Below are 112302 nucleotides of genomic sequence, written 5' to 3'. Positions count from 1 at the left end.
AGTCTGACATGTGTGTCAGGTGTGTAAGACTGAGCAGGGGACCCTCTGGACAGCCAAGCTTAAAGTCACGTGCGTCTGAAGTGGCATAATCATGACAGTCTCTCTACAAGTAGTGGGGTTTTGTTGAGTCTACTACAATAAAGCCCTTTACCTTGAGTTGGTGAGATATGGAATGAGTTGAAACAGTTGTACCATGTGTATAATGGCCACCTGAATCTGAATTGGCTGATTTCAGCTGCTGATATTGGTCCTTTAGAGCTTATCCACCATCTGGCCTGTAATCATCCACATCTCGATTTGGCAGGTTTGTTTTTATGTTGGATCAGGGATCACATGGGCTTGTTGATGCGCCCCTGAACCGACGGTGCCTATGCCCGCCATTTTAATTCAATTGTAGGTGGGCATATCGGGAGAAGATCCACTCGCTTGGGACCTTTGCACTTTCTGCAAATAACTTACAAATTACTTCAAATAAATTGATTTAATGCAAAATACATTTGAAGGTGACAAAACCAGGTTTTCACAATTTTATCTTCAAGGCATTTTGGTATCTCTCACAATTTTTTTGTAGAAAGAAATCTACAAATTAGGACAATGGCTGTAAAAAAGTGTATACCTGAAACAATGGGTCTCCCTGGGGGAGAAGAATAACAGAATTTTTTTTTATTACTGGACACCCCTAGATACCTGTGTTATATTTGCTGCCCAAGACCCATAAGGACAAAGACACATGGAGCTACTTAGTAGCAGATACTAGTCACTGCTACTATGGCAGAAAACACCCTGCCATAGACAATACATAGAATTGCCTCTGCTAAAGCACACCTAGAGACAATTAGCAGTAAATGATCAGCATTATCTATTTTTGTTGCCGTAGCTGCTACTAGTAGCTCCGTGTGTCTGACCCCCCAGGGAAAAACACAGTTGTAACTTGCACGAAATTTCCTATGATCATTAACACATATTTATAAAGCACCAACATATTCTGCAGCCCTGTACAATAAATTGGTGTATACTTTAAACATATGGATTACTTACAATAGTAAAAACAATAACTTACCAATATGGATGCAGTTTTTAATATTGGTAAGAAACATGGCAGACTGCATGCAAAGTTTGCTCTTTGCAGTTGCTTTACTTATGAGCTGATTTGTGTATTTCTTTATTTGAACATCAGTCGGAAGGGTACATTTTTAAAATATATTTGTTGTTTAAAAATACTTCAGTATTCCTTTGTTAAATTATTTACTCAGAACTGTTCTGTGTTCCCAGGGCTCGGCCCATTTGCTAAGCATCAGTTTATCTAAAAGTCACTTGTATAAACACAAGCATTTCACAGAACTCACAAAACACAGAAAATACAAAACAGGCAGCAATAATACAAACCAGCTTTATAGTTCATCTTCCGACTACAAAGATAAGTGAACTGGAACAACACAATGAGCTTAAGGCTATAAAGAGGCGCTGTTCATTAGCTAATATTTGCTTTCTAACTCTGTGCTCACATGTTGCAGATGGGTTAGAGCAAGAGTGCCAATTTTGCTTCTTTCAGTGTTTTGTCGTCTACGGACCTAGCATTTTTAGGCATTTGTTAGAGTTGTGCCTCAGGACAGATGGATCACTGTAAGCATAGAATTGCAAATGTATAGGTCTTTAATTACATTTTTGCAAGTTTATTGACCTCAGTCTCTAGTGGTAATGTTAATCTGCAGTGATGCTTTGCAGCAGGTCATAGAACTGGGACATATAGTTTTCTGTGCTACAGCCACATTTGCAAGTGAAGAGCTCAAATGGCAAGTTGTTGCAATGCGTTATGTAAGCTCTCATCTTCTCCTGGGTGGGCAGAGTAACAGCTGATAGACTGCTGCTTGGTGAAATCCAACGTACTTTAGCTTCCAGAGTGAAGTGCCTGGGAGTTCAGGTAGGCTGCCAACAAACGAAAGGTGCCTATATTAGCTGATCTTATTAGGGGGCAATGAGGTCCCACTATGGTGCTTTGGAACTAGTGACTTATATGCTAAAGAGAGTAGCTGCAGGGTTCCCAGAAGAGTGCAAGTGTTAGTAATTTCACATGTAAGTGGTGCAGTGGTTGGGACGAAAAGATTGATTATCTATATAATTAGGGTTGCCACCTGGCTGGTATTTTGCTGCAATGTACTTGCCGGTAAGTCTGTAACAAATAGACAGTCCACTTCCAGCCCACCTCCATTCTGCCCCTTACCTAGCACCTATGTTCACCAAATCCCTAGCCAGGGCCGGCATCAGGGGGGCACGGGGGGACACTCGTCCCGGGCCCGGGCGTTTTTAACTTTAAAGGCCCTGGGGCCCCCTTTAATCAGGCCCGGGCCCTGTCATTGCTGGCGTCCTCTGCTATGTCCCATGGCTCCCTGCTACATTCACGCTTTTATAAGGTTGCGCCCGTGCGTACTGACGTCACACGTCACAAGCTCAGATGAAGCGGGGAGACGCGGGACATAGCGAAGGAGGGCACAGAAGCCGGAGGAAGCAGGAGCAGGGGAGGAGGAGCCGGGGGAGCCGGCTGGAGGAAGCAGGAGGATAGTGGGGGGACCTGGAGGATGCTTGGGGGGTGCCCTGGGGGAAGCAGGAGGAAGCTGGAGGATGCTTGGGGGGCCCTGCAGGAAGCAACAGGATGTTGGGGGGGAGCAGGAGGTTGCTTGAGGGGTGCCCTGGGGGAAGTAGCAGGTTGCTGGGGGGGAGCAGGAGGATGCTCCGGGGGGGCCTGGGGGTAGCAGGAGGATTTAGGGGGGGAGCTGGAGGATGCTTGGGGGGCCCTACAGGAAGCAGCAGGATGCTGGGGGGAGCTGGAGGATGCTTGGGGGCCCCTGGAAGAAGCAGGAGGATGCTGGGGGGAGCTGGAGGACAAAGGGAGGATGCTGGGGGGGAACGGGAGTAAGCAGCGGGGAGCGGGCCATAGTATAAGTAATTTGGGGGAGGGGCTGGCTTACAATGTTTTAGTGGGTACCTGCCCTGGCACCAATGCAAAATGTAACTCCTGGTCACCAATGTTTTAGGGGGGCCCTGGCTACCAATGTTTTAGGGGGCCCTGGCTACCAATGTCTATGTGTCCTTTATATTGATGGGAGGGGTCACTGGGGGAGGGTCCATTGGGGGCATGGGTGGAGGGAGGGCCCAGAAAATTTTGTTGTGAGGGGCCCTGTGATTTCTGATGGCAGCCCTGTCTCTAGCCAATCCACACTTGATGATACTACTCTACCCCCACAATGGCATCATGGCTCCACCTTTCTGACATCATGACTCTGCCCCTCAACATCACAACCTGCCCCAAACCCTGACTGGTATAGAAATTTAAAAAAGGTGGCAACCCTATTCGTAATTGAAGGCCTTAAAAATAAAATATTTCTGCATGAAGACAGGTACAGCCACTCTATAGCGGGCAGTATATAACCAGACTAATTTAATTACCATAAATCAGACAATGATCAAATCCATAACATCCAACTTTCTCCAAATCCAGAATATCAAATGTGTGAAGTCACCAAAACAATCCACAGAAAAAGGACCTATCCAGTGTCACCAAATAAAGAAACCAAGTGTACACTGACTACTTTATTCTTTGTTTGGAGCAAAAGAATCTCTTAATATATACACCATTTACTATTCTTCCTTCTCCCACAGCTAAACCTGACATTTAGTATTCCTACATCGTCCTTCCTCTGCTGTAGACTTGGAGCTTTAATTAGCAACATGAAATTAATAATACATAGAAATAAAATAGTGAGAATTAAGGACAAACTATCATCCGGCATTTTTTTTCCTTGTCCTGTTAAATATGTATGTGTGCAGACGAATAGCCAGTAGCATTATGAATAAGTCTGATTAGTGAAATAGAAGGTAGCAAACTGACACAATTCATTTTGCAGCCAAATATTTAAAGCACGGGAAGTTCCGCAGGAATGTGTTCATAGTACAACTACATGGAGGCGGCCCTTATTCTTAAAATTGCAATTTTCTATTTACCGAGTAGCACATACTACTAAAAAAGTATATTTTTATGGAAATTGTTTATTTATATAAAACAGGTTTTCCATATGTTATGTTTTGTGAGACATTTTTAAAGTGACCTACAGTGTTCGCAGTTGTAGTTCTCCTTTAGTAAAAAGTATGTAATGTATATAAGCCTGAAGCTCTTAGAGTTTGTTGTGCAGCTAGAGGCTCATGGACTCAGAACTCTGAGGAGAACCCTGAACAATTTAACTTGACTTTATAGCAATGGGTGTATGCCCCTTTAAAACTTTATCAATAAAGGGACCATTCCTAGAAAGCTTAAATCTACCCCCAGAAAGAGACACAAAATATCCAGTAGCGTAATGATACAAGAAGGAATTTTTTACATTTTTCACAAGTTTAACTAGTACATTGAACTTGTTTAAATTTTTACACTTAGAGGTTATAGTAAGTGGGCAGAAAGGAAAATAATATCAGTAACTATTCATTCAAGCTGGCCATATACATTGTAATCCCCTTGTCACCAAACAAGCAGATCTTTGTCTGATTTGGCCAACCATGTACAGAACCAAATAGGATCAATCCAGTCACTGCCACAGGGGCCAAAAGTTGTATCATACAGAAGGAGAGACCTATTGGACGAGGACCCCAAGAACAAATGGATGTGGTCCTCTCCGGATGGCATAATCAAACCTCCACAATAGATATTTGCCCAGTTTTGGTTAGATACTGGTTGTACACGCCAGTGTGCTGTATTTGGATTACCCAGGTATTTTAGTTATAGCATAGCTTTATGTTTATATTACATTTACCTGCATACATTTACCGTATATTAGTTATGCTACGTGCAAATATTATACTTTGTGGTTTAGATATCATATATTAGCCAAGGAAAAAGCGGAAGTTAATAGCCTGTAGCTCAACAAACAGGAGATTAAGAAATTGCTACAGTTTTGCTTGAGAAAAATATGCTGCTAGAGAAAAAGTTTCTATGCTATAGAAACTTTGCCTAGAGATTGTCCTAAATGCCCAGTTAAGGATAAAACAATCACAATAAGCTAACTGATGATGATATGGTACCAGGTTAATAAAAAGTATTGTAACGGGGTCAGTTTGGGAGGAGATCTCTCCAGACTACCAAATGCTCTTGTGTTCTATGCTGGATCTTATAAAGCTTCCTTCTCTAAATAAATCCTTTCCGTGACTTGACTGAAGTTCTGTACGTGACTCATCCCTGGGTTATCAGGACATAACAGTGTTCTATTGATGCAGTTCCAGTTTGTAAGGAACATGCAGATGAGCTGCAGATGTAAATATCATTATTATTATTATTTATATAGCGCCATTAATTTACGCAGGGCTTTACAGAATAGAGGGGTAAAAAAGACAGAACAGTTGACATGTACATATAAACAATTCACAAAAATGGTTTGCGGATACATTGGATGAGGATCGGAGACACTAGGGGGAGGACCCTGCTCGCAAGAGCTTACATTCTAAAAGGGAGGACTAAGACATAAGGTCAGGGTAACTATCCGTTCAATGTGCATCAATGAACACCTGTAATTAAATAAGGTATGAAATATGTTTTACTTTAGTTAACTGGATTTAGAATATTGGGCTGTACTGTGATTGTGCTTGTGTTTTCCATATATCCTTTTACAAAGCAGAAATCTGATTTCCATCTGATAGTGGCAAAACACTATAAGTAAAATGAACAAATCAATCCTATATTGTTAGTTTATGTATTCCTGTTAGGGATTACCCCTCCTTTGTCAATACTACTTGTGTGTGATGTCCTTGTGCTCAAATATACGGTTTATTAATTAAAACCATCAAATTTAAAATAAGGATCTCTTGATAGGGATAAAATGGCTGACGTTTTAGGTGTTCCTGCCACAGGCACATAATAGGGCAAAGTATAAAGACTTCACATTGGCACCTTCCGCAGTATCACAGCAGCGGTAACAGCTCTGCAACTAATCAAATGTACAGGTATGAAATTCGTTATCTGGAAACCCATTATCCAAAAAGTTCCAAATTACGGAAATCTCCCATAGACTCCATTATAAGCAAATAATTCTAATTTTTAAAAATGATTTCCTTTTTCTCTGTAATAATAAAACAGTACCATGTACTTGATTCCAACTAAGATATAATTAATCCTTATTGGAGGCAAAACAAACCCATTGGGTTTATTTAATATTTAAATATTTTTTAGCAGACTTAACTTGTGAAGATCCAAATTACAGAAAGATCCTTTATCCGGAAAACCCCAGGTCCCGGGCATTCTAGATAACAGGTCCCATACCTGTACTTAATGTACATGGTACACCTATGATATGGGAAATAAGTACAGGATATAATAGACATTTAATGGAAGTACACTGTCCAAAATGCCTAAATATGCACATAAAAGAACCACGTGCATAAATCATGTTGGCATCCTATCAAAATATGAACATTAAAAAAGAGAAGAAAAATCACATTTCTTATTCAACCCCATGGGTACCCCAGAGTGCTATAACTCTTTTATTTAGTTTGTTTATTTGACTTGGGGAAGGGCAATGTAAGTAATGTATAAGTGTTTGCAGATGACACAAAACTATGCATTACGTTGAGGAAGAGGAGATGTTATAACTATGTATAAATATATATTAGATAGTTTACCCCCTATTTTATATTTATTACCATATAAAAGCACAAGGTTGAAGGCTATGAAAGGTCATGGTGACTTCTAATATCCTCATATTTTGAAACAGGGTATACATTATTTATTATAATACAAAAGTGTTATGAGCCATGTGACACAAAATACATTCCTGGGCACTGGTTATAACTGATGGCGTTACTAAGGATATAATTTGCATCAGTGCTGTCCAACTTCTGTGGTACTGAGGGAGGAAATTTTTCTGGCCTACATGGTGGAGGGCCAAAGATGAAGAAGATCACCCTTCATTCATGTGTAAAAGAAGTTTATTATGTCATTTTAAGATGTACCCTTAAATCAACACCCTGTGGCAATATCCTGTGGCAATACCATGTGGATAGTGCAGCAACCCCCTGCACATAATTACACACCTTAGGGACCACATAATGACTATTCCCCAATGCTAACAAACCCCTGGCAGCATAGGGCAGGCAGAGTATGGCACACACCAGGCAGCATAGGGCAGGCAGAGTATGGCACACACCAGGCAGCATAGGGCAGGCAGAGTATGGCTCACACAGGCAGCATAGGGCAGGCAGAGTATGGCACACACAGGCAGCATAGGGCAGGCAGAGTATGGCACACACAGGCAGCATAGGGAAGGCAGAGTATGGCACACACAGGCAGCATAGGGCAGGCAGAATATGGCACACACAGGCAGCATAGGGCAGGCAGAGTATGGCACACACAGACAGCATAGGGCAGGCAGAGTATGGGGCAGGCAGTATAGGGCAGGTAGAGTATGGCACACACAGGCAGGGTAGGGAAGGCAGAGTATGACACACACAGGCAGCATAGTGCAGGCAGAGTATGACACACACAGGCAGCATAGGGCAGGCAGAGTATGACACACATGGGCAGGCTGAGTATGGCACACACAGGCAGCATAGGGCATGCCGAGTATGGCACACATAGGGCAGGCAGAGTATGACACACACAGGCAGCATAGGGCAGGCAGAGTATGGCACACACAAACAGCCTAGGGCAGGCAGAGTATGGCACACAAAGGCAGTATAGTGCAGGCGGTACATACAGTGAACAATGTGGGCACTTACAATCTGAGGTGTGAAAAATGCAGGGGACCAGTTAATGTCAGTACTGGTACCATTTAAAGCTTACACAAAGGTAATGGTAAGCAGTCACAGTAGCCAGACAGTTGAAGGCAGGTAGTTCACTGATTTACAGGATTTTCATGGCTCTTGTGTACGATATACATATGTGGAGTAAACTCTCTGATACTTTATTTACCAAAGCTTACAGCAGCAAATTAGGAAAGAGTCATGCGTTGAAAATGTCATGTCATAGCCAGATTTTGTAAATTTTTCAGCAGTTTTGCAAATTTATCAAAACAGGACAGATTAGCTCACCACTAGTGCTTTATGCACCAAAGTGGATGTAACTGGCAACTACTACTTGCAGGGGCACTGCAAACATGATATAATATAACAGGCGGCAGTGTCCCCAAAGTTACCAGGGGTGGCAAAAAGCCACTTCTGGTAACTTTAAGAGCAGAATTTCCAGTTTTTAAAATGGAAATTTGACTGCGCTAGTGCAAAGAGCACAATTGCGCTTTCTACACTAGTGATGTGCCCCCCCCCCCCCCCCCCCCCCCGGTGCTGTTAAAATGCCCCTGGCTTCTTGTTGCCAGTTTATCTAAGGTACAGTAAATGCAAGCACTTCTGATCCAGGATCTACGTTTCCTAAATGATCCCTAGTATCTCAACCCCATAAATATAGTGTGCATGAGCAGAAAAGAGTTGTTCTAGGTGTGTAGGAAGTGGACCATGAATAATTTTATGGGTGAGACATAGGATATAAGCTAATATCGCTGTGTGTTTTATGGACTGCAAAATCATTCTCGTTATTTAAGATAAAATAATTGCTCAGTGAATTACTTAAGATGAACAATAAAATTCAATTAGCAATTTGCATTTTCACAAATGCTTATCTTGACCGTGGTTAAGCTTTAAAATATTTAGAATCCAAATTTGAACAGTGAATAAATTATCTTTGGCTTTATTATTTTAGCTGGTGCAATAAATTAGGTCATGTGTGAAGGTGTCGAAATCAAATATAAAATATGGCTTAATAGTAGGCTGAAGCCATTCAACAGGGAGTTAACTGCTCTCTAAATAAGAGCAAACTGGCAGAGCCTGTTATTTGTAGCTTGCAAGAATAATTTGCCATCTGCAGCTGGTTAAAACACAAAGGATATTGGCATTAGTTATACAATATTTTTTCAATATACAATTTTATGCAAATGGAATTTACCTAATTTTCTAGTTACTGGAGGTAATGGAATATGACTGTGAGCGCAGAATTTTCCTTTTCTGCATATAGGAATATGATCCATTATCAGGAAACACATATACAGAAAACCAGCATGGACATTGTCCATTTTGTATTGCTTAAATGAATCCTATTTCATCCTTCCTGAGCTGCTCCTTTGTAATAGTAGGACAATGCCATGTAACTGATGTTATTTGAAGTAAATTTAGGGTGTGTTTTCTGTTCTGTAATATTTTGGGGTGTTTCACAGGCTGTGAGCTCTGACAAATAAGATAAAGCATAGCGCTGGAAGTCCTGCAATATATTACAAATATAAAGTATACTATGTATGGTCAGATAAGTTTTTACATGCACATGTAGTTCCCATTTAAAATAAATTAATAAAGAGCATTGATATTAGTATTTATATGCCAAAAATCCAATGTTACCATAAATCTGCAAGGGGGTGTATCATTTTAATCTAGTATGAATCAATATTGGCAGTACAAATACAAACCATAACTGGTTTGCATTCATGAAGTCACCTAAGCCTGGTCACCTGGCTAAAAAAAGATTACAGTTTTTAGCCATAGGCCTCATTGACTAGTGGCATACAGTAAATACTTTGCGCCAGGCTCCCCTGCACAAAAAATCTTTAAAGGGGCCTGGCACAGCAAACTTACCCGCCCCCCTGCCCTAGCACACCCTCACCTCACCCTGACACAGCCTGGTTTTTGGTAGGGTTGTCCGGGTCAAAACTACCTGCCCAGTTTTCCCAATTTTGAAAACTTGACAGGATTCTTAAGATTGAAGCGGCGATTGGCCCAGTACCACAGAAGAGGGCTTTCTAGGTTTGTTTGACCACCCAATGCCCTGTGTTATAAGGGCTAAGTGGTCTGTTGTCTGTTACAGAGATATACTGTACGTTTATGCTCAATATCACCTACTGTATCAGGCACTAAGATTAGACGTCTGTCTTTTTTCCTTTCCTACTTTTTAACACTAATTGTATGTGTATTCACACCAACTGAATTTACTCATTTTGATTTGATTGATTGATGCATTTTACTTTTCTTGTACTGAAATCAACATGGTTAATATTAGGGAAAAATAAAGAAAATAAATTATGCCTGCACAGACTCACCCCCTCTTGAGTGCCTTCAAATAAGCCTGGGAAAAAAGGCTGGAGATGGGTGCTGGTCAAATCAGCGCAGTGCTCCAACGCCGCATTACTGCAACACCAAAAAAAGACAAAAGGTTGAACTTAAGAAGGAGTGCGGCCTTTTGTCTTTTTTTGGTGTTGCAGTAATACTAGGGAAGCACAACTAGTTCCTGCTAAATACTGAATTCTCTACAGAAAAGAATACCAAACAGAATCCAGAACCTGGTTTGCATATTCCAATCAAACCACAAAAAAAAAAAATTTGTACACAGCTCCAAATGTTTTAATGCCTTTACCTCTGGGGTGACTGATTTTGGAGCAGACTTGCAAGTTATTGGTTTAAAGGACCGAATGAGTTCAGCCACCCTTATGAATCTTGCTGGGTTCGCAATACAAATCCTGGATTTGATAAATTCCAAGTTAATACTAGGAGCACAAAGTGCAACAACATTCTTCCTGAGACATAAGAAGGCAGTTTTGTGTATGATACATTCCATACAATAAGGGCTATAGCAGAATGTTTTTACATAGCACCCATTTACAGTTTGGAAGTGTTTAGAATATATTTTCTCCTCTCTGGATTCTAGCAAGGTATGAGGGCACTTGCAGCAGCTTAAACATTTGTATTTGAACACTGTCCAATGCTGCACACATTTTTCTAGATAATGGGAAATTAACACAAAATTGCTACAGAGCGCTAATGGGGTTATAAATAGCATTCCGGCAATTATGATTCACAGCTTCTGACTCTCTATGAAGTAATAGACTCATCTGACTTTTTAAAATATCAGAAGCACTTTACTTAAATGCAGAGACAAAAACATATGGAGCACAATACAGAAAAAATGTAATACTCTTAAAACTGATTCAAAAATATTTGCAGGCTTTTAGTTGGAATTCTGTTTTAGACAAAATAGACATAAAGCAGATGGCACAGGCCTCAACAGAGATCATAGGAAGGCTGGGAAAATTAGCTTTTTTCTTTCCTTTTTTTTATGCAGTGTTTTTGAGCCCTGCATCCTTCAAGCAGGCCCTGATGGTGCTTATAAAGGGCCCACCACCCTGGCTAAAAGTTTGGGGAAGGACGACTTGATTGGATAGTTGACTCTGCCCATAACTACAAAATGGAACTGAAAACATTAAAAAGTGTAAATCCTCATAATATCTTCCATACAATCAATGTTATAATTACAAAACACAGGGCCTCCTTTCTACAGTCAATGCGCATTTCGGTTGGTTCTGCGAAGCTTTGTTAAGACAAAAAAAATTTATTTAATTTGCCTTGGGAATATCTTCGAGTGGAGAGAACTGAAACCCATACGTTAATGCTGATCTGTGTGAAATAAGACAGGAAATGGTGAGATCATTTGATAGAGGGCATTGATTAATCTCAGGATTTGAGATGTTTGCGATGCTCTGCCAAGACTTAAGCACTGTAAATACTACTGCTACTTGCTACTAACAATTGCAAAATACATATTTGAAATATCCTGCTCTGAGGGGGCTTTCTTGCAAGTGTATAAAAAAATTAAGAACATCTTCATGGAGTGAAAAGGCGGGTGAATGCCCCCCTGGTAAACTCATGGAAGGTGGGAGTTAAGGTTGCCCCCCTACGGTTTATCAAAAGTTGATTAATATAGCTCATAAGCCATTGGCTAGGCTTAGCCTGGACTGTAATTAAGGGGTTAAAAGAGTCCAAGGAGGGCCCCAGGCAGGGAGTATAAAGGTGAGTTAGGTTACTAACTTGCCTCTTTGATCGCCAGCGTCGGCTTCTGTGAAGAATCCCTCCTCCCCTCAGATGAATTTCTATTATTAAAAAAAGAGAGAAAAAATTTGTCCCAACTTGTGAGGTAATGAGGCATAGAGTATAGAGTGTAATTTCATTTGTAAAAGTTTCATGGTGGGAATTAAAGAAATGTTAATAAAGCAGAAGACTGCTGGTGAAGGTAATCAGAGACTGTCTATTTGGCTTGAAAGGGTTATTTTCTGTAAGTTAATTTCTGTAAATGATTTCAGTAAGCAAGTGGTGACCTTGAACTACCATTCAATTTGTGTATTTTGGGAGCCCCGCATTTGTACTTTTGGACTACTACAAGGATAAGTTTTTTCTTGAGCCTGACTAAGTGCCCCTAGGGCATGAAACGCGTAGGGTTTATGGAGATGTTTTTATGTAACTTTGACTAAAGTCTTTTTTCTTTTAAACTTTATGACCCCTGTGTAGATTCCTGAATGCCTATATGCCCTTAGTGGTTGCCAAGTTTTCTCGGTACCGCAGTCCTATAATGCTGACTTTAGTTTGGGAAGAGTGTTAACTTTTTTATCTTACAGATTCTGTATTTATGGAGTGTTGTATTCACCCTTGCAAGACCTTTGCAAAGCTATTGTATACACTTTTTGAAATGTAAACAATTTCCAGCAACATTGCAACATACATAATTTAAAAATATGCAGCCATTTCATGATTCATTATGTAATAATGTGGTTGGGAACAGTTCCCTAAGCCTGGCCCCCTGTTCTCCTGCTGATCTGGCTGACTACTTTACCAGCGACAGCAACTGTCCTAAGCCTGGGCACCAACGATGGGCCTCCCCTGTCTGACATCTAGGCTGAAATTGGGCAGATCTCGATTGGACAGGTTTGATTTTTCCCTCGGATCAGGGACCTTTGCCTGCCGTTTTAATTCAAATGTTTAGCTGTAGGGCCAAACGATCGAATTAGCCCAATATCATGGGCATATCGGGAGAAGAGCAGCTCACTTGGCGACCTTGCCAAACAAGCGGATCTTACAGTATATGGCCACCTTAAGCAAAAGAGCATCACAGAGCAATGCATTGTGGGTTATGTAGTTCCTGCATTCTGTCTGTAAGCTGTGGAGAAGTTGTTACAATTTGTAACATCAATATTTTAGTCCCTCCTCCCCTGCCAGGATTTCAAATGATGCAGAAAGAGAAGAGCTGTTTTGCAGCTGAATTTCAGCATATAAAAATATTTATTCATACTTTTTGAAGAAACAGATTACAGTGATAGGTATATTAGAGGCTTTTATGTTGTGTGGGGCTCTTTAACAAATGTTGGTTTGGAAGCCAAAGTTCCCCTTTAAGCACATTGCTGTCATACTGTAGATCATAGATACACAGAAAGGGGTTGTGGGAGCACTCCAAGGCTAAATGGAGTATACAAATACAATGAAAGTGCGACTGATCTGGCCAAATTAACTACAAGCATACGAAAAGAGAGGGGGATTGATCAATGCACATTCCCTGGTCCCCTGTTTCATAAGTAAATTATCTATGCTAGTGCATGTACTGACAAATAACAGGGGTTTTTAGTTACAAAATTATGATCATAAGATTGGTAAGCCACCATACCACGTCAAGGTAAACCCCGTATGGTGGTCCTATCTATTTACCTCTGGTCATATTTTTCAAAGGCTGGCACTCCCGTGCACTATTGCCATTGTTGGCCTGGGGGCTGGTTTGAGTCAGAGGGCTTAGTCACTCCCATGCCTTCAGCTTTTATAGAGAGAGATTGCCAGGACCACAACTTGGTTCTACAGGCTTAATCCTCACCTGTCCCTTTAATGGTGGTCTTATGCCTTTAAAAAAATGGGTGTTGGTTAATGGGCAGTCTTCTCCTTTACAAGCCGCAAGCGGGGGAGGATTAAGCCAGTTGATGTTCTAATTAGGATTCGGTTAGGTGGTTTGGAAGAATCCAAAAAAGTGGATTCTGTTCATCCCTACATAATATGAATCTGATATATTTTCTTTTTGGTGTTTATAAAATGCAATACAGAGAGCACCCTGAATATAATGTGGAGTTCCACAGCAATTACATATTTCCTTTTTCACAGTAAATGTTAATATCAAATTGCATACATAAAAAGATGTGACCCTAACTGTGTGCCATTATTTGTAAATGCATCTTAAAGAGAAATAATGTCTCTGGCACTTGACTCAGATGTTATGATATTTATTGTCAAGTGTTCTAAGTGACATCCAATGTTGCAATAAATTGCATAACACTCATCATATTTAATTTTTGGAACCATAACAGCAGCTGGTTCTGGGAGACACATGGCCAAAGTGCTGGGACACGCACCGAAGATTAAATATTTTTTTTCTGAAACATTCATTCTCAACAAGTCGAGTGTCGGCTTATAACAATATAATTTGTGGTGTAAACATAAAGAAGATGGATTATGGTATTATTAGTTTATCCTGCGAATATTGGTTTTTGAGCCTGTAAGGTAATTTGTACAAAGCCAAGTTAATAAGAGTTGTATAATCCTTTAAAATGCTCGGAAATTGAAGTGCTGTGGCCAGAAAGCTGCATCTAAGGGGATGTTAGTAAAGCAGAAATAAATGGTCGGAAAGGCGTGTGCATCCCCTTAGCTGATTAGATAGCCCTGCTTGGCTCCCAAGTGTTTCTGATTGAACACGACGGCTCTGCAATATCTGCTCCTTTAATTCCACAGAGGAAATGCATTGTCTGTGAGCCGTTCTCAATGAAAAGACCAACAAAATGTACATTTGCATGCAGATGTCTGTTACAGTATATACTGTGCGTGATGACAACACTTTCCTATCGTAAGCCTGCGGGGATTTGTTAGGAAAAAAGAAGCATAAAGTCACATACACAAGCTGCACTCATGAATCAGGGCATAGAAAGCACTGGGCCATGGGACTAAAAGATGATCATTGGAATACCACCAGATCATGAAAAATCAGAAACATCTTAGTGCAATTAGTGCAGCCCAGCAACTTGCACTTATTGTATCTTATTATTTATAGCTGCCCCAAGGGCCCCCACCACCTGTGCAACCCCAACCCCCCGGAAGCGTGAACATTATATTTACTCTAAGGGGCTGATTTACTAACCCACGAATCCGACCCGAATTGGAAAAGTTCCGACTTGAAAACGAACATTTTGCGACTTTTTCGTATGTTTTGCGATTTTTTCGGATTCTTTACGAATTTTTCGTTACCAATACGATTTTTGCGTATCCATTATGAAAGTTGCGTAAAAAGTTGCGCATTTTTCGTAGCGTTGAAACTTACGCGAAAAATGCGCAACTTTTCGCGTAAGTTTTAACGCTACGAAAAATTCGCAACTTTTTACGCAAGTTTCGTAATGGATACGAAAACTTGCGTTTTTACGCAAAAATCGTATTGGTAACGAAAAATTCGTAAAGAATCCGAAAAAATCGCAAAACATACGAAAAAATCGCAAAATACCGATCATTACGAAAAAAACGCAATCGGACTCCATTCGACCCGTTCGTGGGTAAGTAAATCAGCCCCTAAGTGTGATTGGAGGAAGGAGCTTAACTGGGGAGAACTGGTTGCTTTTTTCCCTGTGTCCCACTGGCCCAGTCCAAACCTGTTTACTCCAATGTCTTAGCTCACTGGGAACAAAGAACAAGATTTTCAAGCAAAGTGTAAAACAAATGCAGAAGACATGGGACAATGAATAATTCTAGATTTGGATGGAAGAATAGGTCGGATTATGAGACCGGTATTAAAGGGCAACATAAAAAAATGTATATTTTAAATTTTTTGGTAGCAACTATTTTTTTAGATGAGATTATTTTTCATACTTTGTATGAAGGGCACCATGAATGACATTTGACTCCTGTTTATCAGCTATACATTTCGAAACCCTCACGGTTATGTTCACATAAGCTACAGTTGATGTTTAATTGGTTTTAGAAACAAAAGGTTATTAGTGCACCCCTCAGCTGAATATTGTCTACATTTACTTGTAGACAGCACCGCAATAGGATCTTATCTTTACAAAGCCTCAATTTGAAAAAAGGAGTGGTGACCTGAAGAGCAGCATTTTAGACCTCTTAGGCATATGGCTGTCCAACTGGCAGCCCGCAACCCCCCTCTGTGTGGCCCCCCACCTGTCTGGCTGCTTTTATGGCTTACATTTGTGTAAGATTTAACTAGTATCAATAGTGAGATTAACTGGCCCCCTGCATGGCTCACACCTCAGATTCAGGCTGTAAACCTCCTGTATTGTTTAATAATGTAATCCCCTGTACTATTCACACCTCAGGCTGTAATCACCCACATTGTTCACACCTCAGAGGAGCAGTGCCTGGATTGTGTCTCTGTATGCTGCCTATGTGTGCCATACTCTGCCTACTCTACCCTGCCTGTGTGTGCCATACTCTGCCTGCCCTATGGTGCCTGTGTGTGCCATACTCTGCCTGCCCTATGCTGCCTATGTGTGCTATACTCTGCTTACTCTACCCAGCCTGTGTGTGCCATACTCTGTCTGCCCTATGCTGCCTGTGTGTGCCATACTCTGCTTACTCTACCCTGCCTGTGTTGTGCCATACTCTTTATGGAGCTGTAAGAGCAGTGCCAGCATTGTGTTACTGTATGCTGCCTATGTGTGCCATACCCCGCCTACTCTACCTGGCTGCCCTATGCTGCCTGTGTGTGCCATACTCTGCTTACGCTACCCTGCCTGTGTGTGCCATACTCTGCCTACCCTATGCTGCCTATGTGTGCCATACTCTGCTATAATCTGCTATTAGAGATTGAAAAAATGAATGTTTTTTTGTAATAGCTGTGCTTTGTTGAAGACGAGACACCCATACCTGTTGCAGCCTGTTGCTTTAGGTACTCTACACTAATATTGGTTGGAAAAAGCTTTGGCATGGTATAAAATGACTCACAAATAATTAACAGAATTACAAGATGTTCCTATCTGTACTTTTTAATCCGTAAAGATATGTTTATATTAGGAAATAAGGAATATGCTTTTGGCAAAGTTTTATTTGCAGGGTAAACATTTCATATTATATTATTTTATTATATTTTACCAATCCCAAGAAACCCATCCCTGAAAGGAACTGAGTCATGAGTAACATTCTTACCAATGATTCTCATCTGATTTAAAAGAAAGTCATAACCATATTCCCCTCTTCATGCTTTTGGATAAGCCTGTAATAAATCAGACTCCCATAGTGGGAGTGAAGGGGCATGTACATGTCTGCCTTGCCTTCTGACCACAAAGTGGTTCTTGGAAGTATATGAGCAGTCATTTGCTTGTACTGTAAATGTCCTCTATCTTTTAACTGTGACCATTTTAGTAAGGAAAAGTTAAATACAGTTCAATACATCATTCCAATGTGACATAAATCTGTATTTTGCCAAAAAATGAAAGTGTATCAAACTAATATCTTACTATGTACTATTTCCCTGCACTGGTAAAAGTTGTGTTTGCTTTAAAAACTATACAATAGTTTACATAAACAATTTACAGTATTTGCTGTGTAGACATAAGGGCTGTGGCAGACGGGGAGACTAGTCACCCGCGACAAATCTCCCTTGTCGCGGGCGACTAATCTCCCCGGAATACCATCCCACCGGCGAGTATGTAAATGGCCGGTGGGATGGCATACGTGCTGCCGCAATTTCCCTTCCTCTCAAGGCAACTTCCACGATTCGTGGGCAACCAGTCTCCCCGTCTGCCACAGACAAGTCTCCCGTCTGCCATAGGCAGCCATTCAAATTGATAAAAGGAGAAAAGGCACAAGTTAAATAGCAGATAACAGATAAGCTGCATAGGTTCCCATTGTATTCCACAGAGTTTATCTGTAATCTGCTATGTAACCTGTGCCTTTTTACCTTTTTTCAGTTGGAATGGCTGCCACCGTGGCTACACAGCAGCTTATGTATATAAACTGTAGTAGACTTTCTGAAGCAAACACCAAACTTTTACCAGTTCGGGGCAACAGTACATTATATTTTATGTACTTTAATTCCTTTTCATTGTTTGGTGTTACTGTTCCTTTAACAATGTGTTCATATTTGTACATTAAGTTTGGGCAAATCATGCCCACTTCTTTGTGTTGCTATGGCAAACCTTTATCAGTGGTTCCCAAACTGTGGGGCTGTTTATTTTATCAACTACATGCAGTAGAACTGCACATTATACAAGGTTAGTACAAAGGGAGGGCTAAATGAAATCACTGGAGAAGGCCTGAAAAGAGGCGCAACATATATTGTATGAGAAGCCATCAATGTTATCCTCAATGTATTGTGTGTTAAATACATTATATAAGAACCTGCTTACATCTTTATCTCAAGAATGGCTGTGTTTTGAGGGGCTGTGTTGAGAGGAAAGAACTTCGCAGTCTCTGGCCATGGGAATTAAGGAGTTTTCTGAGAGAAGATGTCAGACACCCAAACAACATGTTTACAAAAAAGGCACTCAATTTCACAACTACTGTCATAAGCTCTACAACTTGAGTCCACCATCCACAATTTCAAGTGACCATATTAGATCCATATTTAACTTTCTAGAAGGCCGTAACCTTCCCACATTTTCAGATAAGGACCTAAAGCTATTAAATAGGGACATACTATGGAGGAACTTTCTCTCATTTTGAAAGTACACTATGCCTAATGAAAAACCCCCTGATCCTAATGGCCTTCCCTATAAATGTTAGAATTGTTTCAAGAAGTTAACATTTAACAAATACCTCCAAGGAAAACCTATCGCTACTTATGAATAAACATCATATTTAGCTCTGATGCCTATGGACGCAAAGGTCTCTACTAAATGTACAAATTACAGGCTCATTGCACTCCTGAATTCAGATCTAAAATGTTTTTTTAAAATAATAGCTAACTGCCTGGCCCAAATTTTCTGAAGCTGGTAGAAATGGACCAAGTTAGTTTTATAATGGGAACACGAGCAGGGGACATTACTAGATTTACAAATAATCTTACTGAGATTCTTCAGAGATGAGGCAATCCCACTTTTCAGTCATAATTGAATAAATGGACTAAAGTGGCAGAATTGGTGAGCTGTTTATTGCAAGAGTTTGATTTGACTATTTTCTCTTTGGCAAGCCTCTACCGAAAGTGTCTAAAAGCGGTCACGCTCAGATCAACCAGATCTTAGCTGCCACTCATCTGGCCATACCAGATGGAAAATCCCCTGCCACCCACCACGAATGAAATAATCAACAGAGTGAATGCGCATGTGGTGAGAAATGGATTCAGTTCGGCCAGGCACATGGATTCGGTTAAATCCTGCTGAAAAAGACATAATCTTGGCCGAATTCCGAACCCAATTCTGGATTTGGAGCATCCCGAATTTCTTCCTTTGATTTAAAGTCAGCATGACTTGCATGCAGAAAAGTCATTGAACTGATGACGAGTCTAGTGCACTCTACAATTATAGTTGTGAAGTGCTCACCATTCAAAGGTCTTGCAAAGTTCATACAGTTTATTGAAAAACTCATTAAAAGCACTTGCAGGCATCAGTTGGTGTAGCACTTCAAATAAAATCTTACTTAGATACTTTTTTGTATGTTGTGTTATGTTTATCCGTGCACCTGGGTATACAATTAAAGCAGAGTGCCACCCTTCTTCCAGAAGTTTCAAGAAGGGGTCAGCATAAACTCATTATATGACATATATACAGGTATATATATATATATATATATATATATATATATATATATATATGTCATATAATGAGTTTTTGCTGACCCCTTCTTGAAACTGTTGGTTCTTCATAAAAAAAAAATGTAGAAAAGAGCAGTGAAAGGAGGGGTAGACTTTATTCTATGTCAGTCTTGATATGGATAAGGGATTTAACAAAATGGCGTGAGTAAAGAACGTCATAACAGTGCATGACAGAAGTTCAAGACTCTGCAGGAACAGATAGTGAGCATAGTTAGAGACCAACAAGAACTGAATGTATGGCACAGTCTGCTTTCACCATTGTGTCCACAGTGTGCCCACACTGCACCATCCACGTCACTCTAGAGACCAAGGATGATCAGTCTGTCAATGTATGATGCAAAATGTACATATACAAAGCCCTCTGTCGCGGTGACTATACCTTAATCCCTTAAGATACAGTAACCCCAGACAAGAAGATCAGGCCCCTAAACCCTGGGCAAGACAGGAATCTAGGCAAGGTACAGAACACAAAGCACCACTGTATACACTGAAAAACAGTCTGTTTTTTTCTGAACTACTTTTACTAATTCTTGCATTGAGATTCTCTCAACATATGTTTTGAATCAGTCACAGGATTTTATGATTTTACTAATGTAAACCAGAGCAATACCTCCTCCACTGTTAGTGATTTTGTCACAAGATTGAAAGGGTTGAGCTGTTATCATCCACAGAGGTAACCCATAATAACTCATTGTATTATTGTGCTGTGGTTTCACCCTACTACACAGTATTTATTATATCTCTAAGGCAGTTTTGCTCCCTGCAGTTTATGGATCATGGACACCTCTGTATGTCAATTGATTCAGATTTAGCAGGATGCCCAAGCATCTGGGTCTGTGGTTATAGTAGCTCAACAGGGCTTAAGAGTGTAGGGACCCATAGGGTTAAATGGCCCCTATGGCTTTAAATCCCTACAGATTCAGTTCCCTTATTTGCTGGGCAGAAGGGAATGTATCTAAGTAAGTTCTTTAACATATGTGTGCAATTGGTTAGAAGGTATGGTTACCACTTCCTGCCTCACTTTGGTATAGTGCTGGGAGAGGAGTGACCCCTTCCTGTTTGCTTCCACCTGAGGAACAGGGTGGATGTGTGCTGTGAGCCCAGGGCATGGGCCCAGGCCCAGTTGAAGTCGGGGAACAGGGCCCAGTGAATGAGGCATTAGATAGTGGCAGGTGTAGCTCACTTTATAGTACACTCTAGGGGGCCAATTCACTAATGTACGAATACGAATCACGAAATCCAATAATTTCTGATGGTCGAAAATGACTAATTCTTTTAGTTTGAATACGAAAATTTCGTACTTACGATCCGAAAGTTCTGAAATTTTCGTATTGAAATGATAGTTTACGTATGGCGATCCGATAGTGACAACATTTTCATATCCCAATGATCGTAAATGGCGAGACTCTTTCAGACTTTGACACTTCAATGCATGACATGGGAAGCTTTCCAAAGGACTCAATGGCACTCTGCAGCTCCAACCTGTCCAAAAGAAAGTCACAATACCGAAGCTTGAATGAATACCGAAACTTTCGTACTTGTTGCAACAAATACAACAAATACAATTTTGTGCACAAATTGTCGCAAAGTACGAAAAAGTAAATTTACAAGAAATTAACAAAAAAGTGGAAAATACACACAGTTCTAAAAGTTAGAAAAAATTTGTTTTTTTACATTGATAAATGGGCCCCTAGGAGTGTAAGGCAGTTACGATTGAGCTAGAAAGAGCAGTTCTGAGCTCCTACATAGGACTGGCAGTTTTGGAGGTATCTCTCCCAGGCCACATTGCCTGTAGTGTAGGGATCCAAATGAATAGGGAATCGGGATAGGAAAAAATTTTCTTTTCCTGGCCATCCTCTTGGTCAACATAAAAACACTAATTGATGGGTATTCCCCTGCTGGTTCCCAGCCTGGACAGAAGAAATGGTTACATTTCAAGCCAATAAATCCCTCCTCCTCCTGGTTCCCAACAGTCTGATTTAAAGCCCCAGATTCGGGTGGGTATATTCACCAGGAGGATGGCCAGGAAAAGAAAATTTTGGTAAGTATGAAATAATTTTCTCCTTTCCTGGCCATCCTCCTATCAACATAAAAACACTAACTGATGGGTTATAGCCAAGCAATTAAGTCCTGAAGGGACAGACAACCATGCTTAACTTTTTATTTTACAGACATAGCTGCAGAAATTATAGATTGTCCAAACCTAGCTTGAGACTTTGACAAAACGTCTAATTTATAATGTTTAATGAATGTATTCAGAGCCTTGCAGATCACCTCTGCAGACACTCCTGCCTCTGCTGCCCATGCGGCCGCCATACCTTGTGTAGAGTGGGCCCTCACTCCCGTAGGTGGTGCACAGCCCTGCTCCTCATACGATTTAGATATTGTCTTGACAATCTAGGTACTTAATGTTGATTTAGAAGCTGCTTCCCCCTTCCTCTTCCCTGCCGGAATGATAAACAGCTTCCTCGATTTCCATCTGATCTCCTTGGTTCTACTGATATAAGTTTCTAAACCTCTCTTAACATCCAGAGTAGATAACTGGCCTTGACAGGCTACAGGAGGATCCAAGGAGGGTAAAATAATTGGCTCATTCATATGAAATCTGGAGATAACCTTGGACAGAAAACTAAGGACAGGCCTTAGTACCACCTTTCCTTCATGGAACACCGTGTATGGAGGATCCACCGAAAGGGCCTGAATCTCTGAAATTCTTCGTGCTGACATTAGTGCCACTAAGAAGAAAATCTTCAGGGTCAAAAACCAGAAAAATAGTTTGTTTAAGGGCTCAAAAGGAGGCAATGACAGCGCTCTTAACACAAGTGGTAGATCCCAGGCCAGATAAAGGTCTTTTGCTCTAGGCCAAATTCTATTCACTGCCTGGATAAATCTTTCTATTAATGGATCTCTGGACTATCTCTTCTCCAGTACAGCCAACAATGCAGAAACCTGCCCTTTAAGCCTACCCATACTTAATCCCTTTTTGACACCCGCTTGGAGAAAATCCAAAATATCTGTCACAGATGGCAATATGGGATCCAAGGATCTCTCTAAGGCCCATGAACAAAAGGAATCCTAGACCTTATGGTATTTAGTCATTGTATTACTTTTCCTTGCTTTAACAAGTGTAGCAATAACTGACTTTCAACATCCCAGTTCCCTCAGCATCCGCCTCTCAATTTCCAAGCCTTTAGCCTGAGAATCACCGGGTTCGGACGTTCCCACCTGTCCCTGGTCTGTGGGAGAGACAGTGGGCGTGAGACTGCTAGGCTTCTCAGCAAGGGATACCAAGGTCTCCTCAGCCAGTCTGGAAGGATTGCCATAACTCTCACTGTGGTCAAACAAATCTTCAGAAGGACCCTCAGAATGAGTGGGATTGGAGGGAATACAAACAGGCCCTCCCAGTTCTGTGATAAGGCGTCCACCGCTGCTGCTCCTGGACAAGGGACTCTGGGGTAAAATATTGGGAGTTTGGCATTCAAATGAGTGGCCATCAGATCCACTTTCGGACAGCCTCAAATGGAAGTTATCCAGGAGAAAACTTTCAGACTCAGAACAACTTCTTTGAACAGTGACCTGCTCCTCGTCCCCCCTTACCCCCTGATGTAGGCTGCAGCTGCCGCATTGTCCATCCTGATCTTGACAGCAAAGCCCAAGAGAACCACTTTGAGATACTTAAAATATGGATCTGAGTTCCAAAACGTTTGACGGAACCTCAGAGAGATCTGTCATGTTACAGAGTGAATTCTTAGATGCTGTATCAGCCCTATGTGCCGCCACTCCAAAAGTCCAGGACTTACCTGGTTCTCTGGAGATTGGAAAGTAAGGAGGTTGCATTCCTTGCCACTAGAAGAAGGTTGTCGATACCCTCCAGCCTCAACTTGGCTATAATCACAACTAAGAGCTTCGTAAAGATCCTGGGCGAAGTGGCCAGCCCAAAGGGGAGACACCGAAATTGATAATGTCAGTCCTGGAGAGAGAAATGAAGATATCTTTGATGCTCTAGAGCAATAGGATCCAGGGAGGCTAGCTAGTCTCCTGGACAGATAACAGCCTTTATAGTTGCAAGGGTTTCCATTTTGAAAGTCTGGCGCTTTAGATATCTGTTTATTTTCCTTAAATCTAGGATGGGGTGCAGATCTCCTGTAGCCTTGGTTACTAAAAAAAGGGGAATAGAACCCACTTCTTTCCTCTTGCCGGGGAACTGGATAAATTGCCTGCTTTTGAAGAAGCTGCTGAACATACAGGAACTTTCTCTTTTGAGAATCCCTGGGTAAGTTGATAGAAACATAATGACTTGAAGACGGTCTTTGACGGAATTCCAGGCAAAACCCTCTCTGGATTGCAGAAACCACCCAGGTATCCTGGATCTTTCCGGCCCTGACCCCGTGGAGGTAAGTAATCTTGCCCCTAGCAGAGGCTGGCTGAAACAACTGTCATTGGGCCTTGGGCGAGGGGGATCTGGAAGGCTTAACTCTTGGGGACTTAAAGAAGACAATTTGACCTGAATGCCATGTGGAAGTTGTATATTCTCTTAGGGGTCAGTGAGACCTTGCCTCATCTCTTCTTCTGAAGAAACTATCTGCATGCTTTTTTGATGATTCATGAAAGCGCCTTGTCTGTGGAAAAAAGGTGCACTTTCCACCAGTAGACTTCGATATTATATCATCTAGTGGTTTGCCGATTAACCATTTTCCCTCATATGGCATCTTACAGAGTGAATTCTTAGAGGCTGTATCAGCAAATTATGATCTGACCCAGATCCCTACGTGCCGCCACTCCAAAAGCCATTGATTGAGCTGAAAGTTGGGCCAAATGAAGTGCTGCTTCCAGACAGAAATTAGACACCAGCCTAAAATCCTCAAGGCCTCCCAAGATCTTATCTCTAGGAACTTTATCCTTGACTGCTTGTTCTAGATTCTTATCCCTTGACTGCTTGTTCTAGATTCTCAGGCCTTTAGTTACTGAAACAAGTGCCACCAAAGGCTTACATGCTGCACCTGAAGACACTTCTTAAGTTCCGTTTCTATCCGACGATCCATTGGGTATTTTAAAGCTGATATATCGTCAATCGTTTTCCTAGAAAGCCAGGCTACCGGAGCATCCACAGAAGGAGGCATGTTCCAGACTTCCTGAATTTCATCTGCAAAGGGATATAGCTTCTCAATTTTTTTCTCCACAGAAATTCTTTTATATATCCTAGACCATTCCAACTGAATCAGATCTTGTACCTCTTTATTTTTTATAAAATAGGAGGAAGGTAGATGGTTGTTCTGCATCCTCCAGATTAAGGGTTAGCTTGATAGCTTTAATTAATTAATTTAATTGTCTCTGGTCAAAGACTGCAATCTCTTCTCCAGTCTCCTCATCCTCAGAAGAGGAAGTGTCATCAGAAGAAATTTCTTGAATAATCTGCACTTTCCACAACAACCTCAGGAGCTGCTTGCACTGTCTCTTTAAGTCTGAGAGACCGCCTCCTTAATCCATAGCATGAGAGACTGCTGACTTGGAAAAGAAGTAGAAGTGGATGGGGAAACTGTATCTTTACTGAGGAATCAAATTGTTTAGAAACATATTCAGAAAGGCAGTCCTTACAGATCCTCTTGTCTTTTAATGCAGGCTTGTGGCAAGCCTTACAGCGTTTCTCAGACTCTTGTCTATCTCTCTTGCTACAGGGCTCCTCAGAAGGGACAGGCACACTGCAAAAGAGGAAATAAAACATTGCCATAAGCGCATTGTAATGGAGTTCTTTTCGAGGGGACGCTAAAGTCTTACTCAATCATTAGAGGCAGCAGATCCATTCGCACCTCAATAGGCAGCAACTAGGGCGCACGGGACCGGCACAAAGCGGCTTTAAGCACCAGCGGGTGACGCCATCAAGCGGTGCCCCGCAAACCTGGAAGCGCAGAGCGCCAAAGGGAGCTGTATAGCACAGCATCGCAAGCCCTCACCGACCAGGCAACGCAGTTGCCATACAGCACAGGGTCTACGGGCGGAGAGAACTCCGAGAACTGCACCTAGTAATCTAACAGCAAGTAAGTTTATCAAGTACCTAAAAGGGGAAAAACAAAAGTGATTAATCTAAGTTCTAAGAGAGAAGCTTATTAGAACTGCCCAGTCTGGGACAGAAGAAAAAAGACTGTTGGGAACCAGGAGGAGGAGGGATTTATAGCCTTGAAATTTAACTATTTCTTCTGTCCAGGCTGAGAACCAGCAGGGGAATAACCATCAGTTAGTGTTATTATGTTGAAGGAGAATTCCCTGAGGTGATCCACTACAGGGTGTGTCGCAGAGGTGATGTAAGATTCCTGCTAAATCTGTCTGCAGGGAGTGTGCCCTCTGTTTTTAGTTTTCTGTATAGCAGCAAGAGAGCTGTAGTTTCACAACACCCTCACCTTCCTCTTCCACTTAGTGAAGGCCCATTCTGGGTGAAAGAGTACAGTGTAACCCATGTTCTACTGGTACTAGTCTGGGAAGGCAGCTATTGAGCTGAAATAGAGGTTACAAGAGAATAAGATTCTAGCAAATATCTTGGCCTTTTTAAATATGCCATACAAGCAAAGTAGTCTTTTTAGTTATCAAGATAATGTAATGCATATGTCATTTAAAATAGCAATTATATCATAAATCATAGTTCTTATGACTTGTTATGATGTTGTAAAAACAGTAACTTGTGCTACTGCTTGTGCAATAAAATTGCAGTCACTCTTTATATGCATGTAAGCTAATCAATAGAATATATATTCATTTCTTAGGAATACATGGACTAGCTACCGCAGAATTAATGCTACAGACTGACCAGGTAGGTCTGTTTAGACTCAGTTGGCCAATCACGAAGCCCGAAAGCCTGGCTAGTCAGTCTGCAGGAGAGCTCTGACTGAGACAGAGAGGTGTCTGTGAATCCAACATACAGGAGTCTATGCGCCTACACAAACAGTTGCCTGTAACAGTTGCCAGGTCTATAATATTGCTGCAATTGGTGTGTAACTGTCACTGGTATGGAAGAAATCTACAGTATTTTATACACTCTTTTGTTACACCTGTATCTGCCCATTGAAGTAAGATTTGTATCTGCATGTGTAAATTGCAGGAGGGTGACTGGCAGCTGATCTAAGCCTGTGAGTGAGCAGCACAAAACCCAATTGCGAAAGAGCCTGAAGTGCTGTGTATATGTGGATATAAAGCTGCTTTACTGTTATATGTGCAAATGCAGCTTCATGAGCTCCCAGCCCAGCTCCATTCTTTACTTTTCCTTTGCACATGTTTTCTGTTTAGGGGTGTGGCCTCATGACATGCCACAGCGAATCAGCTTTCACTCTGCTCTGTCACTCACTTTTGCATCACTGACGCAGACCAGGGAGCTAGAGATTCTGGAGGGTGGGGGATGGGAGGCTGCTTCAATAATTAGCCATAAATTTTTAAAAGCTATAAACTGTCAAAATGTTTGTCTAGACATTTTCAATAATATAAAATCATTTTTCATTTTACAGTAGTTCCCCTTTAAGGGAATATCCATGGAAAATATATTAATTTCAACTGGATGTCGCTTATGGCCACTCAACACATATCATATTTGGAATGTTCAAATCATTCACACTCATTGTTTCCTATGGGGACAATCACGCCATTGTTTTCTGTGTGCAGATATTGAAATGCCAATATTGTGGACTCTCGTGAATAGCAACCTCTAACCTTTTGTGTCTGTCCTCAAAATGCCTGTTTTACAGAAAAAAGGATTGCTTTGTAATAACCAATTCATAAATATGGAGACATACCTGCTGTACACCGCTACCATGATTGTGCAATTGATTTGCAAAACGCAAAAAATGTCAGGCATCGACAAATTTCTTTGACACATGTTGTTTTTTTGATGTACGACAATTTTTCAGCTGTGTGCAAGTTTTTCTGGTGCAGTGAATTTTTCTGCTGTGAATTTTTGTGTCCGTCTCACGAAAAAATTTGCCAATGGCGAAACACGGAAATTCTCTGCAAATCCAAGTCTGCCCAAAAATTTTGCTCATCGCTGTTAGTAATTACTAATTACAATCTTTATCCCTGTAGAATATTAGGTATAAATAACTGCTTGAGCCCCAGGCATGCTTAGGGTCAACATCCTGTTCAACTTTTCCAAACGTTGAGTCCCCATAAATCAAAGTTTATACCAGTCATTTCATTTTTTTCTGTTTATGAGCTTTATAGGAGATGGGTTCTTTCTTCATGAAGCCAGACCATGGATAAATAGAAGATGCTGGGTTGCTTTCTTGCAGTACATAAATAAGGATTGCATGCAAGATGTGTAAATTAATGTGGTAACTAGTGATGGGCAAATTCGACAAAACATTTGTGAAAGGGCAAATATTCACAAAACACATTGAAGTCAATGGGCAACTTGGAGCAATCGTTGGAGTATATGGGTGTTTTTTGTGGCAAAACCTTGGGAAAATCTTGCTCATTACTACTGGTAACTAGTGATTAAAAAAAAAAAAAGGATTGATTTTAAGTCTTTAATATTTTTTTTTGCAGTGACTAACAGGAGCATGTTTGCATGATAATGAGATAAACAAAGGTTAATTAATATCTACTAGTTTTGGTTACTAAAGTATACATTTGTGGTGTCCTGTGCCACACACACACACCACATTCACAGCTTAGGGAACTAGCAGTATCCAATTAGAAACAAATAAATTGGAGGTTCACACTGCACCATTGAACTCAGAAACAGTTCAGTGACAATCAGCAGCACAGTTCCATATTACACGTTCCACACACCTCGGCAGTTAGAGTAGGGTTCCCCAGGCTGCTGGGCCCCAGCCTAATGCCTCCTTCTCTGCTTCTTCCTTTTGATCAGGGACGCTGTACCTTTTAAGAAACTTTCAGCATAAGGCTCAAGCTTGCGTTTGAAGCACACTATGTTCTGTCTCACCAACACCCTCTTCCACCGGGTTCCTAACTGGGTGGGGTACTGTGGATTCCTCTCTCTCTCCTTGTTGGAGCCTCAACTGCTCATCTACCTAACCAACCACTAACCCTCACCACCTGCAGTGAGCTCCAACAAATCTGCTCTATGACTGTCTAAGCTAACTATTCCTCTCTGAGGTGGCCAACCTCAGGCTCCCTGCCATCATACACTATCCCCTTCTCATTGATGTAAGGTGATAGGGTCGATTTTAGTGATTAAAGCTTATGTTTTCAGTGTATAATTTGATTATATATATGTATGCTTTGTATAAATGTTTTTTATACATTGAGAAGAAGAAAGTGTGGTTTATATTTGTTAATGTTTTCTTAAAGGAAAACTATACCCCCAGAATGAAAAGTTAACCAACAGATATCATATTAAAAGACAATGAAAGGTTAATATAAATTAAAAGTACGTCTAAAGGCATTCTTTTTAAGTACTTACTGCATATCTAAATTCCCAGATCCCTGCTTGCTTCTCTGAGATATGGTGCTGGCAGCCTACAGCAGTGTGAAGACTACAGTGTCATCACTGAAATCTCTCTTCCCTTCCTGTAGGTGCCAGGGGCAGCCTTCCTATTCTCTGAGCATGTGTGTAACTTGATCCTGTCTCCTGCTCTGAGCTACACATGCCCACCAGCCAATCAGAAGCGGATCTGGCAGAGGGGAGGGGGGGGGAATGAAACACATGTGCAGTATGAAGCAAGGAGGGAAAGGAAGGGTGAATACCTTTTTAGAGATGGCTGCCTGTTCTAGAAAATGTGAAGTAAGTGTGACTGAGTAAATATTTGATTAGGTGAGCCAAAAGTGTGGCGTTTTTACTAAACAATAGCAGGACTATTGGGCAGTATGCTTTTTAAATTTTGACTTGCATTCTCCTTTAAGTGGCCCAAGACTCTTAAAAGACTCTTACCAAAATGGAATAGATATATCAGTAAATATTGCCCTCTTACATCTTTTCTCTTGAGCCCCCATTTCGCTTTGCTCTGTGTGCTTCCTTTAGAGATCACCTGACAGGAAATATGTAGCTCTATTTATAATAGGAAAAAGTGTGGGAGCAAAATACAGAACTTTGTCCATTAATTGGCTGGTGTGACCTGGCATGTCTGTGTGCATGTCTGTGTGCCTTGGTTTGTTTCTTTGTGTTTAATGAACTCTTTAATGCACTCTCTCTAAAACCACAAATGTCAAATGATTTATTAAAAAAACATTTAAAGAAAGCACAAACAAAAACAAGTGGAAAAACCATAACTTTTTTGTATTGTCACACAAATGAAAGTGTAAAAAAACCCTGAAAACCTCTAAAACTACAAAGCAAAAAAGGGCACCTGCCGTTGACTGCTACATGAGCTCAACAGCTTTTAGATGGTGTATTTTTTCTTTCACACATGTTGCAGTTTTTTCTCATAAAAATGGCAACAAAAATCCTGTTTTTTTCTGTGACAAAATCAATTATCATGCAATGTAAGACTGTGACTCAAGATGAATATCCAGTGAAGGATAACAGTTATAAGGGTCACCTGAGAAATTATTTTTATTCTGAATTATAAGAACTGTTTGCAAATAGATTCTCATTTTCCCTGATTCTGCCTTTGCCTGGTTCAGCTTCTGACAGACTGTCAGTTTGTTAGACCCCTTTTGTTGCTAAAGACTGTGCCAATTATTGCTTATTCAAGCCACACCATCTCTTGACATTGCATGGGCAGAGTTATGGCTCTTAGTTTCCAAAGGACAGGTCTGCATCAAGATAGTTACAAAAGGCAAGGGTGCTCAATAGGGCATTTATAATACCCATACTGGTACAGCCCCCAATTCTCTGTAGGTGCTCAGTAGCTGATCAACTATGGAAGTCACATCTGTTGAGCCCTACAGGACCAAAGAGTTTCAGTATGCCTCTTCATGGGATTTATTCATATATGAATTCCTTCACATCTGGTATTATTCACAGGCAAAATGTTTTGCATATATTGTGTAACAGACCGTAACAAAGAATGCAAGAGACTAACATAATTAAATTGAATTTTAAGAATGCTTTAAATACTATTTGCCAGTTTTAATGTTTACTGACATACTGTTTATGTATTAAGACGTCTGTGATTTAAATAAACCAGAGTGCACATATACACACATACATATACAGACCTATCTATATACTTACATATACCAATATTTATACTAACTAGCAGTAGATTAGCATTGGATATTTTGTTTAAGAAATCATCCAAGCCACTCTGAAATGCATTAATAGAATCTGCCATCACCACATCACCTGACAGGGGAGTCCACAACCTCACTGCCTTCACTGCAGTGATGAATGTTGTGGCTCTCATGTCTTAAGATGAGGTCTCTGGTGGGAAAGTGCAAGAGCTTTTTTTCCAGAGAAAGCAACCCCAACCTTAACAGTGTACCCTCATAGTTCAAATCTTCCATCCCCTTTACAAGTTTAGTTGTACGTCTCTGCACTCTCTCCAGCTCATTAATATGCTTATTAAGGACTGGAACCCAAAACTAAATTGCATAAATATTGTGAGGCCTTACCAGGGACCTATAAAGGGGCAAAATTATGTTTTTATCCCTTGAGTCAATGCCCTTTTTATGCAAGACAGCACTTTATTTGCTTTAGCGGCCACTAAATGACAGAACAATCTTCTCTATAGATTAGAGGAACAGAGCTTCCATTTGAAGCAGCGTAGGTGGTTTTTCACGGTGAGGGCAGTGAGGCTGTGGAATGCCCTTCCTAGTGATGTGGTAATGGCAGACTCTGTTAATGCCTTTAAGAGGGGCCTGGATGAGTTTTTGAACAAGCAGAATATCCAAGGCTATTGTGATACTAATATCTACAGTTAGTATTACTGGTTGTATATATATAGTTTATGTATGTGAGTGTATAGATTGGTTAGTATAGGTTGTGTGCTGGGTTTACTCGGATGGGTTGAACTTGATGGACAATGGTCTTTTTTCAACCCTATGTAACTATGTAACTATGTAACTATGTAACTATGTTGGGTTGAAAAACGTGAAGTCACTAAATGAAATCTGTTGTTGGCTCCGCCCACTTTTTCTGACCTTGGACCACGTTATATAGTAAAAACCACTGTGCAAAGAGAATGGCAGCATTGTAAATTTAAACCAATAAAATTCAATGGATGAAATCTGATTGGCTGTTAGTGGCCCAACCCACTTTTTCTATTTTTGAACTGCAGTCCCCCAGTGACCAACTTTGCAAAGTTTGGGGACCCAAGCATAAAAATTGTGAAAGTGACAGCATTTTACACTTCACCATTGAAAGTAAATGTAATTGGCTGTTGGTGGCTCCGCCTACTTTTTCTAACTTTGAACGGCAAATAATTTGAACAACCTGGAATTAATATTTAAATAATGGCATCAGTTTAAATATAAACCAATTAAATTTAATGGGAGGAAATGGATTGGCTGTTGGCTCCGCCCACTTTTTCTAACCCTGAATATGTAGTCAGCGAGTGACTGACTGTGCAAAGTTTGGGAACCCTGACATAAATAGTGTGAGAAAGGCAGCATTTTAAATTTAAACAAAAAAAAATCAATAGGTGAATTCTGATTGGCTGTTGGTGGCTCTAATCACTCTTTAAAACCTAAAAATGTAGTCCCCTAGTGACCCTGGTGTTAATACTGTGAATACTGTTAATACTGAGAATGGCAGCAGGTTGAATTTCCCCATTGAAAATCAATAGTTTAATTCTGCTTGGCTGTTGGTGGCTTCACCCACTTTTTCTAACCGCAGTTACCTGGTGACTAGCTCAAAGTTTGGGGACCTTAGTATTAATATTTAAAGAATGGCAGCAGTTTAAATTTAAACGTATAAAGGCTATAGGTGAAATCTGATTGGCTGTCATTGGCCCCACCCACTTTTCTAAACTTGGAACATAGTCACCCAGTGACAAACTGTGCAAAGTTTGGGAACCCTGGCATCAAACCAATAAAATTCAATAGGTGAAGTCTGATTAGCTTTTGGTGGCTCTGCCCACTTTTTCAAAACTAAAAATGCAGTCCCCTAATGACCAACTGTGTACAGTTTGGGGACCCTGGTGTTAATACTGTGAGAATGGCAGCAGGTTGGATTTCCCCATTGATAGGTAAAATCTGATTGGCTGTTGGTGGCTCCGCCCACTTTTTCTGACCTTGAACCGCAGTTATCTGGTGCCTAACTCTGCAAAGTTTGGGGCCTCTGGTGTTGAATGTGACCCCTGTGAGAATGGCAGCAAGTTGAATTTCCGCCAAGTCAATAGGTAAAATCTCATTGGCTGTTCACAGCTCCGCCCACTTTTGGGCATCCAACAATCATCATATTTTCATTCAGGCTGACCCCATGACTATGTGATTCAAGTTTGGGGAGTGTAGCCTCAAATCTCTAAGATTGGCAGCAGTTTCAATTTCCCCATTAAAGTCAATGGGTGAAATTTCATTGGCTGTTGTTGGCACCTCCCACTTTGGGGCATCCAACAAATGTCAGTGTTTCATTCGGGGTGACCCCATGATTATGTTATTCAGGTTTGGGGGGTGTAGCTTCAAAGCTGTAAGAGTGGCAGCAGTTTGAAAATCTTCCCTGTCAAAGTCAATGGGAAAATTGGGGTGTTCGGAGCAGCGCCACAAAAAGACGGGGGGGGGGGCGGAATTGCTTAGAAAAGCACAAGCAACCTGCTCCGCTATAGGGCGAAGAAGTGTGGAGAGTTTGGGTGTTGTACCCCTAAAACTGTAAGCTGAAGTCGAAGAACAGTATGTTGGGTTTTTCATTAAATAATAAAAATAAGTTATAACAGAGGGGGGCTCATTCACCATTATAGCATAAGTTCATTAATTTAAATGTTGTTAAATTGTGTATATTTCCCCTTTAAACAGAAAGCATTATGTTTTAAAAGAGACTAGACCATTGGTATTAATAATGGCCAAGTGTGCAATAACCTTTATAAAGCTAACATCAAAAGTCCCTTTTACTAATGAAGGGCTTATCTTGTAAATAAATACATACCGAGTTAGCACTCTGTTTTCAAGTTTTCCCAGTTTTGCTAATGAAGAGATGTTTTTCTAACCTTTAACAGATGTAATGAAATCATCTTTATGTAGTTTGGGGCCTCATGGGAGAACTGAACACTCACATATTCCGGGAGGCCTCTAAGACTGTAATGACAGGTTATTATATATAATTCCAAATTAGAAAATGATAAATTACTGTAAAAAGTTTTCTTTGACTTGATCAAGAGAAGACACAATTCAAAACCATCATACATAGTTTACATGGAAGTGAAAGAAGCTTTTAAAGGTTACATTTAGGTAACATTAAAAGCTCTTATTCCCCCATGAAACTGGAAATGATTAAAGCAAGTGCAAAAGCGGTGCAATTGGCCATTTGTTGCACTTTGCACTACATTTGGTTGTACGCAAATAATTGCTGTCCCTAACCTGCCCCTACCTTACACATCATTCTGAGAAACAAGGTAGAAGCTGCAAGATGCACATCCCATATAGGTGCCCTGTCTTTACAGCCTGCCCAAAGCACTTAGGAAATGAGCAATAAGGTGTGTATTCTTAAACTTGTACTCTTGCACTTCCACCCCCGACCCCCCCCAGGTCATAAATGACCCCTTAATTCTTTAAATGAAGAGTAATCTAATAGGCTGTTGACCAATTTAGCTAACTCTGCATTTACAAAACACATATTACAACTAATGGACCCTTCTTAGGACCATAAATAACAAACCTACTTTAATTATGTCATTCTTTATTTAAAGGAAGCTAGCCATTATATGCAAACCCAGTCAATAAGAGAAAAGGCAAACTGTTAAAATAAAAAATCCAAGAACTTGTAGACCCATCTTGGGTCAGGGAATTCCTCTTAAGGAGAGTTCTAGAAGTAGGGGTCCCTCTGTGTCAATAGAGTCCATATTTACATCTCCCGATGTTGGAAAAAAGCTATGGACATTGTACATGATTCGACTCATCCTGGCCACTGTCTCTTTCAGCTCTTGCCATCAGGGAAGAGATATAGAGTATTGAAAGCTAGGACAAATCGGTTGAGAAATAGCTTTTATCCAAAAGCAATTATGGCTTTAAATATGAAATAGTAAAGTGTAGCTGTATGTGGTATTTCTGCTATCATGCTTTGAGTTGTTTTGCTTCTTTTAAATTTCATTGTTTACTATGTGACAATGACAATAAAGATATATTCTATTCATATACAGTAAGAGTGAGTAGTGGAAACAAGCCTCTTGAACTAATGATGCTAAGGACCCTAGGACCAATACCTCAGAGGATTGCCCAAGTTGAGAGCTGGATTAGCTAACATCATTTTGGATGGGCCTGCTAGTTTTAGTGCAGATCCTGTTAAGCTCATCTTAGTTGGTGAGAGGTAAAGGTAGGAATAGGTTTGGGTTCAGCTAAGGCAGAAGGAAAGGGGTTAGTACCCTGACAGCATTTTTTAGTCAGGGTCACAGTAATAGGGTCAGGATTAGCTAGGTCCTTGTAAACATGTAAACATGGCTCCATTGTAAACCTAATCCTGGAGCCAAAATGGCCTCTGAGACACAAGGTGTCTCAAAGGGTGAGCTGTAGGAATGCTTAGGGGCATATTTATTATGCTGTGTAAAACAAATTCGCCGAAAAAACGGAGTAAAAAGCTGTGTAAAATAAATGGAAAAGATCGCCATCTGAATGCTGGATATTATGCCGGATATTACTTCCGGTGGAAGAAAAAACGCGTAAAACAATTACGCCGATTTTACGCCATTTTTACACGGCGAAGCCTGGCAAATTTTCTCGCTGTTTTTTTACACAGCATAATAAATATGCCCCTTACTGTACTGTGGTTTTCTGGATGTTTCTATGCACTTGAGTGGGAGTGTAAATGCAAGGCTATGGGCTGAATTGTGCCTTGCTACTTAATATTCTTGTATAAGGACATTGAAGAACTGGAGTGAAACTACATCAGTGACTGCCTGTGCTTGAATCTGTCTGCAAGATCTGCAAGATTTTTCTTCCCATTATTAAACATCCATTACAGGCATTCCATTTACTTCTTAGACCTAAATCATTTTATTTGGGTTAATAAATAACCAATGTCAGCTTCTTAAAGTTACAAAGATCACCCCGGATCACAGGAGTATCTTTCTAGACACTAGAAACTGAGATCAGATTTTATATTTCCAATTAATCCCATATATTTCTTGCATAAACTTAAGAAAAAAATATTAGAGCCCTGGCAAGATATTCCACATGGTAAACCTTTGAATTCTTTGAATTTTCCTCTGCTTCACAATTAGGAACAGCCAGGAAGCTAATGTTACATATACATGCACCATTAGGTAATTTACTAATGAATCTACCAATTAACCAATAACCATTGTACAAGCAAAAATCAATGCTCTGAACATAAAGCATATTACAAAAAAGAATATTTATCAACAACCCCCCAAAAGTATATGGACACTTGCCAGTCCAACATCTCAGAAACCAACAAAGTCTACTCTTCTGGAAGGCTTTCCACTAGTTATTATGGGGAAAAGAGCAATAAGATTGGGAACTGATGATGAGAGATCAAGTCTATCTTATAGTAGACATTCCAGTTTATCTAACAGTTGTTTAGTTGGGTCAACACCATGGCTTTCGTTAGTCCAGTCCAGTTCTTCTACTCTTCTAGCAAACCAGTTCTGTACAGACCTACCTTTCTCATAGCAGCATTAGTTAACTTTATCCTGCAGTGATTTCACTAGTATCATGGGCCACAGCCCAAATATAAAACACAGCCCCAGACCTTTATTCCCCCACCACCAAACCGTCAGCATAACTCTCAAGAACAGTAACCACTAATTCACCTTGACTTACCAAACATGTATGACTTATCTTTACTCTCAGAAAATAGAAGCTGATGATGCAATATTAGTTTCTGTGGAGTACAGAAAGGTATTTCTGGCCTCATCAACCTATTCCATCTGTTTCTCGATCAAGAGAAAAAAAGCAAAATAGAACCGAGATAAATCAGATAGACCTTGAGATGTCCTTTGTCCATCATTTCACACCTTTGTGAGGTGAATTGAGATCTACCATGATTTAGCTCAGTGCTGTCCAACTGGCGGCCCTCGACCCCCCTCTCTGTGGCCCCCCACCTGTCTGGCTGCTTTGATGGCTTACCTTTATGTAAGATTTAAATGGTATCAGTACTGAAATACACTGCATGGTTCTCACCTCAGATTCAGGCTGTAATCAGGCTGTATTGTTTAAACATGTAATCCCCTGTGTTGTTCACACCTTTTAATCCCTGCATTATTAACCCCCTGCAGTGTTCACACCTCAGGCTCAGGCTGTAATCACCCCCATTGTTCACCTGTTCACACCTCAGACATTGTAGGTACTGCCTGGACTATGCTGCCTGTGTGTATGGCACACCCAGGGAGCATAGAGTAGGCAGATTATGGCACATAGCATAGGGCAGAGAGGGTATGGCACAAACAGGTAGGGCAGGCAGAGTATGGCACACACAGGCAGCATAGGACAGGCAGAGTGTGGCACACACAGGCAGGATAGGGCAGGCAGAGTATGGCACAAACCGGCAGCATAAGACAGACAGAGTATGGCACACACAAGCAGCATAGGGCAGACAGAGTGCTGCCTGTGTGTGCCATACTCTGCCTGCCCTATGGTGCCTGTGGGAGGTGAACCTGGCAGGGGTTTGTTGTGGGTTTGTTAGCATTTGGAAATAGCTATTAAATGGTCCCAAATGTGTGAAATTATATGCTTAGTGTTGCTGTGCTATCCACAGGGGAAGAGGGGGCATATGGATTTAAGGGTATATCTTAATATGACATAATACAAAGTATAATTCTTTCACATATGAATGACGGTTGATATCCTCGCTGTAAGGACCAAGCATTTGGGATTTTGCTTTGCTACCACCATTGTGATAAAATAGGTGTGGTTTGAAGTGGGTGTAGTTTAAAAAGGGGGAGTGGTCAAAACTGGCTTCCATTAGCGGCCCTCCACCATCTATGATAGAGAAATTCCGGCCCTCGGCACCACAGAAGTTGGACAGCACTGATTTAGCTCATTCAATGATACAGGTATTCCAGTGTTTGCCCCAGCACAATGTAGTGACTTGAGAAAAAAAAAAAACTTACATAAATGGGATTTCCATTTGCTGTACAAGCCATTAGAAATGAGAGAACATTTGAGCTAAAAGAACCGCTGGATGCTCCATAGCTCTTTTGGTATATTTATGCAGAGAGTTACACACTACTGCATCTGTAGTGAATGGTTTCACAACAAACCCTTAAAGGGGTAGTTCACCTTTAAATTAACTTTTAGTACGTTATAGAATGGCCAACTCTAAGCAACTTTTCAATTGGCTTTCATTATTTATTTTTGATTGTTTATTAATTATTTGCATTCTTCTTCTGATTCTTTCCAGCTTCCAAATGGGGGTCACTGACCCCGGCAGCCAAAAGACTTTTGCTCTGTGAGGCAACAATTTTATTATTACTCTTCTTTATTACTTATTTTTCTCTTCACTCCCTTTTCATATACCAATCTCTCATTCAAACCACTCGCTGGTTGCTGCTGAAACTTTAAACTGGGCAGCTGCTGAACTGAAAATGAAATAACTAAAAAACCACAAATAATAAAAAATAAAATAAAGACTAAATGCAAATTGTCTCAGAATATTACTCTCTACATCATTCAAAAGTGAACAACCCCTTTAAACATCTAGAACTTTAACTCCTAACCAAGCATCAATATTGTAGAATATTGTGAAGTAAAATCCATTTCAGACATCTGCCAATGCTGATTCTCATGTCCCATATGAATAATTCTACAAGCAGCATAATGATTAATAATATTCACTGCTTCTTATCTCCTGCACAAGATTATAATGGATCTTCCGTTTTAGACTCCCATATCTGCCATGTTTATTTAGGATCTAGCCTGTGCAGCCAAAAGAAACTTAGACTGATAACAAAGACTGAAAAAGACATGAGCTTGACCCAACTAATACTTATCACTAGGTACATTACTTCTTGCCTCACAGACCATAAAAGCAAGAAAGAATTACTAACTGGACTATGTGCTAATGCTGTGAACAACTTAAATCCTGTCTGTCTGATATGGAATTGTTGAGTTGCGCCAACACAAAATACAGGCTAGAAAGAGGTTGAGATGTTGAAAAGGGAATTGTTAAATGATCTAGTTATTAGGTTCACTATACTTAGGGGCACATTTACTTAGCAATTTTGAGATAAAGTTGGATTTTTTCTTACTTCTAGATAATTTTGAGATTTATGAATGGGTTTTTGCCAGAACTTGATTTTTTCGTTATTGTTTTTGTTGGAAAATAACTCCCATAATTCGTGATTTATTAATGTTTAGTGAAACTTAAACACATTATTGTTTTCCAAGAATGAGTGCCAATGCTCCTAAAATGGCTGCTGGAGCAAATCCTGTTTAGGAAAAATAAAGAGGATTCATGGAAAAGAATGTCCATTTAAACTCACATTTTTTGAGTTTTAACAATTCTTTCAACTGGAAAAATTCAGAATTTTCTAATGTAAACTCAAATTTTTCGTGCGAACGGTTCAAGCATTATCATGACATTTTATAAACACAGCAATGGTTGAGTTTAATTCGAATTTATACCATGTCCAGTTTATACGACTTTCAAGGCTCAGGTTATATAGCAGCTAACAGATAAACCCTCTAGAATACAATGGTGTCTTATCTGTTATCTGCTATATAACCTGAGCCTCTTCTCCTTTTTTTTGCTTGAATGGCTGCCCCCATGGCTAAACATCACCCTTTTTATATAAACCTTAGTAGTTTTCCTGAAGCAAACACACCAGTTTTACCAGTGCAGGGCAACAGTAAATTATATTTTAATTACTTTAAAACACTTTAATTTTTTGGTGTTAATGTTCCTTTAATATTCACAATCCATAAAGTCATCTTATCTGTCATTTAAGGAATTTATCATATAGGCCAGTGTTTTTCAACCTTTTTTGGGCAAAGGCACACTTGTTTCATGAAAAAAATCACGAGGCACACCACCATTAGAAAATGTTAAAAAATTTAACTCTGTGCCCAGCAGCAGTGCCCCCTAGTACATTGGTGCCAAGAGCAGTGCCCCCCTAGTACATTGGTGCCCAGCAGCAGTGCCCCCCTAGTACATTGGTGCCAAGAGCAGTGCCCCCCTAGTACATTGGTGCCCAGCAGCAGTGCCCCCCTAGTACATTGGTGCCAAGAGCAGTGCCCCCCTAGTACATTGGTGCCCTGCCTACGGCACACCAGGCAACATCTTGGCAACAGTGGTTGAAAAACGCTGATATAGGCTACAATAAATACATTATTGTATGGAAAATATTAGTATTATAGTTCTTTCTTTATAAATGCTTAAAGGGGCAACCCCATAACTGGAAAGGATTCATGTCCCTGTAGCTGATCGCTAGATTTTTTTACCTGGATAGCCAGTATATTGCCTGCACTATTGATAGCATAGGGCATATTCATAAACACTGTATTTGTTCTATTGCACCCACCATGTTGGATATTTAAATTAATCCAACATGGCGCAGCGTAAGGAAACGCGCATGCGCGAACCTTCTCCCTCCCCCTAGACGCGAGCGCGACCTACTCTGCCCAAGCCGCTTCTGCTTGTGAGATGGAAAGCGCGCTCACAGGGTATGTTAAATGCGCATGCGCTTAATCAGTAGCTCATCTTAGTATCCATGCAGGAGAGATGTATTCTGGGAGCATAGGCGGAGGGTGACTTTTTTGTTTGGGGAGGCTAAAGATGAGGGAATATGAATAGTTAAGGGGCCTGCATGGAAAACTGTAAAACTGTAGCTTCACAGAGCAATACTTTTTGGTCAGTGACCCTCATTTGAAAGCTGGAAAGAGGCAGAAGTGAAAGGCAAATTATTCAAAAACTATAAAAAATTAACTAGGAAGACCAATTGCAAAGTTGCTAGGAATAGGCCATTCTATAACATACTACAAGTTAACTTAAAAGCAGGGCTGTGGAGTCGGTAGATAAATTCTCCGACTCCTCAGTTTCTGATACTTCCGACTCCGACTCCTCTGTTTTTAATATGCTAATTTATTTTATACATCCAGGAAGGGGAAGGGGCACTTAAAACACAACTGAACTGATAATAAACTGATAGACAATTTTATCTATACTCCTACTCCTAATGATTTCCCTAGAATCCCATAGTCATGTTTAAAGTTTAAGCTAACATTACAGCTGAATTACAGCAGTTTTTCAAATGTTTTAAAGCTTCAGTCTTAAAGGAACAGTAACACCAAAAAATAAAAGAGCTTTAAAGTAATAAAAATATAATGCACTGTTGCCCTGCACTGGTAAAACTGGTGTGTTTGCTACAGTAACACTACTATAATTTATATAATAAGCTGCTGTGTAGCCATGGGGGCAGCCATTCAAGCTGGAAAAAAGGAGAAAAGGCACAGGTTACATAGCAGATAACAGACAAGTTCTGTAGAATACAATAGTGTTTTATCTGTTATCTGCTATGTGCCTGTGCCTTTTCTCCTTTGAATGGCTGCCCAGCAGCTTATTTATATAAGTTATAGTAGGGTTTCTGTAGCAAATACCCCAGCTGTACCAGTGCAGGAATGGCTGCCCCCGGAGCTACACAGCAGGGTATTTATATAAACTATAGTAGGGTTTCTGTAGCAAACACCCCAGCTGTACCAGTGCAGGAATGGCTGCCCCCGGGGCTACACAGCGGGGTATTTATATAAACTATAGTAGGGTTTCTGTAGCAAACACCCCAGCTGTACCAGTGCAGGAATGGCTGCCCCCGGGGCTACACAGCGGGGTATTTATATAAACTATAGTAGGGTTTCTGTAGCAAACACCCCAGCTGTACCAGTGCAGGAGTGGCTGCCCCCATACTACACAGCAGCTTATTTATATAAATTATAGTAGATTTTCTGAAGTAAACACACAACTTTTACCAGTGCAGGGCAGCAGCACATTATATTTTAGTTACTTTTATACACTTTCATTTTTTGGTGTTACTGTTCCTTTAAACTATTGACTATCCATTCCCTTCACGTATACAAGTATTTCTAGTCCTGCAAATTCTTTTTCTTAATTAGTTATCAGTTAGAGTTAGGCTAGGGTCACAGTGGGCATTGTGTTCCCAGTAACAGAGGAACACGACGCAGTGGAGCTGCCGCACCGTAACTGTGCGTTACGTCCCATTTAGTGAAGCATACAGTCAATGAAAAGCTTCATGGTCACTCAACGTGTTCGTTTATGCACTGCATGCATTGGGCTTTATTCTTATAGCAGAGAAGTAATTAATTATGACTGTTTGTAAATTGGGACATTTAAACTTGCTTTATTTTTTTTTTTTTATTCATTTTATACACAACATTGGCTCCACTGTAACTAACTAGAAATGAAAAAAACAATGACAAAAGTAAAAGAAAAATAGAAAGTGCAAAAAACCAGTACAGTTCCTGTGTATAGTACTTTTGTATAGTACCTGTGGGATGAAAACGGCAGCAAAAGTTCAAAGTTGGTTCTTGGGTAAAGTTTACAGCCTGCAGATTCTTCTTTTTTTAGTCTTCAATTCTGCACTGCCTCCATTTTGCAAAATCTCCCAATGCCTGTCTGCATCTGCGCCTTGATTGGTCAATTTTACTGCCTGTCAAGAAAGCTGTGCTCTGATTGGAGAATCCACAAGAAGAAAGATCCAATCAGAGCACAGCTGATTTCTGCAGAACCCGGAGAAGATTTGCAGGGCAGTGCAGAAACAGAGCCAGGTTTTAAGGTGCCAAAGCACCTTATTGAAAATCCGCCTATGTCTGGGAGTCTTCTTTATACAGCTCAGCGTTTTTTCTTCCTGTTTGGCTTCTGATCATCTGAACAGGTGAAATATGGGGAGACTTAAGGGCACTATTGAGAGAACTGAAGGTATGCCTGCAGCTTGAGATTAATACTTTACTAGCATTTCCTACTCTTTTAAATTATTATTATTATCAAGAAATACTGTTTTTTTGTCATGGAAACAAGTGTGTAATATTTAGCAAAGTAGAAAGCTTTGGAAAAAAACACAAAGATTAGCTTGAAAGGAAAAAATAAAAGATGTTGTCACTTTTCCTCAAAGCAGTCAAGGAGTTGGTACCTATAGAACGTGTCTTGCACCAAGTCCAAGTGCCACTTTAGTGACTGCAGTACACTTGGTTGTTGTCTACTTTACAGAAGAGCCAGCCCAGTATGTGGTTCTATTTACTTGTTGGTGTCTAACCGAATGGCAGCCCCCGTGAACTATCCTTTCTTCGTGATTGATTGGAATCATTTACTTTTCACGTGGCTTTCACGTTTTATGGTTGAACGTGATGGACGTATGTCTTTTTTCAACCCAACTTACTATGTTACTATGTTACTTGATACCCCAGGTCAGTGCTCCTGTTAGCATAAAACTGCGCCAGCCTGAAGCACCACAGGGCAATCCTCTCCCTCCTCTTCTTCTTTCTTCAATCCAGAGGTGACACATGCACAGTAAAGTGAAATAAGCTGTCTCTTTTGTTGTTCACCTTTAAGTTCACATTAAGTATGATATAGATAATATAAAATATGTAGTCAATATTTTCTAAGACAATGTGCATTTTTTATTTGTGATTTTTTTTTAATATCTCACTTTTTGTTTAGCAACTCTCCAGCTTGGATTTGGGTAGAAGACCTGGATAGAAAAATAAGTAATAAAAAAGTAACAATAAAATTGTAACCTCATGGAGCAATACGGTTTGGCTGCTGGCGTCAGCTGGCTGTTACTCCTCGTGAAGAAAAACACATTTTTTTACAGGTCTCTAAATGGAATTATTTCCTGTAATTGTAATAATTAGTGTTTGACATCCATTTCTTGCTTACAAGGCATCCGACCCATTTCTGTACTCCCCTAATAAATCACTTATTGTCAACTGGGGAATATCATATTGTACAGCCTATGACATGCTTCATAGGAACTGTATCCTAGATGACCTCTGTATAATTTCCAATTAGTGACCATACAGTAAGGTATAAAGGCACACTCACTATACTGTGCTGTTCCTAGGCTGTCATTCAGCCCAGGAGTTCCTGTCTGTCAGCTCAGATTAGAACTTTAATGGGTTCATTTCAGATTAAATCTTATGAGCAAAGTCCCCTGACCTGCAATCTTTACTTTGTTTCTGTTCATTCCATAGTTTTTCATTTTTGTACCTGGCAGCAGCCCAGAGAAAGTCTGTGTATCAGAAGAAAAGAATGTGGGGCGGCGACTGGGGGACATTCAGAGGCACGGATTTTCACTGGTAAAGAGCAGTCTTGGTAGTCTTGGGCTGGTCAGGGCTGCCATCAGAAATCACAGGGCCCCCCCAGCATCCTCCAGCCCCCCCCCCAGCGTCCTCCCCAGCATGCTCCAGTTCCAACAACTGATGCAGTTTTATCTGTGTGGTCTACCTCTATATATATTTTATCCAGTAGATAAAGCTGCATATATATGCTTAATAAAACTGAGGTTATGCAGCTGGACGCATTTTGGTGCATGTTTATTATAGAGTGCCAACATCATCAGTGCTTTTATCCATAGCAACCAATGAGATCTTTGCTTTTGTTTTCTAAGTTGTAGGTGACTGTTCAAATCTAACTGCTGATTGGTTGCTACGGGCACCATAATTGGTGATGTTGGCTTACACACTATAGTAAATATGCCTCACTGTGCATTATGTTACATATGACGGTATTAACTAAGACTGTTCCCTGCTTATTATTGAACATTCTGTGTTACAAAGCATAGAGCAGATATGGACAAGATATGGACAAGCGACTTCATTATTGGGTACAGTTTAACTCAGTGGGGACAGTCTGAATTGACATACTTCTACAATGTCTGGTTTTGCTATAAGTTCACAAAGCAAACAAAGAGTCAAAAAAACATAAAGAGTGTCTTCTTTGTTACCATTACTGACTACTGTATTTTCTTTAATTCACTAAATTTGATTTATGATTGAACTTGATGTCTTTTTTCATCCTGACTTACTATGTTACTATGATTTATACCACTGAATGGTCTACATATTTTCAAGTGTAAATGTAAACCAAATACATTGGGATGTACAGTATACATTGGGATATACAATATACAGTAGTAGTGTATCTGAATAGCTTCTGTAAAGCTCTTTAGCCATGGGCTGAAAAACCTAGGGGCACATTTACTAACCCACGAACGGGCCGAATGCGTCCAATTGCGTTTTTTTCGTAATGATCGGTATTTTGCGATTTTTTCGGAAATTATCGCGACTTTTTCGTTACCAATACGATTTGCGCGAAAAAACGCGAGTTTTTCGTAGCCATTCCGAAAGTTGCGCAAAATCTGACGATTTTTTCATAGCATTAAAACTTAAAAGGCGCGACTTTTCACGCAAGTTTTAATGCTATGAAAAAATCGTCAGATTTTGCGCAACTTTCGGAATGGCTACGGAAAACTCGCGTTTTTTCGCGCAAATCGTATTGGTAACGAAAAAGTCGCGATAATTTCCGAAAAGTCGTAAAGGCGCCGAAAAAAATCGCAAAAAATACGAAAAAGTCGCAAAATGTTCGTTTTCCAATCGGAATTTTTCCAATTCGAATTCGTGTCTTAGTAAATCAGCCCCCTAGTGTGTACTAAAGCAATACCGGGTAATGTAATAAAAATATCTACTCACCTCTAGCAGCCAATCATCAGGCAGCATTTACTGCACTTTTATTACACATGGAGGGAAGTGCTTTATTTGCATATTTTGAGTTCCATTTAAATAGGAAGAGCTTACTGATTATCAAAAGCAGATTTTTCTTTTCCTATTTGGACTCCACTAAAAAGAGGGGATTGATGTTAAGCAGAGTCAGAGATCAAGGCAACAAGTCATTTGCTTGACTGGGTACAGTATATTGCCACCTCACAAATTTTAGCTGGAATGAATTGTGCTGCAAGATTTGTCTTAAATTTTAATATGAACATATCTGGCACTCAGACACAGCAATGGCCATCTCAGCCTCTGCATTTGAGATCTGAGATGTCCAAAATCCCTGTTGCAGTGTGTGCAAACCTGGTCCAGAACGTTTGCAAACAAAGGCTTCTGTACCATATATTAACACTGATTTTCTTAGGGGTTCAAATACATGTGTGCAGCAGTGCAATACAAATACATTCTTTAAAAATCATACAATGTTATTTCCTGATTTTTTTTTTAAATGCTGTCACTCACAGTGGGAATGCACCTACAATGTGAATTTCAGACCCCTCCATGATTTCTAAGTGGGAGAACTTGCAAAATCGCAGGGTGTTCAAATACTTATGTTCCTCACTGTATAATGATTATAATCCTAAATTTCAGAGAGAAAAACACCATATAACACTGTGGGGCTTTTGAAGGGAAACCAACCTTCAGTGGGTGTAGATATGAGAAGGTGTTCAATAAATGATGCAGAAGCTTGGAAAGATACCATTATTTTCTAGAATTCTTCAACACCATAAAGCCCTTGAGCAAATGAAAATCAGAATAAGACTTAAGACTAAGAGTATACCATATGACCACTATATGCTATCATATGATACTCAGGAAGCATACTGTATTCACCTATCTGGTAGTAATGCATAACATCAGTCCTATGCAGTGTCATTTTGCTCACCTGGTATAAGCAGAATGTACAGATCTACCTCCCTTGGGAGTTTTATTTGTCTGTCCCCTTCTGCTGGAAAGGCATAATTGTTCCTGCTCATATTATTTTAACAAAGAATCTCTTATCCTGAAAACCCAACATCCAGAAAGCTAAAGCTTATGGGAAGTCCATCCCTATTAACAAATTGTTCTAGTTTTTTTTAATTCTAGTTACATAGTTAAGTTCTGTTGAAAAAAAGACCAAAATCTATCAAGTTCAACCCATCCAAGCAAACTCCAATGCAAACACATACATCCGTACCAACCTATGTATAAACTTACATACATAGGCTATGTATTCAAACATCGATACTAATTGTAGATTTTAGTTTCACAATAGACTTGGATATTATACTTGTTCAAGAAATCATCCAAGCCCCTCTTAAAGGCATTAATAGAATCTGCCACCCACCACAACATCCATCAGGCATTCCACAACCTCCAAAACACCTCCCCCTATCTGTCTATAAACCCCTATAATGTACTTGTACAGAGTAATCATTTTTGCCTTTTCCCCAGAGAAAACAACCCCAACCTTGATAGATAGTTTATATCCTCCATTCCTTTTACTAGTTTAGCCTCAAGTCTCTGCAGCTCATTAATAAATTAAAATGGTTTCCTTTATCTCTGTGATAATAAAACAGTACCTGGTACTTTATCCTAACTAATCTGCATGAATCCATATTGGTGGCAAAACTATCCTATTGGGTTTATTTTATGTGAAAATGTTAAAACAGACTTGAGATATGGAGATCAAAATTACAGAAAACCATTATTCAGAAAACCCCAGGTCTCAAGCATTCCAGAGTTCTGAGATACTAGTTATAGGAAGACCTTTAGCCTGTAAACCTTTCACTTTTGGTCTAATCCTTATCTGCAAATGCATTTTCACTTTGCTGTTGACAGAAGATATAAAAAAGATGTAGTAAAACCGCCAGTTTAAACCAATTGCAGGCAAAGACCAAGTGTCAAAAGTCTGGCAGACTTTTGGCTATAGGGAAGGCATCTACAAAATAGTCATGCAATGGTACAATACCCCTTTCCTACTGCACAAATTGTTCTAAAGGAACCATGGCAGTGTTATTTCCAACAAAGATATGTAAAAAAATGAAATTGGGAACTTGGGGGAAAAATTGATGATAGATACGTAGCAAAGAGATGCAAATGCTATGCTTTTAGCAGCAAGGGTGCTAACAGGAAAAACTGGAATAACACACAAGCTCCATTACTAAGAGAATTGTTGAGCAGAATACATTATATAAGAAGGAAGCAATATCTGACCATGGTACAGAAGGATTTTGTTTAAGTGTTGGTAACTGGACTTTTGTATAAGTTGGTGATTCACTTTATTGCCAGTAGAAAAGAATGTGGGGAGATTAGCTCCCTGCGGGCATTGCCCTAATACATTTGGTATTATATGCAACATATTGGGATATAATCCTTTGTTTTTTCCAAAAAGGTCTACTTGTCCCTAAAATCATAAAAAGTAGCCGGAGCTGGACAAAGTATTTGCATGGCAGCTTGGCTTAACCTGCTACTCTATTTGCCCAATTAACACTCACTACCCCATGCAGCTTTCCAGTCCTTTGCTCCTCCAACATTTATTTCCCCCAGTCATACCCAAGATAAATGCTTATGCTGTTTACTCCAAGTTGTTCTGGCCCTAATAACAGAAATACAACCCATAATATTTTTACGATGATCTAAGACCAAAGTAGTAGTAGTGTATATATATACTACTACTATCAATATAAGTCAGTGTCATATATATATGTAGATTGCTTATGTGTTTCATTCAGGTGAGCAATCCCCAAGGCAAACTAGTTTGACTACATTTTATGTATAACAACTGGGTTATTTTAGCTTCGCCAGTGCACATAAGAAGTTGGCGGGGCCCCAAGCAGGATGTTTACTGCTAAAAATTAAAAGTTTAATTATTGCCCCCTACTTCCCATTCCTTGGCAATGGAGACAATTAATTATATATTTGGCAGGAAAGGGAAATAATGGGCCTAATTATATATCAGGAAGCTGGACCATGAATAAATGCACATATCTCTCAAGTGTCTTGCATTTTAAATTGTTACAGCACAAATTGCTCACAGGTATCCACGATATTTCCAATTTTAAGCAGCTGTTTCAGAATATCTGTACTTCTTTGTATTTTGTTCATATATTGTAAGGAACAGACACTTGGCTATGTTTTGGTATTTTGTATGATCTTTGTAAACATCTCTTTCATTGCATTTCCTCATTGGCGGATGCCAGATGCATAATATCGTCACATAGAAAATTGGCTTGTAAAATGTGCCCTTTTGTGAGCAGGAGGCTGGAAGACGTAGTTCAAAATGCCAGTACTGGCTTTATTCAGGCAGAACTGCTATAATACCATCACCTGGTAAGAGCACATGAAGAAAGGACACATTCCCCAAAATGTTTGCTGGAATCTCAAAAATGTTTTTTGGACATTGTACCATATGTGAGTGCCATATTATAATGCAATATATTGTAGGAACAAACCACACCACAAAAGAGGCAGTTACAAGCTTCAACGCACTCTCATCGCCAACCCACTGCATGAGGTGCTTAGAGGGCAACTGGTCTAGAGAAAACAATCTGATTCTTTGGGGGTGAAAACCAGGTACAATTCTTTCCAGGAACTGAAGATGCAATTAATAAAGGCCCAACTTTTGGCTGGTGCTCAGTTATACATGCCCTTAATTGTGTATATAGGTGGTAGTCTGAGGGGGCTTGATGCAATTCTTGAATGGATACAAACTGGGAACAAAAGAGTGATAACATATGCCAGTATAAGAATGAGACCTTCCCAAAAGTAATTGAGAGAATTATAGCCCTGTTTGGTTGGAATTATTAGCTGTAGCATGGGCTGTCACCAAGAAAATTTTCTGAGTGTTTGATGGATTCTAAATTTGAAGTCTGCTGCACTGGCTTCCTCTCTCCTACCACACACCCTGCACAGAAACTCAGAAAGGCTAGTGCCCTTACGTGTGGAATACTGGACAAGTACATTTTTGTATTACGAGAGCAAATAGTGCATGCTTGAAGCTGAAGCCCTACTTGTGCCTACGGAGCATGCTCTCTACACACTTTCTCTCTTTTTGAATACAAAAATACAATTTTTTTAGCAAAATGTTTTTGTTAGGGTAGGTTATGTGTTCCTTGTTACTTCTTTGTTCTTTGTGACCTTTACTTCTTTGTTCTTGGTGATTAAAGTACTTGTGTCCAAATAGGCTTATGCACTTTCACATGGTTGCCAAGGTGTCCACTCTGCCTCTTTTGATGAATGCTATGCAACTGCCCTATTAGCGCTGGGACTAATGCCACCATGGACCTGGCAGTAGATCAGGACCAGGGCTTCCAAGCAGGCTGTATCAATAGGTACTCTTGCAGCCAGTGAATTGGATGGAAATGCCATTGACACAATTGACACAATTGACACAACCCCCACTCCAAAAATATTAGGTTCAACTTGCTCCGCATTATGTCAAATTGCAAGCATAATGGGATATATTTAGATGTTTCAGATGCTGTTGTGGTGAATAGAATAGACAGTGCAACCATTAGTACACTGTAGTTATCGGGAAAATTCTGCATTATGGGTAAAAAACAAAACATGGTGTTTTGTGTCCTAATTTTTTTTTTGCACTTCCATTTATAAATGACTTACAGTCTGTAGGCCCATCAGTTGGTAGCTCTTATGTAAGCCCATGTATGGGACACATTTAAGCCTGGTAATGCTGGAGTGCATTAATGCCACTTCAAATGAGACTGAAAAAGCTGTTTCTCCACCAGTGGAAAATTACTGGGGAAGAAACTGTTCATGTGACTTGGTAAGACTTAGGGGGCCGATTTACTAATCCAAGAACGGATCGAAAGCGTCCGAATGCGTTTTTTTTTGTAATGATCGGTATTTTGCGATTTTTTCGTCGGCGTTGCGACTTTTTCGTAAATTGTCGCGACTTTTTTGTAGCCATTACGACTTGCGTGAATTGTCGCGACTTTTTCGTAGCCGTCGCAAAAAAATCGGAAAGGTTTTTCCGCCGTTTACTAGCGCTCAATACGAAAAGTCACGACAATTCGCGCAAGTCGTAACGGCTGCGAAAAAGTTGCGACAATTCACGAAAAAGTGCCAACGGCGACGAGAAAATCGCAAAAAATACGAAAAAGTCGCAAAATGTTTGTTTCCAATCCGATTTTTTCCAATTCGGGATTCGGATTCGTGGATTAGTAAATCAGCCCCTTAGTCTACCCAAATAAAAAAATCACCCTCAGCCTATGATTACAGATCTTTTTAATAGAGCACTCTGTCACATATATTAAGCATCCTTTCTGAAAACAATTTTTTGCAAGTTATAATTAAGGAGGTGTTCAGAAATTCCGGGCAAATCTGGTGGATTGAGGATTATTGGTCCTGATGATTTTTTTTTCACAAAGCCAGTGCATTGTTTCCCAAACGGAGCACTAGACCACAGAAAGGACCTAATGACTAAATTCCCTGGGGGGTGCTTAACACATTAGCAGCACCAGCTTTCCTTGTCTATTATTATAAATTATGATTAGCTTGCATGTTTCTTTGGCCTAGGTACTTGCTGTACAGTAAAAAGCAGCAAGTTGATGATACAACCTCACAAAGGGGAGCAATCACATTGATTGTTATTAGATCTATTCTTTTCATTCATTTTTTATCCTTCATTGCATAAACCAGATAACTAATTTGTTGAAAATACAGAAGATTGATACAGTATGATACAGAAGACCCATGAATAGCCAGTAATTTATTTCCTTATTAATGGTACTTAGTGAATGTCATCAATTATAATTAGTGCTTAGTGATTATAACTGGTGCTTGTAACTGGTGTAAAATGACTCACTGAAACTTGTGTATAAAAAAATAATGTACCTCCAGTGGTGAAATATTAGACGTTACTTTGGCTCTGTGGGATCTGTGCATGATTTTACCATAATTTCTTCTTGTAGTGTATTTGATGACTCTGGCCGGCCCTATGGGGCACCCTCTACTACCCCTGTAGTTACACTACTGCACCACATAGTTCCTCAACCTGCAGCCTTGTGCTTTTATTCTGTCATGAAACTCCTTTGTAAAATCCTGACGGCTTCAAACCTGCAACTTACTCACCCTGCTAAACTGATCCACCCGAAATTCTGACTAATCCTCCCATACAACTAATGGATCTGCCCATGCTACTGACGGCCTTGAACAACTGGCTTATTTGCCTATGTTACAGACTGAACTACCTTCATTTCCAGAATTCTGTGCATAGTCAGAATGACCTGCTTACACACTGAGAAAACATCCCTGTGGGCCCTGCTATGGGTGGGATATTTCCTCCTTCTGTAGTTCAGAGTACTACATCAGCTCAATACCCGCTTTTCCATGATCTGATGTGTTTTTATTTATTCCCAGCTGTACTGCTGTTTTGTTTCTGAAATAAAAATAGTGTGAAATTGCCAGGGAGTGCTATAACCTCTGCAGATTTCATACTTTGCTTCTTTATAAAGCAATGTTTCGTACATGGTGCCTGGGGGGGAGAGACATCATAAAAGGAAAACCATATGGTAACAACAGGATATAATTCATTTAGGAGTTGGTGATGGGGTCAGGGTTACAGACTACTGGCAAATTTATTGCCACAGATAAATAGGAGAATCCAGGGAGACATCTAATTATATTTGTTTAGCAGGGGGAGTGAGCCAGCAAGAATTCACACAGTAATGAGAGCTTGAGATCACTATATCCAATGCATGGGACCTGGAGATGAATTAACTCAAAAAGACCATGTTTTAGGCTTGACCTGTTCTATTTGCACTACACCATATTTATGTGTTGAGAGCATTACAGTGATCAAGCAGTAATTTACAAAAAATAAAATAATTATTATTTTTTGTTGGTACTATTTATACTAATATCCATAAACTCAAATGATTTTCTGGTGTTTGTCCTAAGAAGTATTGCTAGACTTCTTTCAAAGTACACTGTCTGTCTGGGTGCACTATCCTTTCCATTTTTTGAGCATACAAGACCATAACAGCTGCACACAGAGCAAAAGGCTCTAATCTAGTGTAACGCTATTTCGGCTATATGGTGACCAAAACCAGGCTAGTAGTAGAGCAAGGGTTACATTGGACTCTCATGCGTCAGGATGGGCCTCCGCTATATTGGAGAAACTACTGGAGGATGTTGTTGACTATACCTCCCACTGCCGCTGTGTAGTGTAATAGATGATATATTAGATAGATAATGGACGCCAGGAGCTCTTGCAAACAGAAGAACTGTTTATTTGTCCAAGACAAAGGTAGCAATGCAGGGTAAATCAATACTCACTCAGATGAGGTAGACAGGCATGCAGCAATAAAATTGATGTTAAAGCAGATTAAGTAGTAGAAGTAGGGTGTCTTCTGGTTTATCCCTTCTTATCAGGGCCGGAACTAGGGGTAGGCAGAAGAGGCAGCTGCCTAGGGCGCAATGATTGGGGGGGGCACCAGAAGCCTCTCCTGCCTACCCCTAGTCCACACTCCTTTGTTATTGGCTCTTGTCCCCACCTCCAAAGTGCGCATGTGCGCCAAAGCACATGCGAGGGGAGGGGTAAGGTGCAGGGGCGAGGTTTGCCTAGGGCACCCGGTCAGCTTGGCCCGCCCCTGCTTCTCATAAAGAGGTTGGGCAGGGTAAGACAACCAACAGAGTGACAGGAGGCAAGCTCACTGGTTTATCCCTTCTCATAAAGAGGTTGGGCAGGATTAATTGCTGGTCTATGTCCCTGGCGCTTCTGTGTCCCTAATCTAAGGCAAGTAAGCCTGTTAGGAGACTAATCCTTTACTCTCTCTCCTGTATGGAGCAAATGAGCTGCTCTTTCTATATAAGTTCTGACTGACTCACTTTCCTAGAAAGTGCTATGATGTTAATTAACAACGGGGCCCTGTCCCCGACTTTCTTTAGATGGTGTGGCTTTACTGGGGCCTGTTTCTGCACCCAGGCTCAATGGAGTGGTTTTCAGGTAGCAGAACGGCAGCCAAAGAGGAAGTCACACCCTCCTGCTAGACACTATTTCAGTTTACAGGTGCAGGGTTGGACTGGGCCAACGGGACACAGGAAAAAATCCCGGTGGGCCCCGGCGGCCCAGACCCGTCCTAACCTGCGCTCCCCCTGCCCGACCGCTCTTCCCCTGATGCGTTAAATTTACGCGCTCAGGGGAGGTCGTCGGGTGGGGGCCCTGTGAGGGGGGTTCCCTACGGGAGGGGCGGTGCGCTGCGGGCACCTGCAGGGCCCCCGGGCTGGGAGCCCCAGTGGGCCCTGTAGGGGACATGTACTACCTTATTAGCCAATAAAGTATAAGGCATAGTGCCAACTAAATACATGGGATTCTACCCAGTAACAATAATATCAAAGGATAGTAGGGGATTAAAGCCATAGGATTGCTAAACCTTATGGGTCCCTACACTAACTTTGAACTTTATGGTCTTCTTCTCCCCTCTCCTTATTTCAGTCATTTACATTATCCAGGCAGTAGTTAGTTCTAAGGTACTGTAGCATCACTTGCACACAATTCATCAGAACAGGTTGAGCTTAGGCACTCCCTGCTAGTGCAACAACACGTATAAATGCAGGTACCGTATATACTCGAGTATAAGCCGATCCGAATATAAGCCGAGGTACCTAATTTTACCTAAGAAAACTGGAAAAACGCATTGACTCAAGTATAAGCCTAGGGTGGGAAATGCAGCAGCTATTGCTAAGTTTTAATAATCAAAATAAATACCAATAAAATTACATTAATTGAGGCATCAGTGGGGTATATGTTTTTCAATATTTATTTCAAAGAAAAACAATAAACTAGCTCTGTAAGTGGAGAAGAGGGTCAACAAAATCAATATGAGTACTACCCCACGCTCATTGCGCAATGGCAAACTGGAAGCAGACCCGATCCCGGAGGGGATGTAAGGGGAAATAAGTATTGCTAGTGGGAGCCTAGGCCAGGGCACTGGAGGATCTGGTTGCGGGAGGCCTAATTTGCGCACAAAGGACAGAGGGTGCTAGTCTGGAGGGGCCCATGGCACCCGACTCGAGTATAAACCGAGGGTGACTTTTTCAGCACATTTTGGGTGCTGAAAAACTAGGCTTATACTCGAGTATATACAGTACCTTATATACATATGGTGTAAAGTTGCCACCTGGCTGGTATTTCACCAGCCTAACCAGTAAAATACCAGCCAAGGACGGGGCCAGTATTACAAATTCACTGGCAATGTAGCTGCAAGTAAATTTGTAATCCCTACAGTAGCTGTTTCTGTCCCATCTGCCTACAAACTGTGTCAACACCATAGCTTTCTTCCCCTGTGTGCCACCAAACCCTGCCTTCTTACTGAATTCATAGGCTCTCTCTATCCTCACGCCCTGCTAAGTCATGGCACACCCCTTTTTCCCTCACCCCTTACGTCATCAGCCGGTACAGGCCTAAGAAGGATGGCAACCCTAATATGAGTTATCGTTCTATAAAGGAGAAGATGTTGCTTTGTCATACAGTGAGGTGAGAACCTTGCCTCAGGCAACAGGGAGCTGCCAGTTATCAGGGGCAAAGAGGGAATGGCATCTGGAATTTAATGATAATCATATACAATTTAATCATCAATAACAAGGTAAGTTCAAAAAAACCTTGTGGGGGATTTACTTTTAGATGTAAGTTAACCAGTGGCATAACTAGATGTTACTGCATACCTCAACATTTGAAAATCACAACGAGGGAAAAAAAGATCTGCCACGTGTAGCGCGGCAAAATTTTTGTGTGGCCACGCCAACTAAGCACCACGCCCATTTTACAAAAACAGCTTTTTTCCATGGTTGGAATGGCAGCATCAGATGCATTAGGTTTCAAGAGAGACACAGTGGTTCCCACATCTTGTGATGTATTGGGTACCTAAGCATTTCATGACAGCAAAAGTGAGAGTCCCCCAGCTTTTCACAAGCATATCCTACTATATTTTGGCCCTCAGCATTTAATGGCAACATAGTGTATTGTCAAGGTGGAAAGAGTCTGATACTGTGAGTGTGTGTACAAGATGGTGTCAAGAGAAGGGACTGCAACTTTAGCATCATGGGAAGGCAATACTTGTTATCAGAGCTGTCCAACTTGCAGCTTCCTGCTGTAGTTAAACTGCAAACACCAACATGATTCAACAGATACTGAGAGTTGTAGTTTAACATCAGGCTCTGAAGCTTTTATAGGAAGGAAAACTGTAGTTGAGGGAATTTTGGCCTGAAGGCTATACATAACTGGGGGAAAGTAATGCCAATGAGCTGGAGACTGTCAGAGAGAGACTGATCCGCAGTTAGAGGGAAAGAAAGAGCAAGCAGGAATCAGCATCAGTGAAACTTGTAGAAATCAGTAAGAGGGTCAGAGCAGGAGGTAAACGGAGACAGAGAGACAAAACACTAACTAGCAAGTAACATCTACCTTGGCTGCAGGGCAGAGGGGGCCAGAGAGGGCAGAGGGCAGCAGCAATAAATCCAGCCGGGTTAGATTTAGTATCTCAGTAGCAGTGTGCATGCTGCATTCTTTAACCGGAAGGCATTGCGGGACATTCAGGCAACGTTCTGCCACAGCAGGTTGTGCTATAGAAATCGGGAATGCCCCGCTTTCAGCTTGTTGGGGGGTATGTTACTGGGCCTTATAGACAATTCAATTAAGGGCCCCAAAACCTTGCTAAGATATCTAACTCCCCTGAGATATATTAAAATGCTCATTAATTAGGGCCTTACTGGGCCCTCTGCATTCCTGCCCCCCCTGCAAATGCAGTGTGTGTGTAGCCCACTTTATCTTTAGATGTGGCACTACCTGCTGGTGTTTCTCTATTTGGCGCTTCCAGGAGTCCTGAGCCCCGCTTACTATGGGGGAACAGCTATTACTTTGTTCTTTGGCGTGCCTCCACCCAGGATAGGGATAGTGTGAACTATAGCTCCCCTCCCGGGACCTTAATGTTATGCTCCTGTTTAAGGGGATCCCAGCACCCCTGGTACCTTGCCCCCTTCCTGGGGTAGTTGCTTACCAGGCAGGCGAATCCTCCAGGAGTGATACACACACACACTGATGTAATGCTGAACAAGTGTTGTGTTTATTGGCAGAGTGGTAGACAGCTTTGCCACCCAGAATACAGATTATGTCAGGATACTTTCTCTAGGCTTTGGATGTCCCCCTCTCTTGGGATACCGGCCACACTCCAGCCAAATGACCCTCCCTCTGAGGTTCCCTCCGGTACTCACGCCGAGATACCCTACTCTAGGGCTACCCCCGGTACTCACGCCGAGCAGACACCCCCTGGAGACCTCACCCCGGAAATGTCGACCAGCTATCCCCCAGATTAGGCACACTCCTATTCCTAGCTCTTGTATCCCTGACTCCAGCTATCAGTGCTGGGAGATCTTAATCTCATCTGTCTCCTGGTGGGGCCAAGCTGCCCAGCTAAATAATCCTGTCTACCACTCCTAGAATGGTCTATAACACACATCTAACTCACTAGACCCAGCCTGTCACTATCCTCTAGCCAGAGGGGTCCCAGGCATAAGACCTGCAGGCACATGGCTGCACAGCTTTATATACTGTGTGCACCCTGTGGCCTAACTATTGAACTGCAGGGAAGCTAACTCCCTGTTAACCCTTATAGTGCCAACCACCCAAGGTGTCCCACTACTAAAGTGTTACCCTCCCTGGGGCCTATCCTGGGGGCAACCACCCTAGGGGACCCAGATTTTGGGGATCCCTACATTCTCCCCCTTGACGGAAAATGTCACCTCCTGGCTGACATACCTTTAACCAAATATATACATTTTACCCACACATTGCTTATACCAAACACTTTTTCCACGGTCCCTCGCGGTGTCTGCGCAGAAACCTAAATTACCTGGGAAAGAAACAATAAACACACTTTTACCTTTCCCCCACTCCCAAAGTCTTGGTATAAGTCCCAAAGTCCTTTTTCCTGAAAGAAATCGCACACATATTCAGAAAGGCACGGGACAATTATCTCTAAGGCAGACTTTAAAACTTTATTAAACAGATCCCTCCGGATTCCTCCTCCCCCCTCCTCCTTGAGGGAGTCCTACTCCCCAGGCGATCAGCACCTGCAGGGAGTCTTCCACCAACGGGTGGGTATGTGCACACAACTGAGCAGCGCCAGCCGACAGCTGCATTACCCTCATTTAGGGCCAGAACTTCGGGGCCTTTACCCCGCAACAGCAGACTCTCCCCTTCTTGGGAGGGATGGCTGAGCAGTCCGTCACTCACCATCAACTTTTTAAACTTAAAGGGATTCACCCTTGGCTGCGGCCTCCTCACACGAGGTATGTGAAGCGTTGCTGTACGTCTTCATAGGAGGTGTAGTACCGTGGATGTGGCTTCTCCACCATCCGGCCATCTTCCAGATATGCCTCAGTGCTGAACAACCGGGGCCCTGGGTTCCGTTTACCACAACTGTGCACTGCGTGCTTCATGATAGTGCGACCCCACCACCATTCTTTCTCCGTCTTACGGATATACTGCCAAGCCTGCATCCGCCTGGCCCTCTCGGGGTGACTGAGGATATTGAGGGGCATCTTCTCCCTACGTTTGATGTCTTCCACCACCCACTCCTCCAGCATGCTTTCCACTCTTTCAAAGACCCAGAGGGGGGCGTAGGGCATATAGTATCCCCACATGCGGTACACCCGGAAATTTATGGTGCGCTGTACTCGGGACACCGACTTAAATACATCAGGGTTGGCTTCCCCGGGAAGTACCCAGAAAAACTTCTCCTCCTCCTTGCTTATCTTAGGAGGGGCTAGGAAACCTGTGGGGACCCCCATCGGCGGGCTAAGAGCACGCTCTCCGTCTCCTTCCCCTTGATCGCTCCAACTTGGAGGGGTCTCACTAGAAGACTGGTTGGGACTGTCCCCGTAATGGCGACGGGTCTCTATGCTGGCCATTGCCCCTTTTAGGGTCTGTAGATAGGACTTGGGGGGTAACACTTCTTCCCGTCCCGACTCATCAAAAGCAGGGGATGGGGGACCCATAAACTCCTCCCAATCTAGGTCGCGGGACCCCGAATAGCATCGGTGAAACTTGGCTTTACCCCCCCATTTTGGCCAGGGTTTACGGAGACTCACCCGGGCTTCCTTTACGATTAGCGGCCTTGGTTCCTCCAGACCTTCCGTGTCCCCGGCCGCTGCCACCGCCCGCACGGGGATGGCGGGAGCGCCTATCTCCTCATCCGCCGCCGCTTCCACCACTGCAAGTGGTTCAGTGGGAGCGCAGGCGTCCTCTGGGGGATCTTGTGTGGGGCTCGGGTCCCCGGTCCCACGATCGCTGATACCCTCTGGGTCATCAGTCTCCTTGTCAGGCTCGTCCACTTCCAAGGACATTTCCTCTAATACTTCAGAGAGGGTCTCCCCCTCTTCGGTTCTCTCCACCGGGGGATCCATATCCGCCGGCCCATACCAGTAGGTTCGATCACACTGTGGGCACCTCGCCCCGGGTTGCATCATACCCCCGACCACCTCACCATCGCATCCCCCACACAGGGGTATCATCTGGGGAATGTTTCCGTTCACCCTCTTCTCGTAGAAGGTTCCGGACCACATGAACCGTCGGCCAGTGTCCCTCAGCATTAACCCCGGCTCTCCAGTTCCCACTGGGTCGGGAGATGGTGTGGGGCAAAGAGACCTTTCCTCACTGGTGGCCATTTTCTCTCCCTCTTGTAGGTGCTTTGCTGGTCTCACAGTTGTTAGCCAGCAACTCCTCACGCTAGCTTAGCCAAACTCACTCTGGCAAAGTTCCAAAATGGCCGCGGTGACGTCACCGCCCAAGTCACGCCCACTCAGTTTGGCGCACTTATCCAGCCACAAGGTTGGCTAGTCGCTCTAGGGGGTGGCTCCAACAATCAGGAATGTTCTGCCTCCTCCCCCTCACGGGGCCTCCCTGGGAATTTCCCGGGTCTGTTTGGCGCCACAGTCCTGCAATCTGGTTGGCCCAGAGCAACTCCTCAGCTCTTTTGGCGCCAATTATCCCTCACTGGATACAGATACAGGGTGCCCAAACTTTAATCCAATCGGAGGTCAGGCTTCCCAATTCACACTAGGCCCAAATGCTGTACTGTACTTGCTGTTCCTTTGCTGCTGTTTCGTAAATCTCAGCAGTGCCTCCAAATGTAGCCCACTTTATCTTTAGATGTGGCACTACCTGCTGGTGTTTCTCTATTTGGCGCTTCCAGGAGTCCTGAGCCCCGCTTACTATGGGGGAACAGCTATTACTTTGTTCTTTGGCGTGCCTCCACCCAGGATAGGGATAGTGTGAACTATAGCTCCCCTCCCGGGACCTTAATGTTATGCTCCTGTTTAAGGGGATCCCAGCACCCCTGGTACCTTGCCCCCTTCCTGGGGTAGTTGCTTACCAGGCAGGCGAATCCTCCAGGAGTGATACACACACACACTGATGTAATGCTGAACAAGTGTTGTGTTTATTGGCAGAGTGGTAGACAGCTTTGCCACCCAGAATACAGATTATGTCAGGATACTTTCTCTAGGCTTTGGATGTCCCCCTCTCTTGGGATACCGGCCACACTCCAGCCAAATGACCCTCCCTCTGAGGTTCCCTCCGGTACTCACGCCGAGATACCCTACTCTAGGGCTACCCCCGGTACTCACGCCGAGCAGACACCCCCTGGAGACCTCACCCCGGAAATGTCGACCAGCTATCCCCCAGATTAGGCACACTCCTATTCCTAGCTCTTGTATCCCTGACTCCAGCTATCAGTGCTGGGAGATCTTAATCTCATCTGTCTCCTGGTGGGGCCAAGCTGCCCAGCTAAATAATCCTGTCTACCACTCCTAGAATGGTCTATAACACACATCTAACTCACTAGACCCAGCCTGTCACTATCCTCTAGCCAGAGGGGTCCCAGGCATAAGACCTGCAGGCACATGGCTGCACAGCTTTATATACTGTGTGCACCCTGTGGCCTAACTATTGAACTGCAGGGAAGCTAACTCCCTGTTAACCCTTATAGTGCCAACCACCCAAGGTGTCCCACTACTAAAGTGTTACCCTCCCTGGGGCCTATCCTGGGGGCAACCACCCTAGGGGACCCAGATTTTGGGGATCCCTACATGTGCTTTCTCTGTAGTTACGCCCCCTGCAGTTACCCCTAGTTAACAGAGAAATGTGCTTATCTGATTTTTGGAGTAACAAGATAAGTGGGCTAGTGGTAGATTTCACAAACAATAATAATTCTGCCAAGAGACGTTATCTTTCTATAAAAACTGAAAATATCTAGAATAATTTCACCTAATACATTGGTTGCTTCACCATTGCTTTATCTGTGAGCGCATGTGTTTGTGGAAAGCTGTCTAGCAGTGAAAGGGTTACACTGAATAAGACTCTCACCCTGCCGGTGATATACAGCAAGCTGCAGACTTCTGGGGAGGCGGCGATAACACGCTGCATGTAGGGCACAGTCTCCCAGTTCTGAAAAAGTCACAGCCTCATGGGTTTGATAATTGTACTTGTAAAGCGATCATTGGAAACTCAGCAACCAACATAACAGGAAGTGCAGATATTTTTCTTTTCAGTATGGATTGCACCCACGATTGCACGACACATACAGCAGCTCTGTCTCTGGGCTTCCAAAGTTCAGGAAGAATGTAAGTTAGCGTCTCAGTTCCTACTAATACTGTTTCTGAAACTGGCATTCTCCTTTCATTTTCCCTTTGGCTTTGCCTTCATGTGTTTGTGGCAGCTATGAACATGGCAAATTGTATAAACTTGTTTAGGTTTTGTGTCTTTGTCTGGCAAGTAATATTGTGTGTTTCTGCTTCATCCTTATAAACTGGAAACCTGTATTATCTACAGTGATCAGGGCAGGATACCCCAAGATCCTATTTGGTCTTAAGGAAACCGGTATAGCCTGCAGCACGGGAGTTATACAGCAATAATAAGCAGGATATTGCAAACTATAGATATGAAACTGATGTATACAATGTGCATGTAGTCTAATAACCTCAACAGTAGAAACATGGGGTTCAGGTGCTCATGGCCCAGACCCACAGCTCAAGGAGGTAACACATACCAAAAATTTCAGCCGGCATATGGGTAAAAGAAAAATATTGCTTTGTTATGAAAACATAAGGCTACCTTTAGTCTACATTAGTCTTTCAACCTTATGTTTCCTAGATAAAGTAACACTTTATGGCTGCCTGTGAATCTGTGAGTGACTACTGCAAGTTTTGTTTTGATATTGCAAACTATGCCACAATATAATGTATTTTGTGCATTATAATATGGTAATATTTCCCTCTTAACTAAGTGCTAGAGTACACAAGCAGGTTGTGACACCAGCACACTGAAAATGTTGTATAGACACATATAGCAATTAACAGATGAAAAGTCAATACAGAGAGCACAGAGCTTCCAGTTAAGCGTGATGCCTGAATACTTGCCCATACCCAATTTCAAAGCTACACATAAACTCCACACAGATTTTAGACAGTACAGCACAAAAAATAGGTATGTAAATAATAGTGACAAACTGACAGTGTTATCAATTAGGAGATTATGCAGTAAGTAAGATATCACACATTGGGATCCATCTGTACTGTATGTGTTCTGTTTATGTATGTATCTATGTATAACCACAAGGGTACACTGCGCTGTACAATCTTACAAAATACAAAATTACACACAGGGAGGACAAGTGTTATAAAAAATAAATACAATAAATATATAAATGTACAGGGCAAAAGTGTCATGTGGTATGAGACACAGTAGGAAGGAGGTCTTATGTAGAAGCTGGAATTTATATATAAGATGGAATCTTGTAGATTGCAAGCTCTTTTGGGCAGGGCCCTCCTCACCTCTTGTATTGGTTATTGGTTGCTTTATATGTTACTCTATGTCCAATGTATGAAACCCACTTATTGTACAGCGCTGCGGAATATGTTGGCGCTTTATAAATAAATGTTAATAATAATAATAATAATATCAAAATGTTGCTGAGTTTGTGACACTAATTTCCAGCTTACACTTGAGTGTACATGATGTTTTTTTATTTTATTATCAACACTAACTATCCTGTTGCCAATCCCTGTTATTATGTACTCTTATGCAGCAAGAATTGACATCTGGCATTAACCCTCAAGGGAATGGATACCCTTTCATTAAGCTAGAATGCATATATATATATATACTATGGAACTCCTCAGTGATTTATAATATCATTATATTTTACAATAGAGGTGACTATTCACTATATATTTTCTTTTTATATATATATTAGTTAACCATGGAAAGGGAATATAGAGGCTGGCAGAAATGCATAATGCACTTAATAATATACATTTTATTTTACACATATATTTTTTAAAACAGTTCTTTCTTACAGGTGACTCATTAGAAAGAATCAGTAATAATTGTCTGTGCTTACTAAAGTAGACATGATGCCAAGGTGTACCACCCTGAACTAATAGCCACAGGGGTGCAACAATAATTAAATGAGGTGTCTGCCATATCTGTTTCAGTCAATTTTATATCATATGGTGTGTCCCTGCCCTGTCCTTGGGGGCCCTAGGCAAACACCCATTTATTAAACAGCACTGAGAACCAGTGGGCACCTCTCTTGTTTGCAGCCAGCATGATGGCCATGCTGTTTACTGACCAGAGCAGCTTTTTGCCATCCCTGGTAAATTACCAACTTTCTCCATGGCTCAAATTGCACTGAAGGGAGTCTACAGAATGCAATTAGGATTCTGACTAGAGAAGCCTTCTGCAAAATATCTCCCCCCCCCCCCCCCCACCCTGACTGGGCGTTTAGAGGAGAACATCAAAAGTATTCATGAGAGCAATTTGAACGTAAAGTAAGTAAGTGACATTTCTGCGCAGTCTGGCACTGGTAAGCGGCATCTTCTCACACAGAACAATCTAGATGATGTTAAACAGCTCTCCTCTCTGCTCTGTGCATACAATAAACACAGAAAAAAGATTTAACGGCTAACAGATATATGTAAGAGTGCAAGCTTTCCAGAAAAAAATGACAAATGGCGTTTTTATGATGTTACATCATACTATAACTTTTAGCTATAAGTTAACCAAAATCTTTTTTTTTTTTTTCTGGACTATGGCTTATATGCTAAATCACTCTACTATTACAATAAACACTTGCAATGTTCCAGTAAAACATGCATGAATTTTCTTAGAACTGAAAAGCAGGTTTATCTACATACTGCTGGCATACTGCTTATTCTGTAGAAATAATTTCTGAAAGAAATGCACCAAAGCTTAATTTAGAAAGATAAAAACAGAAATATTTTGTCTTTTTCTGGGTAAAAGCTATTACTGGTCAGAGTAATGGCCATATAGGGGAAAGCCTTTATTTCATAGGACATAGTTTGGTAGCTTGGGTATCTTGGGTATCTCCACAGTTGTAGTTATGTTAAAGTCCTTTTCATAAATTCTAGTGATCTTACATTATAAATAAATGGAAAGTATTACATTTAGGTCCTTACACCAACAGTGTCCAATAGTTAAATTGCAGCACAATTATAGACCCAACTGATAATGATTTTGCAGTCACTACTAACATTTTAATTAGTTAACATATATTGCTGAATGCTTAGAAACTGTCTAAATATTGATTATATAGACACACACATATACACAGTATATATATATATATATATATATATATATATATATATATATATATAGTGACAGAGTGCTGGGCAATTCAATGGAAAAATAAATGTTATAGGCAGCAGTGAAAGGATAGCTAGGAAAAGTCTAATTTAGATCTCTGTCATGGGGTCAAGTGAAAGAAATGAACCAAATTTATTGCCACAGATAAGCAAACCAATCCAGGAACACTGTTATTGATAGTGAGCTGCAGGGGAATTTCTCGGGAAGTATTTGCATAGTATAAATGGGACAGAAGTGCTTATAGAATTAAAACCCATAGCCCCTAATATCTGGGCTGTAAACAGCACAGACAAAAGAAGGATTGGCTGCATACTGTCTGTCTGTGCGTCAACTACATTGCTCTGTGCTCTTACACAGCTTGTACAGGCAATAATGCAACAAACAGAACACACAGAAGAAAAATGGTGCCCACATAGAATCAGTGAATTCTTGGAAGCTGCCACATGGTGTATAAAACATTTCCCATATTCCCATAGTGAATTGGCACCTACCAGGCCAATTAAAAAAAAAAGTACCTTCTTGGCTATATTACATTATTCTTATTATTATATACCATATTTAAACAATAAATTCTCTTAAACATGGAGACACCAGTATTTTTATCAGCACAAAAATAGGGGAATAGGTATATCAGGGGCAGGGAATGGATGAGCTGGGATCTGTGGAGAGGTCCTGCTCCTGGAGGGCAGGTCAGAATGCTAAAAAGAAGGTGCCGCAAGAGGGGAAATTTAGCAAACAGGGGAATTACAATTTACAATTTGCAGTCGATACAGACAGCAGGATATAGCACACTTACAAATTTACAGTTTGCAATATTGCCTAGCAGGTGATTTATCTGCTATGCTGGTGAATTATCAGGTTCTCATCTGGGCCCTTGGTACCCCAGCTTAACACTGACTGCACATGAAAGAGGTAACGTTGCACACATAAGTGCTCTCTAACCTCTACCTGAGATAGGAGCAGTAGTGTCTTCCTGACTGCTCCGCCTTGTGTTAGAAAAAGGGCAGCAGATGCTCTTTGAACTCTTCCTGAGACAAGAGTGGGAGGCTCCCTCTGGCCTCTGCCCTGTTGTGTGTGAGAATGGGGCATGACTCTCAGCCTGAGGTGAGTGCTGGGGCTGTGGGAAGCTGAACTGGCTGCTTGAAGTGAAACTGAAAAACACTGGCTGTGAGTAATGGAAAATGTCTGTGTTTATGTAAAGTATTCCTGGTTCCTTTAGGTGGGACCTTGCACAGTTATTGGATCTATTGGAGGGATGCACCGAGTCCACTAGTTTTGGGCGAACCCCGAATTCTTTGAGAATAAATTTGGCAGAATACCGAACTAAATCGGATTCCTAATTTGCATATACAAATTGAGCTACTAAAGGGCTAAAGATAACCACGTGGGGAAAAATGTTCAACTTCCGTGCTTATGTGACAAAACTTCATGTGATTTTGAGGTTTCGATAAGGGTGGCCAGGCATGTGGCTTTGATGAATCTGAATCCTGCTGAAAAAAGATGAATCTTGGCTGAATCCTGGACGGAATTCTCCCTAAGAGATCTTTGCGTAATTTGGATCACCTCCCATTAATCCTTCTAAAACCCACCAATATTGATTCAGGCAGCTTAGTTAGGTTTAAGTACTATCTTGTTGCTTAGAAATATGTGGTATTTACCTTATTACATAGAAAAAGGAAATCATTTTTAAAATCTAAATTTATTTGTTTAAAATGGAGAAAGAAATGGATATGAAAGATGGAAAACAAGTTTCCAGATAAGGGTAGGGAAGCCATAAGCTTATGGTAGTGCTCAGTTAGGCATTCTATTTTCTTGTATCTGTTGGTGTGAAATGTACAGTGTGGGCCAGACAGTTTACTGTGAGCTGAGTTACATTGGATAAACATGAAACCTATAAATGCAGATACAATAAACAAAAAAATACAACTTTGTATGATTTGTATAGTTTTATTAAAGTACCAACATTTAAGTCTCCATTTCATCCATATGTAGACCCCCAAACTGAAAATGGTAAATGGAATTTTTATGGGTGCAACTTTGGCAGCTGCAAAAAAGCACAAAATATGCACAGGAAAAAAACAATAACAACTAGAAAGGGAAGTCTGAGAACAAACTTCATGTTGGTTTGAAAAACGTGAAGTCCCTGAATGAAATCAAATCTGTTGTTGGCTCCACCAGTTTTTCTAACCTTGGACCACAATTATATAGCAAAAACCATTGTGCAAAGTTTGAGGACCCTGGTTTTAATAGTGTCTGAATGGCAGCAATTTAAATTTCCCCACTGAAAGTCAAGGAATTACATCTGATTGGCAGTTGGTGGCTCCGCCTACTTTTTCTAACCTGGAACTGCAGTTACCCAGTGACTAACTCTGCAAAGTTTAGGGACCGTAGGATTAATAGTTAAAGAACGGCAGCAGTTTAAATTTAAACCAATAAAAGTCAATAGGTAAATTGTGTAATGACAGCATTTTAAATTTAAACAAAAAAAAAAATTCAATAGGTGAAGTCTGATTGGCTGTTGGTGGCTCCACCCACTTTTTAAAACTAAAACTGCAGTCCCATAGTATGTATGTATAACTTTATTTATAAAGCGCCACAAGGGTACACAGCACTGTACAATCTTACAAAATACAAAATTACACACAGAGAGGACAAGTGTTATAATAAAAAACTACAATAAATATATATAAATGCACAGGGAATAAGTGCCATGTGGTGAGACACAGTTAGGAAGGAGGTCCCTGCTCCGTAGAGCTTACAATCTAAGTGGTTGGGTAACATACAGGCTCAAATTGGAAGGTGACCCTAGTGACCAATTGTGAAAACTTTGGGGACCCTGGTGTTAATACTGTGAGAATGGCAGCAGGTTGAATTTCTCAATTGAACGTCAATAGGTAAAATCTGATTGGCTGTTAGTGGCTCAGTTCACTTTTTCTAACCTTGAACCGCAGCTACCTGGTGCCTAACGCTGCAAAGTTTGGGGATCCTGGCATTATTACTGTGAGAATGGCAGCAGGTTGGATTTCTGCCAAGTGAATACGTAAAATCTCATTGGCTGTTCACAGCTCTGCCCACTTTTGGGCATCCGACCATCATCATATTTTCATTCAGGCTGACCCCATGACTATGTGATTCAAGTTTGGGGAGTGCAGCCTCAAAGCTGTAAGATTGGCAGCAGTTTCAATTTCCCCATTAAAGTCAATGGGTGAAATATGATTGTCTGTCATTGGTCCCTCCCACTTTGGGTCATCCAACAAATGTCACTGTTTCATTTGGAGTGACCCCATGATTATGTTATTCAACTTTGGGGGGTGTAGTTTCAAAGCTGCAAGAGTGGCAGCAGCTTGAAAATCTTCCCTGACAAAGTCAATGGGAAAATTGGGGTGTTTGAATCGGCGCCACAAAAAGACGGGTGACGGGACCACTTAGAAAAGCACAAGCAACCTGCTCCGCTATAGGGTGAAGAAGTGTGGAGAGTTTGGGTGTTGTACCCCTAAAACTGTAGGAAGAATAGCGTTTAGAAAATGGGGGGTGCTAAGAAGAAAAACCAAAATAAGCTGTCGAAGAACAGTATGTTGGGTTTTTTAACCAGTAAAACCAAAGAAATTATTTTTTTTGACCTAATGAGATTGGTGGCCAAAATTTCAGTTTAATTAGTTTCACTGTGCTATAAAGGCCTAGTCACGTAACTTGCCCGTGTACGAGGAAGCCGAGTTCCCAAGGACACCCACACAAGCACGGTAAGGGCATACAAACTCCTTGCAAATAGTGCCCTGACTAAGATTAAACTTAGGAGCTGTTTGGAATGCTAATAAGGCAGCTTGTTGTGGCACAGTGACCCCCTTATTATAAAAAGGCACAGGTTAAAAAAAAGGTTGGGTTTAAAAAAAAACAAACAAAGTCCATCAATATCTAGTAGAATTAAGTCTAAAACAACTGGATTTTTCTGAGTTTTTCTTGAAAACTTTTCACCACTCATCCGAGTGGCTTCTTCAGTTCAAATGACTGGTAGGGAATATTTAAACTCTTGATGGTAGTACAGTTACAGACATCACAGGTGTTAGCTGAAACTGACAGGTGTAAGAAGGTATGATCCAATCACAATGGTACCATGATTCTCATTGATGATGGTGTTAATCCTTCAAAGTACATGACTGGAAGTGTGAACTGTTGTGAAACCGCCAGGGTAAGGATGTCAAAGAAAAACTCAGAAAAGTCCAGTTGTTTTAGACTTAATTCTACTAGATACTGGATATCATGACCTGGATGAATGAGAATTTTCATAGACAAAGTCCATCAAGTTTATTATTGGGGCCTACTGGTCGCAGGTGTTCCTTCTTACTAACTAACATGTTTAGTTGTGCCTCAGTCTGTAAGTGACGTGTGCTACCTACAGTGGTGTGGTGGGCAGACAGGCAGGAGGAGAGAGGGTGAGTGGGAAATAAATGAGAAAACTAAGCTGTATGAATATAGTATCTTATATATATATAGAAAAAAAAATTGACCATGATCATGATATGACTGAATGCAACCATCCTCTCAATCAATGTCAAGGTACTTTTGGTTAAAAGATCATGGGAGCCCTCCATGGTGTGGCCCTGCATAATTTGGGGCCCTGGATTATTTTATTATATTTGGACTTTGAATGCAACAAAACTTCAGAGGGACCATCCTCTCATCTATAAAGACATCAAAATATACCTTTTTTACCACCCATCCCCACATGCAATGGCCCTGCATAGATGTCTCAGGGTCCCACCTCATGTGTTACCACAAGCAACATAACATTTCAGGGTCAATGTCAAAAACATTTTTTTTGCTTGCAAATCCTTGGTCCCTCCACCTACAATGGTTGCAATTCTACCTGACCAAATATGTATAAAATATGACATTCCATAGGGTAAGACTAAATGCAAAAAAATCATGTACTAAGTGGAGATTAGCTCCAGTCTGCCATCTGTTTACCCAAAAAATCAGATTGTGCCATTACATAGTATATCAAACCTGCTGAGGAATCTCTACTACAACCTGCTTAATACATAAAAAACAGAATTGAAGTAAAGTTTATTATTTTTAAGCCATAAAAATGGAAAAGCTGAAAGCTTAGGGATGCCCCATCCCGGAAGGGGACTCATCCCTAGTTGAAATATTTTTCTTCTGATAATGCAGATTTCCTTTTCTAAAGACATGGAGTGGTTCTGCTAATCAGCCCCATGATCTCTATCTTGTATGATGACTGTGCTTTATCTTATTTTCAGAATGTTCACATTCCTGCCGTCTCTTGGGAATGGTATGTTATATTGTTGAAGCGGTTGTATTTCCTTTTCCATGGGAAATCATGTGTTGCTGAGATCATTAAATAGGGCATCTGGCAATTCTGAGACATGCTTTGGCAACATAGTATACCGTGTCAGATCTCAGTTGGGGTCATTTATAAAATTTGCAAAGAGCAGAAATATTCGCAGAGTATATATATATTTGCCCTGCCCGTGTTTAGATTTCTAAAGTTGGATAAGACTGGTGCATTTAATGGGCAAACATAATTGTTAAATGATTGCTTTAAAGCTTTTTAAATATGGCATATTCGCAAAGTGTGAAAATTTATGTGCACACTCTGCATCTGAGTTACGCCGCAGCTTTAGTCGCGGAAAAAAAATATTCGCTAAACTGATTTTGAGTTATGGAAAAAATATTTGCTAAACTAAATTTGCAATATTGTGAATGTATATTCACAGAGAGAGAAAATAGGGGCTTTATGTGCCCATAATATATGAGCACAGAGAGCATGCTCATGCAAATCGCAATCTCATTTGCAAATTTTTGTGCACAAATCGCATTTCACTGCGATTTGCAAAAAAAAAAGGAAAGATGGGCACAACATCGCAAAGCCTTTACTTCCTGCATCTGTAAACCTAAATTGTTGTTGTACCTAAATGACAACTGCCACCAATGATTTCAACAATGACATATACATATATTTTTGCTCCTAGGTCTGAGAAAAACAGCCAGGTTCTTCAGACATGAACTCATAGAAAGGGTTCCACCTTATTATTCATCATATCCAAGGATGTCATATGCAACTTCATGGGTCAGCTCCTTAAATTACCTTATTTTTGGATCCAAATGATATATCTGCTTCTGGCTTATAATTATACAGTGTTGCAAATGTGAGTAGATGAAAATGCTTAATATTTATTGTATTATTAAATAGTTTATTAGCTTTGAACAATGACCTTAGCCATGTAGACAGTACATGTGTATCAGCTGGAGGTAGTAGCTGTGCCTAGTGCCAGGCATTACATATGGTCCATGGTTTGAAATGGTTGTTTTTGTTGATGGACAAATCTTACTATTAAATAATTGTTTCAGGATAAGCTTGGTCCTATAATAAAGAAAATATCTTTTAAAAATCTTATATATATGGCCAGATTAAGTTCAAGGCAGGTTGAAATATTGGACTTCAGATACAGAGCACTAGCTGAAAAGCACCCTGTATGTCAGCTGACTTAAAGGGGAACTATCATGAAAATTATTTAATATAAGCTCATGGAAATAAAAAACTAAGTAAATAAAATAATTTAAAACTCATGTTCTGTTTCTGAAATGTAAGTTAATTTTTATAATTCCTATGTCAGCATCTGTATCTCTTCATTGTCTAATCATGCAGGAGTCAGAGTCAGATTTTAATTGAGAGCTTTTAATTGAGAATGTGTATAACACATTCTTTGGGGGGTCACAAATTGTCTACAAGATGTATAAGAGCTGATTTTTTCAAAATAACTACTCTCTATCTATATGTAGGATTTGTGCTGGAGTCAGTTATTTTGTTTGTTCTGGAGTCAGTTACTTGAGTTATCTCTAATACATTTGCTAGGAAAGGGAGCCAGTCCCCAAAAGAAGTACGAAATCTACCTGTCAATCAAAATCTAACCCTGACTTTGAAGATACAATAAAAAGGTACAGATTGAGGGGAGGGGTATAGTATTAGGGTAACTTGAATATCTGAAAAATGAAAAAAAAAGATTATATTTAGAAAGATTTTCTATTAGCTTTTATTAAATTTTCGTTTTTGCAATAGTTCCCCTTTAAGGGAAAAGCAATTTCTAAACTTGCAAGCATTAAAGAAAAGAACAAATGAGCTCATTCAGAAAAGGGACTCAAAGTGCACAAAATGCCACTTTGTTACCCACAATTCATTATTCTTTTCCAGTACTTTAGTGTACTTGCACCCAGTGCAATTTGGTACCAAAGATGCAAAGACTGTGCTAGATAGTGGGCAGCATGCATTTGGGCACAAGTTGTTAAAGGGCAGAATATAGGGATCCACATGCATGCCCCTTGCTTGTTCTGTATTCACTAGGGGCAATAGCTAGTATCTATGAGCAAATTCTTCTTACAACAGAGAGGCCATTTAGTGGACAGAAGGAGCTGTTTAGCTGGTACCACTGTGTTTCTCCCTTGACAAGGGGACTCCTCAATTGACCCTTCACATTGAGGCACTCCTCTCAACCCCCTTATTACATACCTTAAAGAAACACCAGAGACAGAGGTGGAGAAAATGGGCACAGCATTTATTCACATTTTTTCAAATAAATAGGACTCTGCCAGCCTAACCCAAGGCAATATTCTAAAGCCATAATTCCATAAGAGGTCGCTACTGTGCTCTGCCGTTCCTCGCTGAAGACTTGAATGTGTATTAGGCTGCCCCTACCTACAGAGAGGATGGCCCCAAATTCTGCTACCAGCAGGAGCTGCATTACTAACCATGAGAGAAGTTCAGCAGCCCTGCTGTCGGTCCTAGATCTGCAGTGTCTCGATGATAGGAAATCCAAACAGGCTGTCACCTAGCACAAGCAGTAGTAGCGTCTGTATCTATCAATCCACCGTGCAGTCACAGGAAAGAACCTCCTTTCTCCCTCTGCTATAATTACCCTTGCAGTAGTCTGGCAAGGTCCTACCGCTGCTGGGACAAATAAAACTTAAAATATATTATCATATATCCACTGTTTTGATCCAGAGGAAGGCAAAAAACCCAACCTGAAACTAGTGCCAATTATGCCTCAAGAGGGAAATAATTCCTTCTTGACCCCCAAGGCGATTGGAAACATTCCCTGGATCAAGCAATCGTAGTTAACATGAATTAAATACAATGCTGACTCTCAAGTTTATACCGTAATAAAGATACAGAAACCACAATATAACAATGCATTCAGGAAAACATCCACATTCAGTTATTAATAGATAATATGAGAACAAAAAGAAGAGAAACTCCTGACATTTTGCAAAATATTCAAAAAGGGAGAGGGTGGGTGGTATGTTTCTACCTGCTCAGAAGCCAGCTTTCTCCTGCCTTAACTCTTTCCTTCTCACCTAATCACAGTTGCACCTGGTTTTGCAGAAAACAGAAAACAAGTGTAATCTGGCTGCTGGTCATTTTGATCCCTTGTCTTGCAGCCCCTGCACTTATAGCTTTCCTTTCTTCCATTGTCTCTATTTGCACAAACTTCACTCTCCCTCTCCAGGGAGACTAAATATATTCATTGTGGCACAAAAAGTTGAAACTAAACAAAAACATTTAAATTTACTGGTTGGGTGGGGTTCATTGGTAAACAGAAAAATTCAAGTATTGCTCTGGACTTTGATTTGGCTATTCTAAGACATTCAGGTTCATGGCTTAAAACCACTCAAGTGTTTTTTTGACTATTTGTTTAGGGTCATTGTCCTACTGGAGGATAAACTCAGCTCCCCTACTCAGGTCTCTTGTGGACTGAAACATGGTTAAAAGAAAACCTCAGTCACTGGGGGGTGCCAAATGTTAGGCACCCCCCAGTGATTGTCATAGCTTACCTGATACCACTGGCCCAGGATATTTCTGAAGTTTTTTGGCACAATCTTTCGCCCTTTTATGTCTTTTTTCACGGGGTGTGGGCATGCGCACTAGAGTGGAAAAGGGGGGTGCCTAACATTTTGGATTTAAACTTAAAGTTCTCTTTCAATTTTAGAATTTGGCTCAGGCTAGTGATGAGTGAATCTTTCTTATTTTGCTTCGCCAAAAATTTGCGGAACTGTGAAAAAAATTTGCAAAAGTGCAAAGTGTTTATAGATAGTAGCATATATGAAGCAGCAACTTTTACAGCAGTAGTGTAGAGCATCACTGCCTTAAATTGTAACTACTTTCATTTTTTGGGGTTCCTTGTGGGTAATTTCCAAATACCAAGGATTGTGCTATAATTAATTAAAGGAACTTGAAATTGCTAAGCTTCAATTCATTTGTCCTGCCTTTTCTGTGCAGGTACACCAATTGACACTGGGAGCTCTTGATCGACTGCAACCCTGTTTATGGTGGCAGTTTACTATTAGGCCTATCTGGACTGTACCGGGACTAATAGTTCCCAGTGGACCCAGCTTTGTGGGGAAGAGGTGGAAGCAGAGCAGGAGCAGAGTGGGGGCATGGCAGAGGCAGAGTTCAAGCAGGTGTTAGGGGTGTAGGGGTAGGAGCACAGTTCAGGGCTGAAGATGAAATTAATCCGTCCCTTCATGATTTTAGTATTTTAAGACTTCCTGCCATAATGACTGTGATTTATGCAATGACTGCAACAAAAGTTGCTTGACTTAAAATGTGGTTGTTATTAAAGATCATGTCAAGTGATATTCACTGGAGGGTGCCAATGTGTTACACTCCCTTAGTCAATATAGTCACTAACCTTTAAACCCTAACACATTGGCACTCCCTAGTGAATATCACTTAACTTGAAAATGTGAATATTTTATTTCTTAACACACAAATGTGAGCTGCATTTTCTATTGTAAAATATAATCCTGATCGTTCAGATTAGCAGAAGTAGGAAGAGGTTAATACAATTCTCTTTGTAAGCAGAAAATGTGATTATAACTTGCTTGAAAATGTATTGTGTATCTATAACCTTTTATTACACAATTTTCAAACACATATGGCTTTCTTATAGGGTTACTACATCGGAGGCAGTTCGTGTTAAGGCAATTTTGGATAATATTAACCACATTAAGAAGGCAAGTGTCTTTATCTTCATATATATTTTATTAATGTGCAGCTGGTTTTGCTCTTACAGTATACACCCTGCACTAGATTTTTTTTCTATATACTGTAAAAGAGTGGTAAATGGTAAGCAATGAAATGCCTTTTTTTGTTTGAGATTACTCACTTGGGAGAGGGGTGCTAGGGATATAGGCACTCCCCAGTGATTATTAATACTATATATTGTAGTGACCTGGGGTTCTGCTATAGAGATTTTGCTTCTGGGTGGAGTGTACATTCATAATATAGCAAATACTTTGGTTTTCAGTGTCTAAGTCCTAAATATGCATTACTGCAATGCCCAGGACAGAAGCGGGGATCTCAGAAACTGGAAAAAGATGGCAGCACAGTGGTTTGAGGTTAGCAATAGTTCCACAGTGGGCCCAGGGGATATTTAAATATCTGCCTGGTAAACAACCCAAGGAGAATTGGTTCCTCTAAATAGCAATCTAGCCTTGCCATTTATCTATATAACTCATAAGTACAACAAAGCTTCAAGCTTCTTTTTTGTTTTTTCATTTAACAATGCATTTGATTATAAATCATCACAAAATTGGTAATCATATTCAACCTAGTCTTAAAATTATGACATGCATCACACAAATAAACACAAATTCATGATGTAGCATATTACACATTCATTAATGATTGTAATGTTAATAAATACCAAACCATCACCATCCCTTTAAAATGGTCCTTATATGATTATTAGACCCAATGTGAGTCATGGATTTTTGAGCTAGCTGTTAGGGTGGGAGCATGCTGTGTGGATTATCCTCTTTCCTCCATCTGCATTTTGTATGCAGGAGGTGGAAAGTTGTTATACACTCCTTTGTATAGCCCTATTGACAGGCACAGCATTGGCCTCTGTGTTGGTACACTGATTAGATTTCAGCTCAAAAATACAAACTTTCACATTTCCGCAGCAAAATCTCTTGACCGCAGTCTCATAAAACTACCCTGTTACAGTTGGTTCTGTGCTGTAACCCCAACACACATTTTGCCCCTATATAGATGGGGCATCATCTGGGTTATACGCTTTCATTCTTATTTTGCATATAAGCAGTAAGCATAACTCTTAATAACCACCTTTTAAAGGTGCAGAAATTAATAAGTATAATGCAATTAAAATCCAAAACAATTCCCTAAAAAGAGTTTCAAGAAAAAATCAATATTTCAAATATCACAGGAAAAGGGGAGTATAGTTTGGAGAGCAGATGAGGGTGGTAATGTAGTCTTATTAACTTTGTATAGTCATGGAACTCCTTGGAAACTTATAATATCCTTATATTTTACAATAGGGGCCACATCATTCACTATGGGGCCCATTTATCAAGTTCCGAATTCCGATTGTTTTAAAGTACGATTTGTGAAAATTCGTATTCTTAACGATAATTTCTAATGTGCAGAAATGTTACGAAAATTTGTATCGTTAGGATCAGAAAATATTGTGGTACGATGCGAAAGTTCCGAAATTTTCATATCCAAACGATAAACGGCGCAAAAAACTTCCTGACTTTGAACCTTCGGTGCATGTTTTTGGAAGCCTCCCATAGGACTCAATGGCACTCTGCATCTCCAACCTGGCCAAAGGAAAGTCACGATACCGAAGCTTGAATAAATAACAAAACTTTCGCACTCATTGCGACAAATACGATTTTGTCGCACAAATTGTCGCGAAGTACGGAAAAGTTGCAGAAATTAACGAAAATATCGTAGAAAATATGCACAGTTCTAAAAGTTAGAAAAAATACGATTTTTTTTTGTAATCGTAACCCACCGTACATTGATAAATGGGCCCCTATGTATATAACATATTGTTGACATGCAGAAAACATTATCCTTCTGGTCCTTTACTAGGAGGTTATTTAAATACCTTTTTTTCCCCATGTAGCCTAAGCACCACTGGGACTCACCAGCTGTAGCCATTAATAAAGTAACAGGTAGCCTTAGTGCACAATTCTATTTATAAAAACTAGAGGTGCCTAATAAACTAGCACTCCCCAATGATTAAGTTTTTGTCCTTTAAAAGGTAGGTTAAAGGAGAGGGAAAGGCAAAAACTAAGTAAACTTTATCAGAAAGGTCTGTGTAAATACAGCCATAAGCACTCACAGAAACGCTGCACTCTATCAAAAGAAATACAGGATTTCTTGTTTCCTTTTTTCCTGAGTTTGCGCAGCTCTCTGCTCTCTCCCCTCTCCTGCTCCCCCCTCCCATACGAATGCTAAGAACTCCCTCCCCCCCCCACTGGCATTATGGGAGTTTTCTTTACAGAGCTCAGCATTTTTTTTCCTATGAGGCTTCTGATAATCTGAACAGGCTAAATACGGGGAGACTTAAGGGAGCTATTGAGACAACTGAAGGTATGCCTGCAGCTTGAGATTAACTCTTTATTAGCCTTTCTTTCTCCTTTAATACATGATAGTATTTCTTTAATGCAAAAAAAATCACATCTAAAAACACGACCCCTGAGAGCTTCCTTGCTCATAGGTAACAAGCAGAAGGGGGAAGAAGTGGCCCTTGGTGCTCTCCAGCATCTGCACCAAGCCAAGTGACACAAGCACACTTTTAACACTAATAAACACTTTTTTGGGGGAAGGGGTGGGGGGCGCAACAACAGAGCACACGCAGTCTGACAAGCAAAACTGATTAACTTAAACACTGGTCTCACTGTACCATAATTTTCTTCTTTTAACTGGTTCTATTAGATGTTTAGTGCTTCTTGATTACTCATTTGACCATTAAAAATGTATCTCTACATGGTATGGACTTTGGCAATCCAATCCCTATGATAAAAACTGCCAAGCGTCCCACTGGCAGTGACACAACCCTCAATAAGCCAGGAAATATAAAAAAAATAAACAATATCCTCATACCCTTCTGTCCAACAATATCAATTTATTACTATGAAAAAAGCAGTAGGCTAGTTGGCCAGTCTACTTTAAATTGATAACTATAAGAAATAATAAAAAGAGCCTCTTAGTAATTTAAAGAATAGTATATAAATCAAAAACACAATTCATTAAAAGTTTATCATAAAAAGTCAATCTCTAAAACATGAGTTCATAGTTAAAAAAAAAAATCATAGATATTAGTTTTCAGAGTATATCCTGGAGAGGAACACTTGAACAATGATAGAAAAGCTGTATATCAGGCAACTATAGTGGGGTACTCTTTCATAGCACTGCAGTAATGCACTAGGGTTAGAGTGTATTAAAAAATAAGTGAGTGCTGTTAAAGGAGACGGAAAGATAAAAACTAAGTAAGCTTTATCAGAAAGGTCTATGTAAATACAGCCATAAGCACTCACAGAAGAGATAGAGAGTCCTCTATCAAAAGAAACACAGGATTTCTTGTCTCCTTTTTTGGGAACATGTTCTTCGGTATCAGACTTTCTCTCTTTTAGGGCTCCTTCAGGGCATGAGTCTGCTCAGTTCTCTCCTTTCTCCCTCTCCCCTTCCCTTCTTCTGCTCCCTCCTCCCATAAGAAAGCATAAGAACCTCCTCCCTTAGGAATGTGTGATCTGAGCTTCCAATGGCTATAACTGCAGCAGGAAGCCAAAACCAAGCTAAAATGGCAGCTGCTCTCAGAGGGAGCTTCTATGACTCTTTACTCAGATATAGTAAAGCTTTCTGCTAAATAAATATAGCGTTCTAGGTGGCACTAATGTGGGGAATATTTTGGCAGTAAAATGACAAAATGACTTTCCTTCAACTTTAATTGAGAATGTCAAAAGTTATTAATCTCAATTAAATTCAGATGGAATAGTGATAGCAGCAACAGTCATTGGACACCCCTCTATGCACCAATCACACCAAATTACTCAACTGCTCATAAAATATTGTCCTCCACTATGGACAATAAACACGCAATTGTGGCTCCGATTCTCCAAAAACTGTAATTCTGGTTTCTTCTTCACAATTCCCCAAGGTAACTTTTATGACCAGCGCAGCCTCTCATTTCACTCTCAAATATGACCACTGAAATGCAAACTCTTTCTTGAGATGCAGTTTTCAAGGCGGATACAATTTTGACTGCCTACTGCTGAATTTAGGTACACACTATATAAATGTAGCAGATATATTTGGCAAATATAATTGTGGCTAAAGCAATGGAAACAGGTAAGTGGGACTATGGTATGCCTATACAAAGACATTGATATAAACACATATAAAAGTGGGTACGTTTAAATAGATTGTAGGCAAGTAATCTATAAAAAGCAGAACTCATTTATCTGCAATATGCAATTTTTGAAAAAAATATTTGCCTGATTTCCAGCACAATAGTGGGCACCAAGTACTAAGTAGTGTGCGCAGCAACTTATCCATGCTGCGCCGATTGGAGTGCAAAGTACTATAGCATCTGAATTTCTTTAAAAGTACATGGTATGCTAAATGGGGATCCCAATGCTTCTGGCATCTGAATAACAGCATTAGCATTTGATTTGTTGGCACAAGCCAGTTGCAACCATAGCTGAAACCTGCTGGGGGTACCCTGAAATTGGCACCAGGCTCAGACTTGTAGCATGTCTTGGCATCCATGTTTGCAACTGCATGGAATCCCTGAGAGCACTCTGAACAGGCAGCATTTATATTTTCCATGCATTAAATAGAGTCATAAAAACCAGTGCAAAGTAATATAACATTTTCTGTATTTTCTTTCAGATATTTGTGGAGTTTAATCATGCCAATTATGAGGTACGTATTTGAATTATACACACATTATCAGAATGAGTGTTTCTCCAACTCTAAAATATTTTTGGTTAACTTTTAGTATGCTATAGTTTAGAATGGCCAGTTCTTAAGAACTTTTTTTATTTTTTTTTTACGTTGCTAATCAGGCCTCTCCTATTCCTCTTCAAGTCTCTTATGCAAACCACTGCCTGGTTGCAAGTGTAATTTAGACCCTGTCAACCAGATAGATGCTGAAATTCCAGTTAAGAGCTGCTGAACTAGAGTGGACAATGGTCATGTCCCTATGAGTGCTGACATTCAGCCACATCCAAGTGTACCTTATACATGCAAAGATTTAAACTTAAACCTTGCAAAACAGAACCTAGGGAATTGCTTTTTATAAACAGTGGAATATATAAAATAGGAGCCGCGCTAAGCAACTACTGTATCTTACAAATGGACATCCTTGTAACCAGGCCTGGACTGGGATTCAAAATAGGCCCTGGCATTTCAAGTACAGTGAGCCCTGAATAGCCCTACACCAGCCCAATAAATAGTGACTGCATTTGCCAGAATCTAGACAATCACAACTGCAGTTAAGCCTATGGACTTTTTAAATAGCCTTCATTATCTTTTTTATTTTTATTCTATTAGACTTCCTATCCTGTCTCTTTCCAGATTGTAGAATAATGGAAAACATATTTCACACTCAATAAAGTTATAACAAAATGTATAATATCCCAAAAAATCCCCAACACATTTTAACCTAGTCCTCAACTTATTTGGCCTACATGGGCTTACACAGTGTTGCCCAGGGTAACTGTTTTATTACTTTGTACTAGAGAAAAAAAGAAAACCATGTGAATTATCTGATTAAAATGGAGTCTATAGGAGATGACCTTTACGTAATTCGGAACTTTCGGGATAATGGGTTTCCAGATAATGGGTCCAAGGGTCCAATATCTGTATTTACTAAACCAATTTTATTGTTGCCATTACTTTTTGACATTGTTTACTTACATTTATTTATTCTTTCTTTATAGCCCTCATCCCTAACTCTTTATACAGCACAGGAGAATGACATCAGAGTAGGTATCTGTGTGTTTTGTTTTCTATATAGAGAGAGGGGAGACCATGGTTTAGTGAGATGACTTAATCCTAATCTTTTACTGGTATCTACTCCCTCATATCAGGTCATTAGTTATATATAAAATGAGATCCTTCTCACACAAGAAACAATGCAAAATATACTAGGGACTAGCTGGTGTACTTTGTTAACGGGATGTATGAGACGATTGGGTAAAACACACACAAAGAGAAAAAGAAGTAATACATATTTGCCAGTACTCAAAAAAGACCAGCAAGTAAGCTTTAAAGTCCCTGTGTAAAGAAAAAGGATCCTTGCAAGAGTAAACTTGAAAGCTTCATTAATATTTAGTACACAGGAGGCAGTCTAGGACTCACGCAAAATGAGGGGGCTTGACATGAAATGTTTACACATTTTGGCTAAAGTGTGGTACTGACACCTCAATTTTGTGGAATTTGTTTTGAGGGAGTTAGATGGGCTGAGCTTGAGCTCTGTAGATATACAGAAAAAAGGAACATGTTGAGAGCCATCAAGGTACTCTTCCTCTCATCTAATAAGTAGTCCATAAGCTCCCAGCTGAAAAAGTAAATGCCCCAAATTTATCATCTCAGGACCGTAGGAAAATACAGATTTATAGTTGTCCAGCAAAGATATTATTATTATTTCTAGTAATATTCCATTAGACTAATATTATATATTATAGTACTGTGTTTAAGAAACTAAATGGTTACATGATAATATGGAACAAATACTACCTGCATTCTTACATTAGGAACTGTTTGTTACTCACCATCCCTTATATTTCCTATCCCTAGGCCAAACTTCTTAGTACCCAAAACTTGGTGCTCATTCATTCATATTGCATTCAGAATAATATTGGCAATGCTACTTAAAATATGGGGAGAGAGAGTGATCTCAATATTACCATTTTATTTCAGGATGCTTGCTATAATGTTATCTTGCATTGTTACTTTCTTGAGATGCGCACTGTTGTAGAAGAGCTAACTATTTTGAAAGCTGAAGATACAGGAGAACTAAAGCTTTTACACTTACTGGAAAATCTCAACATCTCACCCACAGTAAGTGTTATGTCCTGTGTCATGATTGGGCTGTTATATCAACAGGTGGATTTCTGTGCAAAAACAAAAGGGGATCATGAATAGCACAATGTAACTGTTAATTTAATTTATGCTGGCATGTGTGCAAACATTATTAGAAAGGTCTACATAATATATATAAATTGATATAAATCAAGTCTGGGGGCAGCCTAAGATGGAGCATCTAATTTGTTAAATATTGCCACTTTTTATGTCTTGTATGACTACACAACCCTAGAGGCAATAGCTTATTTATTATCAGTTACTATATATTTACTTTATAGTTTAGAATTAGAACTACATAAATGAGGGCCTTAGTGGGTTTTAACCAAACCAAGTAGTGCATGACTCAGAACAGGGGGAGACAATCAGAAAAAAGAGAATTGTGCGAATTGTGTGTGACTGCCGCTTTTAGTCTTATAACTATTAAATTCATAAACATTTCTAAAAATACTCTTAGTGTTTTAGTCTTTAGACTGTGGAATTATCTTCCTTCCTGTCTAGTAGGGTTATACTGGAATCTTCATAGAGAGAATTTACCAGTATGAGTCAGTTTTGAGCAATTTTTAATACACTTTGACAAAGCAACTCAATATGGGCCATTTACTACCCAGTGCTTTTCGCCACTTAACGCTCTAGAATTTGTGTGATAAATGCCAATCTGTATCTTTCTCTAAATCAAACTGATAAAAAACATGCATTAAAGCAAATGTTGCCTTCCAAATGACATATGCATATGCTCAGCTCTGGCATTTTGCACGGAATTGTGTTGCTGTTAGAGGGCATGGCTAATGAGGAGGGGCTGGACTAGGGGTAGGCAGAAGAATGTTTTGAGGGAGAAAGTGAAAGCAAGGAATTAAGTGGGGATAGCAGTGGAAGTTAGTATTGGAAGTGCTAATCTGTTTGCTTTTTTTAATTTTACTAAAATGAAAAATATCCTCAGTGGTGGATTATAATTCCAGTTTGCCGAGAGCCCAACATTCCTTTAAGGCACCCCTGACTATAAACACAAGCATTTCAAGAAACAGAAACACAATCCTGCAGAGCAGTAGCCTTAGGTAAAGAGAATTAGGGAAAGTTCTGCAATACAGCACTTATTCATGTCTTGGCAGCAGCAAATAACTCTGTTATACTATAAAGGCACTTTACTTTATTTCTTTGCAGCTCCACCAAAACTTTGTTCCCTCCCTCCCTTTGCCAATCTGATAAGGAATAGAGTTTTATCCTTTGTCTCTGCCTCACTACCAAACTTCCTGTTTCAGCCAATGCAAAAAAAAAAATTCCCTTCCTCCCAGCTGTTTATTAGGAACACACTTAGCTGTCCAAACCTTAGGAATAAAGAGCAACTAAACCATCACTGCACTACTTCTCCTAGGCTCCATTTCCCCATGTGTCAAATAAACCTTACCTTTTCACCTCAAGTTATATAGTTACATAGGGTTGAAAAAATACCATCAAGTTTAACCCTTCCAAGTAAACCCAGCACACACAAACCTATACTTACCAATCTATACCAACACATACATGACTATATATACAAACATTAATACTAACTGTAGATATTAGTATCACAATAGCCTTGAATTTTATGCTTGTTCAAGAACTCATCCAGAATCTGCCATTACAACATCACTAGGAAGGGTATTCCAGAACCTCACTGCCCTCACTGTGAAAAACCACCTACGCTGCTTCAAATGGAAGCTCCGTTCCTCTAATCTAAAGGGGTGGCCTCTGGTATGCTGATTGTTTTTATGGGAAAAAAGAACACCCCTTATCTGCCTCTAATGTAATTGTACAGAGTAATCATGTCCCCTCGCAAGCGCCTCTTTTCCAGAGAAAACAACGCTAACCTCGACAGTCTAACCTCATACCTTAAACCTTCCATCCCCTTTACCAGTTTAGATGACTTTTGGAATCTGAAATTTCCACAACACTCTTTTTTCTTTTTACAGGTCACGCAATGGGGTGACTGTAAAAGATGTGAAGAGTTTCAAGAAAAAGATTTACCAGTCTTTATAGAGGCATTTATAGAGTTTATCCAAATGAAATACTCAGATGGTCCTTAGATGTTTCACTTATATGATTGGGCTCTTTTAACATAAGTAAGCTAAACCTATACTCACATATGAATGGGCATACCCAACGTTTCCTTGGAAAACTGGAATGTCTTACTAGACTGTAAGGCCTAATGAGCAAAGATTGGTCTTCCATTTTTAACCAGTTTGCATTCACATTCCATTGTTCGTATTTTCAAGTTTTGCACAGCTCTATGGGAAATTCTTTGCACTTTACAAATAATAATTGTTTTCCTAAAGCTGAACAATTAAAATGGAGAACCCACTGCAGATATTAATATGCTATGCAGCACGGCAAGCAGGAGTTTGCCAGAAGACAAACCCGACTCAAACAGGAGAGGCGTAATTGATAATGGATAATATGGCACACAGTCCTTTTTCCAACAGCCTATGTGACCAATATCCTCGGTCATTGCTGTAAGGTATAGAAAATAATTTGCTCTACCAACCAGGAATACTGGCATTGATAATTTGACTTTTAAAAGTTCCTTTTTCGTATTGGTTGCAGTAAACATATTTTTCTATTTTGATTGTTTGATAAAAATACTACAATTAAATACTGATATTTTATAATCAATGTGATCTGCTTGCATTTTGAACATGAAATAGCTAATGCAGTAAAGCTGACATTAATAAAAGAAATGTGTTTGCAAATACAGGTATAGGATGCCTTATCCGGAAACCCGTTATCCAGAAAGTTCCCGAATTAACGAAAGCCTGTCTCCATAGACTCCATTATAAGCAAATAATTCTAATTATAAAAAATAATTGCCTTTTTTCTGTAATTATAAGACATTACCTTGTACTTGATCCCAACTAAGATATTATTAATCCTTATTGATGGCAAAACAATCCTATTGGGTTTATTTAATATTGAAATGATTTTTAGTAGACTTACGTTATGGAGATCCAAATTATGGAAAGATCCCTTATCCTGAAAACCCCAGGTTCCAAGCATTCTGGATAACAGGTCCCATACCTGTACCATTAAATCAAATGTTTGGGCACCCTGGCCAAATTACTTTTAGTTCATTTTTACAAGTGAAAAGCAGGCAGCAGCGACTACAGGAGTCAGCGGGACAAAAAAGAACATATTTGGAAATGTTAATGCACAGTTCTAAAACATCAAAACATAGGAACGAAGAAGTAACACTAGTAAGTCAGTATTTAGTAACCCTTTGGCACAGTTTGTAATCGACTTTTTTATCCAGCTATTCATTGCAGATCCCTAATTTTCTTGGGCTGACTTTAGTATTTGAGTATGATGTTTCAATTAGGGGACTGTGTAACTACCTCTGTATTTCCAGGATATAGTAGGGCAGTGCACAGAAGGTACATAAAGGGCTTTGTCTTATATGGCACAGGTCTGTTGGCTGTAGGAAATGATACACTAGCCTCATGTCATAAGGTAATTAAAATACTCAGGGCCACTCCTGCCATGAGAAGCAATAGCGCTCTCTGCACTAGCGATGCAGCCCCCTCTGGGCCCAATCCGACACTAAAATTCTAAGCACGGAGCAAGACAGAAAAGGGCAGCAGTCCCAAAGGCGGCACTGAAAATATCCTATTTTTTAAGAATCTCTGTGTACTGGAACCCTGGACTGGGATTCAAAATAGGCCCTGATATGTCAAGTACATAGAGGCCCAAACAGCCCAATAAATAGTTACTCTCTGTGTGGCATCTTACAGCAGCCCCTCTAGCATTAGCTAGAATCCACAGGTTGCCAGTCTGAGCCTGTACCCTACACCAAGGAGGCATTTTGCTCATTATTGCTCAGAGTAAGGAGGAGAAGATCAGCCACACTGAAAGTACTTAGAAGCGAAATGTGTGTTTTTTGGCTGCTGGGGTCAGAAAGAAAGGTAAATAATTCAAATAGGCCTTTCTATAACATACTAAAAATTAGGGTGAACCACCCCTTTAAATGACAGGTCTAGTTAAAATTGATCAGAAAACTGATCTAAATTAGTTGTTTCATGTTCATAAATAAGCCGCGTTGTGCCTTACCCAGTGTATCCCCAACTGATGCATCCCTGACCAGCTTGCTGAATCTAATAAAGCAAAACCATGTAATTACTTTAAGTAAATCATGGGTTAACGTAAGTTATTAAAAAAAGACTGATTCTGATGATGTACAAACTACATGGATCTCTGTAAACAATCCAGAAGATTTACTGCAGGTATTATTTAAGCAAACGCTGCAAAAAAGTGGTCTCATCATTCCAGTTATAAATCTTGTTTTTGCTTCCTAACTTGCACAATTTGTATTGCCGATGAAAAAAAATCGTTCAGAATGATGTTATATCTATTTTACAATACATGGCCTCTAGCACAAACCTGCCTAGTTCGTATTGTTCTTTTCTGCATAAAATTATGGCCCTTAGGGTATACATTTTAATAAATGAAGATGTTCCCTTTGCATTTTTTTTGACAAGAAACAGAAGCAAAAAGGAAAGCGAATCTACGCCATTGCTTTTCTAGGTAAGAATATTGAGAGTTCCTATAACCTTAGTTCTATTCAAGCTGATAAAGCCCTTGACATTACGTCTGTGTTGTATATTATTATATTATATTGTAAGTATATTGCACACACTGGCATTCTGTTCAAAGACTAAAAGTACTGGCAATTGGTTTTGTATAATGGAGAAATGTGGGGTGGGGGAGGGTTTAGACATTTTAAATTAGTAACAGAGTAAGGAGTAGCCCAAAAATTCACTGCATGAGACTGTAGGAGCAGATTTATTGAATATTGAAACAGGGAAATATGTTTTGATATTTTTTTTTTTACTTTACCCACTGAGCAAAGGCAAACGAACCAGCAATCCAATGAGAAACCTCTGTATAATTAGCTGCTCTTTTTCTTAAAAGTTAACTGGCTGTAGCTAGGGGGTAGGGGGGTGGGGTTATTTATACAGAGGCTGCTGGTTTGCTTGACTTCACTCTTTGGGATCAGGAAGTAGAATGTGTCTTAAGTGTCATTTTACAATTTTTGCCTTGTTTTGATCAAGAAATTACAAAAGTTCCTATATGCAAGAAGTATGTTCAGCACAAGCCCTATTTATTCATTGTACCATACCCTGTTTGCAATGCCATGACCCCTTAAAATGATACTGACACCAAAAAATTTCTTATAAAAATATGAACCTACTTTCAAACCTACCTACAGGTCATGTTGACTGTTTTTTCCTAAAAGTCCTGTTTCTCCTCATAAATCCTACTGAAGATCCTGAACCCGAGAACCCGACTGTCTGGCAACTCGACTGTAGCTTCTCAATCTGTCAAAAGGACTACATCATAAACTGGGAGGATTCAGCTTGCCGTTTGCTTCAAGGAGTTCCCCCTCCCTCGCATAGTATCACTTGGCGTTGTGAACTAGATAGCAGGCAGGCTTGATCTTTCTATTGCCTGCCTACTTCAAAGGGCTGTGCCCCCTCTCTGCTCTTCCCATGAAGAATTAAATAGCAGGCCAGCTTAAGCTTTCCTGTGCCTGTCTGCCTGCTTCTAATGGCTCTCCCTCCCCATTCCACACAGACAAGGGAGCTGAGCTTGTCAAACTCCGGCTGAAAGCAGAAGGGGCATTGCAGGTTTGTGATTGGGCATATTTATTCACTTGGGAGGCATTTAAATTAAAACTCAGAAGAGGGGAGCAAACATGGCTGCTCCGTGGGTCTGTAATTTGTGCTACCATAATTATGAAGCGAAAAAACTTTGCAGATTTAGTTTATAAGGAATTTAAAGCTGATACAAATTAAAACATAACAGCAGGTGTAAAAAAAAGTGGCTGTCAGTATCACTTTAATGGCAACTACAGAGTAGGGATTCACTGAATCCACTTTTTGGGATCCCGTTTGAGAATTCCCAATCTCCCACAAAGGATTTTGCAGAATTCCTAACATTACAATTTAGTTTGGCCAGGCATTTGGATTTAGCCAAATCCTGCTGAAAAGGCTAGAATTTGGCTGAATCCCGAACAGAATCTGGAATTTAGTGCATCCTTACAAGAGAGCATTAAGGATAAGGTCATATAACTCAATTCACAACAACAATCACTGGCATAAATTAAGGTTATCAATTGTACGTTGTCTCATCCCCAGTGCTCCAAATGAGAGCTACAAGTAGGGCCGAAACTAGGAGTAAGCAGAAGAGGCACCTGCCTAGGGAGCAACAATGAAGGGGCGCTAGGCAGGTACCTCTCCTAATACGGGATATCTTAACCCCACTGCTGATTTCCTGAACTCCCCCCTCTGCACGCCATCTGCAAGCTATACTAGCTGCGCTCTCCCCCCCCCCAAACATCCAAAGGGGGGAGGGGTGCGGAGAAAAGGGGGGGCCTATGGGCGGCAGGATGCCAATGTTTGCCCACCCTACCCTCATGCTGTATGCAGGCAGCGCTACATTAAAGGGCTTGGCTGCAAGTCCTTTGTGGAGCGATTCATTTAGTGTGCAGGGTGCAAAGTTCAAAACATATTTGCTGATAAAAAGACGGTAAAGATTGCCATCTAACTTCCTTACTGCAGGCAAAGTTTTGTTTCACCAGCCAATTACCCTACCAGTATATTTATGGACTGATGAGAAAACTGGATCCCCTGAGAGTAAAGCACAATTAAAGGGAGACATGGAGACTGTGTTGCTGCAAGTTTGGAATGTTGGCCGCTGTCAGCAAAATGCCTCTATACCTGTTTTTATGGTCTAATTGTACCTCTTTGGGTTTTTAAGCTTAGGGCCCTAGATATTCATGGATTACAACTCCCCACATGCTTTATTTTGATAAGAATGTACTCCCGCAACAACTGGCTTCATAAGTAGAACTATCCTTGTTCACAAATCACCAAAATCCTTGCCTCTTGTTTGTATGCAGCACATACTTAACATACTTAATTTTAATTTATTGATGGCAACATTAACACAGTATTGTTTTGAATACATATCTGAGTTAAACATTGTGTTAGTTATTAGTACCCCTCTCAATAGGGTCCTGTCACTGTAAGAACTACATTGATTTACAGTTTACGGGCTGTATCCAATTCTCCTGTGACCTGCCCAAAGGGAAGCTTCACGCATTATAAATATGTTTCTTACTGGCCAAGCATTATATCAGTTGACAGGCTTTTAAAGGGTATGCACAAGTAAAGTGCATAGGGAATGAACAATAGCCAAGTTGTGTAGAAATTGTATTTAAACATTGCTGGGCTAAAAAGCACCACATGTGCCACAGCCCTTAATGGTTTACTTTGCCATGGAAAACCAGTACTAACCCTCTTGTTCATCTTTCTAAACTAACCTGTATGTTTATAGGACTTTATACCTAGAATAGATAACACATATTTGGTTGTTTGTGCTCAAACACTAAACTAAATAAAAAAGTCAACAGCCTTCCTTAAAGGGGTCCTTCACTGAAAACTGTTTTTTTACATAATGAAAGAATACGTACTTCTAAGCTAGTTTCTAATATGCATTAAAGGGATCCTATCATGGGAATACACGTCATTTACAAAATGCATCAGTTAATACAAGTGATGAGGGAAGTCAATGGGTGTTTTTTGTTGGTGAATATATGTTGTGGCAAACTTTGTCACACAGTTTCACAGAAAAATTTGCTGATGGCGAAATGCAGAATTTTGTCATGAATCAATACCTGATGAAAAAAATTCGCTCATCCAGCAGAATCCTGCATTGAAATCTGTTTTTCAAAAGCGCAAACAAAATTTTTTTTATTTTTCATTTTGAAAATTGATGTGGGGTTAGCCGTGTTCAGTATAAACTTCAGTCTTACTTTCCTGGCCATCCCCTCAAAGCATCTTAAAACCCCAGGGTATTCCCTCCTCCAGTTGTGATGACAGAAGGAAAACAAGCAAGAATGCCCGATATAAAGCCTCCTTCCCTGCTCCGTGTCTTTTTCCTTGTTGTGTTGTTTTTACCGGACGGGGAGTTCAGCCGCTCAGCCTCCAGAGGAGTGTCTCGTTGCTGGGTCCCTTGGTGGCGGGGTGTATGGATTCTCCAGAGTCCCCCTTACTAGCCCAGTAGGTGTGGAACATGTGTTCCATTGTGTGAACCGGTGCGCATTGCCTGAATTACTGGTCGGGTGGCCGGTACAGACTGCAACGTCATCAGAAGCGTCTGGGAGCTCCTCCCTTTAATTAGACATTGTGGCAAAGTCTGGATGCCACAGATTGTCTTAATATTATTAAGACAAAGTCTATAATGGAGGCCAGGAACCTGTTTATTGTTCCAGCAGGCAGCCATAAAGGGCATGCAACTACTACCAAAACCATTGGACGTTGGATTGTCACCGCTATAATTACGGCCTACAGAGAGCAGGGATGTTCTATGCCAGAAGGGGTGAAAGCCCACTCAACAAGGGTTATGGAAACTCCTGAGCAGCGGTGGCACAGGCAGCTCCAGAGCCCATTTGCAAGGGAGCGACTTGGAGTTCTTCCAATACTTTTGTTGATATTTTGTCTCATAAGGACTCCTTGTTTGCCCAAAAGTTTTACAGCCCGTTTCCTCATAATTAAAGTTGATGCAGCAAGATCAGTAGTAGTGCGATTATCAAACCCTGGGGTTTTAAGATGCTATGAGGGGATGGCCAGGAAAGGAGAAAATTGTTTCATACTTACCATCATTTTCTTTTCCTGGCCATCCCCGTAGTAGCATCTTCCCAGCCTTTGTATGCTCTAACCATGTGTTTTGTGTTCTAGAAGCTTGTAACTAAGACACGGAGCAGGGGAGGAGGCTTTATAGTGGGCTTGCATGTTTTCCTTCTCCATGCTGGAGGAGGGAATACCTGGGGTTTTAAGATGTTACTATAGGGATGGCCAGGAAATAAAAATTATGGTAAGTATGAAACAGTTTTCTCCTTTAGTGCTGTGCTGCAAGTTGGAGAGATATAACCGCCTCCCTTTCCCATCAGCAGCCATTCAGCAGAACAATAGAAAGGTTGTTGCATCTCCCTAACACTTGTGTTGCTAAAGATACTCCCATGCTCCACCTAGTGGCACTTATGAGAATAGCGCGCAATAGCACCCAAGTCTGGCCATGACATCTCCCGTTACATGGGAGTATGTATGCATATATGTATGTATATCTTTATTTATAAAGCGCTACTTATGTACGCAGCGCTGTACACTAGAATACATTAATACAAATGGGATTATTAAGATAATAATAGATAAATACAAAGTACAACAATAAATACAGATAGATACAAGATAAATACAATTGCAATAAGTTAAGAGTCAAAGACACAAGAGGATGGAGGTCCCTGCCCCGTAGAGCTTACAATCTATATGGGAGGGTAACTTACAGACACAAATAGGCAAATGCAGTATGTGCTGTAGTGCTGTGGGTCACAGTGGGTGACCTACAGTAGGACAAACAATAGGTTACCTGAAAGCAGTTCTAATGTGTAGCGCTGGCTCCTTCTGAAAGCTCAGACTCAGGCACAATGCACTGAGATGGCGCCTACACACCAATATTACAACTAAAAAAAAAAATACATTTATTGGTTTAAGAATAACATTTTAAACGGTAGAGGGCATTATTTGCTATGTAAACAGTGTAATTTAGTAATTAAAGCTACGCCATGGGGGAGATTTATTAAGACACGAACACTTGTTTTTTTGCCAATTTTTTTCGCGCTTGCACGACTTTTTCATATGCTTGCGTGACTTTTTCGGACGCTTGCGCGAAAAATTCGGAAAGGTTCTGCCCCTGTTTACAATCGTTTGGTACGAAAATTTTGTGAATTTCAGATCGCCAATACAAAATTATCATGACTAATACGATTTTTTCGTAAGCATTTTTGTGATATTTGCGATCTTCAGAAATTATCGTACGCAATCCGAATTTTTCCCATTCGGGATTCAAACTCGTGTTTTAATGAATTGGCCCCCATGAGTGCAATGTATATATAATATTTTTTGTTTTTGTTATTTCTTGATCTAAACAGGGGAAGCAAAGAAAATTGAAGCTACTCCACATTTGGTTTAGATTGCTAGTGTACTAATAACTGAAAGTCCAATATTCTGAGATCCAACCATGGAGTAGCATTAATTTCCTTCTTTGCCCTGTTTTACTCAAGAAATATCGAAAGCGATACAGTTTTCCAATTAAAACAACAGACAAAAAGTATGTCCAGTGCAAGCCCAATTCATTGAACTTTAATTGAAAAATGTATACTTCCCCTTTAAAAATGTGCACATTGTTACCATTTGAGTCAGCGTCAGTAATGCAGAGAATGTTGACAGACAGATACTGCTTTTAATAACAATTACATTTACAAATAACTTTATAACCACTGAACCTTTATGTAAATTGGGAAGTTTTTCTTTTTTTATTCCCATTTGAATCCCATACATTGGAGGTGGGTGCTCAGACTATTGCTCACCTTCAACACACAGGTTCTTGTGCTTTACTGCTGCAAACACATCCAAAAGGTTAATTTATTTTTAAGTGACAGATTTTTTTTTTTTTTACTTATTCTTCAAAAAAACATGACTTTTAAGGAAATGACTTTGAAGCCGATCCTTCCTCCACATCATTGCAAACGTGAGGACAGCAGAAAGGATTCAATGCTATCTGGATCCAACAGGCATTCAGATCAGAAGCTGGCTGTCATGCAGTTATAATGAACAGATACTGCTGAAGGGGCTTAGAATCATCCCAGCTAGCTCCGCTGTCTATTGATTATGGTCTAAAGACTGTTTTATCTTATTTCTTTCAGTAAAGGGGTGTTAATATAATTAGCGATGATCACTTACTGTTAACTGATTTCAGTCTATAGGTGGCTTTCTCAGGGACTGCAGAGACTAAACAAGTTGGGACACATAATAATGAATATCAAAGGAAATGTGACTGCTCTCGGGACTTCTGTTTAAAATGAATATATGTGAAGCTAAGAAGCAGGGAGAATCAGGTGTAGCAGAAGATAACATTGGCATCCCAGGGCCGGGAAATGGCAAAGCTCCAGCTCACAAAGAGAAATGCATATGTAACATGAATTCTCCACCTAATAAGAAGAGGCCTTCCTTACGCAATAACAAACTGCTGCTCATCATAAATCTTGAAATCATTTTAACACATCTAAAGGCAATTAGGCAGTCATAAGTGCACTCTTAGTCAACCAATCATACCAGTGTATTAATCTTAAGTGTGTTTCCTTTCATGGTTTTCCAAGCTGCTGAAAAAACGTGTTGTAAATCACAAATCTCCTGTAGAGCTTCCGTTAATGAGCAGGAGCCAGTTCGACTGAACTCCTCACATGCAGCCTGTTCCATGGCAGACTTTGCCCACTCTACATCCACTGTCAAGATGTGCCTATGAAGTGGCAAATTATTCCCAGACATCAAGAACTTTGCGACTCCCTTTTTCTGCTTGCACTACAGGCGACACAGTAACGATCATCAGAGAAACAAGACAAAACACAAACACAGAAGAACATTTGAAAGTGAACGCCGAATGAAGCGGTTCGGTTTGACTAGTTGCCAGAAGCACTTAAGTTAATTACAGCAAAAGATTAATTTGATGTTCTTTTAGAATTGTTTAGATGAATGACTTTCACTAGCATCGACTGGGGCATTTATTTAGTCTCTTGCAATCTCAATACCCGTCTCTTATGCAGGCACAATTACTATTCCATGACAAATGCAGAGGGTCGATAAAGTTAAAGCTGATGTTTTATATGGGAAAAATGTAAAAAATGTGTAATATTATCTGAACCCTTCCTAGAATCACTTTTATTGTCCGTATCAGCTTATCCATCCCCCACCCAACAGAAATACATAGAACGGTTTATATTCCCTCCCGGAAAGCCGATATGAGCATTTTTTATCGGTTCAGGATATATGTTATCTTTTATCTTATCTTCCTATAGTTTATGAAGCCGCTTCCTGTTGTAGTTCCCATTATTCCGGCTTCTGCCAGCTGATCACTATTGTATCCAATAAAAAAGGCAAATATTTGTGAGTTTTTACTTTGAAAAGCAAGTTGCAGGTAAAATTTAAGGTGGCTACACACGGGCAGATTTAACGTAACAGTAACACCAAAAATTAAAAGTATATCAGTATGTAATTAAGTAATTAACATATTATGTACTGGTTGTGTGTTTGCTACAGAAACCCTACTATAGTTTATATAAATACCCTGCTGTGTAGCCATGGGGGTAGCTATACAAATTGAAAAATTTAGAAAAGACTGCTATATAACATGTGTCTTTTCTCCAGCTTGAATGGCTGCCCCCATGGCTACACAGGTGCTTATTTATATAAACTATAGTAATGTTTCTGAAGCAAACACACCAGTTTTACCCAAACAGGGCAACAGTACATTATGTTTAAATTATTTTGAACCATTTTCATTGTTCAGTGTTACTGTTCCTTAAAGCTGCTGATTAATCCCCGTCAGACAAAGTTGGTAGCCAACTTGCCAATTTATGGGGCCCTCCCACTGATAGCTGTCCAAAAATCAGCATTTATCAATTGGGCAGGTTTAAAAATCCCATTGGGCTGCAGCAGCTCATTAATGAGGTCCCCATCGTCACTGTAATCTGATCTTTGGACCTCGTTGTGGGCATATCTGGGAAAGATCCACTCGTTTGGTGGCCTCTTCACACAAGTGGATCTTTCAGTATATGGCCAGCTTTAGCCCCTGTAGAAATTACCTGAATAAATACTAGAATTCTTTATGAATCAGATGAAAGTGAGTGTAGAACTGGCCAGTCCATGGATGACTTTGACGTAATTAACCAGCTTAAATACATATTGCAATATATAGACATATATGGAGGGTATATTTTGGTAGCTGTATGCACAAAATATCTTTTTGTCCTAAATATATTGGTATAGGCGAGTGGAAGAGAAATTTCTTGTCTTTGTCTAGATATATATCTAGTTGTGTTATTTCTCCTTAATGTTTATACTTGGCTTTTCCTGTTTGCCCTCCCTGACTTCCCTATAATTGTCTGTAAGATCTGACTAAAAGATTTCTATGGTAGAAAAGACTTCCTTGATCCAAAAACAATATTTCACAGCTCTCTTTATACCAGTGGACAGAGTATTTTGAAGATGTGCCAAGTTATAATAAAGGTCACCCAAATGATTAATGTTACTGAGCAGGCCTAGGAGAAAAGTCCTTCTGAAACAGTAAAACCTTTCCATCAATCATGTATTTTCCATTCTCTCCTCTTTCGGCCTTTATAAACTGCTCTGCAGGCCTGTATCACTCCTTTATCACTCTCATTCAGCTTTATAGAAATGAAACTCTATTGGCTATACAATACAAATCATAAATCCCACATTCCTATGTAAGCGATGTATGTGTCCAACTCCATACCTTCAGGTTCTTCATTTTGGGCTTCATACACAGACCTGTCATATTTTTATTGCTTCTTGCATACATGGGAAATCATTTCTAAAATCATGAAAAAGTATATATTTTTTTTTTAGAAACAGAAGACATTTGCTCTTCAGTAACCTAGATCAACCAATCACCAGTTAGCAGCTCATTTAGTTTAGGTTGGACCAGGGGTGTAATGACAATACCAGGCCCCCCTGCAAAAAATCTTCAGAGGGTCGCCACAGAGACATACCCGGATGAACCTACCCACCTACTCACTTGTGCGCCTACCCACTTTTTAATAGATTGCAGCTGGCAAGCAAATTTTCAGGCAGAGAGTGGTTATAGATTAAGCTCTATAGTTACACCACTGGTTTGGACTAACTTGCTCGTTCAATTTAAAGGACAAGATAGTGGAATATTTGCAAGATTTAAATAGCAAGCAATGGGGAAATAATGAGCCTTTTACACAATCACAGAGCAGAACTCCTGCCAATTCCCACATAGTTGCAACTACAGAAGACCAAACCTGCTCAGTGTAGTCTGTAGAACAATAAAAGGATACAACTGAGCAGGTAATAATAAGAATTTATAAGAAGTATACATATTCCAGTCAGACTGAGAATACAGTAATTGCAGTTTATGAAACAAGCACAAAATGTAATCATGTTGTCTAAGCAATGCACTATAAGAGATGGGAGGAAGAACCTAGTTTAAAGTTTCCTTGGTGTTGATCAAATGAAATATTGAATTATGCCACATTTCAAAAGTCTTTATCGCGGCCTCCCCGCATTTTGTCACTAATGTATTGAACAGTGCCATGTAAAATAAAATTCATTGATCTTAATGTAACGCTTTATTGATGTTCCAGATACAATGAGTGCATTTAAATGCTGTAGAAAGCCAGCCAGCTTGTAATGCACAAATGTAAATATTCTCATGCTCATGCTACATAACCAGCACAAAACATAACCAAATGGGCAATAGGATGTGGCTTGATTCTCTTTCGGGGCCTAGTTAGACTGGAAATAGTAATGGAGTTATACTGTACTACCATAACAACCTTTGATCATTGCCTATACGAAGTGAGAACAAATTCTTTGCCAGCATACAATTCCACTGTAGGGATCACACAGTAGTAATCTACCAAAATTTTATTTGGCAAAATGGATTGGGATGCAACAAATGGTAAAAAACTGTGTGAAAAACTGTGGCACCATTTATTGTTCATAGAATGTTGTAACCAAGTAAGCACTAGGTGCATACTATATTTATGGGCCTAGTTTTGTGCCATTTATTAAGCCTACAATATGCTTAACAAGTCCAATAGACATCTGAGACAATAAAAGTAGTAGGGATGCCACCTATCCAGTTTTGACCAGTGCAGCCCAGTCTTCAGCAAAATCGACAAGGCAATCGCCATGTCATAGCCTCACCCCTGTGAAGGCACGTCCCAGCCCCATGACACCCCACCCACAGACATTGCGTCCCTGCCCAGATCTATAGTCAAGGAAAGGTGGCAACCCTGAACATTAGGTGCTTTCACACTGGTGATACAGACTAGTACGGAAAAGTTCAGTTAAATAGCAAGGTCTATGAGTAAGAGAGAATGAAAAATGAAAGTGAATTGACCTTCTACACTGTAGTTCACATAGCATCTGGATGATTTCTGTTGTTATTCTATGCCCTTTCCTTACCTTTTCCGTCTCATAGTGGTTTCTTCGTTAAAGAGAAACAAACAATTTTATTGCCAAGTTATTATCAGGAAACATACATAAGGACATTTTGTATCAAGTGCCGGGGGCTAGAAGATTATATAAATTGTGAACAACTGTATATATATATATATATATATAGCATGGCCTGCTGTCTCAAACCCCATATGTTCCCTAAAGAATGAAAACAAAAATAGCAGTGGTACATTTATTAATCATTTGGGAAGTAGAATTAGTGAAAAAATTCTGAATGCACATCAAGGCAAATTAGCTTATACAGTAGATCAGTTTGCCCTTCAGATTTGAAATGACCCATAACAGCTTATAGTTAAAGCGGACCTGTCACCTTAAGAAATAATTTCAAATTGTTTTCTATAGTGTTTGGCAAGCAAAATAAACTTTACTTACACTATATCAATTATTTTAATCTTATTTTCTTCAGCCTTGGAATTCACAATTGCAGCAAGCAGGCTGGGAGCATTTTATGGACACTGTTATCAAAGCAGGCATTGCATCCTGCCAAAATCTTGTTTCTGTGCCAGTATGGGGGACCTAATGCCCATGTCCATGCACTGGTTACATAATTACATGGTGAGGAGGGAGGGGGAATGTGAGGGGTGCAGCAAAATCTAAGAAGTTCTGAATTGAAAGTGAAAGTAACTGTCTGCCCCACCTCTATGCCTAAGGCATAGAGGCGGGGCAGGCAATATATGATTGACAGCTGGGATTTTAAAATGCCTTTATAATGGCATATATAAATGCCTTTATGTATGGATGTGGTAATAAAAAAATATTTTGAGTTTCATGTTTAATTTGAAAAGGGCTTTTATTATACAGTTTTTTATGTCTGAGTGACAGGTGACAGGATTTTGTGAGTTTAGTTACCTACCAAACCTACTGAAATACATAATCAGTCAAACGAACTGCGTACTACACCAGTGCACACACGCAAGGATTTTTTATGAACCCTTTTATCTATCATAGGGTGACCAGATCACTTGAACATTTAGGAACGTGTCTAAAATAATCCAGCCTTGACACAAAGTACACAAAGCAAAGCCTTGATGTATTAGATGTAATTCTGGATTTTTAAAGGGGACCTGTCACCCAGACATGAAAAGCTGTATAATAAAAGTCCTTTTTAAATTAAACATGAAACCAAAATTCATTTTGATATTAACACATCCAAACCCATTATAAATGCATTTATAAATCCCAGCTGTCAATCATATACTGCCTGCCCCGCCTCTATGCCTTAGGCATAGAGGTGGGGCAGACAATTACTTAAACTTTCCATTCAGCACAAACTTTCACATTCTCCCTCCCTTCTCACCATCTAATTGTGTAGCCAGTGCATGGGCAAGGGCATCAGGGCCCCCATTCTGGCACATACACAAGATGTTGGGGTGATACAAAGCTCGCCTTAATAACAGTGTCCACAAAATAGAAGCTGCCTGTTTGCTGTGATTGTATATTCCCAAGACTCAAGGAAAGAAGATTTATATCATTTATATAGTATGTTAAGTTAATTTTGCTTAACAAACACAATAGAAAAGAAATTGGAATTATTTCTTAGGGTGACAGGTCCACTTTAAAAGACATAATTACAGAGAATAAAAAAAGGAATGAAATGAAACAAGGAATTTTGTATGGAATGGTTTGTGATATAAAAGACGTGCAGAGTATGCCTTGTAATTCTATATAACATTTGCGGAACAAATTATACAATATTGAATTGATGATTATTAAAAAGGCAGAATGAAAACAGATTTCTGTGTTTCTCATTTAACAGACATGGTCAGGGCTACTGTTATGTATTGACTATTATTGTAAGATCGTTAGATGGCGCTGTTACATGTTAACCTGCTATGTGTCTTCCTGTTTTGCTTTTGCATTGAAAACCCAGTGGGTAAGCATTAGTCTATAGGATAAACCCATGTAAATGGGACTTTTCTAAGAGCCTAAAGGAATTTGTTCCCAGAATCCTGTTATGACTTATTTGCATACGTATGAGGCGGTCTCCTCAACCCTTTTAGCTTGTTCGTGAATCCCTGTTTTGCTGGAAATTGCTCTCTATAGTATCTGACTGTCTATCCTTTCCTTTCTCTCAACTTGATGGCCGTTCAGCCATGTTCTTTTCTAAGTAAAGCCTGTTTCACTGCCAGCTACTGTGAGCCTCCTCTGGCCTAATACAGAGTCCAGAGCATAATAGTTACATAAAGCTATCCCTCACAATTTGGTAAAAAAAACTGTCTCTATACATGGAGGTTTAGAATGCCTTTCATCAGATTTGTACCTTAAAGTGGGGCAGCACATTACAGGCTGTGATACTGGATCAGAAAAAATAAAAAACAAAAGAAATGAAGTACTGTGGGTTATTATTGTTAAACAGATGTGAATTAGGGTTGCCACTTTTTCGAACTAGGCAGAGGGGCAGTCCTGTGAGGGTGTGGTCTGTGATGTAAATAAGTGATGCTGTGTCATTAAGGGGGGGGGGTTAATAACATCAAGGAGCAGATTTATGCCCTCAAGGATTTAGTAATTCCATCGAGCTAGGAGGGGAGAATGGGGTAAAACGGGGCAGATCAGAGGCAGGTAGGCAGGCAATTACATTGCCGGTAAATTTGTAATCCAATTTTTATTTTACCATCTATTTTACCAGCCAGGTGGCAACCGTAATGTAAACTGATGTGAGGTACTGACTATATGATATACTAAATAGCCTTTTCACACGCTTTCTGAGCCCTTGCACTATCATTCACTTTGTGGAACGTCTCACTAGAGAGAGTAAGACCTTTGAAAAGAGATGGACCGATAAGAGGTTTTTCATTTTTGGACCAGTACTTTCTGTAAACATTTTCATTTTTTTGGATCTCAAAATAGTTTAATGTGAAAGCAAGTGACTGGCAAATATGACAAGTTTTGCTGTGAAAGCAGACTCCAAATGCTGTACTAAACTTTTTATGAATATAATGGAGCAAATGTAATGTCTATGGGAATGTAATGGAGGATCAGTCATATTCACAGTACACACTATGCTAACTATATTACATGATCTCAATTTTGTAACAGGTTCTTCCAGTTTATTTTTAACAAATTGATTAAGGTGTGCTACACAATGGACAAACCGGCTAGTTGTAGCCCCAGGTGCAAGCTGAACCCTCAGCCAGGGTAAAACAATATCCAGGATAAAATGAAAAAACAGCAGCACTCCGGAAATGTTGTAGAAAAAAGTGACTTTACTCAAGTGCACACAGCAACGTTTCGGGCTTAAACCAGCCCTTTATCAAGCCTTCCAGTTTATTTTTAGATCCCATATATTAAGGATTAAGATTCCACTCAATGCTTCTCAGAAAAGCGTTCTGTAAACTTTGCAGCTGCACTAAACCAGGATACTGCTAGCAGATATCTGCAGTAAAGCAGACACACACGTCATAGCAACAATGCATTTGTTTTGCATCTTTTGCACTAGATAAACCATTATGAGTAAAATTCATAGTTTACCATAGTTAATTTAGTATAATGTGTCCTTGCTCTGATATCGCTAATTACAGAATCTTGAACTCAATAAAATATTTTTAAAAATCATCCCTTTTGAAAATAAAAACTTGAAATGTTCATCTGTGTCCTGCTTGTAAGTATTCTCTTGGTCAAGATGAAGGGACTGACAATATGAATAGAGATGCTGGTGATGAAAATATTCCATAAATATGTTGAAGTTAGAGCATTTCAACAACATTAATGGAAGCCAGCAATAATCAACATGCTTGCGTCTCCCTCTTACAAAGTATGTTTGCTCTTCTCTTACTTCTTTTCAAAGGAATAAAAGGAAAAATATTTTAACAAATAACAAATGTGGTAGATTATAAAAAGTACTTTCAAGATTCTGTAAGGCACAAATCATTGTAAAACAGCCATAAAAATGTAATATATTTATTTTTCCAGTAATAAGTTCCGGTTCACTAGCCCATGTTACCTATGAACAATTTATTGTTGCGTTATCGTAAATTCTACCTAAGTTAATGCTTATAACAGACCAACATATTTAAAATTCATTTCACAATTGTAACAAGCACAGTTAGTGGAGTGGTTGGAATGTGAAAGTACTGAATAAATACAAGATATTTAATTGATACAAAATGAAATGTAAAATGATTGCAGGCAACGTAGCGCTTTCTACAATGTTTTAGTTTCAGAGAGGCCTTCTAGTATTTATTATCTTGGCATGCATTCAAAGTTGAGTACACTGTTATAAATTGGTTTTTGGAGCACTAACCGTTTCCATGGCACATAGTGTCAGACTGGCCCACCAGGATACCAGGAAAACTCCTAGTGGGCCCAGGTGTCAGTGGGCCTTCCTGCCTTTAACCATTTAGCCTATTTCATGGCCATTACTTTTTTTTTTTGCTTGGAAACAGAGATTGACGAATAGATTATAGTATGTAAAGAAAATAGGCTAGTAGAACAAAGAGGTTAAATGAGAAGAGGAATAAAAATAGTTTGGAGAATTGGCCATGGCATCTCAGTCCGACACTGAATAAATCTTATTCAAAAAGGTGTTATTTTTGTATCAAAAGACAATGCCACATTTAAAGAAGAATGATGCAACCCTCCACTGGCTTTATGTATAATAACCAACCCTGTTTAGTTCAAGAGTGTCCAAACCGAAAGGCTGAATCCAAAATTAATATACTGCACTTGATAGAGATAAGTAAGCCTCAGAAGTCACAATAACAAACCACATTTATCGAGGCCCCATTTTTTCCCCTCTTATTTCCTGTTTCCTTTATTCTCCTATTTGCCAACACTTTGTTAGGGCACTGCATACGCAGATTTCCCACTTTCATTTAGTATACATGTCTGTGTCTGCACTCTGATTACCTGAAGGGACAGAAAGAGGAATGCAACATCAGCTGTTCTCTTAAGAAAATAAATTGTTTTGCTGCTTATGGTCACACTGAGAATTTTGAGGTATATAAGGAAAAAGTGTTACTGTTCTAAAATGCCCTTTCACACTACTTCCATACTGTATCTGTGCCAGTGTTGCACTCACCCTTAAGGAGGCCTTTCAAATGAGTAATTTATATTTGCAATGTAATAGTTGTCTAATAAAGATTATTATATGTGAAATGTAAATAATTCTTATGTATACAATTTTTTGCTCCACTTCTAACTTTTTTTGCACATATAGAACCATTAGACAGCACTTCTCTAGAGGCAGAGGTAGAAATGTCTTTATTGGGGAAATAGCAGAAAAGGTTGTATTGTACAGAATTAGAAGAGACTGATAAAATGGTGGAAAAGTAAAAAATACTGTATATATACAGATATAGAACCTGTTATCCAGAATGCTCGGGACCCGGGGCTTTACGGATAAGGGCTCTTTCCATAATTTAGATCGCCATTCCTTCAGTCTACTAAAATCATTTAAATATCATTTAAACCCAATAGGATTGTTTTGCCCCCAGTACTGTTTTATTATTACAGAGACAAAGAAAATCATTTTTTAAAAATTAGAATTATGTTCTTATAATGGAGTCTATGGGTCTTTCTGTAATTTGGAACTTTCTGGATAATGGGTTTCCAGATAACGGATCCCATACCTGTAATATAATTTATAGCCTAATACAATTTATTAGGCTATAAATTATTTAGCATATAAAATGATGTAATTTTCATATAGTATTTTCTTAGTTGTTTACAATTTGTGGCTTGCAATGGGAGTTAGTACCAAGGTTGCCACTCCAGTTTTCCTAGTAAGTATGATGTGGGGAGCTGTGACCCAGACATAATGTATCCTGGTAAATTTCAGTAGTATTCATTATATGCTGAACTCAAAAAACAAATACTATTGTATAAAAAGACAAATCTTTTTTCATACCAGTTTTTTTTTATTGACACATAACAGATACATTATTATTATTATTACTGTAGAGGAAATGGGGGGGAGGGATAATAGTTCACCCCCCAATATAATTAAAATGAGAAAAACAAAACAAGCTTGCAGTAGTCAGATTAACATGAGTGATATATCTGGATATGGCTCATGGTCTCAACTAAACTTTTGTGAAATGCATTGCCTTTCTGAATTGCCTTGTATGCCCCTATTCTGCAATAACAGCTTTTCATGATCATTTTCTTGACCCATTCTTTGGGGCAATAATTTATTTTCCGCCTATAGCAATGTCCAACTGAATAGCAGCATTTCATTTTCTATAGCTGAGTGCTTGGTTAGACTCAAAGCTGGCAGGTCAATTGTATTTGGCTGCCTTTCATTTTATAGAAAAACTGTACATAGCCGTGTCAGAGTCGAAAAGGGAGGGTTCCATAATATTCTCAAACAAATTAGAAAGTTTCCTCCACATTTGTGCTTGTGTGCCTTGGAGTGGCATTTCTGCCCATCACATTTCCACCAGTGATACTGAAGGGATTTATATTCTTTATAGAAAGTGTGATAAGATCTATTAAATAATACAAAGAAAAATCATGTAAAATGTAGTTGGAAATGTAATAGTACACAACAGTATCACACAAATGCAATCAGATGTGGCAACAGTTATTCTTTATTAACAGTAAACATGTATCAAATCTCCCCCGCACCCCAATACTTTAGACCAAATTTGGATGTGGTAGGGTGGCATGCTGCCCCTTAAATTTGCCTGCCCTAGGCCCAGGCCTTTGTGGCCTTTCCACAAACCATTGTTGATTTAGGATGGGTGCGGGTCGGACTGGGGAAGTATACTCTTCCTCTGCTAACAAAGTTTCTTGGAACCTAAGGCGCATGCAGCACAGAGCAGAAAGATGCAGGTACTGGTTGGGAGCAGGTCCTTCAATGGCAACATCCTCTAGGCTCAGTTACATAAGGTTCTGTGGATTAGGCTTGCTTGCAAGTTTTTCCTGACTAGTTTATTCTGACAAGAAAAGGCCAAAGATTTGCTCACGCTCCATTTGATCTATTTAATATTGTTCATGCATATAATATTTTCCAACCAACCAGTACTTCATGGTACATGTCTCATTTTTTTAATTGGCAATTGGGCTGTATAGTAAGATGGTTTTGAAAACCAGCCCTTGACTTGATATGCATTCTTAGATACCTGGGCTGTATGATCAAAACTACCTGACCAAATCTGGGCATCTGTGGCAAACCCGGTGGCACAAACTTTTATTTTTACTGTTTTGCACTATATTGAGGTCAGTGGTGTGTTCGGAAAATATTTTTTGTAATCGTATAGCCATTGGCACTGTTTTTTATATGTATATAAAAGTAAGAGTATAACAAGCTGGGTTTGTTAATGCACTACAAAAAAGACTGCTGCTAAGATCATGTCTAGCACAAATTTGCTATGTATTTACTTATGCTACTTACAGCATCCCTGTAGGAAATATTAAAGGTGTGTTGGCAAGACAAATTAAAAATTATATATTTATGTTTGGTTCTAAGTTAGTTTAGTCCCTATGAGTCCTCATTAAATATTCCAAAAAGGGATGTAAAATGCTCCACATTTTCGTGCGTGGATATACCTGATCCCTGACGCATCTTGTATAACAAGATTCTTTTATGTTCATTTTTGGGGAATAAAGACAGAATGAAGCAATATTTTGGGCCAACCAGAAAAGATGAAAGGGCCAGTTGGAGGCATGAAGTATTTGTTTTTCATTTTAGAAAAATAAAAAACTCGATTACCATGCATAAATAGCCTTGAATGTCTAAAGTAGGCATACATTATTGTGGTCTGCCCAAGCAAAGTGTTGTCATGTGTTTAAAGGATTTCATAATTTTGCATGGCAAACATTCACTGTAAAGTCAGGACAGTCATGTTACAATCGCTGTAAAATCAAAAAGAAAATATTGAAAATAAATATGAAAAAGATAAAAACTCTGGATTCATGCTGCCTTCTATATTAAACTTATTCAGCCACTCTAAGCAGGGACTGTATCTACTGATGCAGGTTTTGACAAATACAATGGTGTTGGGAAAGAATGAATGCCTGTGGAGCTGTTCCTTTGTCCAAAGGAACTGGACAAAGAGAATTAGTGAATGCAAACAGGTAACACAGGGCAGCGGTAAAGTAAATTTTGTATCAGAAAAATAAGGCCATCTATTACCTCCTATAGGGATCACCAGCTGACTCTCAAATTAACAAGTAATGCATGTACTTTTTCACATGGGTATAGAAAAGTCTTAATTTCCAATATTTAAAATTATAGTCACATAAGGTTCCCATTCACATTAACAGATATTCACAAAGATGTTTGTTGGAGGCCCTCTACTCATGGGTGGCTGTTCTAGCAGATATTTGGACTCTGCCTTTGCTGCAATTGGGGCCCTACAGCTATAGGCCTCCTATTGCCATGTTTTGGAAACTTGCAGTCCTGCACTGCCAGCTACTGGCCATCTCCCAGCTTAATACAGCCAGACTGTTCCCCTAAGAGAGTTTTTGTCCAATGTGCTGCCTCCATTTTGTCTGCATTATAAATTGATAAGTGCAAATGGCTCCTAGTGCCCCCTACAGATGAAAATTAAATGCAAACAATCACTAAAAAACAAAATGCAAAAGGTGCAGGACAGTTGCCTGCCTCTGTTAGCTAGGAGACTGCCAGAGTTATGGGGTGGTAAAGGTGCCCATTATCCCACTATATACGCAAATAAGTTGTATAGTAACTGGAAAGGATCTTGCGGGTTAGTGGTAAGCAAACCCTTTACCCCCTACTTAATCTGAAAGTGTCTGCTAAATCTTTGCTAATTCCAGTTAAGGTAAAACTAAGTGAATGTTGGGTGCATAAGAGGCCAGGTGATCATGGGATAAGAATCACAAATATAAATGATACCACCTAAAATACCCATACAAGTTCTACAACCGGATAAAGCATGAAGCACCATGCCTTAGTATTTATATGGTTTGTTGCTGTTTTGGTAACATGTGGAATGTAGAGGTGCAAGTCAAAATTGTATATGTGAGCCAAACATCTTGCATAAATGGCAAACCCTTAATTTAAATCAGCTCTGCAACATATATGGCATTACCATTCTACAGAAGTCAACACAGGGTGAAGAATAAACAAACTTAAGGAGTCCATTGAGATTGTCATAACCTTGTTATGCTTTGTTATGCTTTCCAGCTGTTATATATCCCCAAAACCATGTTAGCACTTTCTTTATAGAAAGTTCAAAAGGTTCCTTGTAAGTGACTGAATGGGTTATTGGTTAAAAGGTCAATTTGTACTAGAAAAACAGGTTGCTGAGAGGGTTTGGTGGGGTAACAAAAAAAACCTGCCAGTAACGTAGGTAGAGAAAATGGTGCCAAAGGTTCTGAAGCCTAAAACTTCTCCTTTGCAGAACTAATTCCATTAAAGGGCCATTCTATTCTTAGTTATTTTTCCATTATGGAATGGCCAAATGGAAATATTAAAATCTAAAACTGTATTTATATTTCCGTGAAAATATTATTGGCTCAGTCTTGTCTAGTAAGTGTCTTACTGTCAGGCTTCCATAAACCTATGCCAGCATATATATTCATTGTTAACAGCAGTATCTCCTGGATTGTAAGGTTATAGCACTCTATGCACTACAGATCAACAGATAGCCTTTAAAAGAATAGTTCACCTTTATATTAGCTTTACAGTGCAGGTATGGGACTGTATATTGTACAATGCTCTATTCTTAGCAACTTTGTAGTTATTTTAATAGTTTTTAAATTATTTCTGGATGAATGAATCCATATTGGTGCCCAAACAATCCCATTGGGTTTATTTTATATTTATTTATTTTTTAAAGCAGGCACAAAGAATGGCAAAATTACAAGATGCTTTATTCCGAAAACCCCAATCATTCCACATACCCAATAATCCCATACCTGTAAAATATATTTTATGATTAACAATGCCCTGCATGTGAATTATATCTACACCATGCTTTAGTTACATAGACATGGTCTTAAAATGTTTGATATGCAGCAACATAGCAAACTGTACTTGCCAGTCTGCAGATGCAGAATTCCTTTTGAAACAGAGCCATGAAATAAAAAAAAGTGTTTCTCCTCCAGTCATTTCTTTAGTGCAACTGTCCAACTTTTCCTCCCTTGATCTTACACTTGGGGCCCTATTGTTTTGCTGTAAAATAGCTTTTGCATGTGTTCACATTTGTCATCTTTTTGAAAAACTGAATTTAATGTGGATTCATTACTTACGTGCACTTTCCATCACAAGATTTTATCTAAAATGTCTGTATTGGAAAGTCCCATTTAGTACTGCAAAAATGTCACCCAATTTTGAACTCTGGGGTGCAGAATTTGGGATTAATATATCACAGAAAAAAACAGCAATCCCTTTTCACATGTTTATGTGTTTCCTCACACTGGCCACTCACCAATAAGGAACTGCAAGGGAACCCTTTTAACTTAAGAAGGCAAAACCTTCCCCCTCCAATAAGTATAGTAGAACTATACAAACAAGAAATAAAAGTGATAAACCTTCTGTATTGTACAGGTATAAATAATAAAAGACAAGAATAACTGGATCTCTAAAATTCACCTAGTGCTCAATAACAGTGTCTTTCACCCCCTGCTTTACACTAAGGGGCTGATTTACTAAGACACGATTTCGAATCCGAATTGGAAAAATTCCGATTGGAAACGAACATTTTGCGAATTTTTCGTATTTTTTGCGATTTTTTCGGCGTCTTTATGATTTTTGCGTAAAAACGCGATTTTTTGCAGCGTCTTTACGATTTTTGCGTAAAAACGCAAATTTTTCGGCGTCTTTGCGATTTTTGCGTAAAAACGCGAGTTTTTCGTAGCCATTACGAAAGTTGCGCAAAGTCGCGATTTTTTCGTAGCGTTAACACTTGCGCGCAAAGTCGCGCCTTTTTCGTAGCGTTAAAACTTAAAAGGCGCGATGTTTCGCGCAAGTTTTAACGCTACGAAAAAATCGCGACTTTGCGCAACTTTCGTAATGGCTACGAAAAACTCGCGTTTTTACGCAAAAATCGTAAAGACGCCGAAAAACTCAAGTTTTTACGCAAAAATCGTAAAGACGCCGAAAAACTCGCGTTTTTACGCAAAAATCGTAAAGACGACGAAAAAAAATCGCAAAATTACCGATCATTACGAAAAAAACGCAATCGGACGCATTCGGCCAGTTCGTGGGTTAGTAAATGTGCCCCTAAGCTTACCATTTGTCCCCTTTTCAGGGGGACAGGCTGTTTCAAAACCCCTTGCCCCGTAAAAAATTGCCCCGTTTATTTGCAATAAACTTTAAAAATCCCTGTGTAACACTAGCAGCATCCCAGTGTAAAAACAAACCTCACTGGACCCGTAAAATGCCGTTCAAGTGTGTTCCTTCTCTCCCATTGGCTAAATTTTGGCGCCAAGCAGAATAGGGCTGGGTGGAGATATATATAGTTGTGTGTCCCCTAAATGCACAGTTGCCCAGCTGATGGAGAGGAGGGTGGTTGTCGTGCAGCCAGGCAGGTGAGCATATGAGGGCAAGGCAAATTGGATTCGAATGTTGGATTCAAAACAATCACAGGACATACTTTGTGTTAAGTATTATGACTTTGTTCAGAGGAATCTTTTTTTTTTTTTTATGTGTACAGGGCTAAGCCTAAATGGTATATACAAATTTTATTCTGTTTTGGTCTACCTCCGCAGCAAAAACTGTGCATTTAAAATGTTTTCTAAGTATCTTCTTCTTTAAGCATTTGAATTTTTATCCAGGCTCCACCTCTCCAGGACCATATCCAGGCAGCTGCATAACTTGTTTATTTAAACTCTTTTCTGATTCTGAGTATCCAGTTCAGTTTCTTTAAGTATTTAAAATGTGAATATTTATCCAGGCTCCACCTCTCCAGGACCATATCCAGGCAGCTGCATAACTTGTTTATTTAAACTCTTTTCTGATTCTGAGTATCTTCAAGTTTAGACTCAGTGTTTAAAATGTAAATACCCAGGCTCCAGGGCCAGGAAGCTGAAATTTTTGTATTTAAACTGTTTTCTGATTCTGAGGATCTTCAAGTTCAGACTCAATGTTTAAAATGTAAATACCCAGGCTCCAGGGCCAGGAAGCTGAAACTTGTATATTTAAACTGTTTTCTGATTCTGAGGATCTTCAAGTTAAGTCTAAGTATTTAAAATGTGAATAATTACCCAGGCTCCAGGACCAGGAAGCTGCAAACTTGTGTATTTAAACTCTTTTCTGATTCTGTATCTTCAGGTTCATTTAAAATGTGAAATTGTATCGGAGAATCCTGTGTTTTCATTTTTTTTTGCAGCTATTGCAAAAGTTAGTGAATAAAAATTGGCATTGGCAAAAAGGCATTACTTTAATTGAATGGACTCGTATTTTATTTATATTGATGTATCCCAGCTACCTAACTTTATTTTTTCATTATTCAGTGCCTTTCTTAACATACTAAGTTATAGAACACTCACAGGTGACAGGTAAAGCATTTTTTAAGTTGAAGCATGTAAGAATATAGGGGTGTGTACAGGGAAATGGGGAGTGGTGTGTGGAATGTGGCTAAAAAGTGGGTGTGGTCAAATTATATATATATATATATATATATATAAAAACGAAGCATTCATTGGAAAGGCACTCACAATAAGGAAAAACTGTTGCCTGGGTGCAGTCCTCATCAGTATGTACAGAAACCTCAAACAGAAGGGCTGCTCCACACAGGATTTAAGAAAAATAACAAAATTTATTTGCAGATTATAACAAAGACTGACGGTAACCCACCCTTTTTCAAAGTTACAAAACAATTAGTGGAACAAAACTAAATACAACCAGTGGCGGGAAACTACAAACAATGACGTGGAAGTGACATGAAAGGTGGACGGACATAAGTGAAAACAAGAAATAAAAATGAAACTAAAAATAATGCAACATAAAGATCAAAATGAAAGTATCAATAAATCCTAAATGACGGTACAAAAAAGTATAAAACCATTGGAAAATATTGTATCATAACTGGGCAAAATATAGAAGTATATAGCACTGTATGTCATGCGTGCAACTTTATCTGTGTCAAAGGTATGAACATTAATTTATGATAATGTGGGGAAGAGTCCAGATCATAAATCTTATATTTCTTCAGGGAAATAGGGCAACAATGATACCAGCGGTGCTTATAGTGATCCCCATCTGTATGTCATTGTAACCACGGAAGCTTATGCATAGTAACGCTGGAGTAAGAGAGCTGTGGTCATCTAATTAAACCAACCCAAAATTAAAAATAAAAATAGAAATAAAGAAGAGCTGCTGCTGACCCCTATGCGGCGGGCTCTGCGCTCAAATAGCTCTGGAAGTACCCTTCCACCCAGCAATGTTGCCTCAGCGTAGGGCCACGGAGTAGACATAGGAGACAGGCAAGAGCAAACCCTGATCCCTAGTCACCCGGAGGACTCTCAAGATAGGGATTATCAACCTGAGGACTGAGGTATCTATTCAGACTGTTTACAAAGGGGTACCAAGCTGAACAGGTGCATGTACCCTGCCCAGACTCCCAAAAGAGGTGGGATAAACCGGTGTGCATCTTCTCTTGTTGTCCTCGGAGTACTACTATCATTTAACATCTATATCTGCATGTATTGTGAGTATAACCCTGCCATATCCATTTGTCTCTGACAATAAACTTGCACTATAGTTCAACTGCAAGAACTTTCTGGCATCCATCTTTGCTAAAACTGCACTACACACAGCTACAGTGAGTTGTAGTTCTACTACACCCTTGCTCCGCATTGTCTCTTCCATATAGCGAAGGCCCATCCTGTCTAAACCACACTAGCCTGGGTTTTAACTATTTTATAGCCAAATAGGGGTTACATACACTTCACAAAACCGCTTGTTGCGTGCAAGTATGTATAAGTGCTGTAAATGTATGAAACCTGAACCTGCAGAAATGTATGTGAGTGTGTATAAATTAAGGTATTTGTTAGTATTAAAAGTGTGTCTGTTTGTGAGTGTGTATGTGAAACACGGCAGGCAGGCAAGGCAGGAGGGCTGCAGCAGCACGTGGAAGTTGGAATTGATGCTCAGGATCTGGAGGAAGTGATGGCAAGGGGCCACAGGAAGTACATCTTCCACATGTCTGCTGCTGCCTAGGGCCACTGCATGATTATGCCCAAGGACCCACTTGTTCCCTGATTATGCCCATGGCCTAGGGTCTGTGTGGCACCTAGAGAATTTGATCCACAGAAAGTTCTGCAGCACTTAAAGGGTTAAAGTTCAACAAGCTGGACTTGCAAAAAAAAAAAAAAAAACTAGTGGTCAATAGGAGCAAGGAGTCGATAGGAAAGGAAACACTATATCATGTAGTGATAATAACTGTATAAGGCATTGTTTATGAGTGCCAAGAAGCTAATTTTAGGTGCAGAGACTTATAGTTCTGTGGTAGTTTAAACACCAGAGACCAAATGCCTCTATAACAGAATGAGTGGTCCACATCATATCATCACTTATTGCTGTTAACATGCTCTGTTGGAGAAGTACCTAGTGTTTAAACTATTGTAGAACTATAATTCTCTGTACCAAAAATAGTTTGGGCACTTTTATGGAGTATACTTTCATTATAATTGTAATATAGTTTATATATTTTATTTTTCTACAATTAAGATAAGTACTACACTAAAGTTCTCTTTCCTATCTTATCCTTGTTCCTACACACACATTTCCTGCTCTTTATCCCCTCTTCCAGAAAGGCAAGTGGAAAGCCAGCAGCATCTGTAGCAAAGAAAGATTATAAGCCTCCTGTACAGCACACCTAACTCCTACTCTCCCCCTACCCGCAGGGAGATGCAGAAAATCAGTAGCTCAGAGGTGTTGCTTGTACAGGGGGGCGGGTTTGATAAAACAGCAACAAGGAATAAACGGAAGTGGGGGGCGGAGTTCAAGAGCAGGAGTTATTAGTGCATTGGCAGACTTGAGAAAGAAGACTTAAAAGTAACTTTACTACTGACTGACTTTACACATCTCATTCTAGAGAGAAGGGGGGTCAAAGGGGAGAGAGCAGGAGATTCTTGTGCTGGCAGAAAAGGAAGAAGGAAGGTTGTGAAGAGGGAGAGTTAGATTGATAGCCCAACAGCCAATGAGGTAGAGGGCTGGCCAGAAGCTGGGTAGGAGAGGTGCAGCTGCAAGGGGGAACTGTATAACAACTCATATATCTTGAAAACTATTTAGAATTTGTAATACATTATATTTGGATAATTTAATCACTTGTTGTCATGATTTATTTCAGAGATTATTCATTTCATGGTAGTTCCCCATTAAAGTTTGTCCCGGTATAACTATGCAGGTGTTGGCTGAAGGGAGGTTCAAAGTTCATCATCCAGCCAATCGGATTTCTGCAAAGCTGTACAGGACCTAAGCTGTTCAGATCCTTGCAGGCAGAAGATAACTGAGCTTTGATGAACCTGAGGAGAAAGGAAACAGAAAACAGGAGATAATGGCACCACCTCCTCCTGCTCCTTCCCCCCTCTCAAGATAAGCCAAGTAAGACAGCACAGGTTATTTTCTCATCCCGTTTTTTTTTCTTTTTTTTATTGAAACTGTCAGACTGGTTTGGGGAGGCTGAGCCTTAATGAAAATCTGCCTATGATTGGGAATATCTGAGCAGCGACATGAGCGTTACTATTTTCTTGCATGACAGAAGGATAGCTTATAAGCAACGCTTACTTATACTCATTTAACATAGAGGGATTCGTCAGGACGACATAATACAACTGTTTCATGTTCAACATAGATGTTTTGGATATTAACTGTTTGTACAAGTCAGTTTTGGTGCCTTTATATCTGTAAAGATTTTTTTTATCCTAGAAGTGGTGGGAAATTCATGGCAACAATATTGTATACTTAGCCATCCGGTTGCAATTTGTATACAGAGAGACCTGAAATAACCACAATACGTGTGACGTTGGATCAAAAAGGCCACAGTGTTTATTAACATTCAATAAAGTTAACATTGTTAAATGACAAGTTGATAAATCCTACTTAATATAAACCACCTTAATAAACTTAATCCTCCTTTCTTGGCAAGTGGCCCATGGAACCGCAAAGTTTTTCCCCCGCAACGCCCCAAACTTTCTGACCAACCAAAAGCTACTCGCCAGACACCACCACACCGACTCGGCGAGTGCCCACCACCTGGCTTGCTGAAACCAATGTGCCCCCCGGTGTGAAACCATTGCCCCGGGGGCCCGAAGTATATATATATATATCTCCCTT

General features: G+C 40.0%; 1 protein-coding gene across 9 annotated transcripts; it reads left to right on the top strand.

The window, feature by feature from the left end:
• Positions 1–60674: 60674 nt before the first annotated feature.
• il15 (interleukin 15) lies at positions 60675–112050 on the top strand. Of its 9 annotated transcripts, none has more exons than XM_012956566.3 (7): positions 60731–61003; positions 70040–70216; positions 74015–74078; positions 78769–78801; positions 79821–79865; positions 80803–80943; positions 82914–83613. In XM_012956566.3, exons 2-7 carry the CDS (start codon positions 70134–70136, stop codon positions 83025–83027), a joined length of 480 nt encoding a protein of 159 aa, XP_012812020.1. In that variant the 5' UTR covers positions 60731–61003; positions 70040–70133; the 3' UTR covers positions 83028–83613. The 9 variants fall into 9 exon arrangements, with proteins under 9 accessions (XP_031751665.1, XP_012812020.1, XP_012812039.1 ...); XM_012956585.3 differs by having other exon boundaries at positions 60738–61003; positions 70040–70137; XM_031895808.1 differs by lacking the exon at positions 82914–83613 and adding an exon at positions 111374–112050 and having other exon boundaries at positions 60916–61003.
• Positions 112051–112302: the final 252 nt, after the last annotated feature.

This window comes from Xenopus tropicalis, chromosome 1 (genome assembly GCF_000004195.4).
Source record: "Xenopus tropicalis strain Nigerian chromosome 1, UCB_Xtro_10.0, whole genome shotgun sequence".
NCBI lineage: Eukaryota > Metazoa > Chordata > Amphibia > Anura > Pipidae > Xenopus > Xenopus tropicalis.
The sequence above is the reverse complement of the archived record's forward strand: the minus strand, read 5'-3'. Positions and strand labels throughout refer to the sequence as shown.

Bases quoted from the DNA above. Each gene is read 5' to 3' on its own strand.
- il15 (XM_031895804.1), top strand. From the start codon at position 70,134: ATGGGTCAGCTCCTTAAATTACCTTATTTTTGGATCCAAATGATATAT. The intron at 70,217-74,014 runs GTGAGTAGATGA...GCTTTCTTATAG, and splicing joins AATTATACAGTGTTGCAAAT to GGTTACTACATCGGAGGCAG. The intron at 74,079-78,768 runs GCAAGTGTCTTT...ATTTTCTTTCAG, and splicing joins ATATTAACCACATTAAGAAG to ATATTTGTGGAGTTTAATCA.